Here is a 142,500-nt window from a genome sequence, read left to right as displayed (position 1 = left end):
TAGCATGTCAGCTGAGATAGCTCATGCCTGTCAACCTAGCAACATGGGAGATTTAGGTAGGAGGATCATGAATGTAGTTGAGGCTAGGCTGAGCAATGTAGTGAAACCTTGTCTCAAAAAAATAAAAAGGGCTAAGAATGTTAGCTTACTGATAGAGCATCTCTAGGTTCAGTTCCCAGTGCTGCAAAAAATAGACAAATGATAGATGATAGATAGATAGATATGATAAAGCCAACTTAATCAAGATAAAGTTGCCAAAACACTTTAAACTCAATTTCAGTATTAAGTGTATTTCTTTATTAAAGTCTAATGGCAGTCTAATAACTGCCATAATTTCAAATTAGTCGTAGTTGTAAACACCATTTCAAGATATTTGCAACATCTCTAACATATGAAAATATCTATTTTATCTTTATGAAATGATTGTTATGTTTTGTTGGCTATTTAAAAAAATTTTTAAAGGTTAAGATTTGGTTGGAACTTATTGAAAATAAAGAGGAATTATCTACGCCCGCCACCAAGTTTCTAAACCCCCTAAATAATTTCCCCTGTGTTTCTTGATGGTGTTTGGTTTGCAGGTTAAGAAATCCCTATACTATCCAGCATCTTTCAGATAGCAAAGCAATATTATTTCTGAAAGTATAATCAAATGATAACAGGTATGTGTGTTTTTTTTAATTGCAAATCTTGGGGGTGAGGTTATAGCTCAGTGGTATAACACAAGATTAGCATTTGAGATTCAATCCTTATCACCAAAGAAAAAAGAAAAAAAGAAAAAAGGCAATAGCTTGGCCATTACCTACATTTGTTGAACCAAAATTAGGATTAGAAAATGGCTATCATCGGGAAGATGCAAATCAAAACTACACTGAAATTCCATCTAACCCTAGTCAGAGTGGCAAGCATAAAGGAGTCAAATAACAAATGCTGGTGAAGATGTGGGGAAAGAGGAACTCTTTTACCCTGTTGGTGGGAGTGAAAACTAGTTCAGCCACTATGGAAATCAGTGTGGAGATTCCTTAGAAAACTGGGAATGGATCTACCATATGATCCGGCTATATCATTCCTGGGTATCTTTCCAAAGGTGTTGAAATCAGAGAACTACAGTAACATATGCATACCCATGTTCATAGCAGCACAATTCATAATAGACAAAATATGGAACCAACCTAGGTCTCCATAAATAGATGAATGGATTGCAAAATTATAGGAAATATAGACAATGGAATTTTACTCAGCAATGAAAAAGAACAAAATCATGTCATTTGCAAGAAGATGGAAAGACCTGGAGAACATTATGTTTCATGAGATCAGCCAGGCAGAGAAAGAGAAGGGACATATATTTTCTCCCAAACTAGGGAGTACTGGGGATACCAGAGGTACTCAAGATAATGAAGGGGAAACCTTAGCAAAGCTAGAATTTCAGAAGGATAGGAGAGGAAGAAGGCTGAGGTTGGTTAATGGAGGAGCTACATTCAAATATGTGTAAAAGTATGAATGTAGCATGGTCAACCTGGACACTCATTGTTGGGGCAAAGGGAAGTTGGGGTAAAGCACCAAGCACTGTCTGAATATATGCCATTTTCAATATGATCCACATAAAAAGAAAAAAGAAAATGGCTGTAACCCAGATCACTAACATATAAAATTTGAAAGTCTGAATTTGAGATCCTAAAGTTTGAGAATTACTCTAAAGTTGGTTACCTTGACAGTTATCCAAATGGAAGCATAATTTTAAAACCATAAATTCTCAAATGTTAGTTTGAAATATTATAATGGTAGGCCTCAAAGAGGACAAAAATATTTGTTTGTTTGTTTGTACTGGGAGTTGAACCCAGGGACATTCTCTTCTGAGTCACACCAAGCCTTTTACTTTTTTTTTTTTTTTTTTTTGGTGGGTCTGGGGATGGAACCCAGGGGCATTCGACCTCCAAACTACAACCCCTAGCCGGGTGTGGTGACGCACGCTTGTAATCCCCGCACTTGGGAGGCTGAGACAGGAGGATCACACGGGTTCGAAGCCAGCCTCAGCTACTCAGTGAGGCTCTCAGCAACTTAGTGAGACCCTGTTTCCAAATAAAATATAAAAAAAAAAAGGTCTGGGAGTATAGCCCGAAGGTAGAAAGCCTCTGGATTCCACCCCCAGTACCACCAAAACACACACATACACACACAAAAAAAACAAAAAAAAAAAAACAAAAAAAAACTACACCTCCTGCCCTATTTTTTATTCTTTATTTTGAAACTGGGTCTCACTGAGTTGCAGAGGGCCTCACTAAGTAGCTGAGGCTGTCGCAAACCGCGATCCTCCGATCTAAGCCTCTCGAATGCTGAGATTACAAGTGTGCGCCACCACACCCGGCTACATTTTTTTTTTTAAAATAGATTCTCACTAAGTTGTTGAAGCTGGATACTAACTGTGATCCTCTAATCTTAATCTCCCAAGTACTGGGATCACAGGTGTGCTCCACCACATTTGGCAAGAACTTTTAATTTTATTTTCTTTTTTTTTTTAATTTTTTATTGGTGCATTATATTCATACATCATATTGGGGTAAAAAACTTGTGTGTACATACATGTACACATCACTAATTTAACCCCTACCCAATTCCCACCCCATTCCCTCCCCGTTCCTCCTTCCCTTGCTTGGCTTAGTGGTTGACCTTGATATGTTTAAGTACATTGTGTGTTTAGAGATTTTCCTCTTTGCCCTCCTTTCTCCTCCTTTAGGTTGCCTTGTTTGCTACTCTATAGGATTTCCTTTTTCATCTAGAGTTCTTCCTATGACCCATTTCTCCCTAGCTCTCACATATTAGGGAAAGCATCTGATTTCTTATTTTTTGTGACTGACTAATCTCACTTAGCATAATGTCCTCCAGTTTCATCCATTTTCCTAAAAATTATGTAATTGAGTTTTTTAATAATGGCTGAGTAAAATTCCATGTACATATCCCTATCCCACAGTTTTGTAATCCATTCATCTGTTGATGGACATCTTGGCTGGTTCCATAGTTGGTGTACAGGCGATGGTGAACTGTGCAGCTATGAACATAGATACACATGCATTAGTTTGGAAGTTTGGTTTCCTATCTTTTGGGTAGATACCCAGAAGTGGTATTGCTGAATCAAATGGTAGACTTGTTCCCATTCTTCTCCATACTGTTTTCCAAAGTGGTTGCACTAATTTGAATCCCACCAACAATGTCTTAGAGTTCCCACTTCTCCACATCCTCACCAGCATCTGTTGTTTGTGTTTTGATTGATTGCCATTCTAGTTAGAGTTAGGTGAAATCTCAGGGTAGTTTTGATTTGCATCTCTCTGATTGCCAATGATGTTGAGCATTTTCTCATGCATTTATTGGCCATTTGAATTTCTTCTTTTGTGAAGTGTCTAGTTCATTTGCCCATTTTGTTATTGGATGCTTTGTTTCCTTAGTGTTGAGTTTCTTGAGTTCTCTGTATATTCTAGATATTAGTCCTCTATCGGTGGTGTAGGTGGCAAAAATCTTCTCCCATTCTGTTGGCTCTTGATTGAGGTTCTTGATAGTTTCCTTTGCTGAACAGAAGCTCTTCAGTTTCATGCGATCCCATGTATTGATTAGCCTTTTAATTTGTTGTGCCTTTGGGGTCTTGTTGAGAAAGTGTTTATCTGTGCCTATGTGTTGCAGTGTTGGAACTATGCCCTCTTCAAGGAGCTTCAAGGTCTCTGGTTTGATTTCCAAGTCTTTGATCCATCTTGAATTGACTTTTGTACAGGGTGAGAAAGTGGGATTAATTTCCAGTTTTCTGCATATGGTTAACCAGTTTTGCCAACACCATTTGTTGAAGAAGCTATCTTTTCTCCAGTGTATGTTTTTGGCCCCTTTGTCAAAAATCAATTGGCTGAAAGTGTGTGGACTTGTTTGTGGGTCTTCTATTCTGCTCCATTGGTCTATGTATATGGTTTTTTTTTTTTTTTTACCAGTACCATGCTGTTTTTATTACAATGGCTTTGTAGTATAGTTTAAAGTCAGGTATTGTGATTCCTCCTGTATGGTTTTTGTTGCTGAGAACTACCTTGGCTATTCTGGGCTTTTTGTTATTCCAGATAAATTTAAGGACTGATTTTTCTATGTCTGTGAGGAATGATCTTGGTAGTTTAATGGGCATTGCGTAAAATATGTATATCACTTTTGGAAGGATGGCCATTTTAATGATATTTATGAACATGGAAGATCTTTCCATCTTCTAAGATCTTCGATTTCTTTTTTCAGTGTTTTATAATTTTCTTTGTAGAGATCTTTTACCTCTTTGGTCAAGTTTATTCCTAAGTATTTTATCTTTTTGTGGGAGATCCTGAGTGGAAGTGTTTTCTGAATTTCTTTTTCAATGGACTTATGGTTGGTATACAGGAAAGCTTCTGATTTTTTAAGATTGATTTTGTATCCAGATACTTTGCTGAATTTGTTGATCAGTTATATAAGCCTTTTGGTTGAGTTTGTTGAGTTTTCTAAATATAGTATCATGTCATCTGCAAATAGTGAAAGTTTGAGTTCTTCTCTTCCTATTTGTACTCCTCTGATTTCCTTTTCTTGCCTTATTGCTCTGGCTAGAGTCTCTAGTACTATATTGAAGAGAAGTGGTGATAATGGACATCCTTTTCTTGTTTCTGTTTTTAGGGGGAATTCTTGAAGTTTTTCCCCGTTTAATATGATGTTGGCGGTGGGCTTATGTAGATTGCCTTAATAATGTTGAAATATGTTCCTTCTATTCCAATTCTCTGGAGTGTTTTTAACATAAATGGATGGTGAATTTTATCAAATGCTTTTTCAGTGTCTATTGAAATGATCATGTGATTTTTGTCCTTGGTTCTGTTTATATAGTGAATTACATGGATTGATTTTCGTATGTTGAACCAGCCTTGCATCCCTGGGATGAACCCTACCTGGTCATGGTGTACGATTTTCTTGATCTAGTTTTGAATGCGTGTTGCTAGTATTTTGTTTAATAGTTTTGCATCCAAGTTCATCAGAGATATAGGCCTGTATTTTTCCTTCCTTGAACTGTCTTTATTCGGTTTGGGTATTAGTGTGATGTTGGCTTCATAGAATGTATTTGGGAGAGTCCCGGTTTTTTCTATTTTGTGAAATAGTTTGAGAAGTATTAGGGTTAGCTCTTCTATAAAGGTTTTATAGAATTCACTTGGGAAGCCATCTGGTCCTGGGCTTTTCTTTGACGGTAGGCTCTTTATTGCTATTTAAATCTCTTTGATTGTTATTGTTTGGTTTAAGTGTTCTATATCTTCTTGACTCAGTTTAGGAAGGTTGTATTTATCTAGGAAATTGTCGATTTCCTCCAGGTTTACTTTTTCTTTTCTTTTCTTTTTTTTTTTTTTTTTTCTTTTGCAGTACTGGGCATGGAACCCAAGGGTGTTCTTCCTCTGAGCTACACCCAGCCCTATTTTTATTTTTTTATTTTTAAAGAGGGTCTCACTGAGTTGCAAAGAACCTCACTAAGTAGCTGAGGCTGGCTTCGAACCACTATCCTGTTTCAGACTCCCAAATGCTGGGATTATAGCATGCACCACCACGCCTGGCTCAAGAAATTTTAATTTTTAACAGGCATTTCAAATGTTATCATGATGAATGTATTTTTCACATTCATGATTGATTGATTGATTGATTGATTCTGGGGATTGAACCCAAGGCTATTCTATCTCTGAGCTATATCCTCATCCTTTATTTATTTATTTATTTATTTATTTATTTATTTATTTTGGTGGCACTGGGGGTGGAACCCAGGGGATTTTCTACCTCCAGGCTATACTCTCAGACCTATTTTATACTTTATTTGGAAACAGGGTCTCACTAAGTTGCTGAGAGCCTCACTCAGTAGCTGAGGCTGACTTCAAACCTGTGTGATCCTCCTGTCTCAGACTCCCAAGCAATGGGATTACAGTGTGCACCACCACGTCCGGCCGCTATTTTAATTTTTTAAAATAGGGTCTCACTAAGTTGCTAAGGGCCTCACTAAGTTGCAGAGGATGACTTCAAACCTGTGATTCTCCTGTCTCAATCTCTCAAGTACTGGGATTACAGGCATGAGCCACCATGCCTGTAGTGAATGTATTCTTAACTCCCTTATGAGAAATATTACTAGGCAATGACACTAAGTAAAAGTAAAATATCTGCCCAGGAGGCTGTCATGGTGGCTCATGCATGTAATTCTGTTACTTGGAAAGCTGAGACAGGCATGTTGCAGGTTTGAAAACAGTCTCAGCAAAGTCCTGAGATTGTCAGCAACCTAACAAAACTGTTACAAAAACAGAATGTGAGCCAGCACTCAGGAGGCTGAGACCAGAGGATTGCAGTTAAGGGACATTCTCAGCTACTTAGTGAGGTCCTTTGCAACTCAGTGAGACTCTGTTTCAAAATAAAGAATAAAAAATAAATAATAAGGCCTGGTGTGTAGCTCAGAGGTAGACTGCTCGGGGTTCCATCCCCAGTACCACAAAACAAAAAAAGTGTGATGGTGCATGTTTGTAATCCCAGTACTTGGGAGGGTGAGACAGGAGGATTACACATTCAAAGCCAGCCTCAGCAATTTAGCAAGGCTCTCATAAACCTAATGAGATCCTGTTTCCAAATAAGAAATAAAATCAAGCTAGGAGTATATCTTGGAGGTAGAATGCCTCTGGTTCAGTCCCTAGTACCAAGAATAAAAAATTGAAAAGTGCTGGAGATATAGCTCAGAGGTAGAATATTCTTGGGTTTAATCCTCATTACTACAAATAAATTAATAATAATAATAATAATAATAATAATAATAATGAAAGAAATTGCTGAGAATGAAGAGCTTTTCATCAGAATCCTCATAATACTCCACCCTACCCCCTTTCCTTCTCTGCACCAGTTAACACTCCTCAAAAAAATTTTTTTATATATAAATTACTTAAACATGAAACCAATGTATATCACACAAGATACAAAAGGAAAATGGCATTTCTTCTGCCCACTTTTCACATCATCCTTTTAGACAGTAGCAAAAGTTAAATGGTTCATCAATAACATAGAATGCAGTAATTACAAAGTAACAGGATTGAAGAAGAACTAAAGATCACCATGAACTCCTACCATTTTGTTTCTGCATCATGAATACTTATGCCTCTACCAAAACTCTGTAATTTGTGCTTTATACCAATATATTCATCTGACTACTGGATATTTATTCCTGGCGATCACAGACAACTCAAAAAGCTGTGAACCAAAACAGAGCTCATCATGTTCCTCCACAGAATGCCTTTCTCTCTCATATTGTCTGGGTTATAGGTACCACAGTCTCACAAGATATTCAGAAATTATCATCCACTTGACTCTTTCTCACTAATCTTTTCTTTTCTAGGGTATTCTTTTGGGGTAATGATCAATTTTAAAGCTCCAGTAATGGCAGTGGTTTGGTGTTCCTTTTCTTTTTTTTTTTCCCCCAGTACTGGGGAATGACCCCAGGGGAACTCTACCACTGAGCTACATCCCCAGCCCTTTTCATTTTATTTTGAGACAGGGTCTCTTGCTACATTGCCCAGGCCAGCCTTAAATTTGCAATTTTCCTGCCTCAGTTTCCCAAGTCACTGGGATAAAGGTATATACCAGTGAGCCCAGCCCAAGTGTCCCTTAAGTATGCATTTAATCTATACCCCCTAGCTACACCCAATCCTTAGGAGTGAGTTACCTAAACTGAAAATGCTAAAAGCTTTAGCTCAGATTTAGTGGAAGAAAGCCTCAAGACAGCTGCAGAGAAGACTCAGCCTGCAACGCAGCCCTGGAGTTACTCCCCTACTTGTGTGAGAGATCATACTGGCAGAAGGAAGGAAGGAAGGAAGGAAGGAAGGAAGGAAGGAAGGAAGGAACGAAGGAAGGAAGGAAGGAAGGGAGGGAGGGAGGAAGAAAGGAAGGAGCCAGGTATAGTGGCATATGTTTATAATTCTAATAATTGGGATGCTGAGACAGGAGGATTGCAGGTTCAAGTGCAGCCTCAGAAATTTAGTGAGACCCTATTTCAAAATAAAAAGGGCTGCCGGGCGTGGTGGCGCACGCTTGTAATCCCCGCTCTTGGGAGGCAGAGACAGGAGGATTGCGCAGGTTTGAAGCCAGCCGCGTGCGCTGGCTTAGGAGACCCTGTTTCCAAATAAAAATGTAAAAATAGGTCTGGGAGTGTAGCCCGGAGATAGAAGGGCTTCCAGGAACCCCAGTACCACCAAATAAAATAAAATAAAATAAAATAAAATAAATAAAAAGGGCTGGGGGTGTAGCTAAGAGGTAGAATGCCCATGGTCTCAATCCAAAAAAAAAAAAAAAAAAAAAAGAGAGAGAAAAAGACGGAAGGGAACATGGGTGCAGGCAAGCAGGAGAGAGTATGCAAGAGGGCCTGAGATACTGGGTCCTATAATGGACCTTCAGCCTCTCTGCAGGGAAAAGGGTTTTCCCGTACTAAGAGATTTCTCATGTAAAAATGTGTTTCACATGTACAGAAAATAACTAACATGTGCTGCAGTCAGCAATGGCTCAGTGTAGACTATCATGGTTAGAAAATAGATTCTGGAACTAGTCCATTTGCATTCTAAGACTACCTATACCTTTGTCCTCTTTCTTTTTCTTAAAAACATGAAAAATAATTGTGCCTGTCTATAGATTTATTGTGAGGATTAAGCGAACTGAAATATGTAGAAAGTAGAGAATTTTGTCTAGCATGTAAGAGTTTTGAATGTTTGCTATTATTGTATTATGATATAGTGAAGTTTTCAGGAAAATGCACAATTGAACATATTTTGAAATAAGAAAAGGAACATGCCTTGCCCATTGCAGACAGCAATAGGAAGTAGCGAACCCAAAGTGCTTGCAGGGAATTGGAAAGCTGCACACACACACACACACACACACACACACACACACACACACACACATGTAAGGTGTGTTGGATGATGCAGAAAGAGAGTGAAAATAAGAAATAATGGAGCAGGGCATGGTGGCATACGCTTGTAATCCCAGCATTTAGGAGGCTGAGATCGGAGGATCGCGGTTCGCGGACATCCTCAGCCACTTAGTGAGGTCCTCTGCAACTTAGTGAGACCCAGTTTCAAAATAAAGAATAAAAATAGGGCAGCGGATGTAGCTCGGAAGTCGAATGCCCCTGGGTTCCATCCCCAGACCCGAAAGAAAGAAAGAAAGAAAGAAAGAAAGAAAGAAAGAAAGAAAGAAAGAAAGAAGTTGTTATTTATAAATTAGAATAGTGATACCTGACCTGAAGATATTCAGTTTCAGTACTGATTTGTCAAAAGTGCTAGCCAAATTAAAAACAAATGTCTTTGGGTCTGACTGTTCTAAGGTACCAACTCCCAGTTAACCACATGTGTAAAGTATTGTTGCAACCTATTTCAGACGTTCCTAGGGAAAACAAAAGGCCCTGAGGGAACTAAAAGGCCTATCTCTGGAACATGCAAGGGAACCATGGGTGAGTATTTGGGGCAGCAACTTCATTTCTCTGCCTTCTTTTTCTTTCTTTTTTTTGGGTGGGGCATACTGGAGATTGAACCCAGGAGTAGTCTACCTCCTAGATACACCACCTGGCCTTTTTACTTTTTTCATTTTGCAACAGGATCTTGCTAAGTTGCAAAGAGCTTCCTCATTAAATTGCTGATGTTATTTAGAACCTGTGATCCTCCTGTTTCAGCTTATGAAGTACGGGGATTACAGGGGCACACGACCACAAGCCCCTTCCTTTCTTCCTCCCTTTCTTCTTTCCTTCCTACCTTCCTTTTTACCTTCTTCTTCCCTCCATCCCTCCTTCTTCCTCTCTCTTTTTCGTTCACCCTAAACTTTCTTCTCAGTCACTGCAGCAGCCTTCTCTTCCTTTTCAGTCACTTCAGGATCTCTGTAGAAATAAAAGATCAGGCATAACCTCCTGGGCCAGCATCCACAACAGACACAGAGTGAACTAATTCCTTTATTGCACAGAATGGTAGTGTCTACGCAGCGCTGAGGAGACTCTGTGTCATACAGAGCAACAGGAGATAGGTTGACAAAGAGGCTTCTGTGAGATGCGGTGGTCAGCCCTGCGTCCAGTAACCCCCAGAAGACACAGATCCCAGAAAGGGTCCTGGATGGTTTGCAAAGGTCCCAGGAGGAAAGCGGCCAGCCATAGGAGCGGTCAGTGGCAGCAGCAAATTTCAACTCAGCTGGCAGCCAGGATTCTAGAGGACAGAACACCTACATCAGCCAGGTTTTCAAAGGCAACAATAGCAGGAGCTGCCGGCAGAAGCTTCCCCCAGGTCCTCTTGGGATTTACAATGTGCATGCCATCACTTTTCCCTTTGTGTTAGTCGACACAGGGGAGCACTACAACTGGGTTCCATCCCCACATTTTTTACGTTTTTATTTTGAGACAGGGTCTCATTAAATTTCCCAGGGTGACCTCTAACTTGAAATCCCCCTGCCTTCGCCTGTCAAACTGCTGTGATTACAGGCCTACGGCACCACCACTGGCCCATAATTTTTTTTTTTTTTTTGTAGATACATTGTTCCATCTGGAAATCAAGGCTGGTGCCACTTAAGTGGGTTTCTGCTACAAGGAATTTGAGGACATTCTTCTCCTTTATTTGTAGGATATCAAGGGCTCCAGACATAGAGATAATTTCCCTGTAAGTTATGACTGAAATCAAGAACAGTGACCCATATGGAAGACTTCCCGGGGTGGTAGTACATTTCTAATGCTCTGCACTCTCCCTTGGGAGAGAAAGCAGTATCTTAAGTCTGGAGTGGTAAGTCCAGAGGACAAACAACATAAGAAATACTATTGACTGTGTGCGTTTGAGGGACTTCAAAGTGTCTCTTGCTTAGTTTCATCTCCAAAGAAGGACAAGTACTGATAAAAACCAAAATAGTAAAAGTGCTGGGGGCTGGAGTTTGTATTGACAGGGGAGTTTTTTTGTTTTGTTTTGTCTTATTTTTATTTTGTTGTGCTACTAGGGATGGTACCCAGGGGCATTCTATCCCCCAGCTACACCTCCAGCCCTATTTTTTATTCTTTATTTTATTCTTTATCTGGAGCAAGATCTCATTAAGTTGCAGAGGGCCTCACTGAGTAGCTGAGACTGACTGCAAACCTGCAATCCTCCTTTCTTAGCCTCCTGCATACTGGAATTACAATTATGCACCACCATGCCCAGCCAGGAAAAAATTTAAAGCATTAACTTCTCAGCCTCTGTCTCAGTTTATGGCACAGCCTGAGGCAACTGGCTGTGGGATCCTGCCAGCCCCCCACCCCCACTGCCCTGAAGGCACTGTGCTGATCCTTCCCTTTGAGAAGTTCTATTCAAAGTCCCTAGAATACACTCTTCCCCACTCTGTTTTTCTCAAAGAAATTCACTTCCTTCATGGATAAGTGATTGATGTTCTCTGGGTTTCTTCTAATTGGGAAAGTGGTGTCTCTTTATCTTTTTTTTTTCTTTTTTCTTTTTTGTGTGTGGGGGGCAGGGTCTACTGGGGATTGAATCCAGGAGCACACTACCTTGAGCTACACCCCCAGCCCTATTTTTTTTTTTTTATCCTTTGTTCTGAAACAGTTTCTCACTAAGTTGAGGAGGGCCTCACTAAGGAGCTGAGGCAGGCCACAAACCCACTATCCTCCTGTCTCAGCCTCCCAAGTACTACAATTAAAAGTGTGTGCCACCACACCTGGCTTCTTTTAAAAAACAAAAAACATAAACAAAGACAAGCCAGATACTGTGACTCCTGCCTGTAATACCGGTACTTGGGAGGTTGAGACAGGAGGATTACCAGTTTGAGGCCAGACTCTGCAATTTAGTAAGATCCTGTTTAAAAACAAAAAGTGAAAAGAGCTGGAGGTGTAGCTCAGAGGCAGAATTTCCCTGAGTTCACTCCCAGAAACAAAACAAAACAAAACAAAACAAGGACAAACACATTCTTTTTTTTTTTTTTTTTTCTTTCTCACCAAGGGGCATTCTAACTCTATGCTATACTCCAGCTCTTTTCATTTTATTATTTAGCAGTACTGGGGATGGAACCCAGGATATTCTGCCTTCACGCTATATCCCCAGCTTTATTTTTTATTCTTTATTTTGAAACAGGATCCCACTGAGTTGCAAAGGGCCTCACTAAGTAGTTTAGGCTGTCCGCAAAGCTGATCCTCCTGTCTCAGCCTCAGAATGTTGGTATTACAAGTGTGTGCCACCATGCCCGGCTCTTTTTTTTTTTTTTTTATACTGAGGATTAAACCTAGAGGCATTCTACCTCCCAGTTTTACCTCATAACCAATTTAATTTTATTTCTCATTTGTAAATAGGCCATGGATAAATTGCCAAGGCTGGCTTTAAACCTGCAATCTTCCTATCTCTACCTCCCTGAGATTACAAATGTGGCCACCTCACCCAGTTTGAGTGTCCTTCAATACTATTTTGTAATTAGTTAAAATGCATCAGATTATCTGCCAATCCAGTTTCTTTCCTAGTGAAAGGGAGTATTTTGTCCTCCTGCTCCAATCTGGACTGACTGCATCAGATTCAAAGATCTAGCTGGAGCCAGGCAGTGGTAATCCCAGTACTTGGGAGGCTGAGACAAAAGAATTGCAGGTTTGAGGCCAACCTCAGAAATTTAACAAGACCCTATTTTATTTTTATTTTTTAATACAAATTTTTTATTGAACATAAATGGTATACATTTAAACTATACTTGGTGCCTTCTCCCCCCCGCCCCCATTTTCCCTTACCCCCTCCCACCAATGATTGTCCAGGGTAACCATGCCAAATTCATAATTTTACACAAATTCAGATGTAGACCCTCATTAATCAAGTTCAGCCTTCCTCCTCTCCTATCTTTCCATTCAAACTTTGCTGGTATTTCTGCTCCATTATCTGGAGTCCTTCTGGTATTCTCTATGTTCCCTAGTTTGAGCATATTAGAGGAAACATATGTACCTTCTCCTGTGCTTGGCTGATGTCAACATAATGCTCTCCAGGACTTTCCATCTTCTTGAAAATGATATGATTTTGTTCTTCTTTATGGCTGAATAGAATTCCATTGTGTGTATTTCCCAAAGTTTTGCAATCCATTCATCTGTTGAGCAAGACCCTATTTTAAAGTTAAAAAATAAATAAATAAAAGGAGGGAAGCTGGGTGTGGTGGCTCATGCTTGTAATCCCAGTATTTGGGAGACTGAGACAGGAGGATCTGGGTTCACGGCCAGCCTCAGCTATTTAGTGAGGCCCTCTGCAACTTAGTGAGACACTGTTTCAAAATAAAGGATAAAAAATAGGGCTAGGGTGTAGCTCAGAGGTAGAATGCCCCTGGGTTTAATCCCCAGTAACACACACATACACACACACACACACACACACACACACACACACACACACAGAATAAAAAGTAGGGCATGGCAAGTAGGTACAGCTCAGAGATAGGGTGCCCCTTGGTTCAATCTCTAGAACCACAAAAAACAAAAAGAAGGAGGAGGAGGAGGAGGAGGAGGAGGAGGAGGAGGAGGAGGAGGAGGAGGAGGAGGAGGAGGAGAGCTGAAGATATAGTTTGGAGGTAGAATGCCCCTGGATTAAAAAAAAAAAAATTAAAAGGGCTGGGAGTATATCTCAGTGGTAGAGCACCCCTGGGTTCAATCCCCAATACCCTTCCCAATCCCATACACAAACAAGATTATCATTGGTGAATTTCCTAGTACTGTGGTTTTTGTTGTTGTTCATGCTTAATATTTGAGTGTATGTGTGATACTATGAATGAAGCCCAGGGACATTCTACCTCAAAGCTACTTCACCAGCCCTATTTTATTTTTATTTTGAAACAAAGTCTTACTACGTTACTGAGGGTCTCACTAAATTGCTGAGACTGGCCTGTAATCTCTGATCCTTTTGTCTCAGTCTCCCAAATACTGGAATTACAGGCATATGCCACCACACTCGGCTATTCATGCTCAGTCCTTGTGTTCATGATTTCTTTCCAAATTTACTGCCGTGTTGAAATGAAATAACTCATCAAATAATATCTTAAAAGAGGGACATATTTTTAAGACCCACATGTTGATAATATCTTTAGTTTTTTTTTGTTTTGTTTTGTTTGTTTGTGGGGGGTGCTGAGTATTGAACTCAGGAGTAGTCTACCTCTGCAGCCTTATTTTCTTTTTCTTTTCTTTTCTTTCTTTCTTTCTTCTTTTTTGGTAGTACTGGAGGTGGAACCCAGGGGCTTTCTACCTCTGAGTTATCCCAGACCTATTTTATATTTTATTTGGAAACAGGGTCTCACTAAGTTGCTGAGAGCCTCACTAAGTAGCTGAGGCTTGCTTTGAACCTGTGCGATCCTCCTGTCTCAGCCTCCCAAGCGCAGGGATTAAAAATGTGCGCCACCACACCCGGCTTTTATTTTTCATTTTGAAATAAGGTCTTGCTAAGTTGCAGAGAGAGCATTGTTAAGTTGCTGAGGCTGGCCTCGACCCTATGAAACTACCGTTTTAGCCTCCCAAGTACTGGGATTATTGGTGTATGCCACCATACCTGGCTTAACTTTTGATTTAAAAAAAAAAAAAAGAAATTCTCTGGCCAGCATGTTGGCACACACTTGTAATCCCAGCATTTGGGAGGCAATTTATATCTTGTTTCAAAATAAAAAAATAAGCCGGGCGTGGTGGCTCACGCTTGTAATTCCCGCACTTGGGAGGTGGAGACAGGAGGATTGTGCAGGTTCAAAGCCAGCCTCGCTGGCTTAAGAGACCCTATTTCCAAATAAAAAAATATAAAATAGGTCTGGGAGTGTAGCCCGGAAGTAGAAGGGCTTCCAGGAACCCCAGTACCACCAAAATAAATAAATAAATAAATAAATAAATAAATAAATAAATAAATAAATAAATAAATAAAATAGAGCTAGGGGTATGTCTCAGAGCTAAAATACCCCTGGCTTAAATTCCAAGTACAACTGAAAATTCCTGGGAAAATTTAATCTGTACAATACCTTTCCCTAAGCCAATGGCACTTAATTGTCTTTGCTTGAGGGATTCTAGATAACCTTATACTATGTTCAACTATTGCATTTTTCATCCAACATTTAGGATCTCACTCCATACAGTAAGTCTTGGAAGCAGCCAGAAACTACCGTTAACACAGTAAACTCATTATTTCTTAGCTGTATTTTTTCTGGTCCCAGTTCCCTGCTTGCATTAGCCTGCACTCTCTTCACTGCCTTCTGGGAACCTATAGTATGATGCCCGCTGGCTCCATGCTCAGGCTGCCAACATCCATGCAGCACATGTTCCCATGTTGCTGCCGAGAAGTAGATTCATTTATTCCTCTGGCAATCACCGGCCCATTTCACCCTTTTCATCTGTCATATTTTTCTCTTTTGTAAGATCACTTCCTTCCCCCCATCAGTCTTCCAGTGACCTCTGTCCACTCCATCTGAAGCCCAATTCTAGTATAGCCCTGAGTTTTGGTTTTACTATATTTCATATCATATCAGTACTTCAGTGAAGTGGGCTGAGGAGAAAATGAATACTTATTATAGATTTCTACCAACATACTGTATTTATTTATTATTTGTGGTACTAAGGTTTGAACCCAGAGTCTCATACATGTTAGGCAAGTGCTCTGTAGCTAAGCTACATCTGCAGCCTTCCAAAATTTTATTTTCCTAATGGTACTGAAGAATGATGACAAATATCAGTCCATGAACAGGTTGTTTCCAGGTTCTTTTATATTTATAATGTCCAAAATGCAAATATAACACTTAATATTTGTCAACATGCTTTACAAAAGTAAATCCTAAGTTACCTAAGCTTTGTGCATATGTTTTCATAGTTTTTCAAATCACTAAAAGAAATCACTTGTTTTATATTAAAAATTTCCTTAAAATCAAAAAAAAAAAAGTTTCCAGGTTCTGAGATTATTGCTATTGAAAGTGTCCTCAAAGCCAGGGGTGGTAGAACACACTTGTAATCCTAAAACTTGGGAGGCTGAGACAAGAGAAGAGCAGGTTCAAGACCAGCCTCAGCAACTTAGCAAGCCCCTCAGCAGCCTAGAGACCCAGTTTTAAAATAAAAAAAAGGAAGGAAGAAGAAATGAAGGAAGGAAGGAAAAAAGAAAAGAAAGTGTTCTATCATATATATATGATATTTTTTGCGGTGCTGGGGATGAAACCCAGGGGCATTCTACCTCTGAGCTACACCCCTAGCCCAATTTTTTATTCCTTGTTTTAAAACTGGGTCTCACTGAGTTTCAAGGGGCCTCATTAAGTAGCTGAGCCTGTCTGTGAACCGCAATCCTCCAGTCTCAGCCTCCCAAATGCTGGGATTACAAGTGTGCACCACCACGTCCAGCCTCACAGTAATATATTTTAAATAATTTCTGTTCTAATTGGAGTGGCACTTTGGAGAGGCACTCTGGCTATCTGGGATCAATGTCCTAGACCCTGACCAATTTAAGTTCTAATGATTGGGAATCTATCATGATCTGGATCTATAAACGCTCTAGGGGAGGCACAACTACTAACAGATATGCACATGCATTAATAGAACAGAGATTGTGTCTGACAGTTCCCACATTTACTTGTGGATCAGAGCATACCCTAGGGATGGGGTTATGGTACCCAATTAGATACACATCCGCAGTCCTCAGTGAAGTCAAATCTTAGGCATAAACATTTATTAACTCTGTCTTCCAATGTGTGGATATCAAATATCATGTTTTAGGAAGTTGATATTATGTACTATAAGATTGTTAGCTGAATGTGATGGCACCTGCCTATAATCCCAGTACTTTGGAGGCTGAGACGGGAGGATCATAGTTTCAACACCATCTCGGCAACTTAAGACTCTCAGCAACCTAGCAAGACTCTGTTACCATAAAAAATTAAAAAGGGAGCCAGGCGTGGTGGTACATGCTTATAATCTCAGCATTTGAGAGGCTGAGACAGGAGGATAGCAGTTCACAGACAGCTTCAGTTACTTAGTGAGGCCCTTTGTAACTCAGTGAGACCCTGTTTCAAAATAAAGAGTAAAAAATGGGGCTGGGGTGTATCTTAGAGGTAAAATGCACCTGGGTTCAATCCCCAGTACTACAAGTACACAGAGACTATTTAGTAAGGTGTCTAAGAGGTAGCCATACTGTGGTGTAACCTTCAACTAAGAGCCAGACAATCCTGTTCCTACGCAGAGTTCATTAATATTACTACTAACAAGCAGTCAACTTTTATACCCAGTAGGACTGGAAGAAATCCAGAACACCCACCATGATGTCACAGGCAAGAGCAGCATGTCCTTGGGGGCAGGACTGCAGGGCTGTGCTTTGTTGCTTCTGTGTCCTCTCAGGCCACTTGTCTTGAGTCAAAACACAAGTGTTCATCCTAACTACAAACCTAGAAGTCCAAGGGACTACAACAACAACTTCTGACACCTAACATCTTTGAAGGGCTGCATTTGATGGTAATTCTTAGGGACATGCTTGGTGCAAGTTGCCCTTGATGGGCAATTGATCCTTTATTCAAAGCCACCATCAGCAGCAGTCACCAAAGCCTTTTGATTTTCTATGATCTGCCAAAACATACTGTGGCAGGTCATTTCTTTTCTTTTCTTTCTTTTTTTCTTTTCTTTTCTTTTCTTTTTTTTTTTTTTTTTGTACTGGGGATTGAACCTAGGAGCATTCTACCTCCAAGCTACATACCTAGCCCTTTTTTTTTTATTTCACAACAGGGTCTTGCTTAAGTTGCTGAGGCTGGCTCGGAACCTGTGATGCTCCTGTCTCAGCCTCCCAATTACAGGAGTGTGTCACCATGCCCAACTCTGTGATGGTTATTTTTATATGTCAAGGTGGCTGGGCCTTTTTTGTGGCATTGAAGATTGAATCCAGGGGCATTCAACTTCTGGGCTATATCCTTAACCTTATTTTATTTATTTATCTATTTTTATTTATTTTGCAGTCCTGAACACTGAATCCAGGAATATTACCCCCGGACTTTTTTTTTTTTTTTTTTATTCTTTATTTTGAAACAGGTTCTAAGTTGCGAAGGGCCTCACTATGTCACTGAGACTGGCCACAAAGCTATGATCCTTCTATCTCAACCTCCTTATTTTTTTATTCTTTATTTTGAAACACTAAGTTTTACTAAGTGAGCCTTACTAAGTAGCTGAGGCTGGCCACAAACCTGTGATCCTCTTGTCTCAGCCTCCCAAGTACTGGGATTACAAGCATGCACTACCACACCCAGCTTATTTTTTTAAATGTTGATAAAAGGTTTTGACATATTGTTAGGACTGACCTTGAACCTGCCATCCTCCCGTTTTATCCTCCCATATACTGGGATTGCAGGTGTGTACCATTACACCTGGATAATAATTCTTCACAAACTCTTCAAAGTAGTGTTACCAACATCTTACTTCACTTGCCACACTCTTCACCTTTCCAATTCTGAGCTTGGGAATATTTTCTCCTCTTTCTCTTCTTCCTCCTCCTTCTTTCCTTATTCTTTCTTCATTAAACAAAGGGACCCTTGATCTTCCTGTCACAGATTCCCAAGTACTGAGATTACATGCATGCATCACTGTGCCAGGCCTGGTACTTCTTTTTAAGTTACTCTAAGTGGCAGTGAAAACTATAAGGCAAATTTACATGAAATTATAAACATCCAACATCCAAGATGTTCAGATTCTCTTATCCACTGAGCAATATCCAGGAATTTAATACTTAGAACATCTGTTTCTATTAAGTAATTATTGTGATGTTCTCTGATTTTATCTCAGGAGTTTTGTTTTGCTTTAGATTCTTTCTACTGATTTAATCTTCTCCATTATGAGTGCCCTGTTACCTTAAAATCCAACTCTCCCATCTGCCACTGAAGAAATACTCAGTTTCAATACTAGAAATCAGTTTTGATTATTGGCAAACCATGATTTCTTCAAAAGCATTTTTCACACCGTATCCACAATTGTCATTTATTTATGACACATATATAGTCTTTATCTTGGTCCAGTGCTTAGTAACATCAGTAACTTTATTATGCCATCTGCTTGATGAAATATCATTCCAGAGTAAATCTCAGCTGACCTTAGGGAATCTGCTATCATGCTCTAGCTTCACGGCCCCCACATTTCACCTTAAAGGACCTACTGATTCACTTCTACTATTTAAACATGGCTTTATGCCTTATATTGTATTCTTACAATGGTAAAAGTTGATACTATAGAAAAAATATGTAACAAAGTACATATTAAGCAAATTGCATATTAAATGTTTTATTCAAATGTCAAAGTAAAACTTTATCATTTGGAGAAATCATAACAATAGCAATAAATTTCAAGTTATAAGTATTTTTGAGATTTATGTCCCATTACAGAGCTGTTAATCCTGTTAAAAGCATGGTACATCAAAACTGTTCTCTAACGATGGAAATATCTGGAGCTTTTTGCTATGGAATAACGTTGCTGCTTTGTGTCTTCCAGCATCTTGTTTTTTCAGGTAGTTCTTCTGAAAAAAAGTGACAGAAACCTTATAATCTCTTAAAAGTTAAAGTCAAGTCAGGCCCGGTGACTCAGGCTTCTAATTCCAGTACTTGGGATTCTGAGACAGGAGGATCGCAGGTTTGTGGCCAGCCTCAGCTACTTAGTGAGGCTCTCAGCAATTTAGTGAGACCCTATTTCAAAATAAAAAATAGGGCTGGAGATATAGCTCGAAGATAGAATGCCCCTGGGTTCCATTACCCAGTTCTGAAAAAAAATGTTAAAGTTAAGATGTTTCATAAAATTTATGTTTAATTTTATTATTTAAAAATATACTTAAATAATTTATTTTATAATGATGTATTTTATTTTATTTTGAGTGTTTGAAATTGTTTTCATCTAAAACAATTGGAAACATACATAAAGTGATAAAATATTGGTAGGTTTTTTCAGAATGAATAAATATAATGTTTGTGTGATTTAAAATACTTTCATGCCGTGCGTGGTGGCTCACGCTTGTAATCCCAGCACTTGGGAGGCTGAGACAGGAGGATCACACGGGTTCGAAGCCAGCCTCAGCTACTTAGTGAGGCTCTCAGCAACTTAGTGAGAACCTGTTTCCAAATAAAATATAAAATAGGTCTAGGAGTGTAGTCCAGAGATAGAAAGCCTCTGGGTTCCATCCCAGTACCACTAAATAAATAAATAAAATGCTTTCATATCATGTTATTTTTTTGTTTTTCGGTACTGCAGGTTGAATCCCACGTATTCTACCCCCAAGCTACATCCTCAGCCTTATGTATGTATGTATGTATGTATGTATGTATGTTTGTATGTATGTATGTATGTATGTATGTATTTTTGTGGTACTATTGATTGAACAAAGGGGCATTCTACCTTTCAGCTACACCTCAGCCCTTTTTACTTTATTTTTGGTTTTAAAACAGGGGTTCACTAGGTTGCTAACAACCTCACTAAGTTACTAAATTTCATCTCAAGCCTTGGACCCTTCTGTCTCAGCCTCCCAAATACTGGGATTACAGGCATGGGCCACCACACCCAGTTTATGTATATATTTTGTTGATGTTGTTTTTTATTTTATTTATATGTGGAACATACTGAAAATGGTATACATTTTGACTGTGCTTGGTGCCCTCTCCCACACCTCACCTCTCACTCCCCTTCCCAATGTTGTTTTTGAAACAAGGTCTTACTAGTTTGGTAAAAGTGTCACTACATTGCTGAGGCTGTCCTCAAACCTGGGATCCTCCTGTGTCAGCCTCCCAAGTACTGGGATTACAAGACATGAGGCACAATGCCTGACATATTATTCTTTATACAATATCTATTAGATACAATTCCTAATTCGTGTGTGTGTGTGTGTGTGTGTGTGTGTGTGTGTGTATGCATGTGGTATTGGAAATTGAACCTGGGGCATTATACCTCTGAGCTACACCTCCATCCCTTTATTTTTTGTTTTGTTTTGTTTTGTTTTGAAACAGTCCCGCTAGCTTGCTGAGAGTCCTGCTAAGTTGCTGAGGCTGGGTTTGAACCTGTGATTCTCCTGTCTCTGCCTCCTAACTACTAGGATTACAGGTGTGCACCACCAAACCCAGTGGATCTTCCTTCTTCATGTCTCAAGTATTCTATCCTTTTTCTTCTATTGACTCATCCTACTGGGCTAGGGACTTAACACCTTTAGATCAGCATGGCTATTATAGATTTCTAATTAATCATTCTAACTCTAAAAAAAAAAAAAGCCCAGTCTTTTCTATACAAAATGGCTGTAAAATTTCCTAATATTACATTTAAAAATTTCTAAGCCAGGTATGGTAGCACATGCTTGTAATGCCAGTACTTTAGAAGCTAAGACAAGAGGTTTGCAGGTTCGTGTCCAGACTCAGTCATACAGTGAAGCCCTCCACAACATAGTGAGACTCCATTTCAAAACAAAAAATAAAAGATGGGTATGGTGGTGCACTCTTGTAATCCCAGCACTTGAGAGAGACTGAGACAGGAGATCATGGTTCATGGCCAGCCTCAGCTACTTAGTGAGGCTTTCTGAAACTCAGTGAGGCCCTGTTTGAAAATAAAGAATAAAAAATAAAGCTAGGAGTGTAGCTTGGAGGTAGAATGCCCCTGGGTTCCATCCCCAGTACCTCAAAAATAAATAAATAAATAAATTAATTAATTAAATAAAACGGGCTGAGGCTATAGCTTAGAGATAGAATGCTCTGAGTTCTATTTCGAAAACCACACACATACGCGCATACACACACACACACACACACACACACACACACACACACAAATATATATACATATACATATACATAAAATTAATCACCTACTAGCATTTTCTTATTCAATAACTTGCTATGTTTTCAAAAGTAGTTATTTGTTAGACATAGCTTATTCTTTTGTTTTGTTCTAATTTGTTTTGTAACCCTGACTCCTACTGCCCAAGTATTATACTATGACAAACTTTTTTTTTTTTTTTTTTTTTTTTTACTGTAACAGGGTTTGAGCCCAGGGGCATTCTACCTCTGAGCTATACCCCCAGCCCTGTTTTTTATTCTTTATTTTGAAACAAGTTCTCACTAAATTATGGAGGGCCTCACTAAGTAGCTGAGGCTGGCAGAGAACCTGAGATCCTCCTGTCTCAGCCTCCCAAGTACTGAGATTACAAGTGTGCATCACCACACCCAGTTTAAATAAACACTTTTATTTATTTATTTATTTATTTATTTATTTATTTATCTATCTATTTTTGCGGTATTGGGGATGAAACCCAGAGCATTCTATCTCCTGTCTCAGCCTCCCAAGCGCAGGGATTATAAGCATGTGCCATCACGCCCAGCAAGAAGCCTTATTTTTAACAAGAGAATAAAGATGTCATTTTGTGGATTCTATATTTATTCACTCAAAAATATTTGTTGAGACATGCGTGGTGCTTCATGCTTGTGATCCCAGTACTTGGAAAGCTGAGACAGGAGGATTGTGCAGGTTCGAAGCCAGCCTCAGCCACTTAGTGAGATCCTGTTTCCAAATAAAATATAAAATAGGTCTGGTAATATAGCCCAGAGGTAGAAGGCCCCTGCAGGTACACAGCCAGCCTCAGCTACTTTGTGAGGCCCTCTGAAACTTAGTGATACCCTCTTTCAAAATAAAGAATAAAAAATAGGGCCAAGAATGTAGCTTGGAGACAGAGTGTCCCTGGGCTTTCATCCCCAGTACCAAAAAAGTGGGGGCTGGGGAGATTTTTGTGAGTACAGCACATGAAAATCTCTGCCTTATCAGGCTCAGTGGTGCACACCTGTAACTCAGGTATACTAGTTTCAGGCCAGACCTGCAGTTTAGTGGTACTATGTCTTGAAATCATAAAAAGGGCTGGGGTTGTAGCGCAGAGGTAGACAGCCCCTGGGTTCAATCCCAGTACCCTCCCTCTCCCAAATTCCTGCTCTTATTCCCTAGTAAGGGAAGATAGACACTAAACAAAATAACTAAAATACACAGTATGAAGGGAATTGTCATGTCTAGGATATGCCTTAAAATATTCCAGAAGAAGCCAGGCGTGGTGGCGCACGCTTGTAATCCCAGCATTTGAGAGGCTGATACTGGAGGATTGCGGTTCGTGGACAGCCTCAGCTACTTAGTGAGGCCCTCCGCAACTCAGTGAGACCCTGTTTCAAAATAAAGAATAAAAAATTGGGCAGGGGGTGTAGCTCGGAGGTTGAATGCCTCTGGGTTCCATCCCCAGACTCGCAAACAAATATATAAATAAATAAAATATTCCAGAAGAACAAAACAAAACAAAAAAGTCATGAGGGTATAGATTAAATAAAACTGGTAAATATTTATTGTTGTTGCTGTTGTTGTTATTGGCACAAATAGACAGGCAAAGCTTCAATCAGGGGAAAAAAGAAAAGGGAGGGAGAGGGTTTCAAAACCTCAAGAAGAGGCCCATACCTGACTGAGAGAAATCCAACTGCTTGTAAAGTATTATCAGAGCCTAGTGATGAGTACTTAGTGGCATTCATACACACACACACACACACACACACACACACACACACACACACATATGCATGCTATTCTGTGGGGGGGACAGTACTGGGAGTTGAACCCAGAGGTGTTTTACCTCTGAGCTATACTCCTAGCCTGTTTATCTTATTTGTGTGTGTGAGTGTGTGTGTGTGAGTGTGTGTGTGTGTGTGTGTGTGTGTGTGTGTGTGTGTGTGTGTGTGTGTGCTGGGGATTGAACACAGAGGCACTCAACCTTCAAACTATACTCCTAATCTGATTATATTTCTTATTTGGAAACAGGGTCTCACTAAGTTGATAAGAGTCTCACTACTTGCTGAGGCTGTTCTGGAACCTGCGATCCTCCTATCTCAGCCTCCCAAGTACTGGGATTATAGGCATGAGCTACCATGCCTGGCTCTTATTTTTATTTCAAAATATAGCTTTGCTAGGTTTCTGAGGCTGGTGTCCTGTCTCAGCCTCCCAAATAGTGGCATTACAGGTACCCAATTACAAACACAATTCTTAACTTGTGATAAATGGTATATGAAAAAGTAAAGCAAAACAGAATAGGAGCTTGAGGCATAAATTATACCTAGAATGGTCAGTGAATGCCTGTTGAATGGTGACATTTGAGCAAAAACCCTATATAAACATAACCTACATTTACCATTTTCATCTTTCTTGCACAATCTCCCTCCACACACATAAACACAATTAACTGTTCCCAGGGGTCACATATTTATTCTTGAACTCAAATATACAATGACAATGAAGTATTTTTATTTTCTATCCGACCTTCTTTACGAACCCCTTTCTTCTTGAAAGGTTGGGAAGGAAAAGTCTCAATTTCATCCAGTTCAGGAAAACTTCAGCCTAACCTACATGCTGCCTCAGAAGTGTAGGGTGGGGCAGACTGGTGAGGGAATGTGAAGACGCAAACTTCCAGGATCTGCAGAAAACACAGCCTTGTCTCTTTGGTATAACATATTGCCAGGCACAGTGGTGCTGACCTGTGATCCCAGCACATGGGAGGCTGACAGGAGGATCACAGGTTCAAGGACAGTCTTATCAACTTAAAATAAAATAGTGCCGGGGGCATAGCTCAGAGATAGAGTACCCCTGGGTTCAATCCCTAGTACAAAAAAAATCTCGTATATATATTTGCAAGTCTGTACATTTCTAAATCTACCCTATGTTTATCATTTTTATCTTGCACAATCTACCACACACACATATACACAATTAACTGCTTCCCAGTCCTTTCCTCAAGGTGCCACTAGCTACACCACAGCACTGGTTACCAATCACTTCATTTTTCTTAGTATAATATCATCATAATGAGGAAGGACTTTATTGCCCATGTCATCAGGTGTGGGACCTATGAAATATAATGTCAATTCTAGACTGACTCTCTCTCTCTCTCTCTCTCTCTCTCTCTCTCTCTCTCTCTCTCATTTTTTATTTTTATTTTTTATGGTACTGGAGATGGAAACCCAGGGCATTCTACCTCTGAGCTACACCACCAGCCCTATTTTTATTCTTTATTTTATTTTATTTTTGGTGGTACTGGGGGTGGAACCCAGAGGCTTTCTACTTCTGGGCTATACTCCCAGACCTTTTTTTATATTTTATTTGGAAACAGGGTCTCACTAAGTTGCTGAGAGCCTCACTAAGTAGCTGAGGCTGGCTTCGAACCCGTGTGATCCTCCTGTCTCAGCCTCCCAAGCGCGGGGATTACAAGCATGCACCACCACACCTGGCAATTCTTTATTTTTTTTAAATAGGGTTTCACTGAATTTCAAAGGGCCTAAGTAGCTGAGGCTGTTTCCAAACCACGACCTTCCTGTCTCAGCCTCCCAAATTCTGGGATTATAAGCATGTGCCACCATGCCCAGCTACCTTTCCTATTTTTATTTTGGAACAGGGTGTCACTAGGTTGCTGAGAATCTCACTATGTTGATGATGTACTCCTCGAACCTATGATCCTCCTGGCTCAGCCTCCCAAGTACTGGTATTACACAGCATGTGCCACTCTCTCAGGCTAGTTAGAGCCTCTTTGATGAAATAGCAACTGTGGTTTTAGCTCATCTTGTGCTTATCATCATAAGAATAAAAAAAATTCTACAGATGACTCATCCACATCTATTTTTCATAGTCTTAGTCACTTTATATTTTTTCCCTGAATTCAATCACTTCAAACTAACTCTTTTTCTTCCTTGCTTGCTTGCTTGGCGCAAGGACCTTTGGTTTGAAGATCAAATCCAGTATGTATGTATGCTAGGCAAGTGCTCTACCACTCAGCTATATCCTCAGCCAAAAGTTTCTGCTTTTTATAATTGACACTAAGAAAATTTTCTTATTCGACACAGGATATTTTACCTTTAATAATTTTACCCACCACCAAGAATTTGAACACTTCCACGCTCTCCCAAAGCCCTGCCCTCCCCCTCTCCATCCCCTCCAGGAGAAGCACAATTAACCTCTTTTCTTTCTCTGTCCTATTGAATTCTTTCTTTTGAAAACCCTAGGCTAGTATTTTTTTTAACTCACATCATAATCCAGTGTGTTGTGAATAGTGTATTACAAAAAGAAATTGTAATGAGCACAATAGATCAAAATGCATTGCAAGTAATGAAAGTATTCTTGTGTGAAACTTTTGCTTTAGCTATAACACACATATACCGAATCTTATACATACATGTGAACTGGGTCATAATGCATGTTTCCTATTGTGGTTGGTGGTTGTTTGAAAGCTCAGTAGCTACCAGGCCTAGCTTTTGATATGTTAAACACAAGCAAAAGGAGTTTGTGGGAACCTTTTCACTCTCCAGGTTTGCAAGACAATTCTGTTCTTAGAGAGGTCAGGAAAGTCAGCTTTGGGTTTCAAAGCTGATCAGTGTCCTTTTTGGTGTAGCTTCCTTTGTGTAATAATCCTCTGCCTCTGCCTCCATTTGTAGAGTAAGTCTCAAACTGAGGGGGAGGAAAGCTATAAAGAAGCACTGTGTATTAGTAGAAAATTGATCATCCTGTTAAACGTACTAGTTATGAGTCTTGGCTTTTTGTATGGTTTCATAGTTGCTTGAGCAACGAAGGCAGTTTTTCTTAGTGACCTCAAGACATCTTTGGGAAAGATAGAAGAATAGCTAGCATTTCCCTTGGATAACTGTGGGAAGAGATGCTGGTACCTGCAGGACAGTCAGTTTCTCTTCCTCTTCAGCAAACTAGGTCAGACAGTTGGGTATGTGTAAATATTCTGGTCAGCAGCCCCGCCCCTTGGCTCTGGGCTTCAATAAATGTTCTTCTCCTACCAGAGGGTCAGCTGCATCTGGATATGGATTGTCACTGTTACATCCTTACTAGCCAGAACAACATCTAGCAAGTAGGCTGTGCTCAGAAATATCTGTTGAAAGGAAATAGCTAGGTTTTTAATGTACTTATACAAATTCTTATAAGAATAGTATGTCCTTAGAACCAACATGTGTCCACATAAGGTGTAGGTATTAGGCTGGCCAGGCTACTTACCACTGGGTATGAGGACAATTATGGTGACTATACCAGCTGTAACGGTCTAGAGTCAAGTTACAATCTTAGAAGCTAAAGAAAATTCCAGAGCTTGAGAGAAAGACAGGTATCGGGTGATCTGACTCATACGTGAATCCAAAAAAGCTGATCTAATAGAAGTAAAGAGTAGAATGGAAGTTACCATAGGCTGGGGAGATAAGGTAGGAGGGAGGACAGGGTGACCAAAGGGTACTAAGTTACAGGTAGATTGGAGCCAAAAATTCTGTTGTGTCATTGCACACTGGGGTAATTATAGATAGCAAAAATGTGCTATATATTTTTAAAAGCTACAGGAGTAGAGCACTTGCCTAGCATGTCTAAGGCCTTTGGTTGATCTTCAGAACTGTAACCCCATCCCTGACCCCTACCCCTGCAAAAGGGAAGGGGGAAAAATCAAAGAGAAGGGATTTTGTATGTTTTCACCATAAAGAAATGAACTGGGATACCTGTGGGCCGAATTGAAACAAAGACTCTTAGAGCTACAATACTCAGAAAGCCTGCATTATCTGTCAGTACAAGAAAAATTAAGGATAAGGGAGCCAACTGGCATCATTTAATACTGAAAAGGGAAGCCCTCAGCAATGCGAGTTTTACCACTGCAAGTAGCATTGCCAATCTGAAAATCAGCTTGCTGAGTAAAGACAAGATAGAATTAGATAGCAGCAGTCTAGCTTCCAATGGAGATGAAGAATGGATGCATCTGGATGCATCTGGAATATGATAAGGAACTTGAGACTCCATGTGAGGAACTGCAGGCCACCTTGGATGGCTTGACCAAAATACAGATGAAGATGGAAAAGCTGTCTTCCACTACCAAGGGAGTCTGTGAACTAGAAAATTACTGTTACCTGTTACGGCTCTGCTATTTCATACCTGGCCTATGACCCATTTTTATGAGGTATCCGGCCGGCTGTCTGACATGTACTGGGAGGAGCTGCTCCTGAAGCGCGCGGTGGACGCAGAGCTGGCACACACCGCCGACAGCAACCTCGCCCTGACCTACCTGTTGCTGTGGCTGCACCATCCCTACATGGGGAGCGACAGCAAGTTGTACCTGGAGAGCACGCTGCTCAAGATGGGGGCACTGAGCACTGGGACCCTGGCTCCCTCCCTGGGCCTGGGCAGACTCCTGTGTAGGACTGGCTGCCATCCCCAGAACCAAACCCTCCACTTGGCCATGGCCACTGGCCCCGTGGGGACCTCCTGGATCATTTCACCAGCCGGCTGTGCTTGCTGCATGCCATTCCCAAGCACTTCAAAGAAATAAATGAGTTCCCCATAGAAGGGCCGAGGGAGCTGGCTTTCGTAAATTACATGTGCTTTATAGATTTTTTTGTGTAGAAAATCCCTCTTTCATATTTTTACTTTATACCTATCTACGTTCACATTTTTATGAGGATGTTTTCTGTAATTACAACTAATGTTTAAGATCTCATAGAAGCTGGGCATGGTGGCCGACACTTGTAATCCCAGCATTTGGGAGACTGAGACAGTAGGATCGTAGTTCACAGCCAGCCTCAGCTGCTTAGTGAAGCCCTTTGCAACTCAGTGAGACCCTGTTTCAAAATAAAGAATAAAAAACAGGGCTGGGGGTGTCTCTTGGAGGTAGAATGCCCCTGGGTTCCATCCCCAGTGCCACAAAAAAAAAAAAAAAGCAAGAAAGAAAGAAAAGAAAAAAGAAAAAGAAATGAAGATACAGTCATGGTGGTGCATGCTTGTAATCCCAGTTTTTGGGAGGCTGAGAAAGGAGGATTGCAGGCTCGCAGCCAGCCTCAGCTCTCAGCTACTTAAGCCCTCTGCAACTTAGTGAGACCCTGTTTCAAAATACAGAATAAAAAATAGGGCTGGGGTTGTAGCTGGGAGATAGAATGCCACTGGGTTCCATTCCCAGTACCACCAAAAAAAAAAAAAAAAAAAAAAAAAAAAAAAAAAAAAAAGGAAAAGAACAGAAAAGAAAAGAAACAAAGATAGGGAGAGGCAAGTATGGAAGGATGAGGTAGTCTAGAATTTTGGGGTAAGTGGAAGATGATCCAGTAAAAACACCATAGAATAAAATGGGACCATTTTCTTGTATTATATAAGGAAATTAACTTGATATCCAAGCCTGTTTTCTTATTCTCGCTCCCATGATTATACCATACGTGGTAGGCAAAATTGGTCGACTCACTTAAATTTCCTTATTTCTTTCTCTTTCCCATCTCTCTATATATACATATACAGACTCTCTTGTAGGCTGGGACCTCAGGAAACAGAATCTAAGATCCCATGGTTCATGTGGAGGAGGCTTGTGAAAAGAAGGGGTCTTCCCAGGAACAAGATGTGTGAGAGGCAAGGGACATAGGATTAGACAGAGGAGAAAACTAAATTGTGGTGTTTTAACAGGGGTCTCAAGTGACCTATGGAAGTGCCAAAGCCCCTTCACAGGAGTTCTGAATTAAAGCAAGGTGGTCAAGCCTTTAAGTCCCCACATCAACCAAAGGGATTAATGTGGCGGAGGAAGCTGCTTTACATCAAGATCAGTTCCCAGAGAAAGAAGTGACAACATCAGCAGCCAACACCCTGGGCAAATAAGGATGAGTGTTTCAGTCCTTAAAGGCTGGAATGGGGTGTCCAACCATAGAATCCACCTGACTCATATCTTTCTAGAGGTGTGTGTACATGTATGTGTGTGCATACACATGTCCATTTACTGAATGTCTGAGTTTCTAGTAAATAATTTATAAAGAATGATCACTGAGAACAGAAGCATTCTAGTGGTATAACATCTATGCTGCTATTACCGAAGCTACAAATGAGCACAATTAACTGTATATTCCAGAGGAGAGATAGCATAGACCTGGGCAGCAAAACCAAGGTCGAGGAAACTCGCCTCTTTGCTAAGAGAAATACCTCAATAAAATGTCTCTTTCCATACTTCTAATCTTCACAGTTTTTTTCATATCATAGCATTAGGGCGGGAATTTTGTTATATTATTTAGGACATCTAAATGATATGATATATAACTTTTGCCAGAAATTTCCAAGCCTATCAAAATTCTTGCTAAAAATAATTTGTGTGTGTGTGTGTGTGTGTGTGTGTGTATTACTGAGGATTTAGCCCAGGGGGCATTCTACCTCTGAGCTGTACCTTCAGTCCTATTTTATATTTAAATTTGAAACAGAGTCTCACTAAGTTGCTGAGAGCCTTGCTAAATTGCAGAAGCTGTCCTTGAACTGGCAATCCTCTTTTCTCACCCTCCCAAGTACTGAGATTACAGGCATGTAGCACCATTCCTGACTAAAAATGATTTTAATAGATATATTAATGTCATGACAGTGTGCTATAAGTAATGATTTACAGAAATCACCCAAATTTATACTATGGCACAAAGCACCAAAGAGTTTTATTCTTTAAAAATATGTTGCTAACAGCCAGCATCGGAGCCTTCTGTGAGGCAAGGCCGTTATTGAGGACTCTGAGGCTGGAATCGGAGCCTGCCGAGGGGTTAGGCCAGTGCTGGGGCCAGCGAGGCCGGGATTGGAGCCTGCCGCAAGGTAAGGCCGGTGCTGGGGCCTCCGAGGCTGGGATCAGAGCCTGCTGAGGGGTTAGGCCGGTGCCGGGGCCAGCGGCCGGCATTGGAGCCTTCCATGAGGCAAGGCCACTACTGAGGTTTCCGAGGCCTGGATCGGAGCCTGCTGAGGGGTTAGGCCAATGCCGGGGCCATCAGCTAACATCAGAGCCTGCCGTGAGGAAGGCCAGTTCTGGGGCCTCCGAGGCCGGGATCGGAGCCAGCTGAGGGGTTAGGCCAGTGTCGGGGCCAGCGAGACCAGAACCCGGGCCTCCCATGAGGCAAGGCCGCTGCTTGAGCCAGCGAGGTCTGGATCAGTCCACTGGGTAGCCAGGCCACAACTGGGGCCATCAAGAGTTGGATCGGTATTTGTAACGTGGCATGCACAGAGAAATAACGCAGAAAATTAAAACCAGATGCTTCCCCTAATCAGCAATAACTAGGAGGAAAGGGGCAACAGGAAGTGGTCAAGCTATAGAAAGGGCCCTATAGCGAAGCAATTAAGGTGACCAATCAGAGAGTATGGAATAGGGGAGGATGGAGCTTCTTTAAAAAGCAGGAGGTACATAAACATATGTATCAAAGTTAATCACCAAACAAGCATGGGATGGAGGGAGGAGGAGGGAATGGGATGGGGACTGGATGAGGGCTAATTGGATGATGTGTGCTTGTATATCCTCTCAAGTCTTGTATTCCAATGTGATGTATGATTACAATGCACCAATAAAAATAAATTAAAAGACTTCCGGGAAGATGGCGACCGAGAAAAGCGGGGCTTAAGAGTCCCGCTAACAACCAATCTCCATTACCACAAAAAGAGCGCCTTTCATAGCCAGAAAACACCATCACCAGAAAAACAAAAAAAACCACCAGGCTCCAGAGAGAAAGCGGACTGAGAACAGAGCTCAGGGCCACAGAGGAGACACACGAGCCCGAGGACGCGGCAGCAGCGCCATACTGCCGGCGGCAGCGGTGAACTCAACGGATGGCTACAGCAAGCCAGGTGAGCCGCTGCGGAACAGCCAGGCGGGATCTTTCGGCACAGACAGCATTTAAAGCTCCCAGTGGCTGAGCTCAGCACACGCTGCAGGGATTCAGAGTGTAAATCAAAACCAGAGAAGAAAAAATACGCCAGCCTCATGGCCGAGGGCGTGGCAGAGGCGCCATATTGCCACCGGCAGCGGCAGCAGCAGTGAATTCACCGAGTCCAGTACAGCTACATCTGCGTACTCAAGAACAGTGAGTCAAATTGCGGGCCACAGAGGAGAAATCACAGTATTGGGCCTCCTGGGACTTGACCCAGTGAGGGAGTGGTGGTGGCAGAGATATCACACCATAGGAGAACGTGCAACCTGGCACCCCCCATAGTTTAAAGCAGCCTCTAGCGACTCCCTGGGTCGGAGACTCTGTGATACAACCCAGTAAAGGAGTAGTGGGGTCTGAGATAATACAGACTCGAGATCCAGAGCACCTTAAGTGAAGCCATAGTGACCCAAGGGAAGAACCCAGAGAAGGCACAAACTTCCGAAATCATGGGAAAGAGGAATAACACTGGAGTAATGAATGTGCACAACCCCACAACATCAGAACCTGATAAAACAGAAAATCGGAGATTTCTAGAAGATCAAATCAGGAAAATAACTGTAGAAATAATAGAGGTGCTTCGAAAAGAACTCAGAGAGAGCCAAAAAGAGATAAAGGATGCAATTAATGAAGTAAAGGCCTCAATTCAAAGCACAAACAACCAATTAGACCACATGGAGAACAGAATCTCGCTCTTAGAAGATGAACAATCCAAAAATGAATGCATAGTTTCTAATCTAGAAAAAAATATCCAACAGCAGGAATCTGACATTGAAGAAATATGGGCCCATCTTAAGAGAGCTAACCTAAGAATAATTGGAATAGAGGAGGGAAAAGAAAGTGATACCAAAGGGATCAACAATCTCTTCAAGGAAGTAATAGCAGAAAATTTTCCAAATATAGAGCAAGAGGTTGATACACAGATCCAGGAAACTTATAGAACTCCCTTTAGACAGGATCGGAGAAGAGGATCCCCACGCCATATAATTGTCAAAATGACCAATGTGGAAGCCAAGCAGAGAATCTTAAAGGCAACAAAAACAAAGGGCCAAGTGACATTCAGAGGCAAACCAATTAGAATCACTCCAGACTTCCCAAACCAAGTCATGAGAGCCAGAAGGGCTTGGAGTAACATATTCCAAACTCTGAAAGAAAACAACTTCCAGCCAAAAATTTCCTATCCAGCAAAACTTTCTATCAAATTAGATGGAGAAATAAGAAGCTTCCTTGACAAACAGAAACTGAAGGAATTTATGTCTTCAAAACCAGCGCTAGAGAAAATACTCAAAGAGATTAACTACAAAGAAGAAATAGGTAACACTCACCAGAACCAGAGAAACAAGAGTTTCCATCCAACAGACAACTAAGATTGGTTATCTGTGGAGATTCATTATTTATGTTAGTCTTTTACCTATCTCTAAGTTGTATTGTTTGCCTTTATTGTTGTTAATTTTTAGGATTTCTAGTTGGAATATTAATATACCTTCAGATATAGCATTTGGAAATATTTTATCCCATTCTATTAGTAACTGTTAACTCTGTTTACATTGTCTTTGGATATACAATATTTTCTTTTATTTTTTAGGGAGTTTGTATATTCTTCTGTTGCCTGTGCCATTGAAATCATAACCAAGAAATCACTGCCAATTTCAATGTTGTGAGGTTTTATGACCCAGATTTTCTCCTAAAAGTTTATAGTCTTAAGATTTATATTTAGGTCTTTTATCTATTTTGAGTTAATACTTGTATATGGGATTAGGTAAAGATCCAATTTTATTCTTTTCCATGTAATTATTATTTTTCAACAATATTTAGTTAAAAGATTATTATTTCCACCACCAAATGTTCGTGGAAACCTTGTCAAAAATAACTTGACAATATAGGGAAGAATTTAGCTCTAGACTTGTATTTAACTCCAATGGTCTATATATCTGCCTTTAGAACAGTACTACACTGTTTCAATTATTGTAGCTTTATATGGTTTGAAATCAGAAAATATATATCTGCTAGCTTTGTTCTTTTTCAAGATCGTTTTGGGTATCTAGAATTCATATTCCATATTAGGATAGATTTTTTTCTGAAAAATAAATATATAAATATATGATAGTTTCACCTAAAAAAACAGAAAAAAATATTCTCTGATAAGAAAGAAAGCAAAAAGAAATATTGAAATGCTATCTTTAAATCATCAAACACTTGGTATCAGACAAATGAAACTGTTATGTGAGATTATCATTTTTAATTTTGGATAAATTGCTATAATACTAGATGTCAACCACTAAGCCAAGCATGGGAAGGAGGGATGGGGAGAGAATGGGGTGGGGATCGGGTGGGGGCTGACTGGGCGATGTGTGCATGTATGTCTACAAAAGTTTGTATCCCACTATGATGTATGAATACAGTGCACCAATAAAATAAAATTAAAAAAAAATAAATAAATAAATTAAAAAATAAATGTAAGAATAATAAAAAATATGTTGCTAGGTAGTCTTTAATACTCTTAATAAAGAATAGGGATGTATATAAAAATTAACATACTAACAGGAGAAAGATAATTCTTGAAAAGTAGTAAATTCAGATAATGTAAATTATTTTTATATTATTTTTGAATTATTTACTTTTGAGGTGTAAACCTGACTTAATTATGCATAAGTTTCTTCAAATCCATTCTAAGTGCACTATAACTACATATCTAGTTCCTATTTAGTGTATACATATCAAGGAAAGAGTAGGGGTACTAAGGACAAAACTAAATAAACTCTACCATCAAGTGGATAAGTGTCCTTGGAAATGTTACACAGGCTTAGTCTTTAATTTTTTCACCTATAAAATGAGGGGTTAATGTCAGGCGTGGTGGTACATACCTATAATCCCAGTACTTAGAAGGCTGAGATAGGAGGATCGTAGGTTCCAAGTCAGTCTCAGCTACATTTAATTAATTAATTAATTAATTAATTAATGTAGTGCTGGGAATTGAATCCAGGGGCATTCTATCTCAAAGCTACACCCCAGATTAATTTTTTATTCGTTAATTTTGAAATAGGGTCTCACTAAGTTGAAGATGGCCTAAGTAGAGAGGCTATCTACGAACCTGGATCCTCCTAGCTCAGCCTCCCAAGTACTGGGATTACAAGTGTGTACCAGCACATCCAGCTCAGCCTCAGCTACTTAGTGAAGCCCTCCGTAACTTAGTGAGACCCTGTTTCAAAATAAAGGATAAAAAATAGGGCTGTGGGTGTAGTTCAGAGGTAGAATATTATTGGATTCAACCCTCAGCACCAAAAAAAGAAAGAAAAAACTAACTTGGAAACTTAATCTAACTATGGTGCTTAGAGGTAGGAACTTTGGAAGGTGGTTAGGAATAGATTAGCTGATTCTGGTAAAGCCTCCATGCTTGAACACTGGTAGCTTTATGAAAAGAAGAAAAAGGAAGACCAGAGGAGATACATAGGCACACTCTCTATTTTTGTTCTAGGTTTCTTCAGGATTCTTCCAGTAAAAAGGCCAAAGTCAGATAGGGACTCTTGAACTCCAGAACTATGAACTCAATTAACCTCTTTTCTTTATAAATTATTCTGCTCAGGTATATAATTTAATAATGAAAAAACAGACTAACACAGGGGTTCATTATGAATAGGTGTGTGTGTGTGTGTGTGTGTGTGTGTGTGTGTGTGTGTGTGTGTGTGTTAGTGGGGAATTGAACCAAAGAACATTCTACCTCTGAGCTACACCTTGAGCCCTATTTTTTATTTTTATTTTGAAACTGGCTCACTAACTTGATAAGAGTCTCACTACTTGCTGAGGTTGTCCTCAAACCTGAGAACCTCCTGTCTCAGCCTCCCAAGTACTGGGATTACAGGTGTGGGCCACCATGCCTGTTTTAAGATATTCCTAACACTCCTACAATTTCAAGGGTATTCACTCTGTAAAAGGAACTAGAGAACAAATTTATTTCATACTACAGCACAAATTCAAATGAAATGAAAGAGATGGGGTTTTGAGATTAGATCAGAATTGTTCCACTGTTGAAAAGGATTTCATCAGATGATATGTGAATCTTAGGCAGAATGTGCCCACCTAATTACTAAAATGTTCACATCAGTGACTTGGGAGGATGTCCTGATGCAGAAGAATGCCCTGGCTGGATAAAAATTCAGGCAGTCCAAAGTGTACCTGTGTGTACAAAACATGCAGCACACAAAGGCATTCAGCTGGTGATGAGCGGCATAGTTGATGGTGCTCCTATACACTATAATGCAGCTGAAAAATTCCTTTCCCCCAGTGAGGCTGGAGCCACTGTAAAGTAGTAGACATCATAAAGTAATAGCACAATGCATTCCTCTCTTTTGTTGTGATGTTGCTGTAAACAAACCTACTACTGTGTCAGTCATATAAAAGTATAGTATCGACAATAATATACCAACATAATTCATAGTTCATACCCTGATGCATGTGAAAGTGAAGGGGGACACTAACTAGACAGGACAAGGGGAAGACAGGTATAAACAGGTGGTTCTGTGCAACCTAGCCAGAAGTCTCCCTACTCGTTATGGACCCAGTGAATTCCTCATCTCTGATCGCAGTACCTAACACTCAGTCGGTGCTTCAAGAGTGTTAGCTGAAATTGACTATACACTGTAGGATCTTTCATGGATTATTAATATTTCTCTTTCCAACCTTGGTCACCACTAATGAAACTTTGTATGAATTATAAAATGTGCCCTTTCTTTCTGGCCACAAATTCCAGATGACATGGTGAATGGACACAGGCTGGACTTCAGCCACTACTTTGTATAAGTGAAAAATTACTCAGAGGCTTAAACAGGAGGATCACACTTTTGAAGCCTGCCTCAGCAATTTAGGGAGGCCCTTAGCAACATAGCTAGACCCTGTTTCCAAATAAGAAAAAATACCCAGTTAAGAAATAAAATAGTTTTTAAAGGTACAATTAAAAAGAACATCCTGTGTCTCATTTTTCCTTTTTTCCTCTTCCTCTCTCTGCTTATTTTTCAAAAGCACCCACTTATCAGCTACTTACAGTTGTTTTATTTATTTATTTATTTATTTATTTATTTATTTATTTATTGTGGGTCTGGGGGTGGAACCCAGGGGCATTCGACCTCTGAGCTACAGCCCTGCCCTATTTTTTATTCTTTATGTTGAAACCGGGTCTCACTGAGTTGCAGAGGGCCTCACTAAGTAGATGAGGCAGTCCACGAACCGCGATCCTCTGGTCTCAGCCTCCCAAATGCTGGGATTACAAGCATGCACCACCACGCCCGGCCAGTTGTTTCTTTTTTGACAAGTGCATTTTTTCTAAGTAATATATATTAACAGCTTTTTTAAAATTTGCATTTTTTGGACATTCTCTCTCTCTCTCTCTCTCTCTCTCTCTCTCTCTCTCTCACACACACACACACACACACACACACACACTGTATTAATAATTCTACTGTTCAGCTACACCTCCAACTCTTTTTATTCTTACTCTGAAATAGTCTTACTAAGGTTTTGAGAATCTTGCTAAATTATGGTACACAGGCCTCTACCCTGTGTATCTCAGCCTTCCAACTACTGTGATTACAGGTGTATGCTACTGTGGCTGGCTGGATATTATCTCTTGACTTCTTGTTAAAAGATATTAGCCTGCCTCAACTTCTAATAATTCCAATACCACTTGGTTCAAGATACAAGCCCAGCTGGTCATGGTGACTCATGCTTGTAATTTAGGTACATGGAAGGCTGAGACAGGAGGATCACAAGTTTGCTGCCAAACTCAGCAATTTAGTGAGGTCCTCTGCAACTTAGTGAGACTTTATTTCCAAATAAAAAGTAAAATAGGGCAAGGTTGTAGCTCAGAGATAGAATGCCCCTGGGTTCAATTCATAGTACAAGAAAAGAAAAAGAGAGAGAGAGAAAAAAAAAGAAACAAGAACAGCACACATTCCCGTAAAGGGAAGCATGTTGTTTTTGAGAAGGTTAGAATTGGCTTCATTCAGCAACTCTGGCTCCATTTCTCTATGGTCCCCTCAGATCTCTTTTCCTCTATCTCATGTCTTCATGGTTAGATTTCTTACTTGCAAGGGCAAAAGAGAAAAGAGTTCTTGATTTTGTAATGACACAATATCAGAGAGAAAAAAAGGCCCACTCTCTGATCTTTCACATTCAAATAATAAAACTTCTTTCTCTGAATTCCTACAAAAGCCTCTCACCATTTTTGTTTTGTTTTTGTTTTTTAACTCCAAAGCAGGTCATATGCCTACTCCTTAACTATCCTCTTTAGCATAGGAAATGTCATGAATTTATTGGTTTAGATCTGCCCAGCCATAAATTGAACAGACTGCCAAGAGAACTGGGATTACTGGATCAATTTAGGTTAATTGCGCTGAACTGATTAACTATGCTATGCAATTTGAGGAAGATGGGATGGATGTTAGATCAACAATGCCAAGTTCTAGCCCAATGTGGTCATACAAGCCTGCAATCCCAGTTCTTGGGAGGCCGAGACAAGATGATCACAGGCTTAAGGCCTGTCCCAGCAATTTAGTAAGACTCTGTCTCAAAATAAAAAATAACAAGGGCTGAAGGTATAACTCAGAGAGAAGGCCCCTAGTTTCAATCTGCAGTACAAAAAAAAAAAAAAAAAAAAAAAAAAACAACCCCAAAATAATAAACAATGCCAAGTTCTACTATGAGTATTTGGCACACACATCACTTCTATCCCTACAGCTCCAATAGAATTATATCCCCATATTTACTGAAATCATAACAGCATTTACATCATGATGACTATGAAAAAGATAATATGGGTTGGGCATGGTGGTGCAGGCCTGTAATCCCAGTATTTGGGAGGCTGAGATGGGAGGATTGCAGGTTTGAAGCCAGCCTCAGCAAGTTAGTGAGACCCTAACTAAAAATAAAACATGATTGGAGATTTATCTGAAAGGTAGATCATCTCTGGATTTCATCCCCAGTACCCTCCCCCACATATATACAGATAATATGATTTTATTTTCTTTCTTAAAACTTTGGACTTCACTTGTAATTTTAATTGCTTCTTTGTTAAAAGCCTGCAAAATTTACTTTTTACATGTATCCTTTCCAAATGTTTCATCATATCAGCTTACCAGAGAGCTTACTTACTTGCGAGGGAGAAGTCAGCAAACAAGCAAGACAAGTAAAGTAAAATAATTATAAATCATCTTTAATACAAAGGAAATAAATAGGGTAACTAGCAAAAGTCATGGAGGAAGGCCTCTAAGGGATTGACATCTGACCTGAGACATAAAGGGGAACAAGGGCCCCACGTAGGAGATCTAAGCAGCATTCCAGGCATTGAAACAGTCAGAGCAAAAGCCCGAAAATGGAAAAGAATTTGGCAGCATTGGGGACAGAAAAGAAGCCAATGGTTTGGAAGGAGTGGGTAGGGGGAGAAGGATGGAGGACAGGACTTGGAGAGTCAGACTAAGTGAGATCATGCACGTACTCTTGAGATTCAGTGGAAAGGAGGTTGGATTTTTTTGGAAAGGGTGTTAAACAGTTAGGTAAAATAATTTGTTTTGTGTTTTTAAACCCCTCTCTGGTTTCCATGTTGAGGGTAGGTTGAAGAGAGAAGCAGGGCAAAAATGGAAGTATGAAAAACAGGCAGGATACTACTGCTATGTTCTTATAGCAGCTCTATATAGACCATTTAAAAGCTAGGCATGGTTGTGCATACTTGTGGTTACAGTACTTGAGGGGCTGAGACAGGAGGATCACAGGTTCAAGACCAGCCTCAGCAATTTAATAAGACTCTCAGCAACCTAGTGAGATCCTGTTTCTAAATAAAAATAAAATAGGGCTGAAGGTGAGGCTCAGAGATAGAATGCCTCTAGGTTTGATTCCTACTACCAAAAAAAAAAAAAAAAAAAAGAAAGAAGACAGGAAGAAAAAAGAAAGAAGGAAAGAAAGAAAGAAAGAAAAATTTCTTTTATGTGTGGTACTGGGGATGAAACCCAGGGGCTTTCTACCTCTGGGCTATACTTCCAGCCTTATTTTATATTTTATTTGGAAACAGGGTCTCACTAAATTGCTGAGAGCCTCACTAAGTAGCTGAGGCTGTCCTTAAACCTGTAAAATCCTCCTGTCTCAGCCTTTCAGGTACTGAGATTACAGACATGCACCACTACACCCAGCTGAACAAAACGAGAGTTTAAAGAAGCTTAGCTAGGCGTGGTGGCACATGCTTGTAATCCAGTACTTGGGAGTTGGGAGGCTGAAACAAGAGGATTACAGGTTTGCAGCTAGCCTCAGGTATGTAGTGAGGCCCTTCACAATTTAGTGAGATCCTGTTTCAACATAAAGAATAAAAAAGTAGCAGCTCAGAGGTAAAATGTCCCTGGGTTCAATCCCCAGTAATGAAAAAAAAAAGTTTGAACAGTTTTAAAAACATCTAACTAACTTGCCTTTTTTTTTTCTTTTTCTTTTTTCTTTTATGATGTTAGAGATGGAAGCCAGGGCATTCTACCTCCAAGCTACACCACAAGCCCTTTTTTAATTATTATTTTGAAACAGGATCTCATTAAATGTATCTTTCTTGGAAAAAAATATATATATTCTGGGAATAGAACCCAGAGGTATTCCACCTCTTAGCTACACCCGCAGCCCTGTTTTTTATTCTTTATTTTGAAACAAGGTCTCACTGAGTTGCAAAGGGCCTAAGTAGCTGAGGCTGACTTTGAACCTACAGGATACTCCTGTCTCAGCCTCCCAAGTACTGGGATTAAAAGCATGCGCCACCATGCCTAGCTTTGACTAATAATTTTTGATAAATCATGAATCATGGTGGCCTATTTCACATTTCTTCTGAAAGCTTGGTTAGTAAGATATATTAAATTATTTTTTTTGTGTGTGTATGTGTGTGGTACTGGGGGATGGAACCCTGGGGCTTTTCTCCCTCTGGGCTATACTCCCAGACCTATTATATACTTTTATTTGAAAACAGGGTCTCACTAAGTTGCTGAGAGCCTCACTCAGTAGCTGAGGCCGGCTTTGAATCTGTGTGATCCTCCTGTCTCAGCCTCCCAAGCAATGGGATTACAAGCGTGCGCCACCACCCCTGGCTGAAATGATAGTTTAAACCAAGCGTAGTGGTGCAATGCCTGTAGTCCCAGCACTTGGGAGGTTGAGACAGGACGATTACAGGTTTGAAGCAAACCTCAGCAACTTAGTGGGGCCCTCTGCAATTTAGCGAGACCATGTTTCAAAATAACAAATAAAATAGGGCTGGGAGTATATAGCTCAGAGGTAGAATGTTTCTGAGTTTAATCTCTAGAACCAAAAAAACCCAACAACATAGTTTTGCACACTTTTTACTTATATTTCTCTAAATGATATTAACTAGACAGAAAAAAACCAGGTGACCCACATTATTAAGAAATCATAAAATTGAACTAATTTAAAATTAAAATAAATAAAGTATCTTTATCTCATCATAGCTATTATACCAAATTTCCCAATTAAAATTTCAGGGCCTCAAAAATTAAAATCTACAGAGAACATAAAACATATAAAGAGACAGAGAAGCCTCTACCCAAATGAGTACTGTTACTTTCTCAAATTAGTGATAAGATAAAAAATTGTAAAAGTAAACAAATCAAAATCAAAGTTAAAAATAACACTGAGTACATGAGTACTCACCCAGCCAACAATCACTCAACTTCTCTCCTGCTTGTTCAGCTCTTCACACGCAATAAGCCCTCCCTGACCTTCTGGTCTTTACACTTTCTCTCCTTCCTGCTTTCTCTAACAGGCTGTATCTCATCCTTCCAGACCCACCTTTCATAAGTCTCTTTTCCTCAAGTCTGAGGATGGGCATGTAGAGAATCCAGGAAGTACTTGAATAAATACTGCCATCTGTAGACAAGTATAAATTCAACTAGCTGACCTAGAGCCAACACCGTGGCCAGCAGGAATGGGATAGCCTGCAACAGGCCCTTGAACCACTTCCTGGCCAGATACTGAACCTGGCTCCAGTCCATTTGGATTCTCTCTATGGAGTCCTTCAGGGCCACTCTTGAGCAGGAACGCTGAGGTTCCTCACTTGGGGAAGGTACTCACTTCTGGCTGGTGAGTAGGGCCAGTCTATGGTCTGGGTCTACTGCAGACTTGGGGAATGATGGCATGCAATTGGGCTACTACAGAGGACTGCTTGACAATTTTCCTCTTAGCCAGATTCCTTTTGTATTTAGCTAATGCTGAAGACTTCAGTGTGTTAGGTTTCTCCTTGTCAATTCTTCTGGACTTCTGTATCTTAGCAACAGCTGGGACTCTGTCCACATTGTTCCCTGTGCTAATCTCAAAGTAAACAAGAGAACAAATGAGCATGGAAGCTTGCCCCTTGATAGTATCTTTATACACATAGTGCAGTCTGATTCTAGTGGCTACTGATAGGCAGAGGTATGGTTCTGTTACTGTGAAGCATGGAAAAGTACTCCCAGTAGAAAATGGCTGGAAGGAACTGAAGAATACCATTTGTCCTTCCTCAAGAGTACTATTCCTACTGCTCAGATTTCACTTTCTGGTATTTAGTATATATATCTTTATGTATCTATATGTATCTATATAAAACTGTACTCTGAGAAAAAAGCCTTGCCCCCTGAGTAATTTCTTGGTCTGGTCTTACACTATCAGGCCACAGTGTCTAGGCAGAAATATCATCTAATACCTTTCAAAATGATCAAATTTGGACCAAATTGTCAAATTTTCTCCAATCTCCTTTCATCTGAGAACCTTATTTAGAATTGCTCTCTTTTCCAATGTACTTTTCAAAACTATATAGTAATCCATATACTTGAACTTTTGTTACAAATACTTTTATTGGCACATTGTAATCTCACATCAATTTTTTAATAGAGGTCACTTGGATCTGAAGACCTGCTGAGAGATGAGGTGAGGCAGTGGCAGCTTCAAGTGCTTCTTGACCTCAGGATTGCAAGGACCTGCTGGCACTTTGCTATGCAGCAGGCCCCGGTCCTGGCCTCGCCACTCAGCAGGCTCCAATCCCGGCCTTGCAGGCCCGGGCACTGGCCTCGCTGTGTGGTATGCTCCAGTCTCCATCACTATAGGCAGGTCATCTACAGAGGTTCTCATTTTTTCTTCCATATATATATATATATATATATATATATATATATATATATATATACAGTGTGTGTGTGTGTGTGTGTGTGTGTGTGTGTGTGTGTGTAGTGTATATAGGGATTACAAGCATAAACCACCACATCCTGGCTCACTATTGTCATTTAAGTCAGATGGTTCCTTGTTGAGAGGAGAGAGCTATTGGATGCACTGTAGAATTTCCAGCAAATCTTCAGTTTGAGGTCCCTGACCTCAGATGGTTATGTCAATAGCAGCCAACTCTCAAAACTCACCCATTGTGACATTGTGACAAACCCAAATGCTTCCAGATTTTTCCAAATGCTCAATGCGGGGTAAAAATTTCCCTCTAGCTATTATTAAGAACCACTTTTATAAGTGCCTTGGCCTTTCCACTATATCTAAACAAAATGCTATATGAGTCAATGTAGCACTAATAGGATTATGCCAGTGTTTTTTCAACACTAATGGCACATTAGAAACACCTTGGGGAGCTTTTAAAGAATGCATATGCCAAGGCTGTACCTCAAAGCAACTGAATAGAATCTCTGGGGAGAGGGTGATCATTTTATTGTACAACTTCTCAGGTAATTCTAAATTTTGGTATAGTTGAGGACTACCTTCTGAATATATTATTCTTCGCAAAAATATAAATAGATTCTAAAATAGATTTATATTGTGGAGTGTGGTGCCAAACACCTCTAATCTCAGTACTTGGGAAGGTGAGACGAGAGGATCACAGGTTTGAGGCCAGCTTAGCAATTTAGTGAAATCCTGTTTCCAAGTAAAAAATAAAATAGGTCTGGGAGTATAGCTCAGAGGTAAAATGGTCTTGGGTTCAATATCCAGTCTCACTAAGCTGTTGAGAGCCTCATTAAATAGCTGAGGTTGGCTGAGAACCTGTGATCCACCTGTCTCAGCCTTCCAAGTACTGGGACTATAAATGTTCACTGCCACTCCCAGCCCTATTTTATTATTCACTTATCATTTGTTTTGTTTTTGATACTGGGGATTGAGTCCAGTATCATTCTACCTCCATGCTATACCCCCAACTCTTTTTATTTTTAAAATTTGAAGCAGGGTCTTATTAAGTTGCCAAGGATCTTTCTAAATTGCTGAGGCTGGCCTCAAATCTGTGATTCTCCTGTTTTAGCCTCCCAAGTGCTGGGATTACAGACATACACCACTCTGCCCAGCTTAATTAATTAATTTATTTTTTGTGGTACTGGGGATTGGGCCAAGGGCATTCTACCGCTGAGATACACCCTGAGCCCTTTTTTAAAAAAATTATTTTATAAGTGTCTCACTGGGGAGTGGTGCATGTGCCTATATTTCTAGTACTTGGGAGGCTGCGATAGCCTTAGCAATTTAGTGAGACCTTGTTTCCAAATAAAAAACAAAAAGAGCTGGGAGTGTAGCTCAGAGGTAGAACTTCCTTGGTTTAATCCTCAATACCTCCTCCTCACACACACACACAAAGCACAAACAAAAACAACAGCGTCTTGCTAGGTTGGTGAAGTCGCACTACTTGTTGAGGCTGGGCTCACATCTGCAATCGTCCAGTCTCAGCCTCCCAAGTATTGGGATTACAGGTATGGGCCACCATGCCTGGCTTGTTTATTTATTGAAACAAGGTCTAAATTGTTGAGGACTTCACTACTTATCTGAGGCTAGCCTCAAACCTGCGATATTCCTGTTTCAGCCTCCCAATTACTTAAAGTCATGTGCTACCACACCTGACCCAAAAGATCTATTAAAGACACTTAAAGAGCTGGGAGTGGTGGCACATGCTTGTAATCCCAGTACTTAGAAGACTGAGACAGGAAGATTGCAGGTTTAAGACCAGCGTTGGCAACTTAGCGAGACCCCCAGCAGCTTAGTGAGACCATGTTTCCAAATAAAAAATAAAATAGGGCTGTAGGTGGAGGTGGAGCTCACGGTTAGAATCTCTAGTAAAACATGGGCACACATGCTCACGCACACACACATTTAAGGACTCTTCTGAAAGTGAATGAGTCCTACTATTGGCAAACTGGGGAGTGCAAAGACATGATTTCTTGGGTCCCACAAATTTTGTTAACATTGTTTCTTTTACCCACAAAAAATTTCTCAATTAACTTTTTTGCCTATCAAATCCATGCTAACTGTTCTTTGGTCATATTATGTTATGTTCTTAGAGAATACTTCCCTGAATACTGTTTTATTATAGGTTCTTGTGGCGCTATCTGCATCTTCACACTATTTTTCTCAATTGTGATTTTACAGTGTGATTGTTTCCTGTACTAGACTGTGTGTGTGTATGGCATTGGGAATGGAACTCAGAGGCAGTCTGCCTCCGACCTAAACCCCAGTCCTATTTTTTATACTTTGTTTTGAAACAGGATCTCACTGAGTTGCAAAGAGCCCCTTCTGTCTCAGCCTCCTAAATGCTGGGATAACAAGTGTGTGCCATCATGCCCGGCTTTGTACTAGACTTACAATTCTGAGTGTCTTTCAGAATGTCTGCTTTTGTTGTCATAGCTCTCCATCCCCAAGCAGAATGTCTGATATGCAGTAAATTCTCACCTTTTTGTTTTAGTACTGGAGATTGAATCCAGAGGCATTCTACTTCTGAGCTTCTCCCCAGTTTTACTATTTTAATTTTGAAATAGGATCTCACCAAATTGTTGAACTCAAAGTTTTTTATTTTATTATTATTATTATTATTATTATTTGAAACAGGGCCTTGCTAAGTTGCCTCCAACCTTTAATCTCCTGTCTCTGCTTTCCAAGTACTGGGATTGCAGGCACGTGTTATGGCACCTGGCTAAGTTCTTACATATTTATTAACTGCATGTCAATATAATGCTCTGGGGACACAGGGAGTCTCTGTGCTCAAGAATTTCACCTTGTAGTATAGAAACAAATGCTGAATTACAATACAGTGACAGAACACTCAATTCCATGTCCTAAATGGGAGGAGAGAGTTGCTTGACAAGTCTAACGCAGGGTCAATACTTATGTTAGGGTACTCCACAGTGCTTGCCTGTTTACTTAAATTTACAAGAGACTGATGCATAAGATAGATGGCTATATCCATTTACAGTGAGATAGAGTTTTTCAATGACCTGAAGAAATATGTGTCTAGAGTGTCAAGTGTCTACTAGAAATGATGGGAGGCAATGACATGTCTTTTTAGTAGTGGATATTGAACCCAGGAGAGCATTCTGCCTCTAAGGTATACTGCCAGCCCTTTTTATTTGTGTGTGTGTGTGTGGGGGGGGGTGTACTGGGATTACAAGCATGTGCCACCACACCTGCCTTTACATTTGAAACGGGGTCTCATATTCCTGAGGGTCTTGTCAAATTGCTGAGGCTGGCCTAAAATCTGTGATACTCCTGCCTCAGCCTCCCAAATACTGGGATTACAAAGCCTTGTTTACACATAATACTTCCATTACTTAAATCTGCTCATAGTGGATGAAAAAAGATATATATATATATATATATATATATATATATATACACACATATGTCTATTCATGTATATATACACATCAAATATAGCTTTACATATAAGTAGGAGATTAGTTTCATTAGATTCTAAGTTTGAAGGGAATGTCAAGAGTGAACTGAGGGGAATTGACATGTGCTTGGTGAGAATACCATGCCAATCTTAATATCATGTATAGGGAAGGAGAGGGAATTGGCAGATGCTCACCAAGTGCTGTGTGCATGTGTGTCACTAGACACTATCAATCTGAACTATAAGGTGAGACTACAATGCACACACACACACACACACACACACACACATATATATATCATACACACACACACACACACACACACATGTATGTATGAAGAATGAGCTTAGAAAAGGATATAGAGAAAATAGAAGCCTAAATACAGTAGTAGGGTTAAGAAGAAAGGATAAACACAAAACTTCTGAGATGAAACGGATACTATTTGGACAGAATAAAAGGTGAGGATAACAGCATTAGCACACCAATTTTGATATTTAGAGGATAGCTATTTAAACATCCCTTTTAGCTAGGTGTGGTGGTGCACGCTTGTAATCCCAGTACTTGGGAGGCTGAAACAGGAGGATTGGAGGTTGGAGGACAGCTTCAGCAATTTAGCAAGATGTTTCAAAACAAACAAACAAACAAAACAAAACAGGGCTGGGGTGTAGCTCAGAATGACCGTGGGTTCAATTCCCAGTACCAAAAAAAAAAAAAAAAAAAAAAAGGATTTTAGGCTAGGCTACAGGTGTTCCTCAACTTAAAATGAAGTTACATGGTACAGAGGATGCCAGAGTATCAGTTGTTTATCTTTTTGAGTAAATGGCTGATGGGGAGCTACAGCATTCTAAGAGTATTTTTCCATGTACTTATCCCAGGAAAAGATCAAACTCAAAATTTGAAGCAGTTTCTAATGAATCTGTATCACTCATGAACTATCATAAAAATGAAAAAGTTTAAATTGAAACATGAATTTGTGAACTGTCCAGATTCTTTTTTTTGCAGTACTGGGGATGAAACTCAGGGGCATTCTACCTCTGAGCTATACTTCATTCCCATTTTTTATTCTTTATTTTGAAACAGGGTCTCACTAAGTTGCAGAGGGCCTAAGTAGCTGAGGTCTCAGCCTTCAAAGTACTGGAATTATGAGCATGTGCCACCATGCCAGGTTGGGACTCTTCACATTCCTAATCATTCTAAAATTCTGCAGAATAAGGTACAATATTACCCAAAATATAAATCTTGAAAGATCTCTCATTATGTTTAGCAAATTATTTTGTGAAATAAGTCAAGAGAAAGGGAGGGAGGGAGGGGGAGATGGAGAGGGAGAGGGAGAGAGAGAGATAGAGAGATATCGAGAGAGAGCTTAAAAAAAAATTAAGGTGGGTGTGGTGGTTCAGGCTTGTAATCCCAGTACTTGGGAGGCTGAGACAGGAGGACTGCAAGTTTGTGGACTTGCATCAAGCAAGTAGTGAGACTTTCATCAACCTAAGGAGACCCTGTTTCCAAATTAAAAAAAAATAGGGCAGGGGTGTAACTGGGAGGTAGAATGCCTCTGGGCTCAATCTCCAGTACCCCCACCCCCCCAAAAAATTAAACAGCGTTTTTCTAGGTTGAGAGTCTTATTACATTACTGAGGCTGTCCTAGAACTTGAAATCCTCCTTTGTAGTGGGGTCACAGCTGTGCAGATGCTAGAGCTCTTATACGCAGACTAGCATATCACAGGCACAATTAGTTTTAAAAGGCTTAACATACTTTCAGAAAACATGTAAAACAAGGCTGTCTATAGAGCAGTTCTTTTTGTAAGACAATAACAAAATGCAGTGTAGTTATAATTGAGGACTTTATTACTTGAATTATATTTTTTATTATAAAATAGATGTGATAGTTTTTCTGGTTTTTTATTTAACATTCTAGTAAAAATTTTTTTTTCAAAAAAGAAAAAAGTTAGAGGTACATAAATTCCCACCATTAAGCTTAATATTAATATGAAGCTCAACATTAAAAATTAGCACTCAGTTCATAATACTTTAGGAATTTCAGAAATGAAGATTTGTATGATCTTGCTATTCCTCAAGACTCAGCACTAAAGCTGTTTAATATCTAGAGGAAAGGGAAAGAGAAAAAAGAGGTTGAGTATAAAAAGAATGGTAACATTCCACTTTGTTTCATTGTTCAAGGATTGTAGATAGGACATGTATACATTCCCCCACTTTCCAAGAATTAAGTTCATATAGCCTTGAATATGAGGAGCACATATCACAAATTATATTTTGAGATCTTCTTGAAGGCTCTGGGCCAGTTTAAGCGGTAAGAATTATTTGGGGGAATGTATTTTATGGCAATAGCCATTTAACTTTTAGAAAGCAGGCCTGTGCACCGAATCAAATCCCAAGAGAATTAGAACAGGAAATTTTCAGCCTGGAGTGGCAAATGCTTGTAATCCCAACATTTGGGAGATTGAGACGGGAGGACCCTGGATCACAAACAGCCTCAGCTACTTAGGCCCTTTGCAACTCTGTGAGACCCTGTTTCATAATAAAGAATAAAAAATATGTCTGGGGGTGTAGCTTGGAGGCAGAATGCCCCTGGGTTCTATCTCCAGTACCGCAAAAAAAAAAAAAAAAAAAAAAAAAAAAAAAAAAAAAGGAGGAGGAGGGGGGGGGAGGAGAGGAGAAGGAGAATTTAAATATCCTCCTTAACCTCGAGGAATTCAAAATGAAGTGGAAAAAAAAGGCGCCTTCAAAAACAGAGTAGCGGGACCTCACCCCAGGTGAAATGAGTGTTTCCAACACTGTGAAAGGATTGTAACTGAGGCATGCGGATACAGTTATGAAAGAAACTGTCAACTATATTACAGAACACACAAACTGAGACAGTTACTAAAGTCCCTGTAGTATCTTTTTGTTGTTGTTGCGCTTTGGCGCCCCACCCTTCAACCCGCCCTCCCGCGGGGATCTAGGAAGTAAAAAGGTTTAGGTCAAAGCTTTTTTCTGAACCTGTCCTGGGTCACCCATGAATGAACCAGGCGGCGTCACACGATGTCAACAGGCGAGCTCTGCGCCCCACCCCCCCGCGGCCTCCCAGACGGGCGCTCAGCCGCGGCCCGCGCGGGTTCGCGGCCAGCGCCCCCGACGCGCCCCCCGCCTGCTCGCTCGGCCCGGCCAGCGCCCCCGCGGCCCCGGCTCTCTTCCCAGCCCCGTTTCTCTCCGGTCCGTCTCTCCGCCGCGTCGTCCTGGCGCAGCCGTCACAGTGGCCGTGGCGCCCGCCCCCGCGCGGAGCGAGCCTGCGGCTCCCACTTCCCGGAACCCAGCGCCCGGCCGCCCAGGGCGGGCACCCGGGACAGGACCCGCGGGCGCAGCCCGAGCCACGGTCCGGTGGCTTCCGCGCTGCTGACGTGCGCGCCCCCGGAAGAGCGCGCGCGCGCGACCGCGCCGGCCCCGCCCCGGCACCAATCGCTTTTCCTCAACGCCCACGGCTCTCCGACGTAGTCGCTCCCGCCGCCCGCGCGCGAGCAGAAAGGGCCTGGCGTGCGCGCGGCCGCCTCCTCGCGCCCGGTGGGGAAGGGGAGTGAGTAGAAGCGCTGACGTCGCGCAGGAGGCGGAGGCGACGGCGACCTCGGTGGCGGCGACGGCTCCGACGAAGACGGTTGCGCTCGCTCGCTCGCTCGGCGTCATGGCGGCGGCCGGGGGCCGATAAGCGGCGGGAGCGGGAGCGCGCGCGCGGCGGCGGCGGCGGCGGCGGGGACTCGTTACTTCTGGCTCCGGCCGCCCTCGCCTCTGGTGCTTCAATAATGAATTGATCGTCGGCGGCGCTCCGCCGGGGATCGCGCGTTGGTGCCGCGGGCCGGGGCTTCTCCTTCCGTTCCCCCTCCCGGACTCGCCTACCCCGAGCCGCCCGGGGCCGAGGACGCGGCGGCGGAGACCGCGGGCCCGGGCGCGAGGAGGCCGCCCACCGACCGGCGTCCTGCGCCTGCCGACCCGCACGGCGGCCGGTGAGGAAGCGCGGCGGGCGGGCAGCGGCGGGCGGCCGGCGCGCGGGCCGGGGCCGGGGCCGGGGCCGGGGCGGCCGGGAGCGCAGGCGGCGGCCCAGGCCCGGGCGGCGCTGCGAGGGCCGGCGCGGCGGCGGCGCCCGGGGGGCGTGTGAGCGGCCGAGCAGGCCGGCCCCGCCGAGCGCATCCTCGCGCCGCCTGCCGGCCCCGGCCCGCCCGGCCTCCTGGGCTGGGAGACGGCCTGGCCGCGGGGGCAGAGCCGCGCGCGGCGAGCGCTCGGGCCGAGCGTCAGTCCTGCAGCCGCCGGGACACCCAGCACGTGGGGAGCCGCGGGAGGGGGAGGGGGCGGCGGCTCGGCGAGCTCGGGAGGGCGCGGGGCGGGTCTGGGGAAGTTTGAGGCGGGAAGAGAAGAGCTTCTGGGACCGGGATGGAGGCCCGCGAGCGCGGGGAGAGAGAGGTCCAGGAGGGAGGCTGATGGGACCCGAGCTGCGCTGGACGGATGGGCGAGGAGGATGGTTTTCCACATCTCCTGTTTGAGTTCTGCCTCCCAAACTTAGTAGGAGCCACGCAGCTGTGAGAAGACCGAGGCTAGAGGAGGAGGGCTGAACTGAAGAGGCTTAAAGACTCGGGAAGAGTCATTGTTGAGAGGCTGGAGAGAGCGTAGAGCTGCGTGCGCTTTGGGCTTCTGAAGAGGGTTTTGGAAGGAGTACTCGGAGAAAGGAATGAGGGGGAAGTTACAGTTCAGAGAAAGCCATTTTGAGGGGCGAAAGGAAGGTGAAAGGGAAAGAACGAAAAGAGGAGTGAACTTTCTTTACAAGACTTTCGGCAAAGAGGCAGTTTGTTACACAGTACTTAGATTTTTAAAGGCTTGTTTAATTGTAAAGCTATCTCACTAGGGTTACAAGTTACATTTAACAGTAGAAATAAATGTTGAATGTAAAGGTTATTTTTTAGATAACCTGTTCTAGCAGAGAGGCTATACCGGACCAAGGTCTGAATTAAAATTCTAATCCAGACGCAGAGTTTGCTATGATTGAGTTGGCAACAGCCTGTTTCTCTCCTCTTGTTTGTGGAATGGAAATAATCAGAGGAGTAAATTATTTGGTGAGGTCAGAGGACAGCTCTGCTCTAGGTCGGCTGTCTCAGTACTTTCTGGCTGGGGAAGGATCTGACGTCTCCTTCCCCCCGCTTCTTCCTCTCCCTCCCCTGCCAGAGATCTCCTTTGTTTATTCGTGGTTGGGTTGTAGGTGACTCTCTACTGTTGTACTGAAATCTTGAGAGGTGGAAACACTGTGTCTTGGTCCATTATTTCTTGCCCCAGATATCTTAGTTTACGAATCAAGTATAGTATGTATTCTCTTACCTTTTCCTTTTTTTATGGAAGTTCAAATTGGACAAATATTATTTAACATTTTTTATTCCACTATTAATTTACCTGTGAAAGTGCATGTTTATTTTGACCTGTGCATTTCTGCCAAGATTTTATGATACTTTTTATTCTGTTCTTATGTGAGCATTTTCAAAACTTAACCTCACTGGAGTATATGGAGTTCTTGGTGATAGGAATTGGTTTCATTAAAGGTAAACTTTTCCCCTTTTTTATTTGTTTGACAAGTTATCAAATAGGACTCCATTTCTTACCTCTGAGATGAATGTTTATGTTACATGGCATTACTTTGCCTTGGTAATTTATATAAATGCTACTAACAGTGGCAATTAGTTTCTAAAAATTTTACCACTCAAATATTTAATTTCTTCTGTCAAAAATACACTAGCAGTAGCCTGCTAAATTCTAGTAAGTAATCCAAAATATAGGTAGCAGAAGCCTATTCTAAATAAAAAGCCTCCAACAGCCCTTCTTTACCACCTCTTAATTGATTGGCATAGGTAAATTTTTTAAAGTTCAAAACAGCTATTTATTTTTGTACTGGGGATTGAACCTTGGGACAATCATTCTATCTTTGAGCTATACTTATAGCTCAAAGATATAATATATATATATATATATATATATATATTATATATATTATTTTATATATATATTATTTTGAACAATCTCACTAAGTTGCTGAGTCTGGTGATAAACCTGCCATCCTTCTATCTCAGCCTCCAAAGTACTGAGATTACAGGTATGTGCCACTATGCCTTGTTGTCTTTTTTCTTCAGGAAATGTTTTTATTTTGTTAATGTTTTTTCTTAAGGTGAATCAAAGAGTGTCCCAGAAAACCTGTGAATGTTGAAGAAATTTCATCTGTGAATTTATAATAGTCAAGAAAAAGTCAGTATTTATATTCATCTTTTAAACTGCGAAGATTTATATTTTATTTTAAAACTTCTTGATATTTACAATGAATGGACATAGTGATGAAGAAAGTGTTAGAAACAGCAGTGGAGAGTCAAGGTAAGCAAACAATTTTATTATCAACTTTTTACTATAAGGATGATTGAAAAATGGTTATCTATCTCCAGTCTACACCCCCAGCCCTGTTTTTATTTATTTATTTATTTATTTATTTATTTATTTATTTTTGTGGTACTAGGGACGGAGTCAAGGGCATTCTAAATTTGAACTATGCCCCTAGTACTATTTCCTTTGTAATTTTGAAACAGGGTCTTTTTTTTTTTTTTTTTTTTTTTTTTTGGTGGTACTGGGGTTCCTGGAAGCCCTCCTTCCTCCGGGCTACACTCCCAGACCTATTTTATATTTTTGAAACAGGGTATCTTACGCCAGCACGGCTGGCTTCGAACCTGCGCGATCCTCCTGTCCCTGCCTCCCAAGCGCGGGGATTACAAGCGTGCACCACCACGCCCGGCGAAACAGGGTCTTTTTAAGTTGCGAAACGAACTTAGTAAGTTGCTGAGGCCATCTTCAAACTTGTGATCCTCCTGTCTCAGCCTCTTAAATACTGGCATGTGTCACCACACCTGGCTCTATTTGTTTTTTTTTTTTTTGTTGTTGTTGTTGTTTGTTTGTTTTAGCTAAGTTGCTCAGAGTCTTGCTAAGTTTCTGAGGCTGGCCTAGGACGTGTGATCCTCCTGTCTCAGCCTCCTAAGGTACTGGGATTACAGATGTGTGCTGTCACATCCAACTGCACACTTATTTTCTTACCTTTTTTGTAGCTATCCAAATGCTAAGAAGTTTCTAGTATTTGGAGCTCTTTTGAAATTGAAGATTTTAAGCCGGGTGTGGTGGTACATGCTTGTAATCCCAGCATTCAGTAGGCTGAAACTAGAGGATAGGGGTTTGCGGACAGCCTCAGCTACTTAGTGAAGCCCTCTGCAACTTAGACCCTGTTTCAAGATAAAGAATAAAAATTAGGGCAGGGGGGTGTAGCTCAGAAGTTGAATGCCCCTGGGTTCCATCTCTACACTCTCAAAAAAAAAAAAAGAGCCGGGTGTGGTGCACGCTTGTAATCCTCATGCTTGGGAGGCTGAGACAGGAGGATCACATGTCACATGGGTTCGAAGCCAGCCTCAGCTACTTAGTGAGGCTCTCAGCAACTTTGTGAGACCCTGTTTCTAAATAAAATATAAAATAGGTCTGGGAGTATAGCCCGGAGGTAGAAAGCCTCTGGGTTCCACCCCCCAATACCACCAAAAAAAGAAAAAAAAAAAAAGAAATTGCAGATTTTAATGTCTAAAATAGACATGCGGAGAACTTAAGTGTAGAAAAATTTGAATTGCTTAAATCTATTTGGAGATTTGTATTGTTGAGTTAACTGAAGCTCAAGCAAGTAAAATAAAAAAAAAATAGACATTTAAATTTACTTAAGTGTTAGTGAATCTTTAAATAAATGCAATAAGAATTTCTATACTCATCATTTTTTGGCTGCACCTATACTGTTCAGTATGAGAGCCTTTAACCACATGGGCTCTTTTAGGTTAAATTAAAGAATATTAAAAATTTGCTCAGTCACACATGTCATTTCAACTCCTGATGATTGCATATGGCTACTATCTACTATATTGGATAGCACAGAGAGAAAACATTTCTATCACTGCAGAAAACTTTAGACAACACTGATCTTATAAGTTATGAGTTCTTGGAAGATTTCTTTTTTTCCTTTTTTTTTTTTTTTTTTTTTGGTGGTACTAGGGATGGAACCCTTCTACCTCTGGGGTACACTCCCAGACCTATTTTATATTTTATTTGGAAACAGGGACTCTTAAGTAAGCAAGGCTGGCTTCGAACCTGAACCTGCGTGATCCTCCTGTCTCCGCCTCCACAGTGTGGGGATTACAAGCATGCGCCATCACGCCCAGCGGAAGATATCTTTTCAAAGAAGATATAGTTTATGAGCTGGGCCTGGTGCAGCACACTTGTAATCCCAGTACTTGGGAGGCTGAGACAGGATGATCAAAAGTTGGGAGGCTGAGACAGGATTATCAAAGGTTTGAAGACAGTCTCTGCAATTTAGCAAGGCTGTCAGCAACCTAGTAAGACCCTGCTTCTAAGTAAGAAAGAAAATTGGCTGGGTTGTAGACTGGATGTAGAATGCCTCAGGGTTCAATCCCCAGCATGATAAAAAGAAGATAAAGTATGGGAATAATCTCTAAGAAATTTTTATGCGTAAGAAAACTTCACATTCAGAGATTCTACATTCTGTGGTCTTCAATTTTTAGTTACCTGCACTCTGATAAAATCCATGTAGTTGTGTTTTTATCATAATGTAGAATTCAGCAAAATCAACATTGGAGTCAAACTGGTTACTTATCCCAGTTCTTCCACTTATTAACTTTGTGAATTAGTGTAAACTACTTAATCTGATACTCCCGATTTTTTTTCTATTATAAGATGGGATTATCTTATTGAGAACTCAGATGCTTCATGTAAATGATTTAAAATGGTTTCTGATATAAGGAGCCCTTATTAACAGCATCATGTTTTATGTATCATTGGATAACATATTACTGAAACAATTACAGTGATGGAGAAATGGGATGGACAAGAAACAGGAAGTTGACAGAATTTAAGAAAAAAATGAACCTTGTGTGGTTGCACACACCTGTAATCCCAGTACTTGGGAGGCTGAGAAAGGAGAATCACACATTAAAAAAAAAAAAAAAAAAAGAAAGGAAAGGAAAGAGGAAAAAATGCTAGGTATAAATTTATGTTCTATATGTATCTAAAACATGAATTTTTTTGGCCACGCTAGGAATATTTTTATCAGGTTTTATAGGCAGATTGGATAAGAACATAAAGAATAAAATAAGAAGTAGTTACTTAGTTGAAGTATTGTTCTAGGAGTTACAGAATTTGAGTTGATATTATCTTTGCACTGAACATTTTTCATACGATTTTCCTAGCTATAAAATGAGAAGGGTTGAACTAATTTTGATTTCTTCCTACTAATTAATTACACAGTATAGTAAAGTTGTAGACTACAGAAGTTTGACTAGAATCACCAGAGGTGAAATTAAGAGTTTTGGCTGAAATTTTTACAGTTGTATTATAATAAATATAAAAGAGTCATTTTCTAGGTTCTGATACTTTGTAATGAGCAATGAAATGGTAATAGGTAGAAATAACCAGAGGAAGGCGGGTGTGGTGGCGCACGCTTGTAATCCCAGCATTTGGGAGACTGAGATAGGAGGATCCCCGTTCACAGACAGCTTCAGCTACTTAGTGAGGCTCTCCACAATTTAGTGAAACCTTGTTTCAAAATAAAGAATAAAAAATAGGGCAGGAGGCGTAGCTCAGAGATGAATGCCCCTGGGTTCCATCACCAGACCCACACACAAAAAAAGAAATAACCAGGAAACAGCAAACCATGCACAAAATAGGAAATAAGACTCTTGATAGTAAATACTTGGTCCTTTTTTTTTTTTTTTTTTTTTGGTGGTACTGGGGGATGGAACCCAGGGGCTTTCTACCTCTGGGCTATACTCCCAGACCTATTTTATTTAGAAACAGATCTCACTAAGTTGCTGAGATACTAAGTAGCTGAGGCTGGCGTTGAACCTGTGCGATCCTTCTGTCAGCCTCCCAAGTGGGAGGATTACAGGCATGCTCTACCACACCTGGCTCTATTTGATTCTGTAAAGAGGTTGTTAGCAAAAGTATCCTGACCAGGTACCTGTTTAATAATATTTTATATATTTTCTGCCATAACTACAGCAAAGGAGGTGGAATGGAATAGTAAGGCAAATTTGACAGTGTAGGCGAAAAAAACCCTGTGAAGTTATGTTTACTTAAAGGATTCTTTTAAAATACATACTAATTTTAAGTGATTGCAAAGAATATTCCTCTAATTATTCTGAGTCACTAATTTTACCGTACAAGTTTATGTGCTTCTGAGAAGTATGGTTATCTTGTTATCTAGTTTTTGCAACTGCTTTGGAGTTTATCAGCAGAGAGAGTGGCTTCTATTTTGCTTTCATTTTTTCTTACCTTTTTGCGCTTTCCTTTGCTTTACTCTTTATTGTTGTTAATACTCCATTGCCATCCTTTTCCCAAAAAGCTTTCCTCATAATAAAGTACAAAGAGATTGTGTCTAGTTAAAAGACTGAAGAAGCCAGGCATGGTGGCACACACTTGTAATCCCAGCATTTGGGAGGCTGAGACAAGAGGATTGAGGTTTGAGGACAGCATCAGCTACTTAGGCCCTTTGCAATCAGTGAAAACCTGTTTCAAAATAAATAATAAAAAATAGGGCTGGGGTTGTTGCTTGGAGGTAGAGTGCCCCTGGGTTCCATCCCCAGGGCTAAAAAAAAAAAAAGACTGAAGAGACAAACTTTACAAAAAGAGGACTTTTCTTTAAAGTTATAACTATAGACATTAATGTAAAGTAAGAAAGAAATTGAGAAACATGCTCTACTTTTAAAGTTGATACAGATTGAAAATAGTTTAAACATTTGATTCTTATTGGCTAGAATTGTATTGTATTTTATTTTTTTATTTTTAATTTTTTGGTGGTTCTGGGGGTTCCTGGAAACCCTTCTACTTCCGGGCTACACTCCCAGACCTATTTTATATATTTTTTAAATTTGGAAACAGGGTCTCTTTGAAGCTGCGCCATCCTCCTGTCTCCACCTCCCAAGAGCCGGTATTACAAGGGTGCACCACCACGCCCAGCTGTTTTCTAGAATTTTAAAATATGCTTTTGCGGTAGAGTTTTTTCTTTGTGGAAGTTAATGAAATGAAATTAAGCATGATGTGTTTGGCACTTTTTTTGGGTAAAGTTAGTTTTCTACCAAAAAGAAGGAAAAAGTGTGTGGGGGGATTGATTTCTTTTGTGGATAGGTGTCTATAATTATTGACTGAAAATAAATAATAATACCCAGGAAAACAAGCCTTTAACTGACAATTTTGAAACTTACTAAGAAATGTGGGCCAGGATGCACCTGTACAACAGTTTCTACTCAACACAAAATTTTTTATAACTGAAGTTAGGCTTTCTAAAGATAATGTTGGAAGATTTCAAAGCATTAATTCCAAGCTGTGTGAACTTCTTTCTTGTAACTAAGTTTTTCAGATTCTAGTTAGATCTCTAATGACTTAATCCAGTGGTAGATTTCTGCATAAATATCTGAAATATATGAGTATAATAGTTTGCTAATTTTGCAGTAATTCATTGGTGCTTGCATGTAGGTTAAATTTTCAGTAACTAGTTCATATACCTTTAGGAATTTGTTTGAATCACTGTAGCCTCTAAATGTATACATTTTATATCTAATATACATTACAGTGTGCATGTATCCCTCCACCATCTTATATTCCATTAAGATGTATGACTATAGTACACCAATAAAACGTTAATATATATCATGTTTTTAAAAAATTCTTATGGGGTAAAATGTTGGTGATGTGCCATTTAGAATTCTATAGTTGGCAATGAAATTTCTTTGAGCTGATTCTTAGAATAAAATATTTAAGCTGGGCATGATGGTGCACACTTGTAATCCCAGCATTTGGGAGGCTGAGACAGGAGGATTGAGGACAGCCTGAGCTACTTAGTGAGGTCTTCTGCAACTTAGTGAGACCCTGTTTCAAAATCAAGGATAAAAAATAGGGCTGGGGTTGTAGCTTGGGGGGTTGAATGCCCTGGGTTCCACCCCCAGATCTGAAAAAAAAAACTTGTAAAATATTTAGCCTGTTATATGGTTAACAATACTTTATTAAATATGTAATTTAATTAAGCTTGTAATCCCAGTACTTGGGAAGCTGAGACTTGGAGGATTGCCAATTTGAAGATAGCAAATAATGTGACTCTCATCAACCTAGGAAGACCCTGTTTCAAAATAAAACTAAAAGAGGGCTGAGGGGTATAGCTGGAAGTAGAATGCCCCCAAGTTTAATCCTCAGTACAATAAATAAATATATTAACATGGATGTTTTAAATATGTATGTAAGCTTTATATTTACATAGAGGATTCCTATGTTACACTGTTTCCTTGGCTTATAGGAAATATTTTCATTTTTTCATTTTTTTTTTTTTTTAAGTACTTCATAGTCTCAGTAAGTTGTGGAGGGCCTAAGTTCCTGAGGCTAGTAGTGAACCTGCAATCCTCCTGTCTCAGCCTCCTGAGTACTGGGATTACAAGTGTGTTCCATCACGTCCAGTTCTTCATTATTTCATGCTTAAGGAATCTTCTTTAGATATCAAATTTTACAGTGTTTTGGGGAGGCAGTGGTGGTGGACTGTGAGTAGAAAGTAAGATCAAATAGGAGTGTTCTGAATAAAAATCTTTTGCATGCTAATTACCCCAGTCTCATCATTACACATAAGTTATTTTCTTACTCAAAAATTACTGTCAGAAAAGAAAGCAAAATAAAAAATCTTTAGAAGTTCACAATTTTTTCTCTAGAAAACTAAAAATAATGGCTTTGAGAAGACTTGTAATCTTAATCTATTACGTTTAAAGAACATCAAGCTAGTTAATTTGATCACAGGTCACATTATTTGCTATGTAGCTTATCAGTGTCCAGCCAGGCATAGTGGTACACACTTGTAATCATAGTACTTGGGAGGGTTGAGACAGGAGGATTTTAGGTTTAAAGCTATCTTTGACAACTTATGCTCTCATCAACCTAGTAAGACTGTTTCCAAATAAATAAAATCAGGCTGTGGGTATAGCTTAGAGGTAGAATGCCTCTGAGTTTAATTAAAAAAAAAAAAACAACTTATCAGTGTCTGGTTGAATACTATTATTGTGATTCCTTGTCAAAATCCATTGCTTTCTTATACTAAATTATGTTTTTGGTGGTGACACTAGAGATTGAACCCAGGGGCTTTCTACCTTCAAACTACATACAGTCTCAGCCCTTTTTTCTTATCTGGAAAACAGGGTCTTGCTAAGTTGATGAGAGACTCACTATTTGCTGAGGCTGTCCTCAAACCTGGCAATCCTCCTGTTTCAGCCGTCCAAAGCCTGGGATTATAAGTGTGTACTGGCAAGTTTGGCTTCACTGGATAAATCTGAACCATTTTTTTTTGTGTGTGTGTGTGTGTGTGGTTTGGGGGGTGGAGTCAAGGGGCATTCTACCTCCGATCTACACCCCTATCCCTCTTTTTTATTTTGAAACAGGTCTCACTGAGTTGCAAAGGGCATAAGTAGCTGAGGCTGTCGATGAACTGTGATGTGATCCTCCTGTCTCAGCCTCTCAAGTGCTGGGATTACAAGCGTGTGCCACCATGCCCGGCTCTGAACAATTTTTTTTATTTTTTTTTGTGGGTCTGAGGATGGAACCCAGAGGCATTCTACCTCTGAGCCACACCCCCTGCCCTATTTTTTTTTTTAATTCTTTATTTGAAACAGGGTCTCAGTAATTTGCAGAGGGCCTCACTAAGTAACTAAGTAGCTGAGGCTGTCCGCGAACCGCGATCCTCCTGTCTCAGCCTCTGAACAATATTTTTAAAGGTAGTACTAGTTAGTGTTTTTCTTGAATTTGCTTTGTAGTTAATTTATGGTTATTTTTTATTTTGCTTTGTTTTAAAGTCAATTCACTGTTAAAGTTAGAAGGTTATGCTAAGAAGCTTTTTTTTTTTTTTTTTTTTTTTTTGGTGGTACTGGGGATGGAACCCAGGGGCTTTCTACCTCCAGGCTACACTCCCAGACCTATTTTATATTTTATGTGGAAATGAGGTCTCACTAAGTTGCTGAGAGCTTCACTAAATAGCTGAGGTTGACTTCAAACCTGTGTGATCCTCCTGTCTCAGCCTCCTAAGTACTGGGATTACAAGAGTGTGCCACCATGCCCAGCTAAGAAGCACTTTTAGAAAGGCAGGGATATATGAAATCATAAAGCTAGAATGATTAGAAATCATGAATTAAGAAAAGTAGTTATAAAAATTTCTTGTAGTGTCATTAACTGCAGGAAAGTATGACTTTCATTTCTTGGTAGCCCATATTTCTTAATTCAATATATGCTTTATCTTTTCCTATTTTTATTTTCTTTTAAATGTTCTTGAATCCAAGATCATATCAAATCCTTTTCATTAAAAAACCCAGTATTCTATGTGACAAGAGCTGATGTAATTGGTTATTTTCTCTTGGAATAGAATTTGCCAAATTAAAGTTTTTATAAAATTTCTTAGTATTGTATTTAATCTGGATTACAAGAAAGTATTTAGACTTTTAACTGATGAGGATAAGTATACATGTCTTAATTTTCAGACACTACCTTTCTGTATATAGGCATAAGATAATGTATAGGCAAATGTTAATGTGAAGTTGTCCATTTGTTACTTTGTTAGTTGCTTAGTTGAGGTCTTAGTAATTGATGGATTATAAATGTTGAGGTTCTGTATTTAGAAATAAGAGTTTTTCCTTGTTGAAAGGAGATGGAGAAAACATTTTGTGGAGGTGGTTAAAACATATAGAAATGAAGCTGGGAGTGGTGGCGCATGCTTGTAATTCCAGTATTTGGGAAGCTGAAATGGGAGGATCACGGTTCATGGACAGCCTCAGCTACTTAGGCCCTTTCAAAATAAAGGATTAAAAAATAAGGTTAGGGGTGTAGTGTGGAGGTAGAATGCCCCTGCGTTCCATCCACAGTACCGCAAAAAACAAAAAACAACAAACACACACACACATACACACACAAAATACAGAAATTGAAGTTTTAGCTTCAGTTGTGGTACTGGGTATCACCTGGAAGCTTATTAGAAAAGTAGAACTTTGGAAACATCCCAGACCTACCAAAACTTTTTTCTTTTTTTGTGGTACTAGGGATGGAGCCCAGGGGCAGTCTACCTCTAAGATATACCCCCCATTCCTATTTTTTTCTTTCTTTTTTTTTTTCTTCTTCTTCTTTTTTTTTTTTTTTTGTGGTACTGTGGGTGGAACCCAGGGGCTTTTCTACCTCCTCCGGGCCATACTCCCAGACCTATTTTATATTTTATTTGGAAACAGGGTCTCACCAAGTTGCTGAGAGCCTCACTAAGTAGCTGAGACTGGCTTCGAACCTGTGCGATCGTCCTGTCTCAGCCTCCCAAGCTCTGGGATTACAAACACATGCCACCACGTCTGTCTCTACTTTATATTCTTTTTTTTTTTTGAAACAGGGTCTCACTGAGTTGCAAAGAGCCTCACTAAGTAGTAGATGAGGTTGTCCACAACCCTTGATCCTTCTGTCTCAGCTCCCAAATGCTGAGATTACAAGTGTGCGCCACCATGCCCAACTCCAAAAGTGATTCTTAATACATACCAAGTTCATATGCATATATATGAAACTGTTTACATGGAGTCATTTAGTATCTTGCCTCTAATTGCCACACCTTTTTTGTTATTGATAGTTACCTGTGGTTTTTATTTTCTGGGAGCCCTCAAGGAATGGTGTCATGGGCCATCTAGTTTCAAAATGGGGAAACTAGACTTACAGACCAATTTTTAAATTATTTTTTTTTAACTATTAACTAATATGTAGACTTGGATTTCATTTGTTTTTCTATTAGTGCTCTCTTTCTGTGTTAATATTTAGTCCTTGAGTACTATATTACATTTGATTGTAAGTCTCTTTAGTCTCCTTTGGTCTATAAAATTTTCTTTTTTCTAATTTCTTATGACCTTAATGGTTTCAAGATTTGGTTGAGAATTGGCCCAGGTACCTTGTAGAATACCCCAATTTTGAAATGTCTGATGTTTTTTCTAGGATAAACTGGAATTACTGTTTTTGAAAGAATGCCACAGAGATAAAATATTCTAGTTACACCATATGAGGAAATGATGACGTTAACAATTACCATCTGATTAAGGTTGTATTTGCTAGGTTTCTTTATATAAAGTTGCTGTTCATTTTCATTGGAAGCAGATCATAGTGTCTAGCCTACTCTAAATAGTTTGAGTAGTGATTGAGCTCCATCTCCTGGTTGGAGGAGTAGCTACATAGATTAAATAAAACTTCTGTAAAGAATTCTTTTCTCCTTATATACATTAGAGGATAACTCCCAATGTGTGTGTATGTATGTATATGTATGTATGTATCTTACATATATATGTATCTTACAGTTGGGAGTTATAATCTAATGAGTTTTTTGGCTTTACTTTTAAATTAATTAAGCCTTGGCCATTGGGAACCTTTTCTGGTTGGTTTTTTTTTTTTTTTTTTTTTGTTCTTTTTTACATACTGGTATCCTTTTGCCCCAGAATCAGCCATTGTCCAAAGAGCACACTGGTTCCTTTTTTTTTTTTTTTTTTTTTTCTTATAGTATTGGGGATGGAACCCAAGGGCATTCAACCTCTGAGCTACACCCCCATTCTTATTTTTTTTTTAATTTATTTTTTATTGGTGCAATGTATTCATACATCATAGTGGTATAAAGACAATACTTTTGTAGACATACATGCACATCTCGCCCAGTTAGCCCCTACCACGATCCCCACCCCATTCCCTCCCCATCCCTCCTTCCCACGCTTGGCTTACTGGTTGACATCTAGTATCCCATTCTTATTTTTTATTCTTTATTTTGAAACAGGGTCTCACTAAGTTGTGGAGGGCCTTACTAAATAGCTGAGACTGGCCAAGAACCTGAAGCCTCCCAAGTACTGGGACTACCAAGCGTGCACCACCATGTCCAGCTCTGGTTCCTTATTATTGAAGAATGGCATCAGAAACCAAGATTTAGGTGCTGGAATGCTTGTTTCTACTCAAATGTCACTATTTCTAGGCACAAGTAGACAGAGCTAGATACATGCATACATATTAAACCAAGCAAATTTAGTTATTTTTGTATCTGTCCATATGTATACACATTAAATACGAGTTCATATTGCAATTTCCAACTCTAATACTGTCCTACAGAGTTCATTCCAACTTCCTAACTTCTCTCTCTTGCCCGTGTGTGTGTGTGTGTGTGTGTGTGTGTGTGTGTGTGTGTGTGTGTGTGTGTTTTGTCCTGGGGATGGAAGCTAGGGGCCTCTACCTCCGGGCCATGCCCCCGACCTATTTTTACACACACACACACACACACACACACACACACACACACACACACATTTTTGCGGGTCTTGGGATGGAACCAGGGGCATTTGACCTTCGAGCTACACCCCCTGCCCTATTTTATATCTTATTTTGAAACAGGGTCTCACTAAGTTGCCGAGAGCCCCACTAAGTAGCTGAGGCTGGTTCCTAACCTGTCTAAGCCTCCCAATTTTCTTTTTTCTAATTTCTTAGGACCTTAATGGTTTGAAGATTTGGTTGAGAATTGGCCAGATATCCTATAGAATATGATTACATTACTATGATTACATGCGTGCACCACCACGCCTGGCTCTCTTTTCCTTTTATAATTTCCATGTCAGCAGTAAAAGCCTAGCTCCCACCATCTATGCATTCATTTATTTGACCTTGTATATATGTAAATCAGTTTCAGAATTTATAGGCTGTACCCTCAGGAGAAGCTATTTTACCCAGTAGAATATTGTTTGTATATATCGTACTTTTATATGAAGCCTTATAGCTTAATCAAATCACTGTTATCCAAAGTTACTCAAGTTAGCTTATTTCCCCCCAATGAAAATGAACCCAAATTCCTGAGAGTGATTATGTCATAATATGTAAAATTAGATACTGTTAACTTTTAAAATTTATATATTACATTAATTCTGTGACTTGCATTTCTAGGTTTTGACAAATGCATAGAATTAGTTATCCTGCACCCAGTACTAAACTGAAAAATTACCCTAAAAGTTCCCCTGTGCATCTCAGATTTGCTAAATCAGAATTCCCATTTTAATAGGATTCCCAGAAGAATTGTATTCATAGCAGAATTCATAGCAAAATTTATATGCATATTTACCTGTAATCATTCAACATCTTACCATCTTTTAAAGTTACATATTAACTTTTTAAAAGATTATCATAATCTAGAGGTTATAATGGAACAATTTATATACATAATGGATTGAGTGTATTCAGATTCATGGAGCCATATAAGTGAAATGAAAGAAAATAGAATTTGGTGAATTACTGGAGAGATGTAATGAACTATATGGAATTTTTTTTAGAACTTTATATTTTTTTTCATATATATATATATGTATATATATATAATTTTTTTTTTTTTTTTTTTTGTGGTACTAGGGGTGGAACCCAGGGGCTTTCTACCTCCAGGCTATACTCCCAGACCTATTTTATATTTTATTTGGAAACAGGGTCTCACTGAGTTGCAGAGAGCCTCACTAAGTAGCTGAGCTGGCTTCCAACCCATGTGATCCTCCTGTCTCAGCCTCCCAAGTGCTGGGATTACAAGCATGTGCCACCACGCCCGGCGGTCTTTTTTTTTTTTTTTTTTTTTTAAACTAAAGATTGAACCCAGTGGCATTCTACTTCTGAGCCACATGCCTTGCCCTTTTTATTTTAAAAGAGTCTTGCTAAGTTGCTGAGACTCTCATTAAGTTGCTGAGGTTGGCCTTGGTCCTATAATTCTCCTCTGAGATGGAGCTTCTCATTAATTCTCAGCCTCTCAAGTACTGGGATTACAGGTGTGCACCACCATGCTTGCCTTACTTTTCTAAATTGTGTGTGTGTGTGTGTGTGTGTGTGTGTGTGTGTGTGTGTGTGTATTTTACTCAGGATAGAACCCAAGGGTATTCAATTTCTGAATTGCACCACCAGCCTTTTTTTAAATTTTGAAACAGGGTATAGCTACATTGATGAGAGTGACTACTTGCTGAAGGCTATCCTAGAACCTGTGATCAACTGTCTTAGCCTTCCAAGTACTAGGATTAACCGTAGTGTACCACTGTACTTGGCATGAGAACTTTTTTGTGGTAGCATTTGTTGAAGAAAAGGCATATTGCTATTTATGTGTGTGATACTACTAGGGATTGAAACCAGGGACATTTTACCTCTGAGCTACCTTCCCAACCTTTTTATTTTTTGTTTTTGAAACAGTCTCACTATGTTGTTAGGGCTGGCTTCGAACCAGTGATTCTCCTATCTCAGCCTCCCAAGTATTGGGTTTGCTTTCCTCCTGACTCAGCCTCCCAAGTACTGGTATTGTAGGTGTGTATGACCACACCTGGCTCTTAAAACCTTTTTAAAGAAGCAGATTAAACACACAGGGATAATAACTTTAAAATTGAACTTTTAAATGTAGGCATTATTTGTAGAAACAAATATTATAGATTTAATTATATATAAAATAGTGACAAGCCAGGCATGGTGGTGCATGCTTGTAATCCTAGTACTCAGAGGCTGTGACAGGAGGAACACAGGTTCATGGCCAGTCTCAGGAACTTGTAAGGCCCTCCATAACTTAATGAAACCTTGTTTCAAAATAAAGAATAAAATGGAGTATAGCCCAGAGTTAGAATGCCCCTGTGTTCAATCTCCAGCACTCCACATCCCTACACACATGTAAAAAGTAGTGACAGTATAGCTGGGTGTGGTGGCGCACGCTTGTAATCCCAGCATTCCAGAGGCTGAGACCAGAGGATCATGGTTTGCAAACAGCCTCAGCTATTTAGTGAGGCCCTCCGCAAATTAGTGAGACCTGTTTCAAGTTAAAGAATAAAAAATAGGGCAGGGGGTGTAGCTCAGAGGTTCAATGCCCCTGACTTCTATCCCCAGGACCCCCCCCCCCACCGCCAAATCTAGTGATAGTAAAACCCCATAGATACTCATCTACTTTCAACGTGTGTGTATATGTGTGTGTTAGTATGTTGCTGGGAATTGAACCCAGGGGTGTCTGCCTGTTGATTTGGATGGGCAGTCATTAACATAGCAAGGGCACTACTTGGTTTTCAGAGGCATACAGATGAAAGATATTTTCCATATTTTCTGAAGCCTTTGATGTTGTTACTTGTGTTATTTCATCAAACTTTAGTTTGTGTATTAGCTTGTGTATACTGCATCATTATTTATAATATACTAATACATAGGTTATGGTCCAAAAAGTGTGAAATCTGTTACTTGCTTTTGGCCACAAACTCGTTTTTTGGTTAATGCTTATTGTTCACTCTTCATCTACTACTCACATTTTCTGCAGTCATGCTGAAGTGAATAATGGCCTATAAATGGAATATGAAGCTCTCAATTAAATGAACTAAGAATCTAGTTAGGAGAAAGATGCATGTGTAAAAACAATTGTAATGTGAAGGAATTATTAGTAACATAGAAGCAAAATACTGTGCGAATATGAGCTGGAACATCGCTTATGCCTGGGGAAATTGGGGATGGATACATAAAGGACGGTATTTTTGAGTAGTCTTAAAGAGTAGGAAGTTGTATCTTTTGCTTTTGCGAAAGAAGCATTCTCCAGATAGGGAGATGTATGGGGATAGGTACCTGTGCTGAGCTCTATAATAACTCCTTCCATTAAGTTTTGCCCCAGTTTCCTTTTTCCCACCTCTAGTTAGTCAGGAATGGATCCCTTTTTTACCTTTTTTTTTTTTCTTTCTTGTGGAACTGGGGATTGAACCTGGGGCATTCTACCTCTGAGCTATACTCCCAACCCTTTTTGTCCTTTGTTTTGAAACAGGGTGTTGCTAAATTGCTGAGGTTGACCTTGAATTTGAAATCCTCCTGTTTCAGCCTCCCAAGTACTGGGATTACAGGTGTGCCCCACCGCCTGCCTTTCTTTTTTATCTTTTTTATTTCAATTTTTTCTTTTTTTTCATGGCTTTTTGTTCCTAGTAGAAATCCTTGCTGAGCAATTGTTAGTTGAGGAGATGAGTGAGTTCAAATTATATATGAATCTTGTTTTCCAGAAAATATTTGTTGCAGACTAGAGATGTGGCTCTTTGGTAGAACCCTTGCTTAGTATGTGCCAAGTGGGCTCAGCTCTCACCACTGCAAAACTAAACAAAACAAAAAAAAACCCAAAATCTCTATTCCATAAACATTACAGTATATTAGTCAGAAGACCAATTAAGGTATTATACCAGAGACCCCAAAACACATGGGTACAAACAATTTTCACTGTCAAGTAAGTGAGCTCTTCTACCCTTTGAGGTTATCCAGGTACCTGGGCTTAGCGGAACTTAACTTTGTTGTCCTTAACATGTGGCATCTGATTATCCAGTGGTTGTCATTTTTAGCCAGCAGGAAGGAGATGGCAGTGGGGAAGAGAATATAAGGCAAGCCATTTCATACTTAAGGCTGTACTGTAGAACTTACACATCACTCAGGGCTATATCTCATTAGCTACAGCCTGTTCACATGGCCTCATGTAGCTGGAAAGACATATCGACTTATCTTATTGCAAGGGTGCTGAGGACAAATAAAGAAAGTGAAATTCCAGTGGGTGAGGAGACAGAGGGGCAAGGCAGTCAGTGGATAATGGCCCCTTTTGTTCCTCAAACTTTAAGGATTTTTTTTTTTTTTTTTTTTTTTTTTTGTGGTACTAGGGATGGAACTCAGGGACATTCTACCTCTGAGCTACACCTTTGTCCTATTTTTTAGTCTTTATATGTTTTGAAATAGTCTCTGACTTGCGAAGGGCATCCCTCAGTAGCTGAGGCTGTCTGCGAACCGCGATCTCCCTCCCCAATGCTAGGATTACAAGCGTGCGCCACCATGCCCGGCTAAGGAATGTTTTTAAAATAAATTATTTCTATCATTCTAGGAAATTATTGGCTTTTATTTTTCTGCATTTCCTTTCAGTTCTTCATATGTATTTATAATTTGTGCCCTTGTTAGAGTGTTGACATTTGCTTTTGTTATTTACCCTCTCTGGATTAGCTTATTATAATACAAAAATGAAAAGATTAAATGAGAATCTAATGTCTGATGCATAGCATTCACTATGGGTGACCATATTTTCCTCTTTTTAATTATGTGACTTATTTTGAAGATTTTAGTATAGCCATAGCAATTTATTATATTTATGCTTAAAATTATGATAGTCTTAAGAACACCTAAAGCAAATTTCGAAGTAATGGTTCTTCTGATTTTGAGGGAGAAAGATCAGTGTTTTTATATCTGTAATAATGATCAATATTGAAATATTATATGTCAGGCAGTGTTCTTTATATCCTTTTCATCTTTACAGTAATCTTGAGGTATGTTTATTTCTGTGTGGCAGAAATAGCCTCATTTAAGGGGTGTTGAGATAAAAATAAGGAAAGTGACAAGAAAGAACTAGAAAGCTAGGAGAAAATAATTTATGGTGGAACTTCAAAACATCATTGACTCTGAATTTCCCCCACAAATACTTGTTTAAAATTCTTTTAAAGATTTCCTTAAGAAAGCTCCTTTGAATGTCATTGATACTTAAACAGTAGTAAAGGAGGAAGAAACAAGACAAAGAATGAAAATTTAGCACAGTATGTTCCTTTAGAATATAAACACAGTTCTTTGGTTTGTATATGTATAGTTGTATTTGTAAGTTACATATTCCTCCATTATAAAAATCTACCTAAGGAAATCATCTTCCACTGGATTTAGAAGTATATACCACCTCCTCTAGTCAGAATTCTAACCCACCTAAATACTAGTAACAGTTTAAAAAATTAGGGAAAAGGGTAGGGAAATGGGTATATAATAAAGTCTTTATGTGCTAGGCACAAAAGTTATAAATGTATACATTAATTTATTTTCCTGTAGAACTGGGGATTGGACACAGGACCATTCTACCTCTGAGCTATACCCCAAGCCCTTTTTATTTATTTTCAAACAGGGTTTCATGAAGCTACTGTTCACTGGCTTCTAACCTGAGATCCTCCTGTTTCAGCCTCCCAAGTACTAGAATTGCAGGCATGTACCACCACACCTGGCTTATGATCTTTTTTCTTCTCTAGTACTACCATTGTGAGATGTTCTTTTCATTTTGCTTCACTACTTTCATATTGTCTTTAGTATTATTCCTTTTTTAAATTTTTTCTTGTGAAACAGGATTGAACCCAGGAGCATTCTGCCTCTGAGCTTCACTCCTAACCCTATTTTTTTATTCTTTATTTATTATTTATGGTAGTAGGTATTGAACCCGGGGGCACTCTACCTCCAAGCCATATCCCCCTTTTTCTTTGGTGGTACTGGGGATGAAACCCAGGGGCATTCTATCTCCGAGCTATACCCTCAGCCCAATTTTTTATTCTTTATTTTGAAACAGGGTCTCACTGAATTGCAAAGGGCGTCACTAAGTAGCTGAGGCTGCCTGCAAACCCAGATCCTTCTGTCTCAGTCTCCTAAATGCTGAGATTAAAAGTCTGTGCAACCATGCCTGGCTTTATTCTTTATCTTGAAATGGTCTCACTGAGTTGCAAAGGGCCTCACTAAGTAATTTAGGCTGTCCATAAACTGTGATCCTCCTGTCTTAGCCTCCCAAATGCTAGGATTACAAGTGTGTGCCATGACATGCAGCTTGTTCTTTATTTTGAAACAGGGTCTCACTAAATTGCAGAGGGCCTCACTAAGTAGCTGAGGCTAGCTACAAACCTGCGATCCTCTTGTCTCAGTCTCCCAAATACTGGGATTACAAGCCTTTGCCACCATGCCTGACTCTTTCCTGACATTTAAAATCTTTTAAGATTTATCAGTGCCATTTTCCCCCTTGATAATGTGGAGGTGAGTAAACCACCTACCCTTTTTCTTGGAAGGTTATTTTTTATTTTATATCTATAGGCAGGATGAGTCTTCATGTTTCCTTTAATTCTAAGGAATAACTTGAATGGGGAATTGGGTTAGAGAAGTAGATGTTGCCATTCTGTCATATGCTGGGCTGAGTACCCCTTTCCTTTAAACACATAAAAATGTTAGATAAAATAGATCAAAGGGAAAGAAATGATTGCTTGGTTGAATTTGAAAAAAAAAAACCAAAAAACAACTTACATATGCCTGAAACAAAAGGAAACCCAAAGTGGTAAGGTACAATAAACTCAGAACAAACATGGCAGAACGGGATTGTTAAGGGTCATGATACCATAGGAAAAGAGAACAGGATTGTTATTGGAAATGAGAATGCAGCTGGAGTTAGAGAAATATAATATCCCCTCCCCCTTTAAATCTGGGATCTTGGAAGGTCCTTAAATCTGGGCCTCCTTTGAAAAGAGTCTAGGAAAACTCTTTACCTATATCTTCAAGAACATTTTTTTTGTTGTTCTTGTAATATTAAAATGGAATGTAGTATAAGCCAGGCGTGGTGGCCCATGCTTGTAATCCTAGTATTTTGGGGGCTGAGCTAAGAGGATCACAGGTTCTTAGACAGCTACTTAGTAAGGCCCTCCACAATTTAGTGAGACTCTGTTTCAAAATAAAGAATAAAAAAAGTCAGGCTAGGGGTGTATCGTGGAGGTAGAATGCCCCTGGGTCCCATCCCCAGCACTACAAAAAGGAACAGTTTGAAAATATTTTGTGAACTATGGTTTAAAATTTTTTTCTTAGCTGGGAAATAAATGAGAGAAACATCCCTAAGGGCCAACTGAATAACTTGAATGGAAATTTCCAAGTGTTATTTGTTTGAGGTAGATGATTTGTGAATTAGAGTATATACATCATCCATAAAAACCAGTGTTTGGTTTTGATGTTTATGTTTAGACAATTGTGACTATGGAAAGTAGACTCAATATCTCCAGATTTTCTTATTTTTCAAGAGGTTTGTACTTGACTTAAATTACATGAATTTGAGGAAGAAAAAAACTAAAATAAGAAATGCCAGAGGTAAAGAAGCCTGGAAAAAAGTTTGAAAGTATGGAAGATTTAAGCTTATAGTGTTTTCTGGTGGAAAGGAAAGAGGAGATGGTATTAGCAGTTTATTAACTCAAAAGTATATTTTTAGACAAAATCAGGTGCATCTAGAGTGGTATGGTTGTAGACACAAATATATTTTCTGAGTCCCAGAAAGATTGCTAGGAAATTAGGATATATTTATTGGGTAACATACCCCTGTGCTAATGTTTGTTATGTGTTAAGTGTCAGGTGCCTCATGTAGCCTGGAGGGAGGAGCTCTAGGAACAGCATCACGTAAGTGAAGAATAGAGTACATGGCCTAGGGAAGAGGGTTCTGTGGTGACTCACAAGCTTCTAGTAGGGTAACTACCTGTACCAAGGCTTATGTGGTGGGAAGAGTGGCAAATTTAAGGGCTGAAGTCAGTGAGGCTGAAGTAGAGTACAGAGTGATTTTTAGAATAAGTTGTGAAGAGCTGTGTGTGGTGGCACACACTTGTAATCCCAGGACTTGGGAGGCTAAGGCAGGAGGATTTCAGGTTCTCAACCAACCTCAGCAACTTGTGAGGCCCTCCGCAACTTAGTGGGACCCTGTTTCAAAAAAGCAAACAAACAAAGAATAAACTGCGCGTTGTGGCTCATGCATTTGGGAGCATTTGGGAGGCTGAGACAGGAGGATCATGGCTTGAGGACAGCCTCAGCTAATACTTAGTGAGTCCCTTTGCAACTTAGTGAGACCCTGATTCAAAATAAGGAATTAAAAAATAGGGCTGGGGGTGTAGATCAGGTAAAATGCCCCTGGGTTCCATCCCTAGTCCTGCCCCCCAAAAAAGAGAGGTAGGCAGAGATCATATTTTAGTCATTTTATCCCAAGAACAAAGGTAAGTTGTTCAACTATGAGTTGTAGTGCTTCCTGGCTTTTCCACAGGGTTTAGTAAGTGTGGGATTAAAGGCCATGCATATACAATTAAATAGGTGAGATGTGATCTTGATGTAGGCTATAGTTTGGAAAGCATTTTTCTTAATTCATAAAAATAGAATTATAATATTTTATTTCACATTCTTAAGCAGTGATTGAACGTAGCATAGTAAAATTCTTAAAATTTTAACCTTAAATTAAAAATGAGTTTGTCATTCTTATTGAATAGCATATCAGCCTTTTCTAGTTATTCAAGTTATTTAAGAACTTAAGCTAATATAATAACCTGGGAAATGGAAAAAATATTGGCCTTTATTTTTTTTTTTTTGCTTCTACTAGGGTTTTTTTTTTTTTGTGAATTGTAATCATACATCACATTGGAATACAAGACTTGAGAGGATATACAAGCACTTATCCAATTAGCCCTCATTCAATCCCCATCCCATTACCTCCCCCTCCCTTGATCCCATGCTTGATTGGTGATTATCTTTGATACATTTGTTTACATGCCTCATGAGTTTTAAAGAGGTTCCATCCTCCCCTATCCCATCCCCTCTGATTGGTCACCTTAATTGCTTCTCAATAGGGCCCTTTCTACAACTCGACCTTCTCCTGTTACCCCTTTCCTTCCAGTTTTTGCTAATTAGGGGAAGCATCTGGTTTTTATTTTCTGTGATATTTCTCTGTGCATGCCACATTGCAAGTTCCAATCCCACTCTTGATGGCCCCAGTAGTGGCCTGGTCACCCGGAGGACTCTGATCCCGGCCTCGGAGGCTCCAACATCGGCCTTGCCTCACGGGAGGCCCCGATCCTGGCCTTACTGACCCTGGCACCGGCCTAACCCCTCAGCAGGCTCCCATCCCGGCCTCGGAGGCCCCAGCACCGGCCTTGCCTCACGGAAGGCTTCGATCCCGGCCTCGCTGGCCCCAGCACCAGCCTAACCGTTACCTCGGCAGGCTCCAATCCGAGCCCCCTCTTCATCCAGCAGGTTGTCCCATGTTCCCGAGGGTACGTGGCGGTAACATTCTGCCTCTGGGGTTATTTCTTCAAAAGTTCCAGGTGTATTGCATCAGACTCTGCCTCCCCTGAGTACATGTTGCTGCCATTGCCACTCCCTCCACCATTTCAAATCTTTCCCAAGCTCTTTTCCCACACTACATGTTGTCCATTGTTCCTAAGCATGTACTACGGTAGCATTCAACCTTTGGGGTAATTTCTTCAGAAGATCAGGGTGGGTTGGATCAGATTTCTGCCTCTACCAAATACAAGCCTCCACCGCCATCGCGGCCACTGCTGCCAACACCGCCTTCCTCTTAGGTCTTCCCTTGACTCTGTCCTTACAGGTGATGTCCAGGATTCTTAATGACGTAGAGAAGAAGCAGTCCTCTTTCACGGGGAATTTTTCCAAAAGTTTCAGTTCCGTTGGATATGTTTTGTTTGCATCTCCAGTATCCTGGCTGCCGCTGCAGCCATCTTGACCCCTTTCTAATATTTTTTCTTTTCTTTTTTCTTTTCCTTTTTTTTTAAATAAGAGAATACAGTATGTGCGGTTTGAGGAAGTTGTGGGATCAGGCACTCAGTAGCGATGAATTTTTTTCTTTCTTCCCTTCCAAGAGTGGAGTCCAACAGCCTCACCACGCAAAGCAGATGTTCTAAGCGTTCTAAGCTGTTCTAAGCGCACCACAGCCTGGCCCAGCACAGCAGTGCTGGGTTCCTCTGTACCTTGCGGCTGGGCCTCCTGTTTGGTACCGGGCCTCCTGGAACTCAGGCTCGGCCTCCTGCCCAGCATCATACCTTCCCGGGGGTAGGGGGCCGCCTGCCCTCTTCCCGGGGCCCAGGGCCTTGCGGCCTGGGCCCTGGTCCTTTCAGGGGGTTCCTCCTTTTTTTTTTTTTTTTTTTTTTTTTTTTTTTTTTTGAGGTACTGGGGATGGATCCTGGGGCATTCTACCTTTGATCTATACCTTCAGCCCTATTTTTTATTCTTTATTTTGAAACCACTTCTCACTGAGTTGCAAAGGGCCTCACTAAGTAGCTGAGGCTGTCCTTGAACCGTGATCCTCCAGTCTTAACCTCCCTAACGCTGGTATTACAAGTATGTGACACCACACCTGGCAGATATTGGCTTTTTTGCTAAAAGAACCTGCATGGAGGTGAATTTTGAACACTTTCCCCATCTTTTCCTGCTATTGGTTACAAATTTATAAGGAAAATCGAAGGCCAAAAAGAAAACCACCTGGCTGAGTCAGCAAACAGCCTTTTGGGAAGATCTCAACACTTCTGGTTATCTCTCTCTTGTCAGAAGCTCCCATTCATTTTTAGTGGCAGGGAGTTTGTCCTGTACACTCTTATGTTGCTCGAGTGTAACTTTGGGATGTTTTGTTAATAAGGAACATGAGATATGCTTGAATTAGCAGTTTCTGAGGCAGCTATTATATATAGTTTGCATTTAGTTTCCTTTAGTATACAGTTTTTCCTTTTCAGAGGGGTGTGTGTGTGTGTGTGTGTATATGTGTATGCGTGTGTGTGTGTGTGTGTGTGTGTGTGTGTGTGTGTGTGTGTATTACTGGGAGTTGAACTCAGGGGTGTTCTATCTCTAATCTATAACCCCAGCCCAGTTTTATTTTTTATTTTGAAACAGTCTTGCTAAATTGCTGACTTAAGGCTGGTCTTGAACCTGTAATGGTCTTGTCTTAGCTTATAGGGAAGATAAATTTTAAAAACCCTTTAAATTGGTTAGAATTGAGTGTGGTGGTGCACACCTGTATGAGGATCACAGGTTCAAGGCCAGCCTCAGCATCTTAGTGAGACCTTGTTTCAAAATTCAGAAGGGAAGGAGGATGTTGGGGGTATAGCTTAGAGGTAGAATGCCCCTGGTTTCAATCCCCAGTACCAAAAAAAAAGTGGTTGCTCTAGAGGGAGAGTGGATATGGCAAAGAAGAAACAGCACATAAAATTGTACATATTTATGAGGTGTCATGTTTGTGAATTCCTATATGTATTGTATAATGTTTAAGTCAGGGTAAACATTTATCTTCTCAAATGTTTTATTATTTTTTTTTGTGTGTGTGTGGCACTGGGGATGAAACCCAGAGGCATTCTACCTCCGAGCTACACCCCCAATCCTATTTTTTATTTTACTTTTTGAAACAGAGTCTCACTGAGTTGCCAAGGGCATTGCATAGCTGAGGTTGTCTATGAACCATGATCTTCCAGTCTCTGCCTCTAGAATGCTGGATTGCCATCCTGCACCACAATGCCTGGCTCAAATGTTCTATTTTTTATAATGAAAACATTCAAAATTCTTTTTTTTTTTTTGGCATTTATTTATTTATTTATTTATTTTGCAGTACTGGGGATGGAACCTAAGGGCATTTGACCTCTGAGCGACACCCCAGCCCTCATTTCTTCTTTTTTTTTTGGTGGTACCGACTGAGGTTCCTGGAAACCCTTCTGCGTCCAGGCTACACTCCCAGACCTATTTTTATATTTTTATTTGGAAACAGGGTCTCTTAAGCCAGCAAGGCTGGCTTCAAACCTGTGCGATCCTCCTGTCTCCACCTCCCAAGCTTGGGGATTACAAGCGTGTGCCACCACACCCGGCCTATTATTATTTATTTTTGAAACAGGGTCTCACTGAGTTGGCAAGGGGCCTTACTAAGTAGCTGAGGCTGCCTGGGAACTGCGATTCTCATGGATGCTGGGATTACAAGCAGTGCACCATCATGCCTGGCCTTTTTCTGGCTTTTTTATTTTGAAGATTTAAAGAAGTTTATTAGAAAGTTAGAAATACAGAAAATAGAAATACAGCCCCATGCCAAAATGGCAGGAGGGGGTGACTCAAAATGAATACACCCTTTCTGGCTTTTTTAATGTTAAATATATAACATTATTGTTATCTGTATTCTGGGTAACCCTGCTGTGCAGTAGAATACCAGAATTTATTTCTTCTAAGTATAACTTAGTAACCATTGCCCATCTTTGTGTACTCTTAATCTTATTAAAGAACAACTCAAGAAAACAAATACTCTAATACTCAAGGTGCAACCTTATACCATTTGAGTAGCCTTAGAGCAAGTCAGTTACTTTTATCTTTAGCTAGAATTCTGCCTAAATATATGAAATGAACAATTCCTGTATTCACTTAATAATTCTGATTTGTTAACAAGTAGATCTGTGTATGTGTGTGCTCTTGTGTCTTCTGTTTGTGTGTTTGTGTGCATGCCTCTGTTGAGGATTGAACCATGGTCCCACACAATGCTAAGCAAGTCTCTACCAATGAGCTATACTCCCTAATCCCTAAGGATCAGTTTTGACTAGCTGTATATCTGGGATGACTAATGAGGATTATTTTAGAATACAGGATTATGATAGAGCCCTTCCCCAAATTCAGTCATTTTTGATAAACTTTTTAAATATTTATTGAACACTCATCTTTGTAAGGTTCTATATTAGTCAATCTGGAAAAAAATAGTTAAGAAAGTTAAAAGTTTATTCTTCTTACCTAAAAAATTAAGTTTAATGGCAATTTCTTCTAAATATTCTCTGATTAATGTACCGGACTTGATTGTGTCTGGATCAACTGTCTGAAACATAACAGACTTTTTAAAAAAATCAGTTTACGTGACTGTCTCAAGGTTAGAAGTAGTTCTCAGTAAATTTATTGAATAAATGAGATGATTTTTTTTTTAAGCCAGTGAGTTAATGAAGAAGTAAAACAACTGAAACTTCCCAAGGAAGTCAAATAAATGATGTTAGATATTCATGCTTTTCATTTTGGGTTTTGTTTTTTTGCTTTGTTGGAGATTGAATCCAGGACACTACTTCTGTGCTGTGTCCCCCAGCCCTTTTAATGTTAGACAGGGTTTTTCTTTCAGTTGTCCAGGCTGATCTTGAATTTGGTGATCCTTTTGCTCAGCTTCCTGAGTAGCTGTGGATTACAGGTGTGTACTACTTGTGCCCATCGCCCTTTTTTTTTGCCTCAAACATGATGTAGTGGCAAATATATGCGCTTGATAACATAAGCCTTTCAGAGGCAAATTTTTATTTACTGTTTCCTATAAAGAAAAGCATTTATTCCATTAAATATTCCACTAGATCCTTCTCTATCATGCGGTACTGGAGATTGCACCGAGAGGTACCCTCCACTGAGCTACATCCCCAGCCCTTTTTATTTTTTATTTTGAAACAAGGTCTTGCTTGAGTTTCTTAGCTGGCTGCAAATTTGTAATTCTTCAGTCTCAGCCTCCCAAGTGCTGGGATTATAGGTATGTGCAATTATACCCAGTTATTACTGTTAGATTAATAAAAGTGGTATGCTTGTTCACAATTTAAGCATTTTTAGCTTCCATCTAACTTGTAATATCAAAGTCCTGTCTACAAACTTCTATTTCTCTGCTTTCATACAAAAACTATGAAATTAAAATCAGAATACTTTTAAATTTTAGTCTATATTTTAGGGCAATTTTGCCATCTGGTGGCACTTTTGAAAATTACAGAAAAAGACATGAAACATGTTTTGCCATATACGTATAAACTGTTACCTGTAGTTGCTAATGAAGTCAGATGAGATGTCATAAGCTGAGTCGGCCATATGTAACAAATTCAGTGCTCAAGATTTCAGCAATTCAAATGTAAACATAACAGCTATATTTATAAGTGGTGTACATTTATAGCCCCAGTATTTGGAAGACAGACAGGCGTACCAGAGATTCAAGGCCACCTCAACAACTTAAAAAGACCCTCATCATCTTAAACTCTTTTTCAAACTAAGAAATAGGTGTGGAGACAGCCCAGAGGTAGAATACTCTTGGGTTTAATCACCTGTATCACAGATACACATGACATTTAGAAAGTATACTACACTTTATATAGTAGCTTAATTGTATTACGTTGCATTCTCCAGCAATGATAAGCCAGCGATATAATCTTGAAAACGAGTAGAAACTACAAATAAATTTCTGCTTGTTACTGTTAAGAATTTTCAACACATGTAATCTCACACAGTTCCTACTTTGTAATGTCTCTACCTGCCTTCTTAAGGTTGTAGCTACTATGGCTTAAAATTTATTTCCTTTCCAAGTTTCTAGCTTTGGATCTTGAACTTGGGGTTTTGCTCATAATCTTCTAAGAAATTATGATGTTATTGCTTATGTTTTAGCCAAAATTATGCTAAATCGGTTCAATATGTTACTATAAACAAATTAACAGTGATTTCCTTTTCTCTTTGGCCATAGATGTTTGACATGTGAAATAATATTTAATGATTTGGGCTTTGTGCTGACTTTTAAGATAAATTAAGTTTCTAATGGATTTTGTTTGAAATATGTTTGTTTTCAATTTATAGCCAGTCGGATGATGATTCTGGGTCAGCCTCGGGTTCTGGATCTGGTTCGAGTTCTGGAAGCAGTAGTGATGGAAGCAGTAGCCAGTCAGGTAGCAGTGACTCTGACTCTGGATCTGAATCAGGCAGTCAGTCAGAGTCTGAGTCAGACACATCCCGAGAAAACAAAGTGCAAGCCAAACCACCGAAAGTTGATGGAGCAGAGGTAATAACTCAGATAGCTAATGGAAAGTAGAATTCTTTTATCACTTAGAAAACTTCTGGGATTGGCTTAAATCATTCTTAGTGTAGCTTTTAGAAAATACAAAAAATATAAAACATATCAAAGGTCAGTCACTAAGCTAAACACAAGGAGTGGAGAGGGATTGGGGTGGAAACTGGAGAAGGGCTAAATGGGTAATGTGTATATGTATGCCTCTACCATCCTGTATGATGTATGATTACAGTGAACCTAGAAATTAAAAAAATTAAAAGTTTATTTTGGTAATTCTAAAACTTGTGACTGTTATATATATATCTGGACTAATTAGCTTAAAAAAGAAGCTAACTATAAAGCAGCAAGTACAACATATACGCACAAAACTTTTTCTGCTCTTTCTGAGGCAGAAGTTCAATTTTATAAATATTCCATTTCACGGATAAAAATGAAAGGCTTTATAAAGCCTCTTTGTTTAGGTTTCAGTGTATGATTTCTCCTTTTAAAATTCTCAAAGGAGATACCTAGTATCTCCTTTTTTGCCTAGTAGCTGGCTGATATAATAGAATCCTGCTTCCTCAGTGACAGATGGTAGAATAGGGTAAGAGTTATTCTGTTTGAAATAAGCTACTACAAGATAAACTAAAATTTGCTCATACTTCACGATATAGTATATGCTGTATTAATTATAGTACCAGTCCATGATGAGATAAAGTGCTTGGTTCAGCAATATAAATTAATATATGGCTTTCATGGACGAAAAAAAAAATCAATTGAGCTAATGTGCATTAGTGAATAGTTGATTTATATTCTGACTTAGGCTTTTCATCTTTACTTCACTACTAATAAAATACATAACCACACTGAGTAGCACTACTATAGCATATTATCATGTTATCTTTATAATTAATGAAATCCTAGCATTTCAATTATATTGCAATGATATCACATAATGTGAGTGGGAAAATATTCTTTATTATTCGGAGGGAGTGAAAATATTGAAACTGTCAACAAATTACCCAGTTTTTGCCACATTTCATCTTTTCATGGTTCATGTTTCTGTTTCAGTTTTGGAAATCTAGCCCTAGTATTCTAGCAGTTCAGAGGTCTGCAATACTCAAGAAGCAACAGCAGCAGCCGCCGCCACCGCAGCAGCAGCAACAGCAGCAGCAGCAGCCACCACCACCACCACCATCACAACAACAACATCCAGCTTCATCTAACAGTGGATCAGAAGAGGTGAATTTTTATTATGAGCTATTATTATTATTATTATTATTATTATTATTATTATTATTATTTATTTTTGTAGTACTTGGGGTGGGGCTGAGACCAGAGGATCGCTGTTCATGGACAGCCTCAGCTACAGAGTAAGGCCCTCTGCAACTCAGTGAGACACTGTTTCAAAATAAAGAATAAAAAATAGGGTAGGGGGTGTAGCTCAGAATGCCTCTGGGTTTCAACTCCAGACCTAAAAAAAAAAAAAAAAAAAAAATCTTGAGTACATCATTATCTAGTACTTCTGGTTTTGGCATTAATTCAAAATAATCAAAGGAAATTTTGGATCTATTTACTTATTTTAGCAGAACTGGAAATAAACCTAAATATGAAATCTGAAGCAAACAATATGACACAATATAGATAGGTATATACACCAGTGAATAAACAATATACTGTTAAGTTTTATTTGTACAGAACATTAACATAAGTTTTTCTTTTTTTTTTTCCTGTTCTTTTTTTTTTTTTTTTTTTTGGTACTCGAGCTTAGACTTAGGGGCATTATTCTACCTCCACGCTATGCTCACAGACCTTTTTATTTTTAATTTGAAACAGTCTCACTAGGTTGTTGTGAGTCTTGCATTGTTGATAAGGCTGGCTTCTAACCTGTGATTCTCGTGTCTCAGCCTCACAAGTGCTGGGATTACAAGTGTGCCACCATGCCTGACTATAACATTTATTAAAAAAATGTTTTAGTTTTAGTTGGCATATTAAAATAGTGATTGTACATTTTTATAAGGTACAATGCCACTTTAAATAAATATGTGCAATGTGTGACGATCAGATTGAGGTGCTTGGTTGTTATTTCTGTCACCTTAGACCTCTGTCCTATCTTTTTGTTAGGAACACTGAAAATTCTTTTCTAGTAGATATTTTGAAGTATTCAGCTAATTGCTGTTAACCATAGATTCCTACTTTGCTATAGAAAATTAGAAGTTAATACTTCTATCCAACTGCCTATACCCTCTGTACCCATTAACAATCCTTTCTCTTTCCCTCCCTTCCCCATATTCTTCTCAGGATTTTGAAACTACATGGTCTGTTCTCTACTTCTTTGAAGTCATCTTTTTAGCTTTCACATATAAGTAAGAAGATAGGGTGTTTTTTTTTTTTTTTTTTTTATGTGCCTGACTTAATTCATGTAACATAATGCCCTTCAGTTCCACCCCATGTTGCAAGGATGAAATTTTCTTTTTATGAATGAATAATACTGCATTATGTTTATACACTGCATTTTTTGTATTCATCTGTCAATGGATACCTAGGTTGGTTCTATGTATTAGTTACTGAATATCAAAATTATTGACATAATAAACTTAAAAGAATGTTCTGCAGCTATAAGCAAGTTAGTTCCAGTGTATTTGCAGGCATACATGTATGTGTAATTTACACAAAAACATTCAGGAAAAACTATAAAAAAAAAACTAATGGTAGCTGGGTGTGGTGGCACACACTTGTAATCCCCGCGCTTGGGAGGCAGATACAGGAGGATCTCGCAGGTTCGAAGCCAGCCATGCTGGCTTAAGAGACCCTGTTTCCAAATAAAAAAGTATAAAAATAGGTCTGGGAGTGTAGCCCGGAGGTAGAAGGGTTTCCGGGAACCCCAGTACTGAGGTAGAAGGGTTTCCGGGAACCCCAGTACTACCCCCCAAAAAAAAAAAAAAAAAACTAATGGTGAAGAAAATGTTAATTCAAAATTTGGTATACCATCACCTATGAATTCTTATTGTGTCCATACTGAACTACAGTAATGGTCCCCAGAGATGAAAGATTTCAAAGTTTTATGCAAAATGCTTACATTGTAATTTTGCCTGATTCCACTGTTCTAATTTGCAATAAAATGTTATGATTTAAGTTAATATAAATGCAATAACACAAAGGAAAGAAAAACCTCTAATAGGTGCTGTTATTAGCAAAGCAAATGTTACATAGTAAAGCAAGTAAAAATTTGGTCACTAATCATTAGTGAATGACACTGACTTTATTTTTCTCTGCAGGATTCCTCTAGCAGTGAAGATTCTGATGATTCATCAAGTGAGGTCAAAAGGAAAAAGCATAAAGAGTATGTCATTTTGTTCAAGTGACTGACTACTTTCACGTCAGGAGAATACTAATGATTTTGTATTTTTCTCTTTATGAAAATTGTTGCCTCAAATAGACTTACTAATTCTTGTGCATGGCATTTTATAAATTAAACCCTTAACCCTTAACATTTATCTTTGACCATCTGAGGTTTTTATGCTACTCGTTTTAACTTCTCTAGCCTGCACCTCTATATATTTACAAATTTAAAATTTTTTGTGGTATTGGGAATGGATCTCAGAGGCCTTCTACCTCCAGGCTACACTCTAGACCTATTTTATTTTTTATTTGGAAACAGGATCTCACTAAGTTGCTATGAGCCTCACTAAGTTTCTGAGGCTGGCATTGTACCTGTGATCTCTGTCTCAGCCTCTCAAGTCCTAGGATTACAAGTTTGTGCCACTATGCTCAGCTCTACAAATGTAATTTTAACAATCTATGTAGTCGTAATATCAAAAAATTTTAATTACTTGGAAAATGGAGTGTAGGGAGTAACTATATATAGGATGATTAATAATTGATTCTGTTAATTTATGTTAATAACTATCTTTACTGTTCATCTTCACATGAAATTTGCTTGACTGACATTAAATAAATAATTTAGAAATTTAGTATACCTAGAAAGTATATTAAGAGTATCTCAAAGCCAAGCATGGTAGCACATGCTTGTTAATTCCAGTATTTGGGAGGCTGAGACAGGAGGATCTCAGGTTCAAGACAGCTTTGGCAACTTAATGAAGCTCACTAGCAACCTAGTGAGACCCTGCTTCTAAATAAGAAATAAAAAATCAGACTGGGCATATAGCTTGGAGGTAGAATGCCTCTAGGTAGGTTCAATTCCCAGCATCAAAATAAATAATAAATAAATAATCCAGGTGTGGTGGCGCATGCTTGTAATCCCAGCATTTGGGAGGCTGAGACTGGAAGATCGAGGTTCGCGGACAGCTTCAGCTACTTAGGGCAGTGGGTGTAGTTCAGAGGTCGAATGCCTCTGGGTTTCATCCCCAGACCCACCACAAAAAAAAGGAAGAAAGAAAGAAATTGAGTATTTTAGATTATTAATTTATAGTTTTAAAATGGTTTGGTTTTTCCCTCATTCTTGAGAAGTATTATTTTGTTGCTTTGTTCATGTTTTATTTGTCTTTGAAGCACATTCACTTTGATATGTCTGTGTTTGGATTTGTTACTGTCCCACTCACAGGATGCTTATATCTTTAATGTGAAGAGTCATGTCTTTTATTAGTTTCCGGAAATTCAGGCTTTGTATCTTTGAATATTTTCTTTTTCTTCTATATATCTCACAAGTACTACTATTAACTAATGTAATATCAAATTATCCCGCGTATTCTTCATAAATCTTATTGTATCTTATTTTTATTCCCTTTACTGCTGTGCTGCATTGTGCCGTAATTCTTCAGTTCTTTTTCTAGTTTTGTTTTTGTTTTGTTTTACCAGAGCTAGAGATAAAAACCAAGGCTTCATACTTGCTAGATAAGCACTCTACCACTGAGCTTGCCCTGTAGTCTGGTTTTTAATGCAAAAACAGTGTATTTTCAACTGTGTCTCATCAGCTATTTAAATCTTCCACTGAGACAATTTCTAAACTTAACTGGGTATAAGTCAATACCACTTCAAAAAAAAAAAACCAGCAATTTGAATTGATGGATAGATTTAAATATAAAAATTGTATATTCTAAGATTTTTTATATATCCTGAATATTGTTTTATTCATTGTTCAAGCCGTAAAAATCATAAGATAAAAAAGAATTTGCTTTTTTTTTTGTAATCAGATTTTGTCATGTTTGCTTTTGTTACCTTCAACATAGTCATAATTGGTGCAAGAGATGCAGAGCAATGGAGCAAAAGCAGTAGCTGAAACAAAATATAGTGCAGGTCGAGTATCCTTTATCTGAAATACCTGGGTCCAGAAGTGTTTCAGATTTTTCAGGTTTTGGAATATTTGCATAAATTTTACTAGTTGAGTATTCCTAACTCATAAATCAAGGATATACAATACTCTAAAATCAGAAACTTTTGAGTATTGACATGATGATAAAACATTTCAGATTTTTGAATTAGCAATATTCAACCTGTAAATGTAAGAATTTAATATGTATCTTTCATTTGAATTTTTATAACATATATGCATCTAGTATTTTGTGTACATGTAGATTGGAAAGAAGCAGGTTAGGTGAAAAATAGTAATAAAGGTAAGGAAATTGTTGAATATTGGGTGATGATAATGTTGGTAGGTTTTTAAACATTTTTTAAAATATATTTTATGCCTTTAACATGTACTATTAAGTTTTAAAAGAGCTTTATATAAAACAGCCTTTAGAAAATTAAAAAGAGAGGGATTAGAATCTTTTTGAGAGGGCAAGTATGTTATATAAGATTTTCACAATTAAACCTGTGACTCTTAAGTTAGCATGTTTTCATCCATAATGAGAATAAAAATTTTATTTATTTTCAGTTTATTTAAGGAACCTAAATGATTAATGAAATTCTGGTTAGAGAAAACTACAACAAATATATTCCATTTTTATCCCTTAGAAATTAAACACTTTCTAGTCTATACTAGAATTTAATTTATCTTTGTAATTTAGTAGTGATAGAATTTATGATATGTATAAGTAAAAATACAATTTTTTATATACAGTGAAGATTGGCAGATGTCTGGTTCAGGATCTCCTTCTCAGTCTGGTTCAGATTCAGAATCTGAAGAAGAGAGAGACAAAAGCAGTTGTGATGAAACAGAATCTGATTATGAGCCAAAAAACAAAGTCAAAAGCAGAAAACCTCAAAATCGGTGAGTTTGGTTAGTAAGTTCTTTACTTGATGATAAATATTGTTGATTGTGGAAGATACTAATTTTGTGTATATTTTCTCAAATCTTATTTTATGAACTAGTGTGCTAATCCAAAAAACACTTGTCTCCCCCCTCACTCCCTTCAGATCTAAGTCAAAAAATGGAAAAAAGATTCTTGGACAAAAAAAGAGACAGATTGATTCATCTGAGGAGGAGGAGGAGGAGGATGATGATGATGATGAAGATGATGATGATGAAGAAGATTATGATAATGATAAGAGAAGTTCTCGTCGCCAGGCAACTGTCAATGTCAGCTATAAGGAAGATGAAGAAATGAAAACAGATTCTGATGACCTACTAGAAGTCTGTGGAGAGGATGTTCCTCAACCCGAGGAAGAGGAATTTGAAACAATAGAAAGGTTTATGGATTGTCGAATTGGGAGGAAAGGAGGTATTTTGCAAAATATTTTATTGTTTGGGTATTTAAATAATAGTTACTAGAATAAAGTATTTCTTAAAGATTTTTCAATTTTTAAAGGTAACAGGGTGGATTTCCTTCTGCTTTACTTATATAAAACTGTACTTTGCTTACCCCAAGTATCATCCCACAAAATACCCATCTGACCTTATGTCATAGATTGTAGACACTTAGAGAATTTCTAACTTGTGGATTTAAGTTGTCCTCTTGTGCCTAAATAATTACTATTTTAAGTATTTTCAGTTTCAATTTTATAAAGCTTTTGATGTTTTGAAAACACTTTCCCCACATTTAAACATATAGGTTACGTGTCTAGTTACTTTGGGACATAGTGTTTAAACATAACTTGAAGTTAAAATGATTAAAAATTGTTAGCCTCTTAGTTATCAATTATTGTAAATCAATGTGTAATCTTAGGTATTCCATTGTGTTTTGACCTTTTTTTTTTCTGCTTAATTTTAAAATTATTTTGTTTTTAGCTACTGGTGCTACTACAACCATCTATGCAGTTGAAGCAGATGGTGACCCAAATGCAGGATTTGAAAAAAACAAAGAACCAGGAGAAGTCCAGTATTTAATTAAATGGAAAGGCTGGTCCCATATCCACAACACTTGGGAGACTGAAGAAACCCTTAAGCAGCAGAATGTTAGAGGAATGAAAAAATTGGATAATTATAAGAAAAAAGATCAGGAAACAAAAAGATGGTAAATATGCTTTATATCATATGTAGTTTTTATAGTCTAAAATTATTATTAATACATTTATGGTAATAAATACATAGCCAAGAAATGTGATAGCTCAAAATAACTATTTCTAGTCTAGATTATTCCATCTTAAGGCAAACTATTTGAAGTAATTATATCCAAACCTCTCTTTGATAGTATTCACATAGAATATCTTTGATACATTATAAATTACCAAATTGTAAAGTTAATAGTTAATGATATATTTCTGTTTTAATTTCTTCGTTGTACAAACTTATGTGATAAAATGGCAAAATAGGAGCCCCTTGTGCTACAGATAGCCTTTACTGGGATAAGTTATTTAGAGGAGATTTTGAAGTTTGTTTCTGGATTAAATTTTTTCAGGTTGAAAAATGCATCACCAGAAGATGTGGAATATTATAACTGCCAGCAAGAACTTACAGATGATCTACATAAACAATATCAAATAGTGGAGCGTATAATTGGTTAGTAATAAATAATAAATGATTCTGTGTGTGTGCGTGTGTGTGTTTGTTCGTGGTACTTGGGATTGAACTCAGGAACGTTCTACCTCTGAGCTGCACTCCATTCCTATTTTGGTAGGTTGCAAAGAACCTCACTGCTTGCTGAAGCAACCATCAAACCTGACTAATAAATGATTCTGATAACCTTTATCTTTTTTTTTTTTTTTTTTTTTGGTACTGGGAATTGAACCCAATGGATTCTCCAAACTACACCCTTGGTCCTATTTTATTTTTCATTTTGAAACAGTGTTTCATTAAATTGCTAAGAGCTTTATTAAGTTGCTGATGATGTTTTTCTGCTGTCTAAGCTCCTCATACTGGGATGGGATTACAGGTTCACACAATAACACCTGACTAAAACTTAATTTTTATACTTGAAATCCAATTTTACAAGTCATAAATTTAGCTGGTCAGAGTGGCACATGCATGTAATCCAAATAATTAGAAGAGTGAGACAAGAGGATCGCAGGTTCACCAGCCTCAGCGATTTAACAAGACCCTGCTTAAGAATAAAAAATAAGTCAAAAGGGTTGGGTTATAGCTCAGAAGTAGAACTCCCCTAGTTGGTACCACTACCAGAAAAATCTACAAATTTGCTACCTACACATCAAACAGAGTGCTCTTACTAAAAATACATAGTAAAGCCAGGTGTGGTGGTTCATGCTTATAATCTCAGTATTTGGGAGGCTGAAACAGGAGGATCATGGTTCGCAGACAGCCTCAGCTACTTAGTGAGCCCCTTTGCAACTCAGAACTCTTTCAAAATAAAGAATAAAAGCAGGGTATGGTGGTGCACATTTGTATTCCCAGCATTCAGAAGACTGAGACAGGAGGATCTCAGTTCGTGGATAGCCTCAGCTACTTAGTGAGGCTCTTTGCAACTCAGTGAGACTGTTTCAAAATAAAGAATAAAAAAAAAAAAAAAAACAGGGCTGGGTGCGTAGCTCAGAGGTAGAATGCCACTGGGTTCCATTCCCAGTCCCGCAAAAATAAGTAAATAAATAAAAATAAAGATAGGTCTGGGGGTGTCACTTGGAGGTAGAATTCCCCTTGGTTCCATCGCTAGTACTACACAAACAAACAATAAATAAAAATACATAGTACTGCAAAGCAGGTGACTAATTTTTACTTCTGTAAAGTAAAGAAATAAAATACCTGATTTATCTCACAGCTCATTCCAATCAAAAGTCAGCAGCTGGTTATCCTGATTATTATTGCAAATGGCAGGGCCTTCCATACTCAGAGTGCAGCTGGGAAGATGGAGCTCTCATTTCCAAAAAGTTTCAAGCATGCATTGATGAGTATTTTAGTAGGAACCAGTCAAAAACCACTCCTTTTAAAGACTGCAAAGTGAGTATTATTTGACATTTATTTAACAAAAATGTATTTATGCATCATAAACATTATAAACCTAAATAGGATTGGATCCTGATTTCAGACAGACTCAAGCGGATGCCGTTTTGGATAATAGGTTTAGAGAAAGTGAGGTTATTATACTTATTTACTCATGTATTTTTCAGTAACTTAATTTTCTCAATCATTTTTGTTCAGAGAGGGCAAAATATTTCACTATATGCATTCTTGTTAATATAGAAAATAGTCTTCTTTGACTAAAGTCTCAGGTATATTACATCTCAGAGTACATCATGGTGTCTCTGAAATTGATGACTTGAGGTAGAATTTTGAAGTTCATGGTGGAAGCTGAGATTTTCATCTTTTTGTATAATGTCTTATATTTGGTAATTCTACACTTTAATATTTATCTCTACTAAAGGTTTTAAAACAGAGACCAAGGTTTGTAGCCCTGAAGAAGCAACCATCCTATATTGGAGGACTTGAGGGTTTAGAATTAAGAGACTATCAACTGAATGGCCTAAATTGGCTTGCTCACTCTTGGTGCAAGTAAGTGTATTTTGAATGATCTTAATTTGAGAGAGTAAGAATTTTACAAATAAAAGATTCAGAAAAGATTCTCATATTCAGAAAGGATAAAACTGTCATTTTTTATGTTGGATTCATGTTTCCTAGTCTGTATAAAATGTTTTATTGTATACTAGTAAAAGAATCTAGTGGAGTTTGAATTTAGTTTGTTGCAGTTCTTAAATGCTTTTTTTTAATGCTTTTTTTTTTTTTTTTTGTGGTACTGGGGATTGAACCCAGGGGCATTCTACCTCTGAACTACCCCCCCAGCCCTATTTTTTATTCTTTATTTTGAAACAGGGTTTCAATAAGTTGTGGATGGTCTCACTAAGTAGCTGAGGCTGGTTGTGAACATGTGATCCTCCTATTTCAGCCTCCCAAATAATGGGATTATAAGCATTGCCACCACACCCAGCTAGCTGTGTGTGTGTGTGTGTGTGTGTGTGTGTGTGTGTGTGTGTGCGCGCGCGCAGGCTGGAATCTAGGCATTCTACCTCCGAGCTACACACCCAGCCCTGTTTTTTATTTTTTATTTTGAAACAGGGTTTCAGTGAGTTGCAAAGGGCTAAGTAGCAGAGACTGTCTGTGAACTGCCATCCTCCTGTCTCAGCCTCCCAAATGCTGAATTACAAGCATGTGCTGCCATGCCTGGCTTTTTATATGCATTTTTACTCAAAAATTTTATATACAATCACATCATACATCATTCCTGGAATATTTCTCTTTCCTTTAGTTATTTCTTTAAAAAAATTTTTTTTTGGTGGTTCATTGACGTCATCTTAATGGAGGACAAGATGGTAGAGTCATACATGTTTTTTCTAGTAACCATTTAGTCCTGTGCATTTTCCATATCTCCTGTGGTTTTTACTGTTGAGATTATACATAACTTTCTAGGATGTAGTTTAGGTATTTTTTAAATTATATTTTTCTAAATGCTTTTTACAATTATTTAATATATCTGAACTCTAAGAGAAGAATTGTATTCTTGACTTTATAATTAAGGGTAATGCTCTTATATTTTAAGTCTCATCTGTTTTTAAATGAACTCCTTTATTTTTGTTTTAATATTAGCAGTCAATTCTTTGGCCAGATATTTTTACATTTATTAATTATAGTTAATAGAATGGTATGTTGTACATGAGACCTATCAAATGAATTTTTTTCTTTAATATGCACACAGTTTTATATGTAATGCAGCATCACACTAGGGCATTTACTCTTTTATTATATACATTCAGATATGTTTGAAACATTAAGACTACAAAATAGAACATAGAAAAACAAACAAGAATATATTCAACACTTACAAAAAGTGATATGATAAAGAATATAAAGTACTATTTTCCTTTCAACACTGCAAAAGATATGTATGTATACTTTTTTATACAAGTAACATCACAAATGATCATATCCTCACATGTTTATTGGTATTATTTGTACTCAGTATAAAGTTATTCTCATTTTTTATAAATTTTCTAGCTCTGTAACTACAATTTTTAATCCATTCAAATAAATTCAACCCCAAAGTTGCTGCTTCTCAGCATTAAGACATGTACTGATCCCTCTTACAGGATTTTCTAAAACTTATATTTAAGGGGGGAAAATCTCTTTTAAAAAATCCCAATTAGTGGGAGAGTAAATGGCTAAAAGTAGCAAAGCCTTAGTTCTTTGAAATTGACATACTGGAAATGAGCCATTATTAAGATTTTAAAACAAAAACAGAGCCAAGGCATGGTGGCGCACGCTTGTAATCCCAGCATTTGGGAGGCTGAGACATGAGGATCGTGGTTCACAAACAGCCTCAGCTACTTAGGCCCTTTGCAATTTAGTGAATCTCTATTTCAAATAAAGAATAAAAAGTAGGGCTGGGGGTGTAGCTTGGAGATAAAATGCCCCTGGGTTCCATCTCCGGTACCGCAAAACAAAACAGAGACAAAAAAAGTTTTTAGACATAAAATAGCGAACAAAATACAGTAAACAAAAATAGCTTAGCCAAGTATGCATTCTCTTCAGCTACACTAGAATGGAACTTGCTTGGTACCCATAAGTGAAAGACAAAAGATTTACCTCATCTAAAAACTCTACTCTGTAGCCTAGAGAGTTATGTATACTTTTAACAGTGAAAACCACAGGAGATATGGAAAATGTACAGGACTAAATGGTTACTAGAAAAAACATGTATGCCTCTACCATCTTGTCCTCCACTAAAAATAAAACAAATGAGGAAAAATAAATATTGCTAGTTTCTAGGATGACTGAGTCAGATTTTTTCTATAGCTGTTCATATAAATGTTTTCATGTGACTTTAAAATGTTTCTTTGTACATTTGAATCTTTCTACTTTTTTCTTACTTTTGTAGAGGAAATAGTTGCATACTTGCTGATGAAATGGGCCTTGGAAAAACAATACAGACAATCTCATTTTTAAACTATTTGTTTCACGAACATCAATTATATGGACCTTTTCTGTTAGTAGTACCACTGTCTACTCTCACTTCCTGGCAAAGGGAGATTCAGACATGGGCTCCTCAGATGAATGCTGTGGTTTACTTAGGTGACATTAATAGCAGAAACATGGTAAGTAGTTTCTTCATAAATTTAGAAATTACAGATGTAGTTTGAGAATAAGTATTATCTTTTTGTTTTGTTGCTGTGGTCTTAATTCTAGCTGTGGTCTTAATTCTAGCATAGAACTTGATACAAAGAAGTACATTATACATGTTAGAATAAAGTGAACCAATCACAGAAAGTTAAGGGGAATATGTTTTCTCCAATATGTGAAGGCTAGGGAGTAATTGGAATACCAGAGGGATGCCAGATAATGGAGGAGTAATCTCACTGGGGCCAGGGAGGTCGTCTAAGGGAAGGGTTCATTAATGGAAATACTACTATTGACTATGTGTACATACCAATGTCAGTTTCAGTAATTTGTATTGGGAAGGGGGGAAATGGAGAGATGGCATCAAGTATGCATGTGTGTCACTCCCAACATGCTTTACATTATGATATGAGACTATAATGTGTAAATAAGTGCATAATAAATATGAAATAAAAATAAAATGTATAATGCATGCTATAATAAACACCAAATATGTATATCTTTCCTAAGCCTTTGATAGAAATTTTCAAATATACATAAAAGCTGTCAGAATAATATAGTAAAACCTCACATTCCCATCTCTGGTTTGATACTTTTAACTCCTTGCCAGTTTTGTTTCTGCCTTTATGTTTTATTCTCCTAGTTATAATAGAGCAAACTGAATATAATAAACACATTTATTCATAAATGTTATTATTCAGTGAATTAACTACTTGTGTTTCATTGAGTCATCACTTTAATCAGTGAAATAAAATTAAAAATTTGTTAAAATTTTATTGCTTATAGGTTTTGATATGCTGTAGTATTTACATTTATGATAATATAGCACAATTAACTACAAAGAATAATTGATTACGTAAACATATATAGTTTATTTTGAGTGGTTTCTGTTTTGAAAATTTCTTAATAGATAAGAACTCATGAATGGATGCATCCCCAGACAAAACGGTTAAAATTTAATATACTTTTAACAACTTATGAAATTTTATTGAAAGATAAGGTATGTATTACCTGTGTTGTGTTGTTTTTCTGTTTTGATGTATTCCTTCCTTTTGCCATATGTTGTCAGCTTTTCCTTTGCCATATATTGTCAATAGAATGAAACGGTAATTTAAATTGTGACATGAGCCAATAAACTACAACCTAAGGGCTTTTTTAAATTATGGCCCTTGAGCTGCCTTTTTTTTTTTTTTTTTTTTTTTTTGCTTGCCGGTCTGGGGATGGAACCCAGGGGCATTCGACCTCCGAGCTACACCCCCTACCCTATTTTTTATTCTTATTTTGAAACCAGGTCTCACTGAGTTGCAGAGGGCCTCACTAAGTAGCTGAGGCTGTCCGCGAACTGCGATCCCCTGGTCTCAGCCTCTCTAATGCTGGGATTACAATCGTGTGCCACCACGCCTGGCTTTGAGCTGCATTTTTAAAAGGATCAAATTTAAAAGGTTATATAGAGTCAGGCATGGGCATTTGTAATCCCAATACTAGGGAGGTTGAGACAAAGAAGATCAAGGTTTGAGGTTAGTGCATGCTAACTTAGTGAGAAATTATTTAAAAATAAGTGAAATTGGCTAAGGACATATATCAGTGATAGAAAGCCCCTACATTCAATCCCCAATACCTCCCCCAACCCCCCCCCCAAAAAAAAAAAATGTAATGGACTATACATGGTTCTACAAAGTTAAAATCTTTTATTTCATTTTTATTTTCAGTAGTGGGAATGGAATCTAGGGGCATTCTACCTCTAAGCTACACCCTAGCCCTATTTTTTATTTTTTATTTTAAAACAGAGTCTCACTGAGTTGTTTGTAAAGGGCCTCACTAAGAAGCTGAGGCTATCCATGAAACTGCGATTGGCCTGTCTCAGCCTCCAAATGCTAGGATTACAAGCATGTGCCTCCACGCCCCGATTAAAGTTAAAATCTTTACCCATGCTCTTTACAGAAAAAGTTTCCCAATTCTTATATGGAACCAGTTTGTTAGTAGCTATTGATTTATAAGTTTTTTATAGAGGAGGCAGATGCCTAGCAGGATTAGGGTGCCACTATGTAAAGCACTGTACTAAATGCTTTTAGCTACTGTCTTACTTTTCTTACCTACTTTATATTTGCTGTTTTTACTTTAATGAGAAGAAAACCAAGCCTCAAGGAGTGTAATGAACTTGCCAAGGGTCACACAGATATTTATTGTAGCCGAATCAGATCTGTCTCTATTTTAAGTCCAAGACCTAAATTTATATATTAGAGATTCACAGTTCATAAAAGCCATAAAGTGAATTTTATCTACATTTGGAGTAAGACAGTATTCCAAATTGTACTTAGGCTAAATATCTTTTATATAATTTCTAAGTAACAATATTGGTCTCCCCCTTCTTACTGCATAAGCTAGTAAAAACTTCAACTTGATGTTATGCTCTGTTTTCTAATATTTAAATTAGTCATAGAAGAACCTTATATTTTGCATGGTGAGTTACTTGATTTTAAGATTTCAAATATTTATATTTGAAAATTAAATGAAAGCTTGTTTTATTTATTAGTTTATTTTGTGGAACTGGGGATTGAGCCTGGAGGCATTCTAACTCTGAGCTAAACCCCCAGCCCAGTTTTATTTCTTATTTAGATACAGAGTCTCAGTCCCCCAGCCCAATTTTATTTCTTATTTAGATACAGAGTCTCAGTAAGTTGTGGAGGGCCTTATTAAGTTGTTGAGGTGTTTTAAATTTTAATTTGCTTTGTTTTAACAGTCTGATTTCAGATCAGATGGCAAGGCTAAGTTTTCATTGTATTTTTCTCCCCAAATATTAACTGTGTTTTTTTTGTTGTTGTTTGTTTCTTTTAAGGCATTCCTTGGTGGTTTAAATTGGGCATTTATAGGTGTTGATGAAGCACATCGATTAAAAAATGATGACTCCCTTCTTTATAAAACTTTAATAGATTTTAAATCTAATCACCGTCTACTTATCACTGGAACTCCTCTACAAAACTCCCTCAAAGAGCTCTGGTCATTGCTACATTTCATTATGCCTGAAAAGTAAGACAAATTGGGAAAAAACTATTTTAATCATAGTTTTGTATGCTGATGCTCAGTAGGGGAAAGTTAGTGCAGGTTTTAAGGTCAAGAAGTTGGTTTTCTTGCCATAGAACAGTGGGTCACAGATTATTGAGAAGAAGAAAACAAGGGGAATAGGATGAGATAGGTCATATTTGAAATTGTAGTATTTGTAGTTTTATTATTTGCATTAAATTAAACATAGTATAATAAATTACAATAGTTGATTTTGCATGTTCTAAACATAGCTTGGTTAGAAATCTGAAATAGTAATTGTTACTTGTATTTCATAGTAGCAATAAAAGTTGGAAGTTACTGATAATCCCATTTTATATAAGTGAGGAAAAGTAGAAAAGATTGAGTAACTTATCCAAAGTCACATTCATGATGTTTTTCAATAGATCCATAGCTTTTTTATTTTTTGGATACTGGAATGGAACCCAGGGGGTTCCTATTTTATATTTTATTTGAAAATAGGGTCTCACTAAGTTGCTGAGAGACTCACTAAGTGGCTGAGGCTGGCTTCAAAACTGTGCAATCCTCCTGTTTCAGCCTCCCAAATGCTGGGATTACAAGCATGTGCCACTATGCCCAGCTCTAGATCCATAGCTTTAAATGTATATATTTTATTGCTTGCTTTGGCAGCGCATACACTAAATGTATATATCTTAGAAATATTTTAGTACTTTCATACTTTATTTCATCTCAAGGAGAGTTATATAAAACTACTTTCCTTTTACCTGTATTTGTATAACTACATAAATGCACATATTTTATACATACACATATAAATAGACTTCTTGAGAAAGAGAGATTAAAGAAGTGACTAAGTTTAGCTTGTTTTTCCCCCTAAAATCTATATTTTATATGACTTTTTTTTTTTTTTGGTGGTACTAGAGGTGGAACCCAGAGGCTTTCTACCTCTGGGCTATACTCCCAGACCTATTTTATATTTTATTTGGAATCAGGGTCTCACTAAGTTGCTGAACCTGTGCGATCCTCCTGTCTCAGCCTCCCAAGTGCAGGGATTACAAGCGTGTGCCACCACACCTGGCTATGTGACATTCTTGAAAAGACTTGTATACAGTTTGACATTTTTCAGTTGTTTTATTATTTTAAATCTTAAAGGATTTCTGATTGTTCCATTATGTTAAATTTTAAAGGTTTTCATCCTGGGAAGATTTTGAAGAAGAACATGGGAAAGGGAGAGAATATGGTTATGCTAGCCTTCACAAGGAGCTGGAGCCATTTCTGCTACGTCGAGTTAAGAAGGATGTAGAAAAATCTCTTCCTGCCAAAGTTGAACAAATTTTAAGAATGGAAATGAGTGCTTTACAGAAACAATATTACAAGTAAGCTATATACAGAACACACATTCTGAACATTTAATTTTGAAAACTCTTCATGATCTTGTTCTCATGTTGCCCCCACCGACCTCACTAGGGGTTGGGGGTGTGAGCGCACAAATAGGATCTTAGAGCAGTAGTAACTTCTGAATTTTATAGTAAGTTGAATGTGTGGCATACTGGGGCAGACGAGACTTAGTGGTGTGTCCAAGATCATGGGTGACATAAGAATGATCATCTTCTAACACATTAGTCTCTTTCATAGATATTATACTGTTAACCTTATAAAGATTTTTTCTCTGTGTGTGGAATTTTATGATAGCAAGGAATTATGTAATTGTAATTGACAGATTAAGGTAAAATAAACTGACAAAAATTCAGGTCCCTCTGCTTTTTTAAAGAACATCAGCAAATCATATTTTGTGTAAATTTTGTATGTTGAAATCTATGTGATAATACTTTTCAGAGAATCAAAAGGAAAATAAGTCCTAACATCTACTTAAATATTTAATTGTGAAAAATAATTTGTACATTGTAATTGGTACATGTTTTTATAGTCGAAGTGCCATGCATTTAAAAGAATATTACATACTTTTTGGTTATTATTATGGAAAATTTCAAACATACACAAAAATATGGTAATATATCGCAATATATGGTAATATAGTAAATTCCAATGGACCCATCATTCAGTTCAATTTTCAACTCATAGGTAGTCTTGGTTCCTATCTAGCCATCCTCAAACATACTACTATTTCTCTTGAGGTATATTAATAATAGTTGTTTTTATTTATTTATTTAGTTAGTTAGTTTTGTGATATTGGGATTCCTGGAAACCCTTCTACCTTCAGACTACACTCTGAGACCTATCTTTATATTTTTATTTGGAAACAGGGTCTCTCAAGCCAGCCTTGGCTCGCTTTGAACCTGTGTGATTCACCTGTCTCCGCCTCCCAAGCGTGGAGATTAAAAGTGTGCGCCACCACGTCCGGCTTAGTTGTTTCATTTATAAGTATTTTTCCACACCCCCCCTGCCCAATTTTTTATTCTTTATTTTGAAATAGGGTCTTACTAAGTTGCAGAGGGGCTCACTGAATAGCTGAGGCTGTCCGAGTACCACAGTCCTCCAGTCTTGGCCTCCTGAATGGTGGGATTACAAGCATGCACCACCACACTTGGCTCCCATGTGTTCTTTAATAGTTGATTTAAAAACATGCTATGCCAGACGTAAATCATGCTATGCCAGGCGTTGTGGTGCACACTTGTAATCCTTGCGCTTGGGAGGCGGAGACAGTAGGATCGCTTTGAAGCCAGCTACGCTGTCTTAAGAGACCCTGTTTCTAAATAAAAAAGTATAAAATAGGTCTGGGATTGTAGCCCGGAGGTAGGAGGGTTTCCAGGAACCTCAGTACCATCAAAAAAAAAAATAATAATAATAATAAATAAATAATAATAATATTAATACAAACATGCTAGAATCTTAACTTTAAAATTCTAACAATAATTCAATAATTTCTTGATATGCCTCCTATCAATATTCAGATTTTCTGTGCTGTTTCACTTGTAAGTTCACTTAAATCAGAATTGAAACAAGGTTTGTTTATAGCGATTGATTTGTCTTTTTAAGGTTTTTTAAAATTTATTTTTAATTAATTAATTTTATTGGTGCACTGTATTCATACATCATAATGGAATTAAAAAAAAAACTTTTGTAGACATTCATGCACATATCACCCAGTTAGCCCCTACCCGATCCCCACCCCGTTCCCTCCCCATCCCTCCTTCCTATGCTTGGCTCAGTGGTTGACATCTAGTATTATAGCTATTTATCCAAAATTAACAATGGTAATCTCACATAACAGTTTCATTTGTCTGATATCAAGCTTTTGATGACTTAAAGATAACATTTCAATATTTCTTTTTGCTTTCTTTCTTACCAGAGAATATATATATATATATATATATATATTTTTTTTTTTAAGGTGAAACTATTATACATTTATTTTTTCAGAAAAAAATCTATCCTAATATGGAATATGGACTCTAGATACCCAAAACGATCTTGAAAAAGAACAAAGCTAGAAGATGTGTATTTTCTGATTTCAAACCATTCAGAGCTACAATAATTGAAAGTGTAGTACTGTTATAAAGGCAGATATATAAACCATTGGAGTTAAATAAAAGCCTAGAGATAAATTCTTCCATATATTGTCAAGTTATTTTTGACAAGGTTTCCACGAATATTTGGTGGGGTAAATAATAATCTTTTAACTAAATATTATTGAAAAATAATAATTACATGAAAAATAATAAAATTGGACCCTTACCTAATACCATATACAAATATTAACTCAAAATAGGTAAAAGACCTAAATATAAATCTTAAGACTATAAACTTTTAGAAGAAAATCTGGGTCATAAAACCTCACAACATTGAAATTGACAGTGATTTCTTGGATATGATTTCAATGGCACAGGCAACAGAAGAGTATACAAACTCCCTAAAAAATAAAAAAACATATTGTATATCCAAAGACAATGTAAAGAGTTAAAAGTTACTGACAAAATGGGATAAAATATTTCCAAATGTTATATCTGAATTTATATTAATATTCCAACTATAAATCCTAAAAATTAGCAACAATTAAAGTAAACAGTACAATTTAGAGATAGGTAAAAGACTAACATAAATAATGAATCTCCACAGATAACCAATCTTATTTGTCTGTTGGATAGAGAATCTTATTTCTCTGGTTCCGGTGTGTGTTACCTATTTCTTCTTTGTAGTTAATCTCTTTGAGTATTTTCTCTAGCGCTGGTTTTGAAGACATAAATTCCTTCAGGTTATGTTTGTCATGGAAGCTTCTTATTTCCCCATCTAATTTGATAGAACGTTTTGCTGGGTAGGAAATTTTTTGCTGGGTAGGAAATTTTCTGCTATTACTTCCTCGAAGAGATTGTTGATCCTTTTGGTTTCACCTTCTTTTCCCTCCTCTATTCCAATTATTCTTAGGTTAGCTCTCTTAAGATGGGCCCATATTTCTTCAATATCAGATTCCTGCTGTCGGATATTTTTTTCTAGATTAGAAACTATGCGTTCATTTTTGGATTGCTCATCTTCTAAGAGCGAGATTCTGTTCTCCATGTGGTCTAATCGGTTGTTCGTGCTTTGAATTGAGGCCTTTACTTCATTAATTGCATTCTTTATCTCCTTTTGGCTCTCTCTGAATTCTTTTCAAAGCACCTCTATTATTTCTTCAGTTATTTTCCTGATTTGATTTTCTATAAATCTCTGATTTTCAGTTTTATCGGGTTCTGATGTTGTGGGGTTGTGGGCATTCATTGCTCCATTGTTATTCCTCTTTCCCATGATTTCGGAAGTTTGTGCCTTCTCTGGGTTGTTCCCTTGGGTCACTATGACTTCGCTTAAGGTGCTCTGGATCTCGAGTCAGTAGTATCTCAGTCCCCACTACTCCTTTACTGGGTTGTATCACAGAGTCTCCGACCCAGGGAGTCGATAGAGGCTGCTTTAGACTGTGTGGGGGGGGTGCCAGTTTGCACGTTCTCCTATGGTGTGATATCTCTGCCACCGCCACTCCCCCACTGGGTCAAGTCCCAGGGAGTACAGTACTGGGATTTCTCCTCTGTGGCCCGCAATTTGACTCACTGTTCTTGAGTACGCAGATGTAGCTGTACTGAATTCGGTGAATTCGGTGCTGCTGCCGTCGGTGGCAATATGGCACCGCTGCTACGCCCTCGGCCGTGAGGCTGGCGTATTTCTTCTTGGTTTTGATTTCCACTCTGAATCCCTGCAGCGTGTGCTGAGCTCAGCCACTGGGAGCTTTAGATGCTCCCTGCGCTGAGAAATCCCGCCTGGCTGTTCCACAGCGGCTCACCTCGGCTTGCTGTAGCCGTCCGGTGAACTCACAGCTGCCGCCGGCAGTAAAGCGCTGCTGGGTCCCTCGCTGTCCTCCGCTCCTTTCTGGGGCCTGGTGAGCTGTTGAGTGCGTTGGTCTGGTGTTGTCCGGTGAATTCGCCGCTGCCGCTGGCAGTAAGGCTCTGGTGCTGCGTCCTCAGCCGTGAGGCCGGCAAATCTCCTCAGTGACTCTGAGCTCCGTTCTGAGTCCCCCTCTCTGGCGCCTGGTGCTGCAAGGGAAGATGGTGCCTTTACCACTCCGCGCTGCAGCTCCAGCCGCATCCTGCAGTTTGGTTTCTTTCTGGTGTCTCATTTTTCCAGCCCTCTTTTTCTCTGTCCCTTGTAATTTCGTTTTTGTTTCTCTGCTGATGGTGTTTTCTGGCTATGAAAGGCACTGGTTTTGTGGTAACAGCGATTGGTTGTTAGTGGGGCTCTTAAGCCCTGCTTTTCTCCATCGCCATCTTCCCGGAAGTCCTCTTTTTAAGTTTTTTATCAGTCTTTTTTTTCTTTTAAAATTTATTTTATGAGAAAAATCCTTTTTCTATAAAACTTCTACATTCTAGATTTTGGGTATTTTATCTCTGTAATGGAATAGTTTAACATCCTCTCTTTTAAGTTGGTAGATAGATTCAGATGATTATTCAGATTCAAGTTTTAATTAATTGTGCAAATATATTTTGCAGTGAAACATGGTAATCCAATTTTGGTATGGGGGTTGTTTTAAAAAGTAATCCTTTATTCATGGAAAATTTTGAAAAGTAGGCTCATTTCTCAGTGCTTGTCTTATATCATTGATCCTGAACATTAGATTGTTTCAGGTACTTCTTTTTATAACTAAGTTAATAAAACATTGCCATATATTTATGTAAAAAATGTTAGAAATTCAGAAGAAATTCCGGGTGGGGAAAGAAATCTTTGGTCTTATATCCTGTAGCATTAAACATTGTCCAGGTGTTCTGTTTTGTTTTTATCCAGATTCAGTGAGAAACAGAATAATAGTGATAATAATAATAAAAGAACATTCACACTAAATAGTTGGAAATTTTCAAGTTTCTTTAATGACTAACTTGTTAAGGAAGAAACTAAAAGGTGGTAGAAGAGAAAGTAGGTTTTGAGAAGAAATGTTGTGTTTAGTTTAGAATAATAAAATAGCACTAAAATAAACTAAGTAAATGAAATAGCATCAAGAGTTTTTCTGTAAGTTACACAATATATATTATGTAATTATAATTTATAGAGAAGGTAATGTGGTTAAAAATTAACCACATTGTATCCTCATGTATCATTTAGGTCTGTTGAAAAAGTCTTAATTCTAAAATACTGTGTAATACATTGAAATATTTAGGAAATTTAAGGCAGAAGACACCAGTCATCATTTTAGCAATTTTTTTTGAGCAAAGGAACAATATTCTATACTCACTATATTACATAAAGCCTTTCCTGTGTGTAAAATTAATGATTTAAATAACAAGTTAGGTAATGGTCCCATGAGGTTCAGTCCTTTGTATGTATGGTTTGGAATTTCATAATGGTGTAATTTTGCTTGGGTACTAGATTTTGTATTTATGATTTTAGAATTTATCTTGGTAATTGCTTGTGCTGCTAAGCATGATGTTTATGATTTTGTTTTAAAGATGGATTTTAACTAGGAATTACAAAGCCCTCAGCAAAGGTTCCAAGGGTAGTACCTCAGGCTTTTTGAACATTATGATGGAGTTGAAGAAATGTTGTAACCATTGCTACCTCATTAAACCACCAGATAATAATGAATTCTATAATAAACAGGAGGCCTTACAGGTAAGATTGTTAAAATATTATTTTGTGATAAATAAAATTTTAGGAATGGTTTATTTGAATTTTCATGGAAAATGGCACAGTAATATATTCGTTAGTTTTCTTTGGTTAATGTTTCATTTAAGTAATGGTCTTTATTATTTATTAGTCTTTACAAAAATGTTTTAAAATTTTTAATTTTTATTTGTTTCCTAAACAAGATTCTAACCATATGCTATATATAGTATATATATATATATATATATCTTTGTTAGTATATTCATACTTGTGAAAAAATTTACTATAATAATGATTTGACAAATGGCAGTCTAAAGAAAATGTCTTGATGGAGCCTACTTCTCATTGCTTCTAGAAGGTATGTCAGAAATGTGAGAGGACATACCTATAATCCAGTTATAGAAGTGCACTGAAGGGCTATGATCAATGACTAAATATATTTGTTCACTCATTTTAAATCTTTAGTTGCTTAGTTGTTGCAGTTTCTTGAATATTTTTCTTTTGGTTAAGATTTTCAAAGGAATAAGTGTAAAAACTAGCAAATAGGATAAAATAGTATTTCCCTCTAACAGCACAATAATTCATGTACTAAATGGCAAGAACAATTATTAAAAAAGTGTGTGTGTGTGTGTGTGTGTGTGTGTGTGTGTGTGTGTGAGATCACGTGCATGTGTGTGTGTGTGTGTGTGTGTGTGTGTGTGTGTGTGTTACTGAGAAATGAACCTAGGAGTGTTCTACCCCTGAGTTTTATACCCGCAGCCCTTTTAATTTTTTGTTTGGAAATGGGTTCACTAGGTTGTTGAGAGCTTCACTAAATTGTCAGGGCTGGTCTTGAACCTGCCTTCCTCCTGTCTCAGCCTCCCAAGCACTGGGAAGCATAGGCATTTGCTGCCACACCTGGCTTGGCAAGAACATTTTACATTTGTGTAATAGAATAAAACGGCAAAGGTTCAAGAAAATTCAAAAAATTGAAATAGTTTTTTTAAGCATTATGAAAATGTAGTCTCAATTTTAAAAATAAAGCATGTAAAGTGATCATTTGTATCATTTGCTTTTCTTAAAACATAATGATTTAATTTATTTTCTTTAGCACTTAATCCGTAGTAGTGGAAAATTGATTCTTCTTGACAAACTATTAATTCGCCTAAGAGAACGAGGTAATCGTGTTCTCATTTTTTCTCAAATGGTGCGGATGCTAGATATACTTGCAGAATATTTGAAATATCGTCAATTCCCATTTCAGGTAAGAATTTCATTTGTCTTCATTGTTAAAGTTTATATAAGTTCTGAGCTTATAGAATTACATTTGAAATTGCTTTATAAATTAAGTAGACTTTTATATATATAGATGGTGGTTTTTAAAAGAAGAAATATATCTGCTTTAAAAATTGTATTTGTCATTTCCCCTTCTTTTTTACATTTAGTATCAGAGCAGTTTATTTTTCTTTACTTTTTATTTTCTCTTAAATCTACTCTTCTGTGCCTGCTTTAGAGAAAGAAAAGTTGGACTAAAGCTGCATTTCTGTGGTGGAAAAGATCTAAAGAAAAAGCCTGAAGTTTTTGTTAATATTGCTAGGACTAATGTGGGTTCTGATGATTGGTGTGCTCATAGTTATTTTGTTATGTAGCTTGCTGAATAAAAGTATATAAACTTAGGAAAGATACTATAGACAGTAATACCCTTATATTCCATCTATTCAAGATTAATTAAATTCATTCAGTAGATTTGAGCCAGGCGTGGTGGCGTACGCTTGGGAGGCGGAGACAGGAGGATCTCGCAGGTTCACAGTCAGCCACACTGGCTTAAGAGACCCTGTCTCCAAATGTAAAAAAATACAGGCCAGGCGTGATGGTGCACGCTTGTAATCCCCACGCTTGGGAGGCGGAGACAGGAGGATCGCACAGGTTCGAAGCCAGCCGTGCTGCTGTAAGAGACCCTGTTTCAAAAATATAAATAGGTCTGGGAGTGTAGCCCGGAGGTAGAAGGGCTTCCAGGAACCCCAGTACCACCAAAAAAACCCCCCAAAAACCAAATTTTAAAAAGTACAAAAATAGGTACTGGGAGTGTAGCCTGGAGGTAGAAGGGTTTCCAGGAACCCCAGTACCACCAAAAAAAAAAAATAATAATAATAATCATTCAGTAGACTTAAAGCTCACTTTGATGAATGTTTAATAAAAAGTTAGGTGCTGTTCTCAGTACTTTATATCTAATAATTTATTTAATTCTTATAGCAATTTTATGAATAGCACCAGGAATATAGCAGACATTCATTCAGTACATATACCTAGTAAACTGTATGAATTTAGTACAAACAGCAAAACTAAGAGTAGAATTGTAATGAGACTCACTTTTAATCCCTTCTGTTGGAGTTTATTATCTGGTGTGAGACATTAAAGATGGTAGTTAAAATAAAGACTATACCTCTGGTAAGTGCTGTGAAGGATAGGTAGTTGGTGATGACCATGTGACTGAGAGATAGTCATTTAAGGGAAAAGTAGAAGAGTTACCTTTGAGATTTTGTAAAACAGCTTTGAAATATAATTCCTGTAAATATACAATTCATCCATTTAAAGTGTACCATTTGGTGATTTTTTAGTATATTCACAAATAATGAGCAGCCATCACTGCAGTCAATTTTAGAACATTATTTTCATCTCAGAAAATTCTTTGCTCTTAAGCTACCCTCTTTTCATTCCACCTCTTTTTTGTGCTACTGGGATAGAACCCAGGGGCATTTCCTTTTTTTTTTTTTTTTTTTTTTTTTGTGGGTTTGGACCTCTGAGCTACACCCCCTGCCCTATTTTTTATTCTTGATTTTCAAACAGGGTCTCACTAAGTTGCAGAGAGCCTCACTGAGTAGCTGAGGCTGTCTTTGAACCGTGATCCTCCTGTCTCAGACTCCAGAATGCTGGGATTACAAGCATGCGCCACCACACCCGGCTATTCTTGAAGATTTAACTAGTTGTAATTACTAATTTTGTGGTATTGGAGATTAAACCTAGGGATGTTTCACCTCTAAGTTATACCACCAACCCTACTTATTTGTTTATGTATTTGTGTGTGTGTGTGTGTCTTTGTGTGTATGTGTGTGTGTATGTGTATGTGTATGTTTGTTTGAAACAGGGTTTCACTAAGTTACTATGTGCTGGCCTTGAACCTGTGATTTTTCTGTCTCAGCTTCCCAGATACTGGGATTACAGGTGTACATCACTGCACCTGACTGTAATGCTTATTTTTAGTGGAAAAGAACAATAAAAATATATTTTTTTAAAATGCAGACACCTATTTTCCTACTTTGTGTAGGTGACAGTTTAGATTATTTCACTTAAACCAAAGCTACTAAAAAATGTTAAAGTTTTTTTAGGTGGGCATAGCGGTGTACACTTGTTATCTCAGTACTTGGTGGGCCGAGACAGGAGGATCACAGGCTTGTGACCAGCCTCAGCAACCTAGTGAGACCTTTGTTATTACAGCAAGACCTTGTTTCAGAATTTAAAAATTTTAAAACAAAAAAAATATTGGGAGGGATTTGGAGTTAGAATGCCTCTTGGTTCAATCCCAAATATCCAAAAAAAAAAAAGAATTTTTCCTCATATTCTTTTAGAGGAAAAATTTATGTATTTATATACTAACCTTAGATTTCTTGTAGCTGTTAGCTTTAAAAAAATCATTAGAATTTCTAAAACTATGTCAGTTGTGAATAATTACTTTGCGCTACATGTGTAAAATGAAGACTCTAAAATTTTTTTGGTAGCAGATAGTCCATATCAAAAACATCAATTGCAGCCGGGCGTGGTGGTGCACCCTTGTAATCCCCATGCTTGGGAGGCTGAGACAGGAGGATTACACAGGTTCAAAGCCAGCCTCAGCTACTTAGTGAGGCTCTCGGCAACTTAGTGAGACCCTGTTTCCAAGTAAAATATAAAAATAGGTCTGGTAGTATAGCCCAGAGGTAGAAAGCCCCTGGGTTCTAACCCCAGTACCACCCTCCCCCCCCAAAAAAAAAAGAAATCAATTGCAGAGAATAAAATCTAAAAGCCATGCCATTTCATTTTATTTTTTCTAAGTCGCATAAAGAAGGAAAAGCATAAATCTGCTGCCATGCCTAATTTGCTTTGGCCTTATATAAACATCAATATTTTACTTTTTTTGTGGGAGCTGGTAGGGCACCATGGACTTTATTCTCTACTCCTGAGAGGAAAGTTACACATAATCAGGTTGCAAAGAACAGTTTTTTGGTTCCTCCTTTTGTCATACTTGACTCTGGCTGAGTCATTTGTGGACACCCTTAACCCAAGTTAAATAAGGTTAGCATACAAGCTAAGCCGGCTAGTGTAACTGTTCTCCACTGGTTAGTGTTTCCAAAAACAGTCTGTCCTGCTGCAAAAACATGAGTTGTCTTTCTTCAGTTACCAAGTAAAAAATACCTGATTAACCTGATTTCTAAGTAAAAATCTGATTTCCCTCTGAGGTAGGCTCATAGACAGAGTGGGCTTCTCGTAAAAATGGTGAATTGAACACACACATTGACTTCTTTGTTCTTCCGGAAAGTCTAACTGCAGTAAAGCTATTGCAGGGTGGTTGGGTAGAAATCCTACAAAACATAGGGGCAAGAGAGTAGAAGATATGAATGTTTGGTGAGATTTAGCAAATGCAAGAAAGCTAAAAAGCCATCAGTGTGTGAAATGTTTAGAAGCACAATAATCTGTATTGCAAAAATATGCAAGCATTCAGAGATTCTTGACCCTGGTAAATCTGGAAGTGGGATACAAGTGGGACTTTAAAAGGGTGTGGCAGAATTAGTTGAAAGTCTTTTTAATAGGACACATTTATACAACTCTATTCTGAAACTCCACTAAAATGACAACCTAGGTTTCTGTTTGTTTTGTTTTAAGGAATAAACTGAAAATGACCAAAGTCAACCCAAAACATGTTTTTACATTCTCTCTATTTATAATCTCTTCCTGGGTTCTTGGTTTTACTATTGTAAGTAGTATCTTTTAATTTTTTCCTGTTTGTTGCTCACTTACAAAGATGTCACTGATTATCGGTTATTAATTTTGTAACTGGTAACTTTGCTAAAACTTGCCTGGTTTTAATGTATTATTTCTCTAAGTGATTAATATATAATTTAATAAATTGGGGAGAATTCCTTCAGATTTTCCATTTGATAGTTATATCATCTCTGAGTAACAATTACTTTCAATTCTTATAGCTCTTCTTTCATTCTTTAGCTTTTTTTTCTTTTAAAGATCTTTTTTTCTAACTTCATTGGCTATAATATTTAGTCCAGTGTTGAATAGTGGGAATGATTTTAATAGTTCACCATTGACTGTAATGTTTTGCTACAAAGCTTCTGTACTTACTATTTTTAGTACTGAGGATTGACTCCAAGGGCATTCTACCTCCAAGCTACATCCGCCATCTTTTAATTTTTTATTTTGAAACAAGATCTTGCTAAATAGCTGAGACCCTTGTTAAGTTACTGAGGCTGGCTTTAAACCTGCAGTCTTCTTGTCATAGCCTCACAAGTACTGGGATTACAGGAGTATACCACCACCAATTCTGGCTACTTAATTTTTTTTTCATGTTAAAGAAAAATTTTTTTAACATCTCCATTGAGAACTTTAAATGATTGTTAAATGTTGTCACTATTAAATATATAATAAAACAAAGCTTTCTGAAGTATTAGCTAATTCATCGACTAAATGCATGGATCATAGGAAACAAGTTATTCCTTGTTTATAATTATCAGTTATAACTGAAGTGACAGTAATAGATTTATCTGTCTCATTGATTGAACTTGGGTCTTTGCATGCAAAGCAAAGTGCTCTACTACTGAGCCACACCTCAGCCCCATGCATGTTAGACACGGCTAAGTCATATGGTCTGACACAAAGGAGGCATGTTCATTTTACTGGAAAGAAATTGACATGGAAAAATTCATTGACTTGCCCAAGGTACCCAGGAATATTCATGTAATCTGATTAGAGCCCATATTGCCTTTCAGCTTTATCATGCATCAGAATTAGCTGGAGAGCTTTTGCTAGATCCTTTTCTCACAGTTTCTTATTCAGTTTGGTCTGGAGTGAAACTCAGTAACTTGCATTTCTGTGTTCTTAGTTGACACTAATGCTATTGGTCCAGTAACCACACTGGACTTTATTGTAGTGTTTGTTAAACTGTGGTTTGTAACCTATTAATGGATCTGGGAATCAATTGAATGGGATATACCAACTTCGTAAAAGATGAAATTGACTCTAAATTATGAAAGTATAAAACATCATGTCATGAAACTTCTTCAGTTTTTTGTAAACAGCTGTATGTTCGTTAACATATCTATTACATTGGACCTTAAGGAGAACAGTATGACAGGTGATAGCTTCATTTACTCATGGCATCCTCATGGTAAAGAGCAAAACTGGAAACAGAATGTCTGGACATTGTTTTACTGTAGTACTTTCTTTTCATGTAATCCTAGCGAAAGGCATGGTGCCCTTTTATACTTAATTTCATAATTGATTTTAATTGATTTTAACTTTTTATTCTGGCATACTCAATATTTTAATGTCTTTTATTCTAGAGATTAGATGGATCAATAAAAGGGGAGCTGAGGAAACAAGCCCTAGACCACTTTAATGCTGAGGGATCGGAGGTATGAATGCTTTTAAAGTTATAGTTTCTGTTTTATTATATTGTCGTGTTTTGCTTTGTCATCATACTTAAGAATCTCATTGACACTAGTCAGTCTTCATAAGCAAATGACTTTAAATAAGTATTCTGTTAAATCTGAATAATTTTACCCTTACCAATACTCTTCCACCATGGTTCATTTAATTTGCTTCAGAATAAATTAGCCCACTTTTATTTAGAATTCTTTGTACAGCACCTTTTTTTTATTAAAGAAATTATATTTATAGCTAGAGCTAAAGTCTATTCCATTTACTTTATTTTTCACCAAAATAAACACTGTACTGAATTTGGTGTTTGCTATTACTATGTGTATTTGTATTTTGGAATCCTGTTGACTGCTCTTGCTAAAGGTTTGTATAGTAGTTAATGCTGGACTTCAGTTTTATTAGTGAATTTGTTTTTAAATTTAAAAAACCAATTGCAGAATTATTTTTAGTTTTATTATTCACTAACAGATTAGGAGAATTTAAAATCTTGCTTATTCACAATTTCTTACAGGATTTCTGCTTTTTGCTTTCTACAAGAGCTGGCGGTTTAGGGATTAATTTAGCCTCTGCTGACACTGTTGTTATATTTGATTCTGACTGGAATCCACAAAATGATCTTCAAGCACAGGCAAGAGCTCATCGAATTGGGCAAAAGAAACAGGTATATTAAATTTCTGTTATTTTACTGGTTTACAGTATGTATGTATGTATGTATTTATGTATTTATTTATTTATTTCAAGTATTTAGAATTGACCCAGATTATTAGAAGATTGTTGGAACCTGGTCACATTGCTATTTAACCAATAGGGTACTAAAGAACCCATTTTACCAGAATCACTCGGTCTTAGACCAGTTGCAATAACTATTCAGAAATAGAATCAAATATTCTATTTTGATTGTTCTATTCATAATTGTTGAAGGAGTGCTTTTCATTTATTATAAAACTTTAATGTCTTGGTTACTTATTTTAACCTTAAGAGTTTTAGTAGCACAGTGCTACCTTTATGTTAGTTTGTATTTTGTTTGTGTGCTTACAACATTATACACACATAAAGCCAGTCTGAATTTGTAGATTTTATTCAACCATCTGGCACCACTGTAACAAAATACCCTTATGTAGTGGTACTATTTCAACCATATAGAACCTCTCTCTGAACTAGAGAAATAGGGAAAATATATTGTTTTGCTTTGTGATTATGGCTTTTTCATTAACTTTGTATTATATGGAGTGACGAGACATCAGAATCAAAGGAACTAGCTGGGTGTGGTGGCGCATGCTTGTAATCCCCGCACTTGGGAGGCGGAGATCGCGCAGGTTTGAAGCCAGCCACGCTGGCTTAAGAGACCCTGTTTCCAAATTAAAAATAAAGTATGAAATAGGTCGAAGGGCTTCCAGAAACCTCAGTACCACCCAAAAAAAAAAAAAAAAAAAAAAAAGAAAGAAAAAAAAACGAAAAGAAAAGAAACTGGCATAATGTCATCAGAAGCTTGCTATTATTTTCTTCTCTTTTTCCTGCCAAGTCAGCTTAGAAATAACTGTTCTTACTCTACAAATAAATAAATGAATAAATAAAATCTTTTAAAGAGAATGTAATAAAGGTAGATAGTCTCAAAATATCTAAAATTGAAGACCTTCATCTTTAGCCTACTGTTGTGTGGTTTTTGTTCTTTTCTTTTTATTTATATTTTCTAGTTTTCATTTTGCTTGTGACTAGTGAAACTTTCATATATAGAATGAGCCAATCAATGACTAATGTTTAGGCACTTCAGGTTAACAAAAAATTCTGCCATTTGTTTTCTCCTGCTTACTTATACAGGTGAATATATATCGTTTAGTTACAAAGGGATCAGTTGAAGAAGATATCCTTGAAAGGGCCAAAAAGAAGATGGTTTTAGATCATCTTGTGATTCAAAGAATGGACACAACTGGGAAGACAGTACTACACACAGGTTCTGCTCCATCAAGGTGATTAATTATGAATAAATGCCATTTTTGAGTCACCCTAAACTCATTTTTCTGAAATGTTACATTACCATTAGATTACTGAAGTGCTATATTTATTGTTGTTGTAATATATTTTTGAACACATTAAGCTGACTTTTTTTCAAAAGGCATACATTTGATACATGCTTTTACCACTACAGATTTATAGTCTTAGGGGGGGAATCTCCTGAAGTTCTGTCCTTCAGGAGTTTTTAGTTTTAAAATAAGTGTACTAAAACTTATCTAATTTCCTCCTATAACTATAAAAGTAACTATGTCAGTGTGATAAAAATGCTTTGTAAATGTTAACTTTTAAAATTATTTGTATACATATTTTTATTTGGTTTTTCTGTTTTTAGTTCTACCCCTTTCAATAAAGAAGAATTATCAGCCATTTTAAAGTTTGGTGCTGAGGAACTTTTTAAAGAACCTGAAGGAGAAGAACAAGAGCCACAGGTACAGAAATGGCCTCAGAATTTGTATTATCTATTTGGTAAGAGGGAAGGATTCAATTCTATATAAAGATTTTTTTTTAATTATAGGAAATGGATATAGATGAAATCTTGAAGAGGGCTGAAACTCATGAAAATGAACCAGGCCCTTTAACCGTAGGAGATGAATTACTTTCCCAGTTCAAGGTAGATTTTTCTTTTTTTCTTTATGAAATTGAGAAAGGTATTGAGTTATTTAGTGTTTGGCTAATCTTTAAGTATAATCAGGAAGATGGGTTTTGTCTTAAAATTTCTATGTTGTATAAAAACTTTTCTTGTTCAGATAAACCAGTGGCAGCAAATTTGAGTGTGGAAGGCTGTTATTTCCTAACTAGCACATAGAAGAGTGCTCAGTTAAATATTTGTGTGGATGAATGAATGAATATGATCTCTTATTAGATTTCTGTGAAGACTTCCAGCTGATTTTCTTATTGGAATGTTTTTTGAGACTAGATTAAGAACTATAACACATAAGCCTGGTGGTGCATGCCTGTAATTTTCGTACTTGGGAGGCCGAAACAGGAGGATCGCAGTTTCGACCCCAGACTTAACTTATTGAGACCCTCAACAACTTAGTAAAACTCTGTTTCAAAATATAAAATAAAAGCTGGGCATGGTGGTACACGCTTGTAATCCCAGCATTTGGGAGGCTGAGACAGAAGAATCACAGTTCAAGGACAGCCTCAGCAGTTAGGCCCTTTGTAACTCAGTGAGACCGTGTTTCAAAATAAAAAATAAAAATAGGGCTGGGGTATAGCTCGGAGGTAGAATGCTCCCTGGGTTCCATCTCCAGTACAGCAAAAAATAAATAAATAAAATATGGCTGGGATGTATCTTGCAGGTAGAATGCCCTTGGGTTCCCCTCTCGTGTGTGTGTGTGTGTGTGTGTGTGTGTGTGTGTGTGTGTGTGTGTGTGTGTGATAAACCAGTCCATCTCCAGTACAGCAAAAAATAAATAAATAAAATATGGCTGGGATGTAGCTTGCAGGAGGTGGAAAGCCCTTGGGTTCCCCTCCAGTGTGTGTGTGTGTGTGTGTGTGTGTGTGTGTGTGTGTGTGTGTGTGTGAGTGATAAACCAGTCAGACAAAATTAGAAATAAGTTACTATTTACCATTACTTGTAAGTATCCCTGGTTTGATGAGGGCTAAAGAGTTTTAAGATTTAAAGCAACTGACCTTATAGAGGAAGTTGAATGTCATTTGTTTAGTTTGAAGAAATAGGTTCCTTTGCATCTTAGCCTTTTAATATGACCTGAAGGGTTTAAGGATCAATCCAGTTCATGTCATTTGTTCACTTAGGTATTTACAGAGCACTTGCTATATGTGCCACACTCTTGGGACACAAAGGAGTAAAATCTTGGTAATTGTAATGAATCACCCTGCCATGTGGAAGATGGTAGGAGGAACAAGGATTGAAGTAGGAAGTGAGAAGACTTGGTAATCCTGTTGAGAAGTAAAGGTTTATAGAAAGCCAAGTGTGATGGCATAGGCCTATAATCTCAGTACTTGGGAGGCTGAGACAGGAGAATTACAAATTTCTGGCTAGCCTCAGCAATTTAGGCCCTGTTTCAAAATAAAAGATACTTTGTTTTATTTGTTTTTGAGATGAGTTCTTACTTTGTTGCCCAGCCTCCAGGCTCAAGTGATCTTTCCTTGCTTCTAGGATAGCTGAAACTGTATACAAGCAATGCCCTGCTGATATTTAGGTTTTATTATTCTTATTTCAGCATGCCACTTCTTCATTAGAAAATAAATATATAATTTCAGGATAAATTTTTTCTTAATGCTCTATTAAAATTCTGAAATTTATCAGGTTGCTAACTTTTCGAATATGGATGAGGATGACATTGAATTGGAACCTGAACGAAATTCAAAGAATTGGGAAGAAATCATTCCAGAAGATCAGAGAAGACGATTAGAAGAAGAAGAAAGACAGAAGGAACTTGAAGAAATTTATATGCTTCCAAGAATGAGAAACTGTGCAAAACAGGTGACTTTGTAATTTAAAAAATTCTGTGATATGAGTAATATTTGCGGGGGGTGTATGTGTGTGTGCTTGCCCGTGCAGTATTGGTCCAGAGTTTTTTTGTTTGTTTGTTTGTTTGTTTGTTTGTTTGTTTTGGTGCTGGGGAGTGAACCCAGGGGTTTATCTCTGAGTTATACCACCCTCAGTCCTCTTTTTTATTTTTATTTTGAAACAAGGTTCCACTAAGTTGATGAGCATCTCATTACTTGCTGAAGCTGAAGCTGTCTCTGAAACCTATGATCCTCTTTTCTTAGCCTTCCAAGTACTGGGACTACAAGCAGGCACCACCATGCCCTACTTAGGAGATTTAGTTTCTTTTCCTTACAAATGATTTGATAATATTTACCTTACAAAATGAGTTAAACTGTGTTCTTTCCTCTTCTGTTTTTCAAATAGTTTGCTCTGTAGAGTTGGGAACATTTCTTCATTAAATGTTGGGAATAAGTGTCAGGAAAGCTGTCTGGGCCTGTACTTTTCTTTGCTGCTGGAAGATTTTTTAAATTTCTTTCATAAGTAAAGAACTATTTAGCACATCTATTTCTTGCATGAGTTTGATGGTTTCTTTCTTTTGAGGAATTTTTAAATTTCCTCTAGGTCAGTTTATGAGCATAAAGTTAATAATCTTTTTCTGTGTGTGTGTGTGTGTGTGTGTGTGTGTGTGTGTGTGTGTGTCAGTCACTGGGGATTGAACCCAGGCACATTCTACCCTGAGCTACATCCCTAGTTCTATTTTATTTCTTATTTGGAAACAGTGCCTCACTAAGTTTTCAAGGCTGGCTTTGAACCTGCGATCCTCATGTCGCAGCCTCACAAGTACTGAGATTCCAAGTGTGGTGTACCACCTTGCTAAGATAATAATATTCTCTTATTTTTTCAGTGTCTTGTAGAATATTTGGTGATGTTCTTCTTTTACTGATAGAATATTGTACTTTCTCTTGATCCTTTAGGTATAGATATTAGTCACTTTTATTCAAAGAACCAGTTTTTGTTTCATTAGTTGTTTTATGTTTAATTTCATGTATCTCTGCTCTATCATTTCTTCCTGTTTTTGATATAATTTGTTCTTTTTTTGGTGGTGGTACTGGGGATTGAGCCCTGGGACATTCTACCTTCAGGCTTTATCCTCAGCCTTATTTTACTTTTATTTTAAAACTATCTCACTAGGCTTATGAGAGTCACTACTTGCTGAGGCTGTCCTCACACCTGTGATCCTCTTGTTTTAGCCTCCCAAGTACTAGGATTACAGATTATGGGTGTATGCCCACACCTGAATTTTTTTTTTTTTTTTTTTTTTTTTTTTTTTTTTTTTAGTTTAAAATGTAAGCATAGCAACTAAATTGAGAATTTTTTTTTTTAATTTTATTTTTTTTGGTGTTACTGGGGTTCCTGGAAATCCTTCTACATCCAGGCTATACTCCCAGACATATTTTATATTTTTTATTTGAAAACAGGGTCTCTTAAGCCAGAGAGGCAGGCTTCAAACTAGCACAATCCTCGTCTCAGCCTTCTAAGCGTGGGGATTACAAGCGCCCAGCTGAATTGAGATATTTTAAGACTATAAACTTTTCTTATTTAAGCACTGCTCTTTTTGCACCTTCCAAATTTTAATGTTTTTCATTTAAAACTACTTCATAATTTCCCATGTAACTTCTTTGATTCATAGATTTCATAGGAATGTTTTTTTAATTTCAAATACCTGGAAGATGTTCCAAGTATCTTTGTTAATGATTTCTAGATTAACTCTATAATGGTCAGGGATCGTCCTTTTAGCCTTTTGAATTTTTAAAAATTTATTATTCTGTAACCCAAATAAAATATATTTTTAAATAATGGTAATGTGCAGTGCCAAGCTATATTATATTCTTCAGCAAAAGTAAAAACAGCTCATACTAGACTTCTTTTTTTTTTGTATTAACCTTTATTGTTTTTTATATATACAATTACATTTTAAGATGGTTTGTTTTATCATTGAGTGTTTTGGTGTCTCAGTAAATTTTGACCCAGACAGAGAAGCAGATGAAAGATTTGCTTCAGGTCCTGGCCATGCTGCCACTCCCAGTGAAAGTGGTTTTGTTTGTTTGTTTTCCCTACAATTATATTAGGGCTTCTCCTGTGCTTTTAAGGCAATAGGTGAGAAGGGTTAGGCAAGACTTCCTGCCTGTATCCCAAAACTTGACTGCTCCTTTCTCTAGGCTGATTACCTGAAGGAAAGTTTTCTCCAATCTCTCACCATGCCAGTATTTTTTATCACCACCCAGTGGAGGTTTGTGGGGAACCACCTGAGAATGGATGCAAGTTTTCTTGTGTTTTTTGGCTCCTAGCTGTCCTATGTTCTCATGTTTATCTATCTTCAGACTTTAGCAGTTTGCTTGTGTGTTTGTGTGTGATGTTCAGGCTTGAACCTAGAGTCTCACACATGCTAGGCAAGTGCTCTACCACTAAATTAACATGCCCAGCCCTGCCTTTAGCAAAGTATACCTGACTTCTCTCAGTTGTTTGTATGTTATTTGATTTCTATCACCTATATTTTTCACAAGTGAGCCACTAGGCAAATTTTACCTTCTCTTGTAAAAGTTTGTCTTTTCTTTATATTTTAGATTACTTAATTTACCTGTAATTTCATCTCTGATGCATTTATGATTTTGTAGATTAGATTTGTTGTTAGGGTGGGTGTGGTGACCCTACCAACTTTCTACAGAACAGGCAGAAGTGGAGCCAAGTAATTTGGCCTAAAAGTGGCTATATATGTTCTTTCTTATTTATGTTTATTTTTGTGAACTTCAAAATGATTTCCTTTTGTAGTGCGTAGTAAGCACAGCACTACATTAGATCTTGTGAAAGAATAAGAAAGAAGAGGTTAAAATGAATAAAAATTAAACATCATTCTTGATTAATTAGCCTTTAGCATATTAGGGGTTTAGAATATGTACAGAGATTTTGGAAAAACTCCAAACAGCTTTACACAAAATGTGTTTGTATGTATCCATTGAAACTACAGGTGTTACAAACAGGCATTTATGTGGATTCTGTGGCATCTTTTCTTCCAGTTATCTGACCAGCCTAGTTGAGAATAGCAATAAAAATATTTAGAATGAAAACACAAAAGAGGGAAATTTAAACATTATCTCCCTAATTATGTAGCTAGTAATATTATTAAAGCATATTCCCTCCCTCCCTCCTTCTCTTCTCTTCTCTGTTTCTCTCTTACTCTTTGTTCCTCCCTCCCTCTCTTTCATTCCTTCCTTCCTCTCTCTCTGCCCACCCCTCCCTCCCTCCCTCTCTCTCTCCTTCCTCCTCCCCCTCCTCCTCCTCCCCCTCCCCCTCCTCCTCTCCTCCTCCTCCTCCTCCTCCTCCTCCTCCTCCTCCTCCTCCTCCTCCTCCTCCTCCTTCTTCTTCTTCTTCTCTCTCTCTCTCTCTCTCTCTCTCTCTCTCTCTCTCTCTCTCTCTCTCTCTCTCTTTCATCTTACCAGGGATTGAACCCAGCATCATTCTGCCAAGCTACATGCCCAGCCCTGTTTTTTATTCTTTATTTTGAAACAGGGTCCTCACTAAGCTGTGGAGGATCTCTCTAAGTAAGAGCCGAGGCCAGCCATGAGTCTGTGATCCTCCTGTCTCAGCCTCCCAAGCACTGGAATTACAAGTGTGTGCCACCAGTTGCATTGTTAATTTTGGAACTTATTTTCTTCCCTTTGACAATACATCATGAATAGTTTAACGTCTTTTAAATAGTAGTCTGATGTATTTGTCCCATCTGTAATGAATACTTAGATTGTTTGCATTTTGTTTTTTAAATGATTTTATTGACATTTCTGATTTACTCAGGAAAAATGCCTGGAAGTGATGTGGCCAGTTTAGCAAAATAATTTTTAAGGCTTTTAATATAATATTGCCAAATCACCCTCTACCTAGTTTAAATACCCACCACAGAAACATGAAGGTCCCATTTTTTTCTATACTATTACCTATATTCGCATTTATTACTGTAGTTTGTCAAGTTGATTTAAAAGGGAATTGCACTTTATTGCTACTTTTATTTGCATTTTGAAAAATTACATAGAGATAATATAATTTTATATTTGTTATTTGATTAATTGCTTATTAATAATCTTTCATGAGTTTTCATAAAAAGACTTGGTTTCTAAGAGTACTTTACAATGCCGTTTGTCATTAATCTTTTCTTTTTTGTTTGCTTATTACTTTTATGAAGCATTTACATATGAATAATTGAGGTTTTGACATTCTTTTTTTTATAGTTTTTTCTTTTATTCTTAGGATAATATCTTTATCACTATGTTTGGGTAAATTTTTGTTTTCAAATTCCAGATTAGTTTCAATGGAAGTGAAGGGAGGCGTAGTAGAAGTAGAAGATACTCTGGATCTGATAGTGACTCGCTCTCAGAAAGAAAAAGGCCAAAGAAACGTGGAAGACCACGCACTATCCCTCGGGAGAATATTAAAGGATTTAGCGATGCAGAAATTAGGCGGTAAGATGATAAAAGATCATTTTGCTTTAGTTTCATTAGAAGGTGAAACTTGAAATGTAAAACCCCGATAGTTTCGAAAAGTTAAAAGCTTTAGAGAAGGCACATGTATTTGAATAAAAATTGGGTAGCTATGTTTTTGGTTATTATAACTGAATATAATTTTGTGCCCTGTCTTTGCATGTTATTTATTTATTGTTACAGTATTTAGACTTCTAAAATTTTTTGGTTTTATTAATGTGGTTCAGAATAATTGCTTTTCAATAATGAAAGATATTTTGATATAGTTGATTTATTTTTTAAATTTCACACTGCATTTATGATTTCCAACATTACTTTTTATGAGAATGATTTTTAGTGTTTTATATTTTTCTAGTTTCTTAATACTGAAGTGATTGCTTTTTGAAAGTAACCATGTTAAAAGCTTTTCTGGTGCTGGGAATGTAGCTCATTGGTAGATCATATGCCTAGCATATGCAAGAATCTGGGTTCCATCCCTAGCACTATAAAATAAGCAAACCAAACAACCTCATTTCTGATATAGCCAAGTAGGAAATGAGTTAAGTTTGGCCATCCAGGATAAATTACAGCTTTTGCATAAAATATACTATCTGTAAGTGAGATGGGATAGCAGCTTATTTGATTTACATATTAGTTTTGCATGTGAAATTTGTGAAAAGGTGGTTCATTTTTATATTTGAGTTTATTTTAAGCCATTGTATCTTTTTTCTTTTAAATCATAGACCTGAGAGAGTTCTTCCTCATTCTTCCTACTAGAAAACTAAATACATTGTTAGTTTTTGTTAAGGGTACTTTTATGACCATCTGATTTGCTGGACTTTCTGTTTTTAGCTGAAGAAGCATTTCATCTTCTGCTTTTCCTGGATACTTTTCATCCATCAACCACTTAAGTAGCTTTTTTCTGAAGTAAAATTTTGATTTTCCATTGTTGGTATAATATCACACATCTGACTTTAAGCCATTTGGTCAATTTTTATTAGCACTTGGAATGTGAGAGGAGGTGTAATATGATTGATAATTATTCTGGAGACACTTCCTGTGGAAGCTTTGCAACACCCCCCCCACCCCAGACCTGTGAAAATAATAAAGTAATTTATAAAATAAAATTTAGCTTCTATTGTTTTATTTGCATTGGTATCTTAAGTTTATCTTGTGATGTCCTAACATTTTTGTTTATACCATAGTTGATTCTTGATTTTTTTTTGCTAATAACAGTGCCTTGAATTAATTTTTTCATTAAGTATTTTCTTATTTCTATGTATATTATAAATGTTTTTAAAATGGATAATGAAGCACACAGTTAAATCAAACATTTATTTTGTTAGGTTTATCAAGAGTTATAAGAAATTTGGTGGCCCTCTGGAAAGGTAAATATATTTGTCATCCTCATAGAGTTATGAAATGCTATGTACTACCAACTTGCTTTGTAGTAACATTCAATGTAGCTATGTTGTTGAATTGGCTTTTAACAGGCATTTATAAAATTTATAAGAATCAAATTTCAGCTTAATCTTTAAAAAAATGTTTTGTCTATTTCTAATGTTTAAATTTTTTTATCTGTAAATGAATCTGTCTATAAAACATGTTTAGATGGCATTTTTATACTTGTAATGCATTTTTCACAAACAGGAAAGAGCACAAATTATCTCCAGAGAAATTGAGTTGCAATCTAACTTCTGATCAATCCTATTTTTCCCCAATTGGGAAAATTTTCTTAATTTTCCTTGATTATATCATCTTAGTACAACATCTGTATTAAAATTTAAATTATCAAGACAAGTATACTTTAAGTGATTAGATTAACCCCAATTATTGTTGACTTAAGTATTTTTTTGTTCTTTATTTGCAGTCAACCCACTGTTTAAATGTAGAGCAAGAAAAATTCAAAATAGCTTAACTTTTCAATCTTAAAAACTGAAAATAAGGAGGTTATGTCTTAATTTCAGATTATTTAAAATGTGAAATACTTGCATAATTATTTTAGATGATGGAAAAATGTTTAAATGTTAATATGTTTCCTTTTTGATGCATAATAATTCAAAGTTATAGTTTTATCTTTTTTTTTTTTTGTGGTACTGGGGTTCCTGGAAACCCTTCTACCTCTGGTCCGCATTCCCAGACCTATTTTTATACTTTTTATTTGGAAACAAGGTCTCTTAAGCCAGCGCGGCTGGCTTTGAACCTGCACGGTGCTCCTGTTTCTGCCTCCCAAGCGCAAGTATTACAAATGTGCGCTTTTACACAAGTATTACAAAAGTACCACGTCTGGCATAGTTTATCGTTTTTATTTATAATCATCATAAAATTTTTATCACTTTTCTTTTTTTGTGGTACTGGGAATTGAAGCCGGAAGCATTCTGCCTCTGAGTTATACCCGTATCCCTATTTAATTTAATTAATTTATTTATTTTTGAAACAGTGTCTTACTAAGTTGCAGAGTATGTTGCTAAATTGCTGAGGCTAACTGCAAACCTGGTATCCTACTGTCTCAGCTTTCAAAACACTGGGATTAAAAAACATGCATGATTACACCCAACTGTTCCTTTTAAACTTCTTATTTTGATCAGCTTATAGGAAGTTTTTATAGACTTGGTATATAATTTTCAAATTTGGAACTTAACAATTGCTCCGTTATGAGCTCTTAATTTATCATTGCCCTAGAATATGTAAGCAAATATTTTTTTTTGCCAAGTTGTCCTAATTTTTATATATTTCGTGCTAGTTATGTGAACTATAATTCATATGGCATTCAGCAGAGTGACATTTTATCTTTATTTTTGGTACTTTTTATTTTATTTTTGTGGTACTGGTGGTTGAAATCAGGAGCATTCTACTTCCGAGCTATATCCCACCCTTTTATTTTATTATTTTGGAATAGGCCCTCACTAAGTTGTTCAACCTCCCAAGTACTGGAATTACAAGTACATACCACCATACCTGGCTCTTTTGGGCACTTAAATTTTTTTTTGCACCTGATAGAACCCAGGAGTATCCTACCTCCCAGCTATACCCCCAGCCCTTTTTATTTTTTAAAACAGTTTCACTAAGTTGCTGAGGCTGGCAGTGAACCTGAGACCCTCCTGTTTTAGCCTCCCAAGTACTGAAGTATTGCAAGTGTGTGCCAGCATGCCTGGCTGACATTTCAATTTTGAAGTAGAATGAAACTTAGTTTGTTAAACAGTACTACTTTATTTAACATATATACATGAAAATTTTATTATTTTGTTACAGACTAGATGCAATTGCTCGAGATGCTGAATTAGTTGATAAATCAGAAACAGACCTTAGACGACTAGGGGAGTTGGTGCATAATGGTTGCATTAAAGCTTTAAAGGATAGCTCTTCAGGAACAGAACGAACAGGTAACATTTTAAATAAATGAGAGTAGTTTAAAGAGTGATAAATGAAAAAAAGTTTCCAAACATGCTTTATATTGAGTTAGTTATATATTTTTTTCTTCATTTTGAAAAAGGGTCTCAGTGAGTTGCAGAGGGCCTCACTAAGTAGCTGAACTTGTCTGTGAACCTCGGTCCTCCTGTCTCAGCCTCCTAAATGCTTGGATTACAAGCATGTGCCACAACATTTGGCTAGTTATTATATCTAAAGGCACCTACTTATCAGTCTTAAAAGGTGCTTTACGAGACAAAGCAAGGCCATTTTGAGTAATAGGAATTGGGGAAGAGAATTACAGTTTTGAAGGCAATAAGACCTATTTGTTATTACAGTTAGTTATAAGATGACTTGGGAAATAAAATGTAAATATTACATGTGCTATTGGTTTGGGCACTTGGTGTCATTTTTCTTATTCTGTAGTGTATCTGCCTGAAGAAAAATATTTACATGAGATTTAATAATCAGGTATACTGAGAAAATTGTACTTGAACTCCTATATATAGGCTAATATCATAAATAGATGATCTACCTTTTATAATTAACAAAACAATTATCTGAAATACATTTTATAAACCACATCTAGTATGTATAAAGTGAAATTTAATTTGCCAATACTCCTTAGTAATAGAAATACTACTTATAAACATAAGTCATAGTTTATATTGTTTTGCATTTTGTAGAATTGTGTTTTATGTTTCTCTGTATTCTTATTTTAAAAACTAAGGTGGTAGACTTGGAAAAGTGAAGGGGCCAACATTCCGGATATCAGGGGTACAGGTGAATGCCAAGCTAGTCATCTCCCATGAAGAAGAATTGATACCTTTACACAGATCAATTCCTTCAGATCCAGAAGAAAGAAAGCAGTGAGTTATTTACTTTATAGGATTTTTGTTCATTAATTCTGATATAAGCATGTTAATTTTTTATGGCATTAATGGCTACTTTTAAACCAAGATATTTAGTGACCCAAGTGCTTTTCAGAATTAATTTTTTTAATAAGACAGTTATTTAAATGACAGCAATTATTAATTTTAGGTATACAATCCCATGCCACACAAAAGCAGCTCATTTTGATATAGACTGGGGCAAAGAAGATGATTCTAATTTGTTAATTGGGATCTACGAATATGGATATGGAAGCTGGGAAATGATTAAAATGGATCCTGACCTCAGTTTAACACACAAGGTACTTATATATATCTTAACTCTGTTTACCATTAATGTTGGGTTTAATTTATTCTGAGATTTTCTTTTAAATTATTTTGGAGATAAAAATAACTTGAAATAAGAAAACCAAGACTAGATGGTTGTGTGATTTGGGCTTCTTTCGGAGTTTATGTTCATGAAAATATTAAAATAATTAACACCTGAGAGTTTGCTTTACCTCTGAAATTATATTATTGTTAAGGCATGTATTTTTCTTCAGATTATTGGGTGAAAAGTAAATCTTTCATCATTGACTAGTATTTGAGGACAAAAAAGGATCCTTAACATCTTCATGATTTTTTAAAAAAATAGTAAATGTTTACAATTTTTAGTAATTTCTACAATTTTCATAGTTCTACCATGTTAGCTAAAATCACTCTTTGCATTAATTGTAAGACACAGGGAACATCCTTATTATTATTGTTTTATGTTTTAATATCCTCATGGATAAAGAGGAACCTTTAGATATTAGTGCTTTATCATGTTACTTTATTTTTTTTTACTTATTTACTGTGGCACTGAGGGTTGAATCCAGGGCATTATACCCCTGAGTTACACCCCCAGCCCTATTTTATTTATTTTTAAACAGACTTTCAGTTGCGGAGGGCCTCACAAAGTTGCCGAGGCTGGCTGAGAACCCATAATCCTCCTGTCTTAGCCGCCCAAGCACCGGGATCACAAGCCTATGCCAGTATATGGGGGCATCATATGTTACTATAGAGTAATCTATATTTCCAGTGTAAATATTTCCTTAGGATGCATACATTGGGGTCCATTGGACAATCCAGATAGATGATACTTTGTATTCCAGGAATATTTGTATAACTTAGAGTGAGAAGAATGGTATCTAAGGATACTATTAGATTTAATAACACTGGATGTTAAGCTGGGCATGGTGGCACATGCTTATAATCCCAGCGCTTGGGAGGCAGAGACAGGAAGATTGCACAGGTTCAAATCTAGCCTCAGCTACTTAGTGAGGCTCTCAGCAACTTAATGAGATGCTGTTTCCAAATAAAGTGTAAAATAGGTCTGGGAGTATATAGCCCAGGGATAGAAAAGCCCCTGAGTTCCATAAAAAACAAACAAACTACTGGATGAATACACTTTTGTGTATCTGAAAGAATATATATAACTTTATACATTTGTTTTCATTTTGAAAGGTAATATTATGAGGAGTGTTTTTTAGGCTTATTTATTTAGTATTATACTGGGGTTAAACCCAGGAGCATTCTATCTCAAAGCACCTCATTCCTTTTTATTTATTTGTTTGTTTTGAAATAGGGTCTTCTTTAGTTGCTGAAGGTCTCAGCTCCCAAGTACTGGGATTACAGGTGTGCACCACTGCACCTAGCTGAAGCATGTTGATTTGGAATTCATTCCCAAGAAAATTAAATCTTTGTCTGTGATACATTTTTAAAAATGCATTTTGCTTGAGTCTTGAATTCCTATAGATATTAAAGATTATAGCTTGTTAGTGAGTTATATATTATTTCTTAGAATGGTTAAGCACATTTTTTCACCAGTAAACTTTTTGTTATTAAAAAAAAAGCAACTTGAGAATTAATTGCTGTTTCAGATTCTTCCAGATGATCCTGATAAAAAACCACAAGCAAAACAGTTGCAGACACGTGCAGACTACCTCATCAAATTACTTAGTAAAGACCTTGCAAAAAAAGAAGCTCTGAGGCTTTCTGGTGTAGTAAGTTTTGATTTTTTTTTTAATTTTTTTTATTTTGTAAGTATGTTCTTCTGTAATTTAATTGTATATTTTGCCTCATAGTTATCTCACCATCCATGTTGAAACTGATGGGTCATATCTTTCAGAAATGGAATCCCTTTTTTTCTAGTTTTGGCAGAGAGATTAAAGAAACGTTGTTTATTACTGTGAATATTTTCTTAGAGGCCAAGCCTGCATATTGTTTTATTTGGAGTCATTATAAGAGTTTAACGAACAGTGTCAGAGATCACTGAGCTTAGTTATGAGGATGCTCCCCAAAAGGTAGAAAAAGATACCAGAAAGAATTTGATGTGGTGATGTATGATTGATTGTAATCCCAGTACTTGGGAGGCTGAAATAGGAGAATTGAGGACTCGTGGCCAACCTTAGCTGGCCCTCTGAAACTTAGTGAGATCCTGTTTCAAAATAAAGAATAAAAAATAGAGGTGGGAGTTTAGCTCAGAGGTAGAATGCCCCTGGTTCAATCCATAGTACTGCAAAAAAAAAAAAAAAAAAAAAAAATCTAGGAAGGGGGGCAATTGGAAACTTGAAATAGTTTAATTTATGAACCAAATGTCAGTAACTCACTGTGTAGCATTAAAAATGATTTGTAGCCAGGCGTGGTGGCACACACGTGTAATCCCAGCACTTGGGAGGCTGAGACAGGAGGTCGCACAGGTTTGGTCGCCAGGCTCAGCTACTTAGTGAGACCCTGTTTCCAAATAAAGTATAAAATAGGTCTGGGAGTATACCCCGGAGGTAGAAAAGCCCCTAGGTTCCACCCCCAGTACCACACACACACACACAAAAAAAAATTATTTGTATTTGTACGGATGAAGGAGGATACTGGGGATAAAACCCATGCACTCTCTACCACTTAGCCATATCATTTTTAAACTTGTTTTAGGACAGGTACTCACTAACTTGCCCAAGCTGACATCAAATTTGGTGTTCCTCTTGCTTCAGCAATCACCACACCCAGCTAAAAATTTTCAGTGCTATCTGTTATACTGTTGAGTTGAAGGTGATGATAGTCTAAATGAGTGAAAAGTCCATTTCAACATTTTTCATTTTCTTTTTAAAGACATATAGTTGGTTAGTATTTCTTACTGACATTAATACTATATTTGATTCATTAGATCATATAATTAATACATTAATACTGACTTCTCGAAAGGTCTTTACAGCCTATTACACAGCCTAAGTATGGGCAAAAGAAATATGTGTTTCAGTGTTAGTATTTTTCAAGTTTTTTAAAAATAAAATCTGTAGAGTTGGTTAAAATTAAATTTATTTTTAGGGAGGTTCAAAGAGGAGAAAAGCAAGAGCTAAGAAGAATAAAACAATGAAGTCTATAAAAGTGAAAGAGGAAGTAAAGAGTGATTCTTCTCCCCTGCCTTCAGAGAAGTCTGATGAAGAGGATGATAAGGTAAGAATACATTTTTAGAACAATGATTTTTTTTTTATATTATAAAGAGAACATGGCATGTTTTCACATACTTTATAATTGAACTCAGGCCTGAAAATTTACTTTCAAGTGATGATTCTTGTTTTAAAATTTTTTATGTTTCACAATGTAGTCTTATTTCTAAAACAGACTTGTACCTATGCAAAGAGATATGTTAGACGCAAATAGCATAGATCCTTTCTTTTAAAAAATTTTCCAGTTAAGTGAACTTCTGTCTTTATATTTATTACACATTTAAATGGGAGTTGTTTACCTTAGTTTATAGGAAGGTAATCATTGCATGTATCATTAATAAGATTCTGAGTTAATCTCTTTCAGAATTTACGTACGTGCAATCCATAGCCATGCAAAAAAAATTAGTTTTGTCAAAAATCAGTTAGTAATACATTGGCCATACTTGCACTTTCCAGGATGGGATCACTTCTGTGAAACATCCGAATAAAAATATTAAAACAGAAAGAGACAGTGAAGAAAAACCTGAGCCAGATATTTGTATAAAGAAGGAACCAGAAGAAAAGAGGGAAGCAAAAGAAAAAGAGAATAAAAGAGAACTTAAAAGGGAGAAAGAAAAGGAGGATAAGAAAGATATAAAGGAAAAAGATTTTAAAGAAAAAAGAGAAAACAAAGTAAATGAAGCTATGCAGAAAGAAAAAGACATAAAGGAAGAAAAGGTATGCAATTTATAATGTGAAATCTAGAAAATAAAACAATTAGCATACTTACATTTTAGGAGACTAAATTGCATATCAACCCATATGAATATATAATCTATTTGTTCAGAAATGTGTGGGTACAAAATACAAGAAAAAAAGCAGGTTTGAACAGTTTTTAATACCGTACAGGGTAATATAGAGTAGCTTTATTTTTTGGTTTCCTCAAATTGGGGGAAAAAAAATTCAAATAGGTAAAAATAGTAAGAATGAACATTTGTAAAAGAAAGTGAGACCATCATTGTTTTCTGAAAGTTTAATCATTTTGCCTTTGTTGTTGAGGTTTTTTTTTTATTTATTTATTTTTTTCAGTTGAATGAATCCAAGTCTGAAAGTAAGGACAGATCCAAAAAATCTTCTGTGTCAGATGCTCCGGTTCATATCACTGCAAGTGGTGAGCCAGTTCCTATATCTGAAGAATCTGAAGAGCTGGATCAGAAGACATTCAGCATTGTAAGCAGGACACTTTCTGGTTATTAGTATGAATTTACATTTAATATTTTATTTAAATTGCTGTTTTTATGTTTTGGAACTATAAACTTAAATGTATATAGAGTTCAGATGGATAAATGCAAATAGATTTAAATTTTGAGAGGTCCATTAAATTTAGAATCTATTTGGGAAAACTTGATAATGACTAAAGGAAAGGGTTTAAGAAAAAACTTGGAAGCTAAGTACAAATGAAGCTAAGTAATATGTCTGTAATCCCATTACTTGGGGGGCTGAGGCAGGAGGATCACAGATTTGAGGACAGCCTCAGCAATTTAGCAAAGCCCCTGGCAACTTAGTGAGACCCCATTTCAAAATAAAAATAGAATAAAGCCAGAATGTAGCTCAGAGGTAGAATGCCCCTGGTTTCAAACCCTAGTATATAAGAAAGGAAAAAAAAAAAAAAAAGAAGAGAAAGAAAGACAGACTTGGAACTTTGTTAGCTTTATGATTTAAGTAAAGAACTTTCCAATTCTTGAACCAGTGGTTTCAATATTAGTAGCACCACTTTCTTATGCTTATTTATGGTGAACATTTTTTTTCTTCCAGCATTTACAGGCTGATATTTTTAGAATGTACAATAAAATAAAAATGGAAATATTTTGCTAGAAAATTGAGCCAGGCATATTGGCTCACACTTGTGATTCCAGTACTTGGGAAGCTGAGGCAGGAGGATAGCAGGTTTGAGACCAGCTGTAGCAACTTAGCTAGGCCCTATATATAAAGTAAAATAGGGCTGGTGATTTAGTTCAGAGGTAGAATACCCCTGCTTTCAATCCCTAGTACCACACACACATTTAAAAAAAAGTGAAGGAAAAATGATGGGTAAAATAGAAACCCCCATTTTTTTTTAACTTGGTGTAATAGACATGAATTTGCACTGTCCAATTGTTATAAATGCTTCTAAATATACTCAGTTTATATACTCAGTTTCTGTATCTGTATGGTTGTAGACTAGGACAGGTTACCATACCTCACTTTGAAATAACACTGATCTAAAACATACTGTCTCTACACACTGTTATGTTCATATATATATATATATATATATATATATATATATATGTATGTATTTTTTTTTTTTTTTTTTTTTTTGGCGGGTCTGGGGATAAAACCCAGGGGCATTTGACCTCCCAGCTACACCCCCTGCCCTATTTTTGTTGTTGTTGTGTTTTTTTTGTTTTTTGGGTTTTTTTTTTTTTTTTGGTGGTACTCGGGTTCCTGGAAGCCCTTCTACCTTTGGGCTACACCCTCAAGACCTATTTTATACTTTTTAAAAATTTGGAAACAGGGTCTCATAAGCCAGCGCGACTGGCTTCAAACCTGTGTGATCCTCCTGTCTCCGCCTCCCAAGCGTGAGGATTACAAACATGCGCCACCATGCCCAGCTTCTATTTTTTATTCTTTATTTTGAAATAGGGTCTCACTGAGTTGCAGGGGCCTCACTAATTAGCTGAGGCTGTTCGCGATCCGCGATCCTCTGGGTCTCAGCCTCCCGAATGCTGAGATTACAAGTGTGCGCCACCGCGCCCAGCTTTTTTTTGTGGTATTGGGGGTGGCACCCAGAGGCTTTCTATCTCCAGGCTATACTCCCAGACCTATTTTTGTTATGCTCCTATATTCTTCAAAGTAGGGAGAATCTATTTTTGCCTTTCTCCAAAGGATTTAATGAGTATAATCAAGAACTAATAATGTGGCCTCAACTGTGAAATTATTTGTGACATAGATTTTGAAAAATATACTGAGTTTGCAGTCTGAGGAAGGCAGTATGTATAGGCTAGTATTACTGGCTCTTGAGTCAGAATGCTGCCATTTGGGAAGTATAAAGATTAAATAAATTGGTACTTGTAAAATTTTCAGGACAGTGCTCTCCTCAAAAAAGCTCTGGATATTTCAAAGTTGGTAGTGATTGTGGTAGAAATTGTTAGTAAATTCAGACATGAGAGTAGAATGATAGAAGTTTAAAAATTCCATTAAAAGAGCAAAATGAGGAAGGAGTAATAATTACATAGAGAAAAGAAGCCAGGCGTGGTGGCGCATGCTTGTAATCCCAGCATTCAGGAGGCTGAGACCAGGAGGATTGCGGTTTGCGGACAGCCTCAGCTACTTAGGCCCTGTTTCAAAATAAAGAATAAAAAAAATAGGGCAGGGGATGTAGTTTGGAGGTCAAATGCCCCTGGGTTCCATCCCCAGACCAAAAGGTCCAAAAGGTTTGGAAGAAGTGTCAACTTACATACCTGCCTATGTTTATTTTAATAGTTTTGCTAATAAATTTTACTATATAAAGATCCTTATTAAAAACCACTTTACTGTATATTATAGTGTATGTAGGGAATTAAGCTATATTCTAACATATTTCTATCCTTTAAATATATTGTGTGAGGCTGGGCGTGGTGGTGCACGCTTGTAATCCCCGCGCTTGGGAGGCTGAGACAGGAGGATCACACAGGTTCGAAGCCAGCCTCAGCTACTTAGTTAGTGAGGCTTTCAGCAACTTAGTAAGACCCTGTTTCCAAATAAAATATAAAATAGGTCTGGGAGTATAGCCTGGTGGTAGAAAGCTCCTGGGTTCCGCCCCTAGTACCACCAAAAAATATATACATATATATTGTGTGTGTGTTAATTGAGTGATGGAATCCATCTTGTACTCCATGAAGATGTACAACTACAATGCACCTATAAAATAATTAAAATATTGTGTATTAGCAGGGCTGGTGGCGCACGCTTGTAATCCCAGCATATAGGAGGCTGAGATAGGATTGTGGTTTGCGGACAGCCTAAGCTTCTTAGTGAGGCCCTCCGCAACTTAGTGAGACCCTGTTTCAAAATAAAGAATAAAAAATAGGGCAGAGGGTTAAGCTCAGAGGTCAAATGCTCCTGGGTTCCATCCTCAGACCCATAAAAACAACAAATAAACAATAAAAAATAGGGCTGGGGTTGTGGCTCAGAGGTAGAAATGCCCCTGGATTCCATCCCCGGTACTGCCAAAAAAAAAATGTGTTGAAGATTACTTAGAAATAGTACACAGTACAGAAAATAACGATTTCTGTGAAAGCTAAATAAAATCTAAAGCTTTTACTTCCACAAAGATTGATTTTTAAATGGTAATAAAAAGTCTTTCTGAAGAAAAGTGAAAGAATAAAGCCTTGATATATAAGAGCTATGAGGTAAGATTTAATTGGTTGTTTTGTCACCAAACAATGCTATATTTACTCATTGAATATTACTAAAACAGATTGATCTTATTGAATTCAGGTTTTTATGTTCTTATTTTCCCATTTTTCAAGTGTAAAGAAAGAATGAGGCCTGTCAAAGCCGCTTTGAAACAACTTGATAGGCCTGAGAAAGGCCTTTCAGAAAGAGAACAACTGGAACATACTAGACAATGTTTAATAAAAATTGGAGACCATATTACTGAATGTCTGAAAGAATATACAAACCCTGAACAAATTAAGCAATGGAGAAAGTAAGTGATACACTTTTTAGGAATTGTTACATTTACAATTATGAAATTAGTTTTTTGTATTTTAATGTATTTTTCTGCTTGTGAAGTTTAGGTGACAAAACAATGTTTAAAGAGGTAATTGGACAATTATTGTTTTCATTTTTTGTCTTTTAACTTGAAAGCTTTTTATCATGACTGATAATTTATGTATCAATATGTCTTTGCCCCAAATTATTCTTAATAATATCTTTAGACATTAGTGTGCCCCCCAAAGTTGTTACACAAGTCTGACCATTTGTCCTATGAATGTGTATTTCAAGTCAAAAAATGAATGTGTCCCATGCAATGTAAATTGCAAACCTGTTTTATTTTAGAAACAGCAGCAACACAATTGATCTTAAAATGTAAATCTGCTCTTATTTATTACTAGCTCCAGATCAACACTAAGCAAAAATACTAACCAGATTAGAGAAGAAATAAAAGAGACACCATCAGTGCTGTCTGTTTATTAGTCTGCTGGCTTCTTTGCTATATGCAATGCAGCAACACACAAAACAAAAAATGCAGTTGTTTCTGGAAAAGTGCTGATGATCAATGTTTAAAAATAACTTTCCTTTTGTCTTTCCCATTCTCCTTAAATTCAACCAGAATTCATTTAGAAAAGAAAGCTGGGAAGTTGAGCATTATCACTAGATTTATGTATGAGTGTAAACCAATCATGTTTAGAGAAACAAAAGTTATTCATACATAAGACAATTGTAATAGCTTGAAATCATATACTTAGGAAGCCTTGAAATGACTAATGAAATTGATAATCAGATGTGCTTAGTTCCTATCTTGGCTATTTTTTGGCTTTGTAACCTTTAAACAGCCATCAGTATTTCTGAGCTCTAGTGTTACTATTTCCAAAATGATAACATCTGCGTTTTCAAGTCTTATTTAATGATAAATTTGACTTTAAGGACTAAGTGACATTATAAAGAAAGTACAGTGCATTTATAGATAGAATATATTATACAATAGTTCCCTTTTACCTTCAGAGGAAACATTCCAAGACACTCTGTGGATGCCTGAAACCAAGGTATTCCTATGTATACATACCTGTGATAATATTTGACTTATAAATCAGGCACAGTAAAAGGTTAATGCCTTTTTCATCTTAACTAAGCATGTATCATACACTGTGGATGTAACTTTTATAGTGCCAACAACAAGATAGTCTTAGCATCTTAGCAAAATCGTGTTTCAAATGTGGAAAATAAAATAAGTACTTTGGGTGTAACCCTGAGGTAGAATGCTTCTACAGTCAGTCCTTAGTGAACCACACACACACACACACACACACACACACACACACACACACACACACAAACACAGTCCCCCCCCCCCCAAGGACACGGACACACACATACATACATACATACATACATACATACATACATACATACATATATACACATACACACATATATTCTTTATTTTGAAACAGTCTCACTGAATTGCAAAGGGCCTCACTCAGTAGCTGAAGCTTTCCATGAACCATAATTCTCTTGTCTCAGCCTCCCAAATGCTTGGATTACAGGCGAGTGCCACCACACTTGGCTCTACTACTTGCATCTTACAGAAGGGAAAATAAAAACATGAAGATTAAAAAATTTGTAGGCAGGCCGGGCATGGTGGCGCACGCTTGTAATCCCCTTACTTGGGAGGCGGAGACAGGAGGATCATGCAGGTTCGAAGCCAGCCACACTGGCTTAAGAGACCCTGTTTCAAAAATATAAAAAATAGGTCTGGGAGTGTAGCCCGGAGGTAGAAGGGCTTCCAGGAACCCCAGTACCACACACACACATACACACACACACACACACACACCAAAAAAAAAAAAAATAAAAATGTAGGATGACAGGCATGCTGGTGCACATTTGTAATCCCAGCATCGGGAGGCTGAGACTGGAGGATCACAGTTCGCAGGCAGCCTCAGCTACTTAGTGAGGCAAAATGTATTTTTAAAAAGAATTAAATTGCCAGGTGTGGCGACATATGCCTGTGATCTCAGTACCTGAGAGGCTGAAACAAAAGAATCACAGGTTTGATACCAGCCTTAACTTAGTGAGATCCTGTTTCAAATCAAAACATATGGGGGGTGTGTATCTTGGAGATAGAATGTCCTTGAGTTCAATCCCTAGTATCAGGAAAGGGGTGGGAGTGAAGATTTAATTCTGCAGAAAGGGCAGTTTGTTAGTTTTCTGCCTCTGTTATGAATTAACTATAGAATATAGATATATTAAAGATAGTCTAGATTCCCTTAAAAGCTGGATGAGTTTTCGTGTTAGGGATTTCTACTCAAGTAATTTGTTTTCTCAGGAAGTTTTCTTTTAAATTATATTTGAAGGTAAATATATCTACAGTATGTATTTGTCTTATGACTACTAACAATACAATATTTTATTAGGTATATTTGGCAGTTAAATCATATAGTTAATGTGTAAGATTTTATTTGAAGTACATACTTATTAGGAAATAATTACCAGTCATTAACTATTAATGTTAGCCTTTGGATAAAAAGAGAGGCATAGGCCGGGTGTGGTGGCACACGCTTGTAATCCCCGCACTTGGGAGGCAGAGACAGGAGGATAGCGCAGGTTTGAAGCCAGCCACGAGTGCTGGCTTAGGAGACCCTGTTTCCAAATAAAAAATGTAAAAATAGGTCTGGGAGTGTAGCCTGGAGGTAAAAGGGCTTCCAGGATCCTACCCCAGTACCACCAAAAAAAAAAAGAAAAGAGAGAGTGAGGCTTAGAGATACCACATTGTCCCTGGCTTATAATGTCTAGTCATGTTATTCTTGTGACCATTACATCACCATTTAAAAGGACATTTACTTACTTTTTAATGCATCATTTGAAACAATTCGTGTGTGTGTGTGTGTGCGTGTGTGTAGTATGAATATGATCTGGATATTGAACCCACAAGCATTCTACCACTGAGTTAAGCCCTCAGCTGTTTTATTTTTTGTTTTGAAATAGTTTCTCTCTAGGTTACTGAAATATGGTCTTGCTAAGTTGGTCAGGCTATCCTCTAATCTGTAGTCCTCTTGTTTCATACTCCCAAGTACTGGGATGACAGGCATGTCCCACCATGCCCATCTTTGAAACCATTTTTTATATATTATATGCTGGTGTTTCTATTCAAATTTTTAACATTTCTAATCTCATACAAGGTCTGGATTATATAATAAATCTTTGAGTTCCTTCTTATTTTGTTAGTTTACATATCTTTAGTGCATTTTAAATTGACTAATTACTACTACTTTGAGATATAGAACTATTAGTATCATTAGAGTCTTATTCATATATGAAGTTTTTAAAAAGTAAATGAAAATCTCTTTTATACTATTTTATAGATGACTATTTATATATGTTTGTGTTTCTGTCTGGAGGGAAGGGCTGCTATGAAAATGCTAAAAATTTTTCACCAGACTGTTTTTCCTTTTTTCCTCTAGAAACTTGTGGATTTTTGTATCTAAGTTTACCGAGTTTGATGCAAGAAAGTTGCATAAATTATATAAGCATGCTATTAAAAAACGGCAAGAATCTCAGGTAAATTAGTGTGTTATTTTATTTCTTATGTAGTTAAAGCTATACAGTATTTATTAGAGAAGAATTCAATTAACAAATATAGACAAAATGAATGATAAAAAAATTACCATTAGAATTCAGTAGTCTGGGCAGCTACTTGGGAGGCTGTGGTAGGAGGATCACTAAGTTCACTAAATTATACAGTATTATCACTAAATTATATAGTATTTATTACTGAAGAATTCAATTAATAAATATAGACAAAATGAATGATAAAGAAAAAATTACCAAGAATTCAATAGTCTGGGCAGCTACTTGGAGGCTGTAGTAGGAGGATCACTAAGTTCAAGGTTAGCCTGGACAATTTAGTGAGACTTTGCCTCACTCTAAATAAAAAAGGCTAGGGGAGAGTAACCCTAACTTAAATTTCAACACTGCAACAACAACAACAAAACTTTGTTGTTGTAAACAATATCTAAATTCATAAAGAAGCTAAAATTGTTGGGCAAGAAAAGTTTGTTTTAATAAATTTAGCGAATTTGTTTTAATAAAAGATAAAAAACAAGGTATTGGAATAGTGTAAAGATCTTCTCTGAGATGTTTATTAATTGCAAAAGAAAAACAATAACTTTACGGAAAAGAAATTTGCTTGACAGCACTTTAAGCAAGTAATTATAGCAAAAAGGCATTAACATCATCAAACCATGTGATACAGTGCACCAAAAAAGGCATAGCATATTTTTGAAACACTTGCCAAAAATGTATAACTTCAATCTAATCATGGGAAAATTTTATACAAGCTCCATTTGAAGGATATTCCATAACCAATACTCTTCATTAATGTGAAAATTGTGGAAGACCTGAAAAGACTCAGGAACTATCACAGAATACATGACAACTAAGTATAATAAAGGGTTTCAGATTGGATCCTGAAGCAAAAAAGACATTAGAGGGAAATATCAAGTCCGAATGAAGTCTATAGGTAAACTAATAGGCTGTTATCAATGTTAATTATTTGGGGTTGATCACTATACTATGGTTTTATAATATTTTAAGGAGAAGCTAGGTAGAAAGTTTTATGGGCACTTATAATACTCCATTGTAATTTTTCTGTTAAGTATAAAATTATTTCAAAGTCAGTTTAAAAAAAAAACAAAACTAAGAGACAGATTTGTAAATGTTGTATACATTATGTCTTACATAAGTATTTGTTCAGTATCAGGATTTTTTCTTTAAGGATTCCCTCCTCCCTCTGAGTATTGGAAGGTACTTAAAAGATTCTTTTATATGTGTATTTATTTTAGCAAAACAGTGACCAGAACAGCAACTTGAATGCCCATGTGGTTAAAAATCCAGGTAAGTAAACCTTACAAGTTGTTTTAGAAAATAAATTTTAAAAATTCTTTTTTTTGTTTTTTTTTTTAAGTAAACCAAATCTTAAAAAGATTGTTACTGTTTAAAATTACCTTTATATTGAAAAACAGTGTAATTCTAACATACACCTACACTATTACATAAAATATTTTAACAATGTTTTCTTTAATGTCCTTTTGATAAATCTTTTGCCAGTTTTTAGAAACTAGGATAATTGTTAAAGTGAATGCTTATTGTTTTTAAATACCATTTGGAACAATTCATTCCTTTTGTACAAGAGCCATAAAAATAAGGGCATGGGCCCTGTATTTTAGAAGCAAGTAGTCCTTAAATTTTAGTATACTGCTTTCATAAGACCATTTCTCAATGCTTTTAACTGCCTACATTTGGGAAATAATTTTGTTTTGGAAAATGTTGAAAACAAGAGTTATTGTGGTTAAGTTACTTTCACTACATTTTTTTAAAGTCATTAGCAAAAATCAAACATTTTTACTTAACAGATGTGGAAAGATTAAAGGAGAATACAAATCACGATGATAGCAGCAGAGACAGTTACTCTTCTGATAGACACTTATCTCAGTACCACGATCATCATAAAGACCGACATCAAGGAGATTCTTACAAAAAGAGTGATTCCAGAAAAAGACCCTATTCTTCATTTAGTAATGGTAAAGATCATCGTGAATGGGATCACTACAAGCAAGACAGCAGGTAAACTCTAGAGTTACTTTTGGAATTGTGATTATTCATGTTTTTATCCTTTTGATTGTATTTGCTATAATTGATCTATCACACAATTCAGTTTTCATACAGTCAGAAAAGGTCTTGTTTGTAAATTAAGAACTGATTTTTTTTTTCCCCTATAAGATGGCTTTTGAATTATAAAATTGAAGTAAAAATATTTGCTGAGAAATGAAAGTTTGTACAGGGAGTTGTATAATCTTAAATTGTAGGATTCATTATAGGAGAATATTGGTACAAATGCTCTTCAAAATATAATGCTAGAAGCCGGGAATGATGGTGCACACTTGTAATCCCTGCATTTAGGAGGCTGAAACAGGAAGATCGCACAGGTTTGAAGTCAGCCTCAGCTACTGAGTGAGGCTCTCAGCAACTTAGGAAGACCCTGTTTCCAAATAAAGTATAAAAAAATAGGTCTGGGAATATAGCCTGGAGGTAGAAAAGCCCCTGGGTTCCACCCCCAGTATTAAAAAATTGAGAGGCTTATATTAGAGTTTGAAATAATGGTCCCAATTTAAAGAGGAAAATTCCATCCATATAAAAAAAGAAAAAAAAAGACAACGTGTGAGGGGGAAAAATAATTTATGTGAACATACCATTGTGTTTAGAGGGTGGTGGGGACTGAACTTAGGGGCATTGTACCCCCGAGCCTTGGCCTAAACTTTGTTCCATTTTTTATTTGAAAACAGATTTTCACTAAGTTGCTGAGGCTTGCTTTTAATCCATGATCCTCCTGTGTCAGCCTCTCAAGTACTAGGATTACAGGTGTCCACCACCATGCCCAGCTCACACTTTAAGTTCTAGTTAATCTCAGCAATTGGGTATAATTCTGAAACCCAAAGTTTTCTCTCTCCATTTATTATTTTTTGTTACTTAAACTTGAATATATATTAGTAGCAGAATACATTAAATCTTTTATTAATAAAGGGGCATTTTTAAAAATACAAAAAGAATAAAATTAAAGTGTAAAGAAAAAAGACTGGGGGTGTAACAGTGGTGGAGCACTTGCTTAACATGAGTGATTCTCTGGATTTGAGCACTGCAACAAAAGAAATTTGAAGACGTGGTTTGTATTTTTTTAGTTGTACTCATAGGAATTATTTCTTCTCTGAGAAGCTTTATCACACTTTCTGTAAACATCATTTACAGAATAGATGATGTTCATGATGATGATTATTTTGGCAGTACTGGGGGTGGAGCCCAGAGGCTTTCTACTTCGGGGCTATACTCCCAGACCTATTTTATATTTTTATTTGGAAACAGCGTCTCACTAAGTTCCTGAGAGCCTCACTCAGTAGCTGAGGCTGGCTTTGAACCTGTGCGATCCTCCTGTCTCAGCCTCCCAAGCGCGGGGATTACAAGCATGCGCCACCATGCCCGGCCTCAGAATAGATTAATACTAGAAAGGACATGTAGAAAAGCCATAGTTATATACTTTTGACTTCACAGGCTTATAGATGATAATTTATATTGCTTGTAATAAAATTTTTTCATAAAGAGAAAACCTCATTTTGTTCAGTGGATTTTATTTGAAAAAGCAAATGTGTTTCAAGATTACTTGTCATTGAACTGCCACATTTGTATACTTTTTAGCAAATTTCTACATTTGTATGTGGAGTTAATTTCTCAGGAATGATTTTTTTTTTTTTTTTTTTTTCCTTGGTGGTACTGGGGTTCTTGGAAGCCCTTCTACCTCCGGTTACACTCCCAGACCTATTTTTTGTATTTTTATTTGGAAACGGGGTCTCTTAAGCCAGCATGGCTGGCTTTGAACCTGCACCATCCTCCTGTCTCCGCCTCCCAAGCATGGGGATTACAAGCGTGCAACACCACACCCGGATCAGGGATGATTTTTATCATAGAGTACATTCTAGAATTTTTTTTCTACTTAAGAGATTTACTAATGGCTCTGATTTCAAGAATTTTCTGGATAGTTATTGTTTTCTCGGTTCCACTTTCTAGACCATTATGATGCATTAATATAAGTGATTTATAGACTGAAAAGTAGCATGACATGTTGTTTGAGGTGCTCACTATAGTTTTATGAATCAAATAATTTCTGTAAAGAAATATTTCCAGTGACTATAAAGCCAATTCGTGGTGTTTAATGAGATATTTAACTTATATATAAAGATATTTTTGTTTCATTTTTAATAAATTTATTTGTGAACATTTTAAATTACATATTAGTTTGACTAAAGGATCCAATTTTTTTTTTATTAGATATTACAGTGACAGAGAGAAACACAGAAAACTAGATGATCACAGAAGTAGAGATCACAGGTCAAGTTTGGAAGGAAATTTAAAAGATCGCCCTCATTCTGATCACCGATCTCATTCAGATCATCGGTTACACTCAGATCACCGGTCAAGTTCTGAATATACCCACCATAAATCTTCCAGGGATTATAGGTATCACTCAGATTGGCAAATGGACCACAGAGCTTCCAGTAGTGGCCCTAGGTCACCACTAGATCAGAGATCTCCTTATGGCTCCAGATCTCCATTTGAACATTCAGTTGAACACAAAAGTACACCTGAGCATACCTGGAGTAGCCGGAAGACATAACAAAAACTGATGCTGTCTTTCTGGACTTTTCTTTTAGCCATATATCATAAACCAACACAGTAATTGCCTTACATGACTTGAAAGATATAAACAGATCTTCTATCAGTAGCAGTATTGTTACTTCTTTCCAGGATGCAAGGTCTATTATTGCAACAGAAGAGAAAATATTTTTATATTTAAGGATTATGCTGCACTGTACTACAGTTATTGTAGTGCTTTTTTTTTTCTTTTTTAAAGAAATGGAAAATGTTTACTATAACAGGGACCTCAACACTGCCCTCGCATATAGGCTGGATAAAACTGTTTTTTAAGTCAGTGATTTTAAACTGACCACCATTTAAATTATGTTTGTATATGAACTTTACTCTGACCTGTGATCATGTTTCAGGAAGGAATGAAAGAGAGTTCTTTTCTTAATAAAGAAAAAACACTCAAGGACTTTGTTCACTTTCCAAAGCTACTTGTTTACATTGTACACTGCGACCACCTTGCCGCTTTTCATCACAAGCTTGAATATTTAAAATCTGTACTTATATCTGTAATATAGCCAGGAATTTCCTGTTTGTGATCTATTATTATGCCTTTTTACAAGAAAAAATGGCTGTAAATATTGTAAATGTATTAAATGAGCTTTCCTTACTTCCTTCCCTTTCTCAGGCTTTTTTTGACTGTTCCTTTCCCTACCAACTCAGGCCTTCTTATTAAAAAAAAAAAAAATCAGTGTAATAACACTTTTTAATGATTTGTCTTGATGGAATCATTGCTTAGAATGTAAAAATGGGGAAAGGGGCCACTTATTTCCATTAGTCCTCTTTTTATATTGAATATTTTATTAGAGACATGTTATTCCTTTTTTTTTAGTCAATATTGTGTTTGTAGTAAAAAGAAAACAAAATGTTGGAATACTATGGAAAATCTAAACTGCATGCTCTGGAAGCATTTTTTTCAGATGCATTTAGTTTAAAAGAGTAGATATATGAACACTCAGAATCCAAATCAGCCAAAAGTTGTTGTAAATCCATTTGTTTTCCCTTTTTTCATGTGGGCAATAATGTCAAATGTGCTATGCAGCCAGGTTAACATTTTAGATGAACTTGATTGACTTTTAATATAAACTGTTACAATGCACATTGATTGTATATAAAAACCTTATATATGACAATATGACAAATTAAATCTAAGAAAAAGGTTATGTGGCCTCCTGTAGTTTTCTGCTGCATTCTTAATTCCCTCAAGCACTTAAATTCACACCTTTCCCCTCCTTCCTCCTCCTCCTCTCTTCCCCACCCCTTCTCTATTTTTCTGTCTTTTTTATTTTTGTGGAACTGGGGGTGGAACCTAAGGGTATTCTACCTCCAAGCTATACCCCCAGCCCTATTTTTATTCTTTATTTTGAAACAGGGTCTCACTAAGTAGCTGAGGCTGGCTGCAAACCTGTAATCCTCCTGTCTCAGCCTCCCAAATACTGGGATTACAGGCACACACCACCAAGCCTAGTTCTCTTTAGCTGCCAGAAAAAGAATAATTTGGTAATAGTTGAATATTGGTAAAGTACAGCACTACAACAAAATTTATATTGAAGACCGAATCTTCCTATTAAAAAGTCATAGAAATCATTGTTGGATCCTTTGGCTTCTTGCAGATTATTTGGGTATGCTTTATATTTATTCACATTGAAAATAAAACTGAATAGTTTATTACATCCAGGGAGAATTTTTTAATTGTGTAGCATATATGGATATATGCTGCAGTGTAACAAATTTTAATCTTAACTTTGACAAATATAGGTATATGATATATTCCTATAATCCAATTCACGTTCCCTTTGATTAGTGTGGGAACAGTATACTCAGATTCATAGATTTTTAAATATTTGTCTAGTTATAAATTTATACTGTGTGTAAAAACCTGTCCATACCCCACTTTTTTTTTTCTAAAGCAGTGGTTTTTCTTTTATATATATAACTAGGCTGGAAGATGATATGCTATGTAAAAAATGATAGGGGAATTAGAGGTTCACACCCAACCTCAGCAACTTTGCAAGACTTTCAGCAACCCAGTTAGACCCTGTTTCAAAAGAGAAATTTAAAAAGAGGTCTGAGAGTATAACTTGAAGAATGCCTCTGGGTTCAACCCCCAGTACCTTTCACATTCACACACAAAAAATGATGAAAGAACTCAGTGCTGACACATTTTTTAAAACTTTTTCATTTTTCTCCATATTTACTATAAATGAATTTATTCCCTAAGAGTATTTGATTAAATATGCTTAATAAAGTAATAAGACTGCAAATGGATCAGGGTTAGCCTTAATTCATCACATTGTAGCTGGAACATTTGCATTATATCCTATTGTGCAAACGTCATAGAACAATATTGTATTTTTAGAGAACGGAATGGGTTCTAATTTTTTAAGTGCTACATTTAGCTGGATATTGCAGTCAGCTAAGTTGGATGAAAAAATCTGAAACTATGTAACAAAATTATGTAGTTATTGTAAAAAGTTAGCATGTAAGAAAGGAAAAAGCCATAAATTTATTAAGACTTAATGGAGAAGAACATTAGTATAGTTATAATAGAGAAATTCTCTATAAAATGTTTATTTTTGTCTTACATGCTCATTCTGTTTTACTCTTTTTATACATTTATGTTTAATTTTTTAAGGATGAGAGATTATACATAGTATTGTACCAATTAACCTTCTACCTTAATAATATACAATAAATGATTATTAAAAACAATGGCTTGTCTTCTTATAAAAATGTTTAGGGTATGTTAGAAATTTTCAGATCATGGAAAGTTATGGGAAACGAGTGATTTTCTTTTATTTCATAATGAGTAGCTTAATTAAATGAGCACCATTTTAATTTAGTATGTTGTAGATTTATATATGTGATTATTTCTCTTTGGATTTATACAGACGTATTCATTTCCATGAGATTTGTCAAGAATGTGTGCCACAGTGGCAATATGTGGCATGATTTTTATCTCTGTACCATACTATCTGTTTCTGACTAAAAAATTATCTTTGAACCATAACTATTGTCATTTTATAAATACAGTGGCTTTTATTTATTTATTTATTTATTTATTTATTTATTTATTTATTTATTTATTTATTTTTGGTGGTACTGGGGTTCCTGGAAGCCCTTCTACCTCTGGGCTACACTCCCAGACCTATTTTTATATTTTTATTTAGAAACAGGGTCTCCTAAACCAGCGCGCGCGGCTGGCTTCGAACCTGCGCGATCCTCCTGTCTCCGCCTCCCAAGCGCGGGGATTACAAGCGTGCGCCACCACGCCCGGCTACAGTGGCTTTTAAAAAGCAAGTTGCTTTTCCTTTTTTTTTTTTTTTTTCTAGACCTCAGCCCCATTTTCTATTTTTATTTTGAAACAGGATCTCACTAGGTTGGGGAGTCTCACTACTTGCTGAGGCTGTCCTTGAACCTGTGATCCTCCTGTTTCAGCTTTCCAAATACTGGGATTACAGGCATGTTCCAGCATCCTAGGCAGCAAGTTGCTCTTCAGAAAAAAAATCAACTAAATTGTTTTGTTTTTGTGGTACTGGGGATTGAATCCAAGAAAGTTCTACCTCTACCCATACCTTCAGCCCTATTTTATTTTTTAGTTTGAAACGGGGCCAAACGGGGTTGTGGAGTCTAGCTATATTGTTGAGGCTGTTCTTGAACCTCCATTCCCAGCCTCCCAAATACTGGGATTATAGGCAGGTGTCACCATGCCTGGCTGCAACGAAGTTTTAAGTATGAATTTTTTTGTAAGCATATCCAGCTAAATATGAACATAGATGTATATCGCAAATTATCAAATTTTTGAGTAGTTTATTAGCAATGCAAAAAGTATTTTTAAATTTTTATTATTTCAATTTTTTATTTTTGTGGTACTGGAGATTGAATCCAGGGACATTTTATCTCCAAGCTACACTCCAGTCCTATTTTTTATCCTTTATTTTGAAACAGGGTCTCTTTAAGTTGCAGGGCCCTCACTAAGTAGCTGAGGCTATGAACCTGTGATTCTGCCTCAGCCTCTCACAAAAATATATAGATTTGGTGGTGGCACTGGGGATGAAACCCTTCTACCTCTGGGCTACACTCCCAGACCTATTTTTATATTTTTTATTTGGAAACAGGGTCTCAAGCAGGGAGGCTGGCTTTGAACCTGCACGATCCTCCTGTCTCAGCCTCCGAAGAGTGGGGATTAAAAGCATGTGCCACCATGCCTGGCCTCAAAAAATAATTTTTAAATGTTTGAGTTGGTATATAAAACACATACAGATGCCTCTATCAAACAGATTAAAATCAAGACAATCTAAAAGCCAACCAAGAGAAAACATTGATATAATTACTAAGAAGTGATTTTATAATTTATGCTCTTTCCCTTTTTATTTTCTCTTCAGTACTGGGGATGGAACCCAGGGGCATTTTACTTCTGAGCTATACTCCCAGTCCTATTCTCTCAGCCCTATTTTTCATTCTTTATTTTGAAACAGGGTCTCACTGAGTTGCAAAGGGCTTCACTAAGTAAGTGAGGCTGTCCACAAACTGCGATCCTCCTGTCTCAGCCTTCCAAATGCTGGGATTACAAGCATGCACCACCACACCCTACTATGCTCATTTTTGGGGGGAAGGTACCTAATAAGTGGATTTCTTAGTAAATAACCAGGGGAAAGCCGAGCATAGTGGTGCATGCCTTTGTAATCCCAGTATTTGGAAGGTGGAGGATCAGGATTGAACGCAAGGCCAGCCTCAATTTAGTGAGGCTCTCAGCAACCTAGTGAAACCTTGT

At 37.5% G+C, this 142,500-nt stretch overlaps 1 protein-coding gene and 1 pseudogene across 3 annotated transcripts; both read left to right on the top strand.

Annotated features, from left to right (window-relative positions):
* Positions 1-26,678: 26,678 nt before the first annotated feature.
* LOC308271530 (cyclin-dependent kinase 2-interacting protein-like) lies at positions 26,679-28,331 on the top strand (annotated as a pseudogene). The gene is made up of 2 exons: positions 26,679-26,741; positions 27,534-28,331. The product of its transcript is annotated as a cyclin-dependent kinase 2-interacting protein-like (transcript).
* A 24,343-nt stretch (positions 28,332-52,674) lies between these two features.
* CHD1 (chromodomain helicase DNA binding protein 1) lies at positions 52,675-137,697 on the top strand (the record flags this gene model as incomplete). 2 transcript variants are annotated; one of them, XM_080705052.1, is made up of 36 exons in its annotated part: positions 52,675-52,727; positions 78,639-78,840; positions 79,900-80,070; positions 82,107-82,171; positions 84,851-85,000; positions 85,147-85,451; positions 85,958-86,183; positions 86,568-86,668; positions 87,879-88,057; positions 88,482-88,609; positions 90,987-91,203; positions 92,136-92,225; positions 94,062-94,252; positions 95,434-95,622; positions 101,167-101,329; positions 102,414-102,566; positions 107,908-107,979; positions 108,516-108,665; positions 109,823-109,971; positions 110,349-110,445; positions 110,532-110,627; positions 112,293-112,469; positions 116,829-116,989; positions 118,333-118,374; positions 120,239-120,369; positions 121,125-121,263; positions 121,436-121,586; positions 123,186-123,308; positions 124,627-124,755; positions 125,205-125,465; positions 125,817-125,957; positions 129,281-129,459; positions 132,938-133,034; positions 134,318-134,369; positions 134,888-135,098; positions 137,352-137,697. In XM_080705052.1, 36 exons carry the CDS (start codon positions 52,675-52,677, stop codon positions 137,695-137,697), a joined length of 5,487 nt encoding a protein of 1,828 aa, XP_080561178.1. The 2 variants fall into 2 exon arrangements, with proteins under 2 accessions (XP_080561178.1, XP_080561179.1); XM_080705053.1 differs by lacking the exon at positions 125,205-125,465.
* Positions 137,698-142,500: the final 4,803 nt, after the last annotated feature.

This window comes from Muscardinus avellanarius, assembly GCF_963383645.1.
Source record: "Muscardinus avellanarius genome assembly, chromosome: 1".
NCBI classification, from domain to species: domain Eukaryota; kingdom Metazoa; phylum Chordata; class Mammalia; order Rodentia; family Gliridae; genus Muscardinus; species Muscardinus avellanarius.
The sequence above is the reverse complement of the archived record's forward strand: the minus strand, read 5'-3'. Positions and strand labels throughout refer to the sequence as shown.